The 144,179-nt window shown below is 38.7% G+C and overlaps 4 protein-coding genes across 7 annotated transcripts; all 4 read right to left on the bottom strand.

Annotated features, from left to right (window-relative positions):
- Window positions 1-8,702: 8,702 nt before the first annotated feature.
- GRK7 (G protein-coupled receptor kinase 7) lies at window positions 8,703-28,867 on the bottom strand. Its single transcript, XM_062499080.1, has 4 exons — window positions 28,250-28,867; window positions 27,071-27,508; window positions 13,154-13,425; window positions 8,703-9,045 (listed from the first exon to the last, which is right to left on the bottom strand). The coding sequence occupies exons 1-4, from the start codon at window positions 28,850-28,852 to the stop codon at window positions 8,703-8,705; spliced, it is 1,656 nt and encodes a 551-aa protein (XP_062355064.1). The 5' UTR covers window positions 28,853-28,867.
- Window positions 28,868-33,296: 4,429 nt separating this feature from the next.
- Window positions 33,297-38,000, bottom strand: RNF7 (ring finger protein 7). Of its 3 annotated transcripts, none has more exons than XM_062499051.1 (3): window positions 37,823-38,000; window positions 34,903-34,950; window positions 33,297-33,442 (listed from the first exon to the last, which is right to left on the bottom strand). In XM_062499051.1, exons 1-3 carry the CDS (start codon window positions 37,991-37,993, stop codon window positions 33,386-33,388), a joined length of 276 nt encoding a protein of 91 aa, XP_062355035.1. In that variant the 5' UTR covers window positions 37,994-38,000; the 3' UTR covers window positions 33,297-33,385. The 3 variants fall into 3 exon arrangements, with proteins under 3 accessions (XP_062355035.1, XP_062355033.1, XP_062355034.1); XM_062499049.1 differs by having other exon boundaries at window positions 37,816-38,000; XM_062499050.1 differs by lacking the exon at window positions 34,903-34,950 and having other exon boundaries at window positions 37,816-38,000.
- A 5,142-nt stretch (window positions 38,001-43,142) lies between these two features.
- Window positions 43,143-89,430, bottom strand: RASA2 (RAS p21 protein activator 2). Of its 2 annotated transcripts, XM_062499173.1 has the most exons (24): window positions 89,370-89,430; window positions 83,099-83,204; window positions 77,772-77,875; window positions 76,657-76,751; window positions 72,120-72,196; window positions 65,490-65,573; window positions 63,650-63,722; window positions 62,337-62,413; window positions 60,864-60,962; window positions 58,676-58,832; window positions 57,324-57,472; window positions 55,919-56,033; window positions 55,401-55,475; window positions 54,621-54,744; window positions 53,150-53,256; window positions 51,864-51,950; window positions 51,693-51,770; window positions 51,146-51,219; window positions 49,843-49,949; window positions 49,495-49,577; window positions 48,414-48,622; window positions 47,580-47,683; window positions 46,827-47,016; window positions 43,143-45,994 (listed from the first exon to the last, which is right to left on the bottom strand). In XM_062499173.1, exons 1-24 carry the CDS (start codon window positions 89,428-89,430, stop codon window positions 45,964-45,966), a joined length of 2,466 nt encoding a protein of 821 aa, XP_062355157.1. In that variant the 3' UTR covers window positions 43,143-45,963. The 2 variants fall into 2 exon arrangements, with proteins under 2 accessions (XP_062355157.1, XP_062355158.1); XM_062499174.1 differs by lacking the exon at window positions 89,370-89,430 and having other exon boundaries at window positions 49,495-49,571; window positions 49,837-49,949; window positions 83,099-83,190.
- Window positions 89,431-94,288: 4,858 nt separating this feature from the next.
- On the bottom strand, window positions 94,289-98,230 carry ZBTB38 (zinc finger and BTB domain containing 38). Its single transcript, XM_062499283.1, has one exon. It carries the CDS (start codon window positions 98,228-98,230, stop codon window positions 94,667-94,669), a length of 3,564 nt encoding a protein of 1,187 aa, XP_062355267.1. The 3' UTR covers window positions 94,289-94,666.
- Window positions 98,231-144,179: the final 45,949 nt, after the last annotated feature.

Consider the following 144,179-nt stretch of genomic DNA (forward strand, 5'->3'; position numbering starts at 1 on the left):
CATGTAGATTTTTAAGTCCTCAGTTAAACAGCCCTGCATAAATATGATTGGGACAGCATGCTGAAGGGGTATGCAAGATTTATACTGTATTACTACACAGAAGATAATTTCATCATACGTATTTGGTCTTGGTCTGGTCTTAGCATAATAAAACTAAAAACCTTGTCATATGGTACCCATGACCAGCCTTTGACTTCAGATTTACCAAACATCTTCATAATCTTGTTCTTCTCACTGAAAAAAAAAGAACAGTGAAATATCTAAGAAGTTGTGCTGCATATCTGCTTAGAGAGTGCACTGAAATAATGAGTATGATCACTGAGGATATGGTGTAACTTCAATAACTAACTCACCAGTTTTAAAGGAGACCGAGTTTCAGAACTGATGCATTCACTTCAAAGCAGTTCAGTTTCTTAAAGTCAGTAAATCTCAACATTTTTTTAAAAGACCAAAGATAGGGAATCCTGAAAATCAGGGTCATATTTTATTCAACAGCAAAAGCAGCTAAGTAATTCCTGTGCAACAAGAGATAAACATTCACAAAGCCAATAACTTTGATTCACGTAGAGAAAAAAGTAAAATTTGGTTAGGAATCACCTGAGGTGACTTTCTGCTTAGAATTTTAGTACATATTTCAGGTGCTAAAAGGTATTGCAGGTAATTTCAGGTACATATCAAAATTTGAAAGTGAACTGGTCCCTACATAAACTAGGGCAGATTCTTGCCATTCTTCAGAGCCTATTTCCTTCACTGCCGTTAGCTTTACAGATGGAAAGGAGCTGTTTAAGGTGAAGAGACTGTTGGCAGCAAAATAAACTAGCTTGGCAAAAGATCAGGAGGTTTCAATGTCTCGGCAAGAAATCAAAGTTTCCTTCCTTTCTTTGTTTAAAACACTTGATCTGCCATTCTCTGAACAAAGCATATGGAAAATTCTGAAATGATTGTCCATTTCTTTATTCCTCCCCATCCCCGGAACTGAAGAGCCTTTAGAAAGACCAGATATAAGAGTACATACTCAGTTTTGGTTCTCGTGGGTAGCAGATCCTGGATTAGGGTTATGAATTCATGAATTACAGGACTTTTCATCCAGGATCTGTCACCACATTTTCATTCACATCAAAAAGACTATAACATCTTGATTTAGCATTGACACAGAAAGATGGGGAGAGAAGCAAAAATGTGAACTGCAGAAATGAGAAAAATCACCTGGGGGGTGGAATTTAGGAAAACCAGCATTCGAACCTTTATCCATTTCTTGATTTAAAGTGTAGAACTCTCATTATGGGATGTCTTATACTGAAATGAAAGCATGAAAATTCTTAGGTCATATCAGACAATGTATCATTATCAGATTATTTCAAGCAGCGTAAGAAGTATCCTTACAATTTAGTAAGAGCACGTTTTCTGATTTCTTCCTCTGTACTTGATAAAAAGATGCCGTTGATACAAGTACAGAACGCAGCTTCCCACATTTCTTCTAAAAGTACTGAGAATGTTGCTGCTTTTACTATTTATTCAATAAAACCAGATCTGAGTATGAATAGATGCATAACTGCAGAATCATTACACCTTTTCACAGCCTCTCAGGGAGTCCATCCTTTTTAATGCAATACCTTAAACTTGAAATTTTTTATGCAAGTCTGCTCTGGCAGCTCATTAGTTTGATGGTAGGTTCCAGATTTTGGCACTACAATTTCCCACTTTGACTAAATTAGCGTGGGAAACCAGCAGTTTACATACTTGTATGTACTAATGGCAGCACTGCTTAGCTGTCTTAATCAAACACCCAGAATTAAGTCTTTGCCTTCACTCTATGCAGCAAGATATTTAAATTGCTCTCTTTAAACCAACTTTGTCAGAGCTGTGGGGTCAAAAATAGCCTCTCATAGATTTGCAAAATTGCACTAATGCATCACGTCCTACTAAGGAATAGGATAGAAGTTAGCCTGGAGGAAGGGATGAAAACTTGTAAAGAACAGAAAGGAAAAATTCATCTATTTTTCAGAAAAAAACTGCCTAATGATTGTTGTCAAATCAGATTCACAGTTCTTGTATAATTAGGATAGAATAAAACAGATTTGCAAGCCAGATGCCATATTTGAGATTACTATTCTGTCAACTTGTCCTGTACAAGTTCACCAGAGAGTTTCCTCCTCTTGTTCATGACATCCTGTTGTCATGGTATTCATTGTTTAAGGTAGTATGTTTTGGAGACAGAAGCAGAATCCTTTTGCCTTGTTTGTAAACCAGGCCTCTTTCAAGTAGCTGCAGAGTAACAGACTAAACTGGTAATTGGTGCCAGCAGTTCTTCTTTATGATTCTGGTGTTATTATTACTGATAATGATAATAATTATCCATCCTTCTTACTATGAATTTAATTCCTTCCTACAAGGAAATGCACAAACAGGAATACTTTATAGCCTTCCTGTTTGGTCCTGTTGCAGACATTTTCTCATTGGTTCCCCTCCAATCATCCACTTCTATCAAGAAATAGCTCTACTGTCACTCAATCTAGAGAAGCCATTCCCAAGAGCGGGACTGAAATGACTCCATGCATAAACCTGATTTCCTTCTGCCCACTTTCATACTTCCAAAGCCACTTCTGCCTTCCATGCTGGTGATGCCAGCAGCAGGCTCAAACCTTCATATCACTGCAGTGCTGCACTCTGCTCTATGGCCTCTGAGAAGTCCAAGAGATGGGAACCATTTCCCTCTTTGTAGTTCCACTGATGTATTCGCACAGACTGCGCACTAAGCACTGCAGAGCAGCAGTGGAGTTAAAAGAAAGATTCCACTGCTGTCCAAAAGGTGTGCAGTGGGAACAGAATGTATTGCTGTAGGAATGTTTGCAGAGAGGAGTGATTAACAAATCTGCTCTTACTTGCAGCAGCCCTTTTACCCCAGCAATTCAAAAGTCACGAGACATGTCTAGCACATCTCATGTCATGCTTACTTGAAGTCTTGCAAAGCAAACATAACTGAACATTCCTGTACAATAGCTGGTTTTTTTTAACAGTAACTTCACTATTGTTAACTGAACTACACGTTATGACAAGTGATATATCCATAGTCATCCCTTTGGCATTCTTTATAAAAACATGAATCACGGAAACATTCATCATGAGGAACTCCCATCATAAGGACATGTACACAGTGTGTCGTTCAGCCTGGCTGTATCTTTCCACTCTGTAAAATGTAACTGTCAGAACAAGTTCGATGAATTGTACAGGCCAACATGTAAGTTTGGTAAAGTACAACTGATAAAACACATGTCAGAATTAATTAGCTATGTTTAACTTCAAGTAATGCTTATGTACAGAAGAAAAATGAAAGCTTTCTTTCTTTGTAAGTTATTCTACCAAACACTGTAATAGCACCATATCGGTGTACATTAACCAGAAAAAAAAATACTTGGAAGAACTGGCCAGCTAACAAAGCTCAGACATTGAAAAGCATGGATAAAGAGCATAAACAGAATAAAAGAACTACTAAACCAGATTGTGCTTGAGCTTAGTCGACAGGAAAGGGAGGAATTAACCACTGTAGCTGCTCCAAAATTGTCAAAAGGAAAGGAATAGACCTAACATATCCAGAAGCCCTTTCAAAGAGACTCACGGGGGTTTTATCCCATGTTTTCCCCCGCAAAAGCCTTTTACCACTTAGGGTCAATGCTAAATGGTGTTGACAGCTATTGTTTATGGCACCTTTAGCCTGTCCAAGATACAGAAGTAACAGTAAGTTTCCCTGAAAATTGAAATGGCTTCTTTCAGAACTGTGCCAGTTTTCTGGAGGTGACAGGAGAGGGTACACAATGGGGTAAATGTAAGGACCATCTGCTATGCCATATAAAAGGAAAGGAAGGGTGAGAAGGAGGTTACCTACAGACATCACCAGGCATGTTTTCCCATGGATAAAGGTACCTGCATTCCAAGAGACACAGTGACACCCTCCATGTTCTTACTCTTCTGGTTTTCCAGGCAAGAGATGCAAAGAAGATTTCCACTCCCTAAGGAAGAGTGCTAGCTGGTAAGAATTTTATTTTACCTCTGCTCAGGTTCAGACAATTTTATAAATGAAACTCAAGAGAGATACCAAGCAATGATTTCCTAAAAATCATTAATGCTTTGGTCTATTTTTTTTTAAATTAAATTCTAGATTGAGTATTACTGGCTGTAATGAGGCAGTGCCAAATCATAAAATGTCATGTGCTGGCTTGAGCTGGTTTTCAGTTTCTGCCCATGCTCTCCTCACTGTGCTCGTGCAGCTCCCTGAGGCTGTTGTGACACAAAATTCCAAACACACTCCCTGAGCTGCACTGATCACAGGGGACCTTTACCCAAACATTGCACATGGCAGGTCTCATACTGGAAAGCACCAGTAACTTCTTCCATCTGTAGATTTCAAAATGGATGTTTGTCACTCGGGAAAAATGTATGTTTTTCTTTTAGTAAAAGTCCCAGAACTGGTAGGATTTTTAGTGCTTCAATGGTGCTATGAGCCATAGTTGCTAAGATCTTAATTAAAATCCTATTATGGCAAAAAACCACTGTATATAATAAAAGTACTTATTTTACAATTCATTACAGCATAAAGAGATTAAATGTTTTGGTATTAAAAACTAATGATAAAAAGATAAAAACTATTGTCATAACATAAAATAAGCAATTTATACTTCTTAAGGTAAATAGCATGAGCATACTTACTTATTCTCATCATAGATTTGGATATTCAGATCAGAAAAATGTTACAGATATATCATCAAAATCTGTAAAAGTGACAATATTTTAAATACAGTATTATAAGCATTTTGTTTCTAAAAAAATGCTGATAACTAAAAATTGCTTTATAACTTTTCTAACAACAATTTTTTTAACTAACAACAATTTCGGGCATCTACTCTAAGTACAGACCTTATCTTCTGTATTACTTCTGTAAACTTCTGTTTATGGTTGGAGAAATAACTAGCTCAAGTATTATATTTGTTATGATGCTTTTAGCTTAATGTAAAGTTGCCTTCCCTAAAAAAGATGCCACTTTGAAGATGTGCCAGCAATTTGCACACAGGTTCCTATTACTAAATCTATTTTATATTGGAATATAGAAGTGGACTACTTGCTGCAACAAAAGGTATTTACTGACTAAATGAGCCTTTTCCATGAAACAACTGAAGGTGCTCAGTACCACTGGGAAATAATCTCTGTGAACAATTATTTTGTTAGGTTATTATCAATACCAAGCATCATTTTGTCTCTGTGCTCAGTGAAATGAGGAGACAAATGGTAAGGGGAACAGAGGTAGTATCAAAGAAAATCTGGACTTGAGATACAAGGGAAAGGTCTTTCTCTTATAGGTTCTCAGAGCCAGCAGGAATGTTGTTGAACTTTAAATGATGTTCTTGTAAGAACACATCAAGCCACTACGAATCTCACATTTTAGCATGCTACAGTTAGAATTACCAAACAGTTCCAACAGCTGGACTGAGTAAAACAAGGCAGGAAAGACAGCACTGTTAGTACAGTGCCTGCAGAGTGGCCAGGGCACCCTGTAACCTGTCACAGATGGCATTTAATGCAATAGAGTTCACAATTCAGTTTTTTAGATTATATTAGCACTCAAATGCTTCTTATATGCTGGAAAACGAGGCAGCCAAGTGAGACACCACAACATTGGCAAAGCAGGAAAAAGAGAGACAGCAAGAAGAAAAAAAATTACAGTTTCAAATTACATAATTTCTTTTTGCCACAACAACTCAAGAAATCCACAACCACATGGTTATTTTCCTCCCCCAAAGTCATCCCTCATTTTCTATCATAAATATTCAGTGACCTGGTCAATACTTTGGACTTGGGCCCTGCTCTTGCAACACTTGCATATACATTTAAGTTTACTCACATGAGTAGCATCTTTGGTGGCAGTAAGACAATTCACTGAATGTGAAAATCTTTTGGGGTTGCTGGCTTTTTGTTAGGGTGAAGCAGGTTGTTAAAATAACTTTGCTCCTGAAAGTTTAACAAGGAACTTTACAGTGGCAGGAAGAAGAAAAGAACCAAGTATTTCACAGATTCCTTAAAGAAATTGAAAATAATTTTTAAAAGAGCCACTGAAAGTGCTAACAGGAATACAGAAATAATCTTTGTCCTGCTGCATCTCCATGGTGCAAATAGAAGTTGTCCGTGTTGTGAAAAGAGAGTTTTAGAAAATTAAAATGAATATTTCAAATCAACACATTCTTCTCTGACATACACTGTGCCAAACTGTGCATTATCAGACTTCTGATGTGTTACTCTGAATGATTCATGAAACACTTAACATTATGGATCTCACTGATGCACATCCTGCTGGGATTAGTGACACCACAACATTTCTAAAACTAAATAATCCAGTGTTACGCACACATGGTGTCCTGAATTCAGAGATCTCAGTATTGCAAGACATTTTGAAAAATGCAGCCTTGCAGCACCCTGTATCACAGGGAATATGTGACTCTAAAAAGACATTACATTCTGTTTCTGTCTACATATAACCTCTTTCCAAATGGCAACTTAAAACTCAGTTATGCACTGGAAAACCTATGGCCATTTCAGAGTACTGCTTTATGGTTCTGCAGGATTTTTGAAACAGCATTTCTATGGATTTGAGGTATATCAGTTCAGGACAAAAGTTTGATGCCATCAGGACTAACAGGCCTCTCCTACCTGTAATCAGGTAGTGGTTGTGGGTTTTGTGTCGCTTTGTGTTTTGTGGGTTTTTTTTAAATGCATGGAATAATAAAGTTTTCTTTCTTGGTTTCTTAAGTATGCTAGCCTAGTATATTTACTACCACTGTGAGACCTTTCTGCAGGTGGGAGCAATGAGAAATAAGATCAATGAATGTCAATAGTGGAAGCACTCTTGTAAATGCATGCCAGGACATCACTTTTCTCTCAACTTCCTCTGCTCTTCACCATTTTTCAGGACCATCCTTCTCAACTAAAAGACCAAGTCAGAATTCAGGTTATATTGTTTTAAATTATTTGACAGAAAGTCTCTATTCAAAAGGCAGACAATTTTATGCTCATAATTCATGAACAGAATTACCCACTAATCCTAAGTAACACTGTTCTTGATTTTTCACTTGGATATTAAGTATATAAAGCACCGGAAAAGCAAATTTAAAACAAAAAAAGACCAATTCTTTTTCTACTCAAAACAACACAAAGTATTACTAATGTATTGTTTAGCTGTGACTAAAACACTTACAGTATTTAAAACTTAAAGAGTTTGGGATATCCTATTAGGTTATAAATAATGCTCTGTGGTTATACACAATGCTCTGTTCTGCTCATGACAGAGCAGAGTACAGAAGACATTTTATCTACAGGTTTCCTCCTCTAAACCAGATGTGTGAGTTCATGCCAGTGTCTAGTTAAAAGAAGTCCTTGAGTTCAGTAGGAGGTTTCCTGTATGAAAAACAGAAAATTGGTTATTTGCAGTCTCCAGGACTCCAAGGAAAGAAGTAGCTTCCATTTGCACTTTAGTCAATAGAAATTATGGCTGGAGAGATGACAGTGACCAGCATGTGGAGGATCAGTTTTAAAAGTTGTGCAAAGAACAGCTGCCTATTTTCTTATCACAGAAAATCAGCAGGAGGCATCTCATGAGTAATACACTTCACCACTAGCAAGTATTCATAGCAATATTCCCAAGTAGTACAATTAGGTTGTCATAAAATTGAAAAATAAAAATACTTCAAAAATCGCATGAGAATCAATAAACATTTGAAGATATTTTCCACTTGCACACATAGCCTTTTGCACCATTACAGCACTTAATAGTACAATGCATTTTGCAACCAGAATTAAAATCTATATTACACTGAAATAAATGTCTTGTAAAAAGTCAATTAAAAATTGCTTTGGTCTATCTGTAGCTTAATTTATCAGCAAAACACAGAAAAAATTTCAGGAAAGCTGATATAAGTTTAAAATTGCCCAAAAAAATGTGTATTTACTTATAAATACATCTCATTTGTATATAGTATTATCACTTCTAAGAATACACTTTATAAAAATAAATAAATGCTTTATTCCATTAAATTGGTGCAATCTTATCTTCACTCTATTAAAATCACTTTTGCAAAGAGTTTGATCCTGTTGTTATTTCCAAGTGATATGTAAAGCTTTATATCATATGACAATTTGAACATATTACAATAAAGCACCCAAAAACTAACAGAATTTAACAGACAGACTGGCAAACCAGTAAGATTCCAAGTTTGACCAGGTATATGAGCTCCAGTTTCTGAGATTACTTGAAAATTTAAAAATCTTTCCTGAAAACTGTAGAACAAAGAGGAAATGTTAGTGGAAATAACAAGGAAAAAGAAAGAAAAATCAACAAATCATATTCAAAAGAGTAATCAGTCATTTTCAAAAGCTGTTGCCTCCTCACTCTATCATTGATTTTCGTATTTCATATTTGTATTCTAAGCTTCTTGGAGAAATATGGTTCTTCATTTGATACATCTCCAATAACACAAAAATATCTCCTTTCTTAGAGCAAAGGAAAATAACACAGTCTATTCAGCTGGTGACTCTACATAGCCTGTCAATGTCACATTACACTGGCTGGCTCTTCTCAAACACATGTACTGAGTTTCTGAAACAGAGTCAGAATATGGAAAGTTCTGAGGTGGTTTCTACTCTATTTTGTAATGAAATAATTACAACAATAAACAAACTCCTGACTTAGCTTCACCTCCGTTTGCGTAACCTCCAGAAACTACTCTGTTGGGATCATTCAGTTCATCAAACAGTCCCGTTTCAATGACTTCTTCCTGCCAGGGTATGGGGACAGCACCTGTCGCAAACTTCTTGAAGAACTTCTTGTCTTTGTCATCAAACTCAATTCCTCGTATTTCAGAGAAGTCAGCAATGTCTGCAATATCTTTGGCATAGACAACTGATGGATCTGGCACAAATGGAGGGTCAATAAGGTTTGCCTCTAACCTGTGGAAATTTATTGTTTTGAAGAAGCTGTGTTTTCTTGGGTCATCATCTTCAGTCCTGCAATAAAGCAAATGTGTGTTCATCAGTGTGTTTTGCTCTCAGAGAGACATAGGGGTGTCTGTGTTCTGTACATGACAGTACTTGCTATACTTATATATACACACATATCTATATATCTATATACCTATATATCTATATATGTATATATATGTATAGATATGTATGTGTATGTATATCATGCAACACAGTTCCTTTTTTCCTAACCAAGGAATGCTGCATTGCACAATATAAGCTGAGAAGCTGAAAACATTCTGATCCATCACTTGTTACTGCACCTCTCGGGGTACATCAGCCCAGGCAAGGTGCCCCACAGGAGCTGCAGTGCTGCATTTGGGACACCCCCTCCAAAGCTGCACTTCCACCAGAACTGAACCTGCAGCACAGGGTGGAGGAGGAGTATTGGATTTACTGTCCCACAGGGCAAGTTCAGTGATTGGCTCTGTATCTGCAGGATAAGAGTATCTATCTATCTATCTGTACTATAGGGTAAGAATATGTATTAAAAACTCTAGAATGGAGTATACCGGGTTCATACATCTATAGACTGACTGAGCAGCAATAGTCTGAATAGGAAGCTGGTGACAAATGGCAATTCTTGTTTTATCTTAATTCAAAGCATCTACACATTTACATCCTAAAACTCAGTTATTTCACTCAAATAAACAGTCTGACTTATAGTGACTGTTTTAACAAAGATTTTTTAGTCAAGAGATTCACAGATTATGACATTAACAAAAGTATGTGTGCCACTGTCACAAACATGATCCTTTATTAATATAGTTAAAACCCAGTAATAAAACCCAGAAAGGACTAAATCACTGCAAATGCTTAAGTTAAATAAATCTTACGAATAAAAGCTTCAGACCTCAGGGAGACCTTCAACTGTAAAACAATTAGTGAATTGTTTCACTGTAGACCTAGAGAGAGACTTGTAGAATATTTTCTGGTGATAAAAATCATCTGGGCCTCAAATATGTGCTTGTTGAAGCATGACCAAAGACCACAGCTTTTGAACTGTGCCTCTAGTGTCAAGGCATGCAAAGTCTGAATTTGGAATTCTGGAGAAAGGAGGAGTAGAGAGGAGCACTGTCTTTTCCACACCTATGCATTCTTTGTTCACTTGTAGTTTCCAACACATTGTTTTCTTTTCCAACCTCTTTACAAAATCAAACTTTGCAAAGTGTAAGCCCTCATGTATTTCTAGACAATATTCTATTAATAAAATGCAATGCAAATGTGCAGAAGAACCATATAGAAGCAGTAGATTTGTGTGATTATGGAAAAATCTTTATTTTTTTAAATCTTAATTTCCATGCATGCAGAACAGCTTGTCCAGCTTGGCACTACTGCCTGTTCTTTGTGCTGTCCTGCCTGCTTCTGGCCTGCCTTTGGTGCTCCCTGGGCACAGCAGAGATGAAACCACCAGCTTGTCTTTTCAGCCCCTTGCTAGAAAATGGTCACTCTGCACCTCTGCCCAGTTCTGAGCAAGCCACCACCAGCCACTACCCACTGTACATCACCAGGAATGAGCAGGATGCCACAACACAAAGAATGATGGATGCTGCCATCCAGGCATGCTGGGCAATGGAAAATATTATGTTTTTAACCCCAAAACACCATATGAACAAAATTATGAACGTACAGATTAAGGATCCTGACTTCTGCATATCCATAGGCTTGCAAAATCGTCTCCTACCTTTCCTAGCCAGTGATAACCAAGAACTTGAGCAGCCTGACATGATTTATATACATTCACTGTTAGCCTGAATTGCATTTCAGCTGCTGTTCAAATTAACTGGTGTCCTGGGACCCTGGTGAGCCACTAGTGCTGACTGGGCAGATGCACTTGCAAAAATCTCCCTTTACTTTGCTTTTCCTTTCTGTAACATAAACCAAAAAAGCACTAGAAGCTCCACAATGGATTGCTGTAGTGTTCCTCGTCCTGAAACCATAAAAAGTTTAAAAATGTAAAGCTACATGAATGCCATCTACTGGAACTGAGACATCTTCCAACTAGCTGGAGATGAACTTGAGCTCATCCTCTGTGAACTGCATTTTTATGTAACTTAAACAGGAAGAGCAAATGAACTCACATGAAGTTGGTCAATTCTGTGTTCTTCCATTAAAAAAAAAATACAAATCACTTTACAGGTTCAGTATTTGAGATATCAATCTCAAAAAAGCTGAGTAGAGAAAAGGGGTTACATCTTTCTTGAGTTAGCTAGTGAAATCACATCTTCAGTAGAAGAGTGGAGTATTTTAGAAGGTCAGGTGTACAAAATAAAGCTGTCTTTGAGCAGCTTTAACTTATGCAACAGGCACTGCTGTGGATAACCCAAGCTCTTGTTGTCCTTAGGAGAATTACTGTGCTAATCTTTACGTAACACACAGCTGTCCTGAATAGTATCACCCTGTTTAAGAGGTATGGGCAGGCATTTATTCTGTATCCTGCTCAGGGTACACATACTATTGTTTGTCTTCTTCAGGTATGGCACTTAAGAGGAAGGATATCTTAAACAGCAGAAAATTAAAAATACTATGTGCAGTAACCTTTCTGTGTACATTTTTCATTTTGCTGAGATGTTATGGAACAAAAAGCAGACAGAAAAATTGTAAATTATTCCCCTGGAAAAGGTGATGTGTTTACAGTAAGTGAATCATCTGTTGCTGGTTTTGTTTCAGACTTGCTGAATGAACTAAACCGAGTCACTTACAATTTCTAAATTTCATTTTCCCCTACTCTTAATTTTGTTTACTTCACAAAGTGCTCTAAGTCCAAATGCCTGCAAAATATGCTGAATTATTGTTAGAGTGCTCTGTTTTTTTGTTAAATTTACTTTTGAAGTAAGCTTTTAAAACATAGTAAAATAATACAGATTTTGTATTAAATATACTCCATGTGCTTCTGAAAATAACTTTTTTCTGCTGCCTTGCGCAGTTGCTGAGAAAATTCATCAGGTACAAGAGTAGTTGTCTTCATTTAGCAACAGATTATTAAGAATATGTGTATTAATGATCTATTATCTTTCATCAAAGTCAATTCTTTCAGACAAATGTTTGCCTAACATTTTGAAAAACTGTTCCACATTGTCATGAAATATAAATTTAGGAGACTGCACATGCATTTGCAATTAGATCTTTGTCCACTGCACCTTTAGACTGGAAAAGCACCTGATACATGTATTTGTATTCACAGATGATTCAAATCACGGTGTATTCTAAAGATAGTTATAACTGGTTTCCTATTTCTTTTTTACATTTTTATTATATTTCTTTAATATGTCTATATTGCAAACGTAGATCTGCAATCTGTCTAATTAGAAATATACTAAATTATTTATACACACACACATGTATCAGAGGGATCAGAGCTATTACAAGTTAAATATTACAAGGTTTAGCTCTGCAATTCTCTTCTTATTGAAAAGTTCTTGAAACTGCTAAGTCACAGACAGATCTACCAGTCTTCATCAACCAGCTACCTCTGAAGTGCCCAGAAATGTTTTGCTTTATAGGAATTTGTGCCAAATATTCTTTCTCTCCCTGGGATGAGTCAGGATGACCAGAACTTCTATGGCATTTTTCTAAAGCACTTGAGCAAAGCAGAGGGGTTAAGGTCTCTTCAGTAAGAAGCCAAAGACGCAGCCTTGCAAATTAGATATCTGCAGGGAAGAGAATCCACATTGCAGATTTGGATTTCTGCCCACATCATTCCAGTAAGTGATACAGCCTAATATTCTGCATTGTCTGCACTAGCAGGGATATAGGTATCCACTTGAATATCCTTTATCTTAAGGAAAGAATGTGTAAGAAAAACCCTTTTTGACCCTTTCTCCCAAAACTATATGGTCTAACAAAGAAAATAACAAGAAGGCAACTCCTATGAGTCATCTGGAGTGAGGACAGATGATAACACTATTGCAACAACATTCCTTATTTCCACATTATCTTCAAAACTTTCCACCTCTTTCTTCCTGGAAGTAAAAGGGAAAATTAATTGCTCTGTAGAAAGTGAAGATCTAGCCCATTTTTTGCACTAAGTAAGATAACTATATTGTTTGCAGCTTTCATTTCTATTGTACTGAGACTGAGAAGGCATGCATACCTGCTTCCTAAACGGTCCTCTTTTTTCTTAGCCAAAAACAGCCTGCAAATATCTTTTGCTTCCTCTGTAAAGCCGGCATGTTCAAATTTCACCTCATCTTCCAGAGTTCTTCTTTTAACCTCATCCTTATCGACCTTCTCTTTGAAATCCTTGAATGGTGTTCGCCCAGCAACCATCTCATAAATAGAACACCCCATAGCAAACCAGTCCACAGGATAGCTGTAGTCCTCTTCCTTCAGGATTTCTGGAGCCATGTAACCATTTGTCCCAGCCTATTGCAAACACACAATGTCAGTAGTGAAATGCATACAATTAAACACAAGAGTCTGTAATTCTTCCAAAATATTAGTAATTCTACTGATATATTCTGTATCTAGAAACTCTGACCTTTTTTTCAATCAAGAAACGGTAAGGTATAACTTTTTAACACATGGACCACATCTGTCTTTAAACATCTTGGCACATAGGAAAACTGTTATGTTTACTGAAAACTGAAATATGCTTATGTTATGCTTATTCTTAAAAATGTCAGTGCAATTTCTACCTAAAAGTGGTTTATTTTAAAATTCATGGCTAGCTTGCCTTCTTCCTCCATTATATTCTTGTTTTTTGCTTGAAGATATTCTTAGTTTTGTTGTGTAAACACAAGTAGCAATCAATTTGAAAAGATTTTTAAAAATACAAAAATCAGGCAAAACAATCACTGATTGCCCTGTTCAATGGTTATAATCATTCCAACACAGGGCTCTACTGCCAGGGAGAAAATTCTCATCAGGCCAGTAGCTGAGCTGCAATGAGGAAGTTCTCAGCCACCTCCGTCTTGGTTTCTGGATAAATATTCTACCACCAAGGGCCAAGAAAAACTCTTAAAAACCACTGCAAGAAAGTAAACCTATGAAAAGTATAATTCATAAACTACACATATTTGGGGGAAGGAATAAATCCAAACTTTCTGATTGTAACAAATGCCTGAATAAAGACTATTTACAGCACTAATAACCCTTTCTCTGAGAGAAGAAATGGCCACTCTGAGGGGCATCTGCCTGCTTTCATCCCAGCCCAGCCCAGCCCAGGCCTTCCACCTTCACCTTGGGGACAGGCTGCAGTGTTTGAAATAGCTCCTGCTGCCTCTGTCCCCAGGGAGCTGATTCACCTGGGAGGGAAGTGAAGAGATCAGCTCTCTCTATGCTGTCTGCTGCACTGTTACATGACTGAGGATGTGGGATTTCAATCACAACAGCATTTCCTCAGCTGAACCCATGTTTCCTGCTGTGTCTCAAGCTCTATATTATGTATTTACCAGATGCAGCTAACAGCGAAAAGCATGTCAGAAGTTGCTTGAATCTCTCACCTATTTTTTAAATACTGGGTCTGATGTACTACCAGTATAACAATTTAAGATAAAAAACTGTGTCTGTGCAGAATCCCACTAAAACTTACTCAAGACAGTCATTACTACTGCTGTCAGAATACAATCGGGGACAGAGAATCACTCCAAAGCAAAACAGTTAGAAAAAGGTAATGCTAAGCTCATTTGGACAAATTGTATCTATAAAAAGCAAAGCTCAACAGATGCATTTTATTTTATGAGGTTAGATAACCCCTCTGATTTTTGAAAATTTAGGCATAGTACTTCCAGGTCAGGTCTCCCCATAAACTTAATCTTGTGTTACTACATATTATGACATACAATGTCTCTGCTGTAAACACTGTGTGCAAGAGGGAACATTTTATCATCAATTAAAACATAAGCCTAACAGACAGAACATTAATTTTTTTTCTCTCTTTGTAATTTTATTTTTTTACTTTTAAGGATATAGAGAAAAATCCTCCATATGGTTGAAAACCAGAAATGAGAAGAACAAAAATACCAATTAGGTTGAAAGCAAAGGGAAAGGTTAAAAGTGAACACTTGCCTCCCTCACTAAAGCCACAGAAGTACAGAGGAGCAGCACAGGCACTGCAGTTGCTGACATCATCTCACAGGCAATTTGTACTGCTTACACTGGGTTTCTCTAACTAAAAATATTGAGAGATACCCAGCATTACATTTTTAGGTATTATTACTGCTCTGTTCAGGGAAGGGGACAAATGCTCAAACACAGACCACAGACCCCAGATCCATATGGCCTCAGAAAAACCTGGAAGGGATAGGAGTGGTTAAATTAGTAGAGAAATTTTGATACAAAAGCTTGCGCACAGAGCTCATTGTAGATTAGTAAACACAGCTCTAAATAGGTTTCTGGATTTTTTTTTCTTTTCTTTTTTTTTCTCCTTCTGGGAAGCAATAAACATTTTTACTGAGATGAAGCTGGGGCACTAATGCCTTGAAGAACTATTGAGTCACATTATCATCAAAATGTGCCCTGACAGCACAATATGGTCTTCTGATAAGAGATTACTTTGCTGCTACTTGGCATCATCATACATAACCTGGATACATCTGACATGGAGAAGTCAGAAATCCACTGTCACAGATGTGTCTCAAGGCAGCTCCTTTCAGACTGCTTCTCTGCTTGTGTTTTGCCTTCCACAGTCGTTTTTTCAAAAGAAGTAGTTGCCAAGTAACTTCAGTCCCTTCCATGGGCATTTTCAACATACCTTCAGCAGGACACACCATCTGGAAGGACACCATGCTTTGACATGGTGCTTGTGTTTCTCAAGAACAGAGAAAGCAAGGCCATCACCACAGACCAAAAAGACAGCATGACCACAACTTAAGAGAAAACAGAATGGACCAACAGTCTCCCTTCAGACTAAAGTGACAGGCTGTGGATGAGCTTAAATGTAAACAAGAGCTAAACTTCATGGTTCTAAATCAGTAGCACTGAAATCTTGAGTTGTTACTGAGTTGATCCAACTCCATCTGAGGAAGTCGAGAAACATATCATTCCTCTGATATGCTAAACCATTTCAATTTAGAATTTAATGAGAGCTGGTTTTCTCATACAATTTAATCCAAACTTGAATCTAAAAACAAATCTCTCCCAACCCTGAAGCTTTCCTTCTATTCACAATGAAGGAACAGGCTAAGAAGCAGGAATCTAAACCTAATCTCATAAGGTTTGAGACTTGTAACACTAAAACATGATGAATTTTATAGCAGAAGCAAACACATTTCCCAAGTAGGGAACAGGGATTTTTAAGGGGGAAGAAAAACAATAAGGGGGAGAAATACATAAAATCTCTTTTTATCAAAACAGGAATTTAAAGATAGGAAGAAAAGAGCTTAAATTTTAGTGCTTTCCACCTATTTCTCTCTATGTGTAGTTATGGCAAAATCATTTGGGAAGAAAGACACTAAAGCCTTTAGCATTTGCTGTATTAGAGAACACAAAAAATTAATTATTCAGCACCTGAAAGAACACAGAACCTTCAAATGAAGATTTAATTCTACCTTTGGGGAGTAGGCAGCATTAGAGAGAGGGTAATACCTAGCATCCCTACACTAATCATTATGGAGGACAAGATGTAAAAATCAGATCATCTTTCCAGGAAAAGAGATCTACAGCAACAGGAAAGGCAGCCTCAATAACCTCAGGAGAGGTTGATCTAAGGAGGTAAAACAGAAGTTTTGTGAAGGGAGTTTTTAAACTGTACAACTCCCACTAGCAGTGAAATCTGAGCAGCAAAAAAATGTATTAGGTGGAAAACTTATCCACTGATTCCCAAAGCAAAAGTGAATTAAAGTAAATTGCTCTTGGCAGGCTGTGAAGTAAGTAAGTATACTGTAAACTACATTCTAGTGCAAAAATGAAAAAAAAAAAAAACCAAAACAGAAAGCAAAGAAATTAAAAGCTACCACAAAAGATAAATGCATTATTTTTTGAAGGGTTCTATTTCCCACAAGCTGGTCTTGAATATTTAAGTCAGTTAGAATTATCTGACCATGCTTCAGAATGGGTATCTCCAAGTATGGGATACTAACTGATATGTCTATCATACAAAAAAATCACTAGGTTTGTATGATTTTGCAGATGTTTTAATTTAATACAACTTATAAGTAAATTTAGTAGCTGTATATTAACTGAAACCCACTTTTTCTTACTAGATCTTACTTTACATGGATAAATTTCGCTCTTTGAATGGAAACAGAGAAAATAAACAACCCATACTCAAACTTAATTCCTCTGTTGCCAACTCTACCCTTCGAGGATATTCACTGGGTTTTGACTGAGACCAAGTACATTATTCTCTTCTTTCCTGTATAATTTGTAACACAAGGAACACAAGGTAACACAAGGAACCATTTTAATATATGTATTAACTAATGAAGTGATCTTACAAACACTGACATTACACCATCACTAACCTGGAAACATCTAACACGACACAACAAATAAAAATACCACAGAAGAAGACAAAGAATGTTATATTATCCCAACTTTTTACTAGAACCAGAAATTTTACACCATTGTAGAGGCACAGAACTTTTTGAAGCATAGCCAGTATAACACTAGCTATTTTTTGCTTGGTCTCCATCTAATATTGTCTTTTGTGACAAGCAGGATGCCTTACTTGCATATGCTGCTTGAATTATAAAAATATTCATTACATTTCAGTCATTAAATTTTAATTGACCTGCTTTTGAAAAGTGTTCACAGATCTACTTTCCCTTTATTCCCCTATCTTGAGAACAACCCAAAAGACAATTTTTCAGTAAACCTCTAAAACTCCATGACCAAATGCTGCCCTTGGCTACATTAGCGAAGAAGTTCTGTTGAGTGGAATTATTGCTTTGAGTGTGATTTGACAGGGCATAGTAGAAACGACTCATCTGAAAGTATACAAATGTTTCTTTTGAGAAATGCGATCCCGAATAAATTTTTCACAGGTGACATAAGGACAGTCTTGTAGCAGTTGTGGAGGCGATGTGAGAAGCACGAAGCGCGCTGCGATGCCGGTGCAGCCGAGGGGCGCTGGGCACAGCAGAGCCCGGAGCAGACCCGGCCCGCAGTGCAGCAGCTCCCACATCCCGGGACTGCTGTCCCGACCGGGGACAGCCCTGCGGCCCTGCCCCTGTGCCAGCTTCCAGCAGGTGCACGCAGGGAACACGGACACCTTCGGAGCTTTCAGCAGCACAGAAACAGGCAAAAGGGAAGAAACAGGATTTAGATCTTGCTACCTTTTCCCACAGATCTCTGCAAAACAAACTCCATTGATATAATAAACCAAAGAGTAAAGCAAATCAGAATGTCTATCTTTTGTTTGCCATGGCACAAGAACTGTTGAACAGAGGAAACAAAACAAGCTGAGTTTAGCTCTATCAGCTGTTTCCTGGGGCTCAGTCCTTCCTTCCTCCAAGGGGTGCCACTGCCTGCTTTGTTCTCTTGTCCAGCTGTTCCTCCGCTCCTTCAGCAATGGCCTTAATAGACCCTGCAGGAATGCAGGAACAGACCACAGAAATCTATTCCCTGCACACAAGCTAACAGGCCCTAGATGTGGAGAACAACACTGATCTGCCTCTGTCACTCACTTCACCATCTTAATTCTTCTTCCAAGAGCTGCTGCGAGGAGGAACAGAATGCAATTTAAAGAGTTACACAGAATTGCAGTTCCTCCGCAGTTTCTCACCACACATTCATACAGTAAGAAACCAGCTGACCCAATTAATAGGCAACTATTTTTTTTTTTTTTTGAGAAGATAAATCTAAATAGGGCAAAAGGCAGCTGGAAAGTCACACAGAATAAAGATTCGGGCATATTGTTAATGCTTAGCAGAGGGAGGGGCCTTCTGATGGGATGGCCTATCATGAATTGTTGGGCTACTGATTCAGAAGAACGCAAGGAGGATTCTTTAGAGTAGTGGGGGAAGATAATGAGAAAGACAATACTGGAACTTAGGAGCTACTGAATCCCACATGTTTATGTAAGATTCAAGACCAAACTTTTTTTTTATTTTCACATAAGAAGCTAATTTTCATAGGGAAAGTTGTGTGCTTTAAAAAAAGCCTACACAGGCAAAAGCACAAAAGGGACAAAACAGATTTTTGCTGTATTAGAAAAAAAGAAAAAATGGCCCCGGGTTCAAAGTCATTAACTGGAATAGCAAAAAAAAAAAAAAAATCCAGCATTGGTTTTTAATCTTTTAAGCTTGTCCATCACTAATCACAGAAATGAAGGCAATTGTACCACAAAAGAGAAAGCCACTCTGTGCAGTAGGGACTGCTGCCTGTGAGCTCTTCCTTGGGAAGAGAAGTAGACACAGTCACAACATGGTTTCAGTTTAGATCCACGCTGTATGGAAGCCAAAGGGATAAAGGGCTCGAGAATGGACAATCCAGTAACTGGGCACCAATTTTAACTGGATTCTAGAGCAGCTCCCTGCTTTCTTCCTGCATGAGCACACGTAAACCTTTGCCTCAGATTCCGACTGGAGAGAGACCAGTCCACCACTCCCACCTGAGTGAAGTGTCATCAGAAGGCATCAGAAGGCCTTCACAGTCAGGGAAGCAATAAGACATTATAGGATGGAGCATTTAGGACAAACAGAACACTTGGTAGAGTCGTAAGCACACAATTAGAACTCAAGAATTACAAGGGTTCTCTAGCCTTCCTGTAACACGATTTTCTCTTTAATTTCCTTTTACATTTCTCCTGATAATTTCCCATCTATAATGTAGAAATAATAATACTTCAGAGATATTTGTGGTTTCATTTATTTAATGACCAGACTATTCCATAAACAGTGTTAATAAGAGAGAAAGAAAACTCTCCATCTACTTAGCTCTCTCTGTATTTTATGAAGCTCTTCATATCAAATGCAGGTACTGTCTCACAGCACCATGCATAGACTGCTTCCTCAGAAAGGAGGTGTCAGAGAGAAATCTGTGTTCTGTGCCATTGTGACTCAGGGGACAGGACAGCAGGCTGCCCTGGGAAGGGCAGGGGCCCTCCATTGTAAGTACAGCCACTGTAGGTTAAGCAGTGCAAACGTCAGTGAGGCCTGGAGAGTTACTGCTGGTCACTGAAATCCACAGGACTTCATCCACCTTATCTTTCAGGATTATGACTAATGTTGGAGGTACCATTCTTTAAAATGTGAATCCAGGGAGATGGGTACTGGCTGCATCAGACCAATGGCCCATACAGCCAGTTCACTGTCCGTGAATTGCATCCAAACAAATTAATGTACAGGGAGGTCTGTAAGAGCCTGGTGTGTACATTGAGACTTCTCTATACTTTCCTGGACTCCAACTATTTGCAGTCCAAGGGCTTCCAGAGACAGAAATGGTTTCTCTCAATGAAACCTTTTTCCAGTCGTCAACTCTCCCACTGAACCTAGCTAAATTTGTAGAATCTACAAGACCTTTTTCAAGAGTGTCCTGCAGCTTAACTACTCTTTGGTTTACCATCTTTTTTAAGAACCATGCACCTGCTACCTTTCACTAGCACATTTTAAATAATGTGCAAAACCAAGCCCCCAGTGTTCACTTGCATGTGTCTGCAATCCCAGGATTTTACTTTGTCTTCCTAAAAAAACTAATTGCAAGTCTGATAACTGAAACTACTCATGGCAGCAAGTGGAATGGCACATGTGGTCCCCAAAGAACAGAAGTACTACGTTGCTCACCACCTCACAGCTTACTATTTCTGCAATACTGCTTCTGGTCAAAGCTGTCAAATCAAAAGTCCAAAGAATTTCAGTGTAAGCAAAATGCATTTCTTATCCAATGAAATAAAAACATCTTTGACTACGATGAGTCAATGTGTGGCCCCCTAGATGATTTACCCAAGGGATCATTTCAGCACGTACACTTTTTACAGAAAACACTCCAGCATTTATTAACTGTCAGATTAAGCTGAATGAGGAACAATGATAAAAGTCATGCCGAGACTTTGTGCTACATCGTAAAGGGCTCCAATGTAATTCCCTGACAGAAAAAATGGATGGCACACTGCATGTAGGAGTATTTCATGGGATATATTGCACTCTCTTAATCTGAGATGACCACAGTATCCTTTCTGCCATATCCAAAATTGCAGGAGGCAGAATGGTCCCACAAAATCATTTTTGTTCCTTCACTCTCACTATCATGGCATTCATATAATTAGATTGGAAAAGATTCTAAGATCATTGAGCCCAACCATTAACCCAGCACTGCCAAGCCCACCACTAAACCATGTCCTTAAGCCCCACATCTACAAGGCTTTTCAATACCTCCAGGGATGGTGACTCCACCACTTCCCTAGGCAGCCTCTTCCAAGGCTTGACGAGCCTTCTGGGGAAGAAACTTTCCCTAATATCCAATCTAAACATTCCCTGGCACAGCCTGAGGCCATTTCCATTTGTGCTATCACTTGTTACCTGGGAGGAGAGTCCAATCCCCACTTGTTACCAACTCCTGTCAGGGAGTTGTAGAAAACAGTGAGGTCCCCCTGAGCCTCCTTTCTCCAGTTCCCTCAGCTGCTCCTCACCAGCTGGACTTGTGCTCCAGACCCTTCCCAGCTCCACTGGCTTTCTCTGGACACACTTCAGCACCTCAGTGTCTTTCTGGGAGTGGGAAGCCCAAAAATCCTGTGAGTTGAGAAGCCCAAGGTGCAATCTCACCATGCTGAGCACAGGGGAACGGTCACTGCCCTGGTCTTGCTGGCCACAGGCTAGGATGCCATTGACTTCTTGCCCACCTGGGCACACACTGGTTCATGTTCAGCCAGCTGTTGACCAAAAATCCCCTTTTCCCACTGGACAGCTTTCCAGCCACTCTTCCCCAAGCCTGTACTCTGCAGAGGGCTGCTGTGACCCAGCTGCAGGACCTGCTGTTTGCCTTACTGAACCTTGCAGAACTGCCATCAGCCCATCAATCCAGCCTGTCCAGATCCCTCTGCAGAGCCTTCCTGCCCTCCAGCAGATCCACATTCCCACCCAACTTGGTGCTGTCTGTGAACTCGCTGAGAGCGCACCTGACCCCCCTGTCCAGATCATCAGTGAAGACATAAAACAGGGCTGGCCCCAGGACTGAGCTCTGGGACCCCCACCAGTGACCAGGGGCCAGCTGGCTGGAATTCCATTCCCCACTCTCTGGGCCCAGCCATCCAGCCTCTTTTCACCCAGCAAAGAGAGCACCTGTGCAGGCCATGAGCAACTGGGCTCTCCAGGAGATGCTGTGACACAGGCTTTACTGCAGTCCAGACAGACACATCCACAGCCATCTCCTCATCCACAAAGCAGGTCACCCTGTCATGGAAAGAGATGAGGCTGGTCAAGCAGGACCTGCCTTTCCTGAACCCACGCTAGCTGGCCCTGATGCCCTGGTTGTCCTGTATGTGCTGAATGACCCCACCCAGGACGATCTACTCCATGACCTTCCCTGGTACCAAGGTCAGGCTGACAGGCTGGTAGTTTCCTGGATCCTCCTTCCAGCCTTTCTTGTGGATGGCTATCACATTTGCTAACATCCAGCCAGCTAGGACCTCCTTGGTTTTCCTGGACTGCTGGGAAAGTCATGATGGGAAGTCACTCAGTGAGCACTTCTGCTGCTCCCTCAGTACCCTTTCATGGATCCCAACTGGCCCCATAGATTTTGTGGTTAAGGCTGCATTCTGTAAAGTACGTTTCAGAGACTAAAAAAAAAAAATCTGAAACACCTGGCATGACGACGCACCTCATGACTGCGATTATCAAAATTTTTAAGAACAAATTCTGCTAGTAAAAACATAATCAATTTTGCATGTCATACTTCAAAATGTATAAGCAAAACAGCAGTTCCTCTAATTCTGAGCAAATGAAAAGCCATCATTTTTAAGTGCAAAGGAAGAAGAAATTTTTACAGAATCTTATCCAATAAGAATGCCATGTGATAATGAAAAAGGTCAACTGTAGAACAGCTTGCTGAATTATTTTTTATTTCACAAGTCTAAACCCTCCTCCTGCTTTTCAGCCGCCTTGAAATTAAACTGCAAGTTTCAGGAACATCTAAATAGATTTCCTTGTGTTTTCCTAAGAAATAGAATTGTATAATAAACAAACATACAGGAGGGCAAAAGGACATTTTGAGTAAGATTTTAACCAAAACATGTTTTTCCTATAAAAATATTATGATGTCCTTCAAATATATAAAACATAGCACAGGAAAACTGTGAAGAAGCCTGAAACTTCTGAAGATATGAATGCACTTTTATAAATACTACAAAATATGTTTATGTTATTTTTCACAGTTATTATGTCAATATTTAAGCTCTCTGGCTCACATGCATCTGCACAAAAATTCTTCTTCACAATTTACATGCAAAAGTTGCTTTTCACAAAAGCCATACCCAGTAAGGGCAGAAAATTTCTCCCTAAATAAACAGCAAATACACACTAACTTCTGGAAAAATTGAATTAACTTGGGATGGAAGCTCCACATTTCTGTCATATGCAAAAAACCCCTGGTGCTAGAATCAATCTGGCATGTACATAACAAGACAAAACACTCTGTCTGTGTAAAAGCCATCTTTGCAGGTTTTCAGTTTCTCCTTGTTGTCTATTTCAATTATGTAAGACAGAGAAAATAACATTTAAAAAGCCGTAATTTTAAGATACAAACTAGTTCCTGCAGGGTCTGATTAACACATCAGATCAGATGTAACAGGCACATTTATATGAAGTCATAATGACATTTAAAGTACTGAACAGTTTTATTACCACTAGGCAAGAGTTTGTTTCTGTTTCCAGCGATGTCAGTGAAAGTTCTGACTGAGTAAATGTGCACAGACATTTCCTGGTAGATTGCACAGGTGCATGTAGCTATCACGAGAAGATCCCATATAATCCATGTATGTTTAATGAAAATTACACTGTAAGTAGCTTTCAACTGTTTTCTACTTTTATTTTCAAGACTTAGTATTCAAACTTGTGTATTTAATTTTTTTTGGTGGTTTCTCCATTCTAGGGCCAGCTGGCACTTTACAAAGGCAAATCAGCGCACTTAGTGAAATTAAAGTTTTCTAAATTTTGTAATTATTACTGTATCAATGGCTCACAACTAAAGTATAAGCTTAAAGTACATTCACACAGAAAGCTGGACATTTCTCCTTGCTGCTTTAGCAATCGAAAAGAGAGGGAGAGAACTAAGGCTGGGTATCCAACTCTTTCAAGATTTTTGTAAGGAGTACTGTTTCTGAAAGCAAGGTATTTTTATTTTCAGTAGTTATGAACCATTTGTATGGAGCACACAAGTGCTTTCAAAAGGAGTGTATGGCAGTACTTAAAGGATACCAAGGCTACTTCTTCAATTACGTAAGTATGGAATCATCAATTGCACAATGCTTTTTCTGAAGCATGAACGCACTTTTTTTTTACTAAGACCACATTGAAGTCACCCATCTTAAATTCAAAAAACTTTTCTATCCACAAAGAACATTTCTTTAGCTGATGAGCAGTACATAAACATTACAATTTTGTAGAAACCCTCAAAGAAAATGTGGAAAATGTCTAAAACAGGAACTCATTAATAAGCTTATTACTTGTGCCATGTGATAACTTAATCACCTAATAAGATTTACAGAAGGGATTAATGGATCCTCTAACTGATGTATGGGTGATATGCATTTATGAGGATACGTAAGAGGACAGTTCTGCTTTGAAAGCAGAACAAATTTAATCTTTAATGGCTTGTACAGCTATGAGAGTGCACAAAACTTTCAGAATTAATCAAAATTGTGTATTTTTTGCTATCTTTAATGAAATGAATATACAGATAAATCCATATATTATATACTGTAGATCAGCAGCAATATTCCTTAATTAGTGACTGAAAATTGTAAGCCTTAATTTGTCAGTTCAAACCATCATCCAAAATCTAGAAACAGCTTTATGATATTAGACACTTAGATATCAGCACAATACAGATTTGGCCTGGAAAGACTATATATTCTGCTTTAGCTTATAAAAATACCCTTAAAAAACTGAGTCTGCAAAATGGTGCAACTAATTAAATTTCATTTGATGAACCTGTCTTGGATTACATTCCTTTGGGTGAAAAATTAAAAAGTGCTATGTATAGGTTTGGTTAAGTAGTAACAATTTGGCAGTCATACTCAAAAAGCATGTTATGATGTAAATTTTCAGACAATTTTAAGTCAGAATGCAACTGTGATTAGTAGACAAAAATAAGTTTCACAGCACCATTTTTCTTTTAATACAGGAGTATATGGTGAAGCTCAATGTAAGTTTTGTGTTCTTTGGTCTTCCTGTGTACAACATGAGTATAAATAATAATAATATCCAGCTCCCATATAACATTTTTTAGAAGTTTTCAAATATGACTATTTTTCAGAAATGCAAAAAAATGGGAAATATTAATTTAACTCATTTATAGTTATGATACACAAAAAAAGAAAAAAAAAACCCAAACACTTTTTCCCCCATCTTGTATTTCAATGTAATGTATGAATAAAACTGCCTTTAACTGAAATTCCTTACATTAGAATCATTATTCATTGCTGTTTTTGCTCTAATAAAAGCACCCATATAATGGTGACTAGAGCTTCTAAAAACAACAAAAGAAAAGGCACTAACAATTTGATGGCTGTCATAGAAGATGAGGAGGAACAATCACCTTGTGCAATACTGCTTTGAGATTCTACCCTAATACCAACAGAAGTGGTTACATATTGCTAAATACACTCTTTAATTTTGAGGGTTTTTTCCTTCTGCTAAACCTCACGTATTTACAAGTAAGAAAAACTGCCCTTTGACTGAACTATTTGTTCTCATCATAGTAACTGCATGGCTCTCTAATTTGCAAAGCACAGTAAGGTTTATACCTTTGGGTTCACTGATGAAAATGCCTTGTTTACAAACAAAACATTCTCATTTCACATAAGCTCTACTGAAAAATCTGCCTTAGCATCCACAGAAGCTGTATTTTTGTATCTAAAACACTATGCGGTTTAATTTTAAAATTATTTACTATATATACATACAGGAATTCCCACATTTTCTTTCAGTGAGAACTAAAACCACTCACAGTACAAACTTCTTCAATTGCCAGGAAAGGAAAAGATCCTTCAAAATTACTGAATTTAACATCAAAAGATGTGCACTCAAATATATAACGTAGAAGGCCATTAGCGGATCCTGTCTTCTACTGAATTTCTGATGTGAACTTGGGGAGTTTAATACAGACCAATTTATAATTCTGCTTCCATTTCTTCATATTCTCAGTGTATTTCAGACACGTTCTCTCATTATACACATCTTTAAGCTCAAGATACCTTGAGAGAAATACGTCTTTTTCACAGTTAAGCTACCTGAATACATCTTTCTTGTGCAAATCTCTGGACATTATTACAAATCCAGGTTAGTTTGGGATGACCCCAGGAACAGCTGAAGTGCTGCACAATCCAATTCACACAAAATTCAGTTGATCATCCATCTTTTTCTTCCTACACGTGTAGACAGGTATGGACATTTACAAACCATGAAGTCAGCTAACTTTTTCAGGAATTAATTTGTGAGGGGAAGGAAGGTTGGAAATCATTTATTATGCAGCACCACACACACCTGCAATACAACCAGCAGCGTCACTTAAAGAGTAATGTGCAAGAAATTGTATTCTCCTAGGAGCAAATGTGGAATACAGAGTAGTCATATCTTTGACTGTTGCTCATTAAACGATTGCTTAAATCCCTGACTATGCAGTATTCCATAAGGCACAAAGCATCTGCCTCTCAAAAGTCATTGGTTCAAGAGCTTATCGTAAGAGAAAAAAGTTGATTCTACTATTTCTGGGCAAAATAAGTTATTTTACCACATGCAGCAGCTAAGGAGTTAATAAGCCAAATCTTATGACCTGTCTCTCATAAGAAAATTACTACATTAGGTCTTTAGCAAAGAATCAATTCCAGGGAATTAAGTCTTGGACTCATAAGGCATTTAGAAATAGAATGGCTTCGCTTCCCACTGCCCAGGTTCAAAGAATTTGTACTCACCCTCTGGGTGATGCTTTTTCCCTCTTTGACTTTAACTGCCAATCCAAGATCAGACAGTCTGCAATTCCCATTATCATCCAGGAGGACATTCTCTGGTTTCATATCCCGGTACAAAATTTTGATGGAATGGAGATGCAGAATCCCACAGGTGATCTGAGCCGAGTAAAAGATGATCCTTTTCATTTCCAAACCCCTTTCTCCCACATTGTAGATGTGATACTTCAGATCCCCTCCATTCATGAGGCTCATAACAAGACACAGATGGGTTTTGGTCTCATAGGCATAAGCTAGTGTGACTATGAAAGGGCTGTTGACCTTCTCCAGGATCTCTTTCTCCAGCAGTGCCATCTTCTCTCCACTTTTCTTTTTCAACCTTTTCTTATCCAGTTTCTTGCAGGCATACATCTTACCAGTATTTTTGACCTGGATGGCACAAACCTAGAGAAGATGCACATGGAAAGGTAACAAAGGAATTTTACAGAGACTGGAATATCAAGGGTAGTAACAGGCAGGAACTAGAGAATCAATGATGCCTGTTAGTAGCTGCTGATGCTGACTTCTATGATGAGTATATTAGCACAGAAAACAAGGAAAAAACAAGCACACAGTCAGTTCTGTTCTGAACCAGTGGGTCTGAGGCAAAGTTATTCAGGATGCCACTAGCAGACATGCATTAGCAAGTAAAAGAAATGAGGACAAGAACAAAAATCTGTAACCATGAGAATAAGCAGCATATGCAGATTGCATCTGTACAATTGAACCCTCTTACTCTCAAAAAAATTTCCATACTGTAGTTTGGGAACAGATCCTGATGTGCAGTTTAGATTTGTAAACTGCAGCTAGGAATTATTTGGGCATGTGTCAGGTAACACAGGCTAAGATGATGTCAAGGAGCACACTAATAGTTAACTACATGAACATAAATGCAAGTTTTCATAAAGAAGACTGCTTTTTTACTAGCATAGATAAGGAATGTGTAAACCTTAAAGTAGCTTTTTACTAACAAGAGCCTTTATCACAATATAAATAACCCAGCCTGATTTCTGGAAAATGGGCAATCTGAAGGGGCACATTTTACAAATCTTCATGCAATGGCTTAATCCACTGCTCTTTGCAAACCCACCTGCTAGTCTTGAAAGGGGAGAGATGACTCACATCCTTAAAAGTACAAGCTCTTACCTCTCCAAAGCCACCTTTGCCCAGCACTCGGAACTCAGAGAAGTATTTATCAGTTACTGGTTGCTTCTCAAACACTTTCCATTGGATGAATTTGTCATAAAAGGGGCTGTTCTGAAAGTCCTGGAAGGGCTTGTCTTTAAAGAAGACTTTGGTTTCCTCCTTGGCCAGCTGCGTGATGTTCTCGTAGTCTTTTGCAGTAGCTGCTTTGCATTTGCTGACCAAGTCAGAGCTCATGAAAGACAGATAGTTTTTGGCGCCTTCCTTAAGAAAATTGGTGACAATATTTTCCATGGTACTGTTCTTGAGATTGTCATCTGCCAACTCCCAGTTTGACACCTCATCCAGAAAGTCCCTAGCCACCAAATATTCTGGCACTGTCTCCAAGAAGTCTCTGAAGAATCTCTTGCCAATGGGCTGCTGTTCACAGATGTTATCATAATCACCAACAACGGACTCTCTATGCTCTTTGCACTCCTCAATCTTGGGCAGTGAGAGGCTCTTACGCCTCTTTTGCATTTCCTTGGTGTCTCCATCTCCACTCTTCCTTGCCTGGAGGTAGGCAGTGTTGGCAATCAGGTTGTCGAGCCCCCCCAGGTCACACATCTTGGCAAGCCCTTGGGGTGGCAGAGCCTGGTTCAGACAAAATGAGTAACTGGCCCAGGAGCTGTGCTGTAACTGCACTGCACTTCTCCCAGAAGTGGTGTGTGGTGTGTGAGGGCTTCTGAAAAACACCAGAGAGACTAACTGCTTTTGCATTAAATACCTCTCAAGGATTTTCACTAAGTACCTTTAGGTATAGGCACCATTTGTGGAAAGTGACTGGTAAGAGGTTTCTCTGTAAGAAGCTTTGAGTTTACTATCTATAGCTGAGGGATGACATCCTAGGCAAACCTTCCCACTGGCAGTACCAAATGCACGTGGTTCAGCTGGTGTTTTTCAGAATGGGCCCTGATAACCTTTAAATGTACCAAGATTCCCTCCACATGCACTGTCCCTGGCTGCTGGGAACATGCCAAGATTCCTGGCTGCAATACATGCACTCTCCAACTTGGGCATTTCAGCCACAGTCAGCAGGACAGGCCTGGATCTCCCCCAGTTGACATCAAACACCAGCAGAACAACAACTGGTTTTATGAAAAGCTTTTATCACAAACCTGCCATGCCTAAAAGATGTCAACACAGATGAACATGAGATGTTGATCTTGAAATTACCACACAATCAGTGTGTTTGAGCACTCACACATCCAAAACTCAAGTTATACTCAACATCAGTGACTGAGCCCCACAGACAGTTCATGCAAACCCTGCCGCCTCGCGTGGCTCTGTCTGAGCAGATTATATGCAGAGGCTAAGAACTGTCGCCGGTCTAAAAATAATGATCCCTATCTACGAAACAACACAGCTCTGACTTCATCTCCTACCCACAGAAAAAAGAGAAACACTTCAAATGAACAGCCAAATCTTGCCAAGACACTACCATATGTTGTTTTGGTCTCAGTTTATTTTCCCTGCTGAGCTTTATGACAGAAAGTGGTCGGATGAGAAGGTGGCAACAGCATATAGCTGAGGTGACATCAACAAAGGGACAAAGCTGATTATAAGTGAAGGCAAATTCCACCTGACTTCACTTGCTGGCTGCCTACCAGAAGGTTTTTTTCCCCTTCAAAAGAGTAAAAATTATGTGTGGCGCTCACTAGGCTAAGCCCCCTTCTTCTGAGGGGTCAGGTGATTGGGTTGTTAAAATTTTACTTAAATACAGGGAAGGTACTATGAGAACAAGATAAGAAGTAACACTGGGGTCAAGTTGTGCCCTTGAGGTCAAGGTCAAGTTTCTTTTTCCTTATTTCACAATTTTAGGGCAAGCTGAAGAGCTGAATCACAAAAACTAAACATCAAGAGTAACAACAGGCACCTTTCAGACTCCTTATAGTAAGTGTTAAGCCCTTCTTGGCTGCTTTTTGCCACTCTACAACCATGCAGCATTTTGTTTTTACATGCTTAATTCTGTCCACATTGAATCCATTTGACATAAAACTCAGCCTTACACTCTACAAAATTCCCTCGGAGGTGTGTTTATCAGGAGTGATGGAGAAGGCCATACACTGCAAACTGCTGTGTGTGCATGAGAACAGGGGGAGTTGTAAGGCAGACACCTGAAAGGCAGCAAGTTCTGCCAGGTGAGAGCAGGAACAGGGCAGGAGAAGGTTACATAAAGGGCTCAGCAGAGCAGCCAGCAGTGTGGACAACACTGCAAAAAGCAAAAGGGAGAAATGGGGAATTCTGCTGGTGGCTGTCCTGGAAATGGGGCCTACAGCAACACATTCCTATAATACAATGGGCAGAGAAAAGCATGAAAGGAGGTAATAAAGCTTTGCTTTCAGCTTTTTTTTTCTAATGAAACTTTTAATTTCCTAAAATTCAGTAGGGTCTTTTTTGTGTTTGGCCAGAATATCCACCACAGCTCAAAGAGCAGCAGGACAAATGGCTGGTAGCTGGGGCCCCAAGGCTGAACTCAAGCTTACACCACAGCTATTGGTATATTCATGCTTAAACAAATCAAGAAAATACCTAATGTTTATGGCACCCGCATAAGATAGACACATTTACAGCTCTAGAGACCATTCAACTCAATTAATTAGAATCTTTCTGTTTCTATGGAACCTAAATTTTCTCTAAAATAACATAATTCCATGAAAAACAAAATCAAACAATATGATCATTCGACATACACTCATTACTCCAGTCACTTTTGAGATCTGCTTGCTGACTTACCCAGATCTGCTCAGTGTTTATTAAACACTGGAGTAAAGTACATCAGCATTAATCTATTAGGTGATAATGGCTATTAAAGGTAGTGTTACCTGCTCATAAAACAGTACATTTTTTGAGAAGCAAAAATTATTTATTTTGCATGTACAAGAGGTGAACAATTACAGAACTGAACACAGGGATGTACTAACAAACATGCTAATCAAGCATATCAGGGTATGATTTGGAGAAGTTCTCCGGTGTATACTCATGGAACTTAGGGACTTAGGCTAATATCTAAATCACAGAGAAAATATGCAGGACTTAAAATTCATTGCCTTATCTTCTAGATGCACCTCAATTACTGCTCAACAAGACACTTATAATATGCAAACAGACAAAAGTATCAGCTGCTTTGATTTCAACACTAAATTTTCCTAATACCTCATTTGTGTCAACACCCCTTTGAGCTGACACTTTGGAAAAACTCTCCCACAACTGTAATTCTTAGCTACTCTTGCCATGCACATGACATGAGCTAAAAGCAGGTTTTGGTACTTTCCATATTCACCTATAAACCAAAGAAAAATTAAGAAAGTCCTCTGATGGGACTAGATGGTGTTACCAAAGGTCACAAGATGGAGCCTGGGACCAAATGTGGACAGAGAAAACAGGTGGTACGTAAGATACAGTTTGACTGTGACAGCTAAAATTTATTTTCACATCTATTCACATTTCTTTTTTTTGCAAAAATTCTGGGAATACTTTTACACAAACAGAAATACTCCACAACAATGTAAATGCTATAGGCACTTCATTACTACTGTTAACATATTTTACATTTGTTTTCAGTTTTAAGACAGCATCTTTTCAGACATCATCTGGTATAGTAACAACTGATGTGATACAGTGTAACAGTGACTCAGGATTTTTTTAATCTCAGTGTGTAATTAAACAAAAGCTACATTTAAAAACCAAAACATCTTAAAATAAAGATTACAATATTAAACAAAACAACAGAAACTCTGCAATATGCTTGATGACACAAAGATTGGAACTATTTTATACAGTGAAGACACACCTCTTTAAATGTACTTAGATTGAAATACATCTACTGAGAAACACATTAAAAATAAAAGATGATAATTTTGAAGTAAACAATGCATATTATATTACTTCAATTTCATCAATGTTGATGACCCATTTACTTAAGCCTGAATTTGTTACAGATTTAAAGCAATAATTCTACCTCTCCATTACATACATTTTTAAAATCCCACATCCTATGTTCAGATTCATAGTAATTTGGATATTTAGAGAAAAGACATAGTTAGAGGCAAGCACTTAAACAGCTGTCAGGAAAAAAAATCAAAGATTACCTACTCAGGATTTCCACAAAAATGAAAAAAATGCTTCCAAAACACTAGGACCAATAAAAAGAAAGAAATTTATATTGACTGAATTTTTGTGAAATCACAGTTTACCATTTTCCCTAGATTTGATTAGTGCCTCCTTTCCTTGGGTTATTTAAATTATCACTTTTGTTTGCTTCCTATATTAATCAGCTAACCAACAAGATTGTCTACACCTCTAGTTAACTGATACCAAATACATGTCTTTGTAGCAAAAATTTTTGGAATAAAAATACATGTCTCCATGATCACCAACAGAAATAGAATAAAAAAATATTAATGTGGTTAAATTTTAATGTTATGGTTGTAGGAATCATATATAGAACATGACAGAGCAACAGACTTAGATATACAACAAAATGGAAGTCATAAAGAATACCTAATTTAGAAATGTTTAATACAGTGTGATGGAAAAAGCACCCAGCAAATGTTTTACACACTGTTCATTTTAGATTAAAACCCAGAATAGTTTCTTTAAAAACATACTGACTGTGTTTTTGCATACAATAGTACTTAGGAAATATTTTCTCCATCCTGACAGTAAACTATGCAGTGTATCAAACCAGGTAAGGTGACCCTTGCAATTTAATTCATTTATCAATGGTAAAAGATTAAATGCTCTGTGTTTAGGGTATAATCTGCACCACTAGATTTCTGTGCTCTGACACAGACAACACTTTAATCATAGCAGATACATTTATTGATGTAGTGTCTCCTGTTTCAATTGTGGAACCCTTGCAGTGAGCCTCACCAGGACTGCACCTTGCGCAGCCGGGGCACCAAACCCACTCTGGTCCTGGAGCAGATAAACCAAGAAAGTCATGTCCTGATGGACACGTTCTGTTCTGCACGAGCATAGGGCATAACACACACACCATTCCAACAAGTGCAACAGAAAGAAACACTTCCAGTTTTTATTTGCCTATTCTCTGGACTACCCAGTCCTGCTGGCAGAGGGGACAGCGATTATTCTGTTTCACCCACAAGGACATGCAGCAATTGTGGAAGGAATGATTGCATTCTCCCCAAACCACTGAAAGAGAAGAAAGAACATGTTCCAGTCACACTCAGCTGTTCAATCAACACCTACAGCAACGTTCAAACTATCACTCTCAAGTATTTATAACCACTGGGAACTTTTAGAGACGAAACAGGTCATCACTGATTTATCCACTGAGAACAGAATATTATGATCATTCTGATGATAGTCAGTTCCATCATCAAGCTTTTTACTTACTTCCAAATATTAAAAAAAGAAATGCATATATTCTCACCTTCTTGTGTAAAGTGACAGGGTTTTGTGACTGTATAAACACATTTAGCAGTTCTGCCCAGGAAATAAGTGCAACTATTAAAGTTTTTCCATTTATCATCCCCAGTACCAAAATGAAGCCAATACACTACTTACTCACTATCACAGTGGAGCATATCACCACATTCTCATATGAAATGCAGTTTGAACTGAAATGTATGACAGCAAGGAGGCACACATGACACAGCACAGAGTCTTAAAATGGGACTTTACACCAGGAGTTCGTTATTCACAGGCTACAGTTGTTCCAACACTACAAAAATTGTTACCTGTTATGCATTTACTCCTAAATGATATTTTAAAATGTAGTTACTTTTCTCCTTATTAGCTCACATTTTCCTCACAGGAACACAAGGGTACCAATCAAAGGAGTGCTGTAAATTACACTTTTTCCTCTCTATCTTAAATAGGATACTTAGCAAGCCTATTAAGATATCTAGAACAGGAAACCCTATTCCCATTAAAACAATAATCAAAAACCCCCAGTGGGTTTTTTTGAGACAATACATTCCAAAATACAAAGCTCAACAGCACGGAAAAGTTTATCACTGTTTCAAAATATGTCATAAAGGTTTAAAACTCTTTGAGATAGTTTTCACTATTTCCAATTTAAACAGTCACAATTAAGACTTTCTTTTGCATATATTGGCACTGAAAACATGATTATGTTAAAACTTAAGTGATTCCACTTTTGAAAATGAAAAGTGAACAACCAAGACATTGCCTCCATTATCTCTGAATTACAAGTGGGAAAAATATCCCTTTCTAACTCAGACACACATTTATTTCAGAATAGAGGATTTTTTATTTGTACTACTATTGTGTTTTCTGGCATGTACCTCTGAAGAAAAAAGTAGTTTTTTCCTACCCACTTCAACAATGTACATTATGATCTCAAATATGCTCACGACAAAAGAAACCTACACCTCTTAGCTGTGTATGTGTTGAGAGGAAATTGGAAACTGTTTTGTTTTACAGCACAGCTGACATGAAAACTGATTTTTTTTAGTGCTCAAAAATAAAGCATGAAGTATTACTAGTGTAAAAAGGCGATACAATGTAGAACAGAACACCGGTTTACTTTTGAGCATTAATAAAATCAGTATTCCCTTCAAACTTTAAAATGCACCATACTGAGAGAAGCTTCAATTGAAAAACAAGCGAATGAAGTCACTACATACCAACACAATCTTCTTGTTTGTTTTCAGCTTGACATCTAAGACAGGCATCTGAAAGTAAACAAGAACAAACTCAATCTGATTCTCAGGATTCCATCTTAAGAATAGGTTTGTAAGAGGAAAATATAAACTTTAATACAAATTTACAGAGGTAAAAATCTCAGGTTTTGATGTCTAGCTCAGCCTTCTAACATTAAATAGCCCCCTTAAATTCTAAAACTATGCAAATGACAATTAAATATATATCTGAAAGAGATCAGATGGACTCTGAACCCTCCAGCATGTTTTGTTTATTTTCCATTGCTTTGGTATTTTCATAACTTTTGCTGAAAAAAGCCTTCTCCATTTTGTAGATATAAAAGCCCACAGATTTGTGCCAAGGCACTCAGGCATATTAAGACCAAAGCAAGCACAAAGCCAAACCCTAATTACAGGACTTTGTTTTTCAGATGTCAGCATTTCCTTTTAAGGAAGTCATTCACAATTTTGATTTTTTTTAGGCTGCACATCTCTCACAACTCCCACCACCTATTACTTTTTATAGTAGCTTCCCTTAACAAGTACCTGCATCTAATTTTCACAGGAGTCACGTGCACACAAATATAGTGGTACATTTGATAATACATGTTAATAAATACAGAACAATATCTAATAAAAAATATTGATCATCCATATGCACTCCAGTCTGTGGCTTTAGGATTGGATGGCAGGTCCAAGACTCGGTAAGATACAAGAGTGACAGCTTCCAGGCTTCCCACTGTGCCACACAACATAGGGAAAAAACACCTTTGCTGCTCCTTTGCCCCAGCATGGGCTGCCACAGACACGTGCACAAATCATGCAGGAAGTGTTCAACCACTGTGGGAGCAAATACATCTTCATCTCCTCCAAAGAAAAGGAACTAGTTTAAATAAGTGTCCTGCAGGTTGGATCTGGTTTACATGTCACTTGTTGGACCATATTCTCCCAGAAAACAAAACCATAATGTGCTACAGGAATTCAGATTTGAGTGTTTTTGCTGTCTCTGGCTAGGGCCAGTACTTCTATTTTAAGACTGATCTGCCCAGACATTCCTCCTTTTCCCAGGTAATAGAGAACAAAGAGGAGAGAACTCTAAAACAGCTGCCCTTTCCTCACTGAGACAAAAGCAAAACTTTCCAGTTGTTTGTTCCTATAATTCATATTTCAACAGCAGTTAAGAGCCAAGGTGCTGGGAAGATTCGGCTTCAATTTGTATTGTGATGTGTGGGAGCCCACTGATCTGGGGTCACAGCAGAAAGTCACAACAAGTCAGCTGTCCTATGGAGCCCCAGAGCTGCAGTTTCAGACAGAAGCAGCACCAAGAGCCAAGGACAGAAATCACTGAAGTACCCTGTCCCCATTCCTACATCACAACCCCAAGGGGGTCAGTCTGAAAGACTAAGGACAACAAAGCCAGTCCAGCTGCGATTCTGGGCTCCCCAGCTAACACCTGCATTTTTGCCTCTTTCCCTTGGTGCATCTAAGACCACGTTGGTTCAAGGAGTTAAACCAGTAGAAAATGAAGCCAGCAAACACCTCCTTCCCTGCAAAAGACAAACAAGCTAACTTTCAACAAGTGCCAGTCTCACTCTGGCACCGCCTCCCACCTAAGGTTACCGCAGTGGCTCTACAGGAGCCGGACCCCTCTGGCAGGGTCAACGCGAAATTGCTAAACCCAAGTCAGTAATGATCAAGTTTCGCATTCTAACAATGTGGTTTGTTCCCAAAAAACGGTTACTAGATTTATATATTTTTTTTCTGATTAAAAATACTCCCTTGGTCTAGGTATGAAAAAATAAGACTTTTTTTAACTTTTGTAACAGCTCTGGGTAAGATTTTTGTTAAGACGTTTTTATAGTGTCCTGTAACAGGCCAGCTACAATGGGGACAAATACATTTTTAAAATTATAGTTTACACGGCAAATGAAGCCAATTTCATATTTCCAGAGTGGTCTCTGTTTACCATAAAAAAAGCAAATCATCTTCAAAACACGCTTATGTAAAAGATTGATCTCCCACCATTCCAGTCTGCGATGCATTTTTTTCCTCTAGTACGCCCTTTTGCCTCCTCTGTTTCACAGAAGGTTCCCAGCAAAAACATTTATGAGAAATGACAGAATTACATATTTTGTCTCATTTCTGTCTGAGAGGACAGTTCTATCTAGGACGAATCAGCCCAGTACTAAAAACTGGATATGCACAAACAGTAAAGGAGGAACTTAAACCATTTTTGAAGAACCAAGATAAATATCCTATTTAACAAAGGTGTCAAACAGTAATATGCGTCAACAATGACGGTGCTTTCAAAGGGTCTCTAGATTTCAAAACCAAGTAAATTAACCCCTTACTCAACAGAATTCTCAGTATATTAATGTGTGTAAAATTAATCACGCTCGTGAAGCAGTGTCAGACACCCTGGTTTAACAGATGTGAAAAATGAATTTACATGTACATCCGTAACTGCTTCGTAAAAAAAATCCCGAACAAAAACCCTTAACAAAACCCACCCCAAAAAGGCAGCCCCCGCACGCAGCACTCGGTTCAGCTCGGCTGTAAGTCAGTGCTTGGGGATTTGCCCGCAGACGAGCACCAGCCCTCAGGACGAAGGCGGCACCGCACGGGACGGGGCCGGTGACCGAGCAGCCCGGAGGGGCGCGGCCCGGCCGGGCGGGGGGCACTCGCCGTCCGCCGGGGCCGCGCGTGGGCCCAGCCCCCACGGGGCCCTCCTCGTCTCCTCCTCCTCCGGGAAGGCGCGGAGGAGGAAGCGGAGGCGGGAGGGATCAGCCCCCCCCTTCTCCCGGAAACCGCGTCTCTGCCCTGCGCCCGCCGTGCCCAGGGCGGCGGGCACGGCCCCGGGCCCGGCTCCGCGGCCGCGGCGGCCCGGCCGGCGCTTACCCATGACCTGCACGCGGCAAATGGCGCAGGTGTCGCACTCCACGTCCCAGCTCCACATGGCCACCGCATTCCACTTCTTCAGCGAGAACATCTTGTCGGGTGCGCCCGCCTTGGAGCCCGCGGAGCCCGGCAGCGAGTGGGGGGCTCCGGGCTCGTCCCCGTCCTCCACATCGGCCATGGCGGAGGGGCGGGGACGCGGCGGCCGCGCGGGCGGCAGCGCCACCCTCCGGCGGCGGCAGCAGCAGCGCAGCTCCGCCCGCGGCGCGGGGAGCGCCGGGCCCGGCGGCGGCTGCAGGGCCCCGCGGGGGGAGCGGGCCTTCCTGCCGCAGGGAAGGCGGGTACAGAGCTTTAAGGCACTTGCTACCCTTCGGCGGGACACCGAGCGCCTGCCGAGGTGGCAGTGCTTGTGAAGGACGTTTTCCTTGTCCGCAGAGTCCATGTGAACCCATCACAACTTCACCGGGGGCCTGGGCTGCCGTGGGTATGGGGAGACCGCCCAATCTAACCCTCATCGCATTTCCTAAAACTGCTAACGGAATAAGCGGAACGCTTGAGCAGTGGTGTGCACCTTGGCGATAAAGTAAAAAACCAGCCGGTATTAAAGAGTTTTGTATATTACTCAACCATCGATTCGGAAGCACAGTAAACACTATTAACATGTGATTAAGGTCTTTTAGCTTGGCCGATTCACACTTCTCTCAATCCACACTGTTCGATTTCCTTTGCCAGCTCCACTCTTTCATCATTCTTTTCTGTCCATTTTAAAAACCATCGTTTCAGTACTGAATTTGAATTACTGGGACTACATGTAACCCAGAAAGTTTTAAATAAAAATTGCTTTTTGTAAAAGCTCAAAAAGAAAATTTATGTATACTCTTCCTTTGATAATATATTGCATTTTATGTCCTTTACATGCATTTTTAAAATTTGAATGCATCTGTTCCTAAAGTTAAAAAAAAAATAAATCTGACCTTTAAGTACATTTAATTTCTGCTATGTAAAATGTCAACTACCTCTAAATAGAAATTTTTAAAAACCCCCAACAAATCCTGTTTGAGTTTCGGGGTTTTTAAATGTATACAATTTGCCTTGTATCCCTCACAGATGCAAGTCTTCTTCAGTGCGAAGAGCAAACCATGACAGAGATGATAATTGTGGTTGAGTGCTGTCAAACCATCACATATGATGCCAAGTCAAATATAAACCCCACTTAGATTAGCAGTGAGAGTAGAGCAAATATGATACACCTTTGACTCTGTCTTGAAGGTCTCTTCCAACCTAGTGATCCTGCGAATACTATTTTTATTAAAAACAAATCTTTTACAAAAATGCCAGGTTTATGATAATGCAAAGAACAGTTATGTAAGTATGTGTTTATCTTGGCCAACTGATCCACGTGCTGGACTGTATTATCCCACTTACTGTTTGTTCTGTCAATAAATTAACATATATCAAAACACTTAAGGACTGTGACAATTTATGTGCCAAAGAAAACCACTTAAGCATACTTCTCTTCCAAAACTATTTCTTAAACTCTGGTTATCTGTGTCTCTCTGTGCCAGTTTCCCAACAGGAATATGCTGCACGGGTCTATTTATGGCCAGTAGGGCTGGGACTTGGCTACAGTGGGGCTGCAAGGAAGACAGCACAGGGAACAGCGCTGTATGAGCTCACCACCTCCTGTGACAAACCCACCTGCAGCAGCTCCTAAGGGTTTACTGAAGCTGCCAGATGCAGTTGCCAACATGGAAAACAGATTCCAGTGCTGATAGGAAGAGTTTCTGTGAAACAGAAGCATGTAGCAGACATCCAGAAATATAAAATCACAACAGGAATTAGGGAAACAATGTATTTGTGGAATAAACTGCATGTTTTTGCACTGGGAGGATCTTGCTGGATGGGAAGAAATCACAAATATACTGCTGCACAGCATAGCAAAGGGATCCTGATACTCCTATAAATGTATGTGACTGGGCATGAACTGCATAAAAGTCCAGGAATGAGCTCAAAGAGAAGCAGCAGTAACTTCAATTCTTAAATGCATCGTGCTTTATTCTTCAAGTGAAATGAATGAACTTTCATGTAATGCACAGAAGGGAAATCCTTACAGAAATTATTAAAAAAAAACCCAACAAAACAAACCCTTAATGACTTCTGCATACATAGGAACCTCTTCACTTTAATGGAAAACCTGGTGTCATAAAGAGACTAAAGAGATCCTGATTTTGCTGAGCTGCTTTAATCAAGTCTAAACCCTTGGAACTTCTCCATTCTTCACACAACACGCTGGCTCATCCATGTCTCCTTCTGCATCAGAGACTAAAAAGCCAAAGACACAAAGACCCCTGACTGCTTTATGAAATTCTGTACTGTATTTTTGTTTGCTAATTGTTTCACTGTGGAGTAAAACTCAGTTATTACTACTACCCCTGAACAGTGCTGATTTTCAGGTTAGATGTCTATCTCATATCCATTTTTTAATTTAGAAAACCTGTGAAGATAAAATTTTGCCTATTTTAATTGTAGTTAGCTGTTTGAGAATGGAACTGCATTCTGAGTTGAAAACTGGAAACCAAATTATATTGTTCTGTTGTTGTGTGGGGGCACAGGCCCCACCCATTTTGAAACATGGACACTTCCTATAAATTCGAGGGGTAGCACAGTCTGTCATTAATTTCAACATCTCTAGTATCAACATCTGCCTAGTATCAGGCTAGACCCCAAAAGCCACTCTTAGCAAATCCAGCCCTCCAATCCACACCAGACCTCTCCTCCTCAAAAAAAAAAAAAAACCAAAACCCTAAAAACCCTCCAAAAAATAAAAACACTAGGAAAAAAAGCTATATAACTTGGCTATAGAAACTTCCTTACTCACATATTTAAATAACTAGAAGGTGTTGGCACAGGTAAACTTCATCTTCTCATTATTCACACTCGCAGATGTTATATCCTCTGTACCATGTTACAACACTTGTTTTTTTTTTACCTTGACTTACTTTTCTATTTTTAATTTTTGGCCAAGGCAGTGACAAAAAGATGCATTTAGAATTCAAGTATATATAAAAATGATAATAAAATAACAAACCCATGTAAACGTCACACCATGACAGAATGGAAGAATTCAGCTAGAATATAAATGAACTACTCAGGAGGGAGCTAGATGAATTATTTTGTTTCTCACAGAAATCATTGTTTGTTTTGTGTTTCAAAAAGTTCTATCTTCCCTCTTGGACTTTGCAAATTTGCATTGCTACACAAAGCAGAGTGCCTTATGCTACCCAGTGTGGAAAGAAGAGACCGAATTGTAGGGACTCCCCCTTGTTTCATTAAGTACTTTAAAGGTCCGTGCACTTGATTCTCAAAGGGGAGTTTCCTTCTTCCTAGTTCTGTCTCTGTTCCCTGCTTTTTCCAGGTTTGTTCCAGTATCCTGCAGCAGGGACCCTCTGGAGCGCTGCCTGTGCTGCTCCGGGAGGGAAGGGCTGCTGCCTGCCTCGGGAGCCTTCTGCTGCTCACGTACACACAGCAGCCTCTCTCCCTGCTGCTGGACACGCTGGAGTTTGCCACCATAAAGAACAGGGTATCTGGGATCTTTTGAGAAATCAGAGAGACCAGGTAAGAGACTTTGAAGTCTCCTTCAGGCAAGTCTTGCGTTCAAGTTACACAGTAGGTTTACTTTGGCTGTTCTGTGATCCTGTCAGCTTTTCTCCCCTGTGTGTGTGAGGAATGACCAAATATAAAAGATGAAAGTGGGGGAACAAAATCACAACCCCTTAAAGCAAACTAAACTGTTTGGATCCATAAAGTTTCTAAAATCAGTATAATTATTTACATCCTCTTTTTGGTGAAACTGTTAACTAGACTTCATGGCATTTTCAATAGTAATTATGCTAAAATATTGATGGACTCAAACATTAAAAATCTTGATCATACAAGATTTTCTATGGAAAAATGTATTAAACAAGAATTTTGTTATTTCCCATAAACATTTATTAACATAAAGAATATCTTAAAAGCATTTCAGCAAGGTCGTATATTTGCTTTTTTTAAAAAAAAAATACTCAAAATATTCTTACCAAGAATACCCCATTCTTAATTTCTGTACCTAATTAAATGCTTACAAAGCACATGCCTTTCCTGAACACTGTAGCCACTGGATCTTTTAAAATCTTAATTCTGATTGTAAGGCAACCAATTATCGACATTTTTGTCCCTGATTTAGGTACACAAAATGCCTTGTGAAGTAATTTAGCTGAATTACAAGCTATATTCCCAATTCTTACAGCTCTACTCTTCAACTCTGAAATCAGAGTATTTTTTAAAACATTGTTTATTATGATGAGTCCCAGGAATACACAAAGTATTTAAGCAGCAGTCTCATCACAGCTGGACACAGTAACACTGATATACTCTCTTTACTGCTATTAAAGAATTTCTGGTTTATTTAATGTGCATAAATCACATAAACTTTAGCTAAATATGCCTCTGTAAGTATTTGTAAGAACTTCAAGTAAATTGCATGCAATTGTCCACTCTAAGTTGATTGTTACTGGGATCTTATTGGCCTGATTTGGATTTCATGTGCATGCTCTTTTCAACACAATATGGGATCTGTCCTTATCACATGTGAGTAAATGCTGCAATCTTTGTCATACAGATGACCAGGAATTAAAGATAGTATCTTTTAAGGAATTTATCATACATTTATTTATAGAATCATTTAGATTAGAAAAGACCTTTAAGATCATCAAGCTCAACTGTTAACCCAACACTGCCACGTCTACTGCTAAACTATGTCCTTGAGTGGCACATCTACAGATCTGAAATGGGAATGCCCTTTTGGTGTCATGGGTTAGAGAAAACTCAGGGTACTGGAATGATTAGAGAAGGCAGCATATTAGCCAAGGGAAAAAAAGGATCACTCTGCTATAATCATTACAGAATATGTACAATTCTTTTTTCTCATGTTCACAAAAAAATTTCCTCCTGTACTTCCAACTTCATATTTATATTCTTTTGCTTTCTAATCTCTGCAAATGAATGTAGTGACCACTCATACTGGGCCTTAATACATCTTACCTTAGATTAATCAAAATTAATTCCAAAATGGTTGGAAGGTTTGCACTGTAACTCCTGACAGAAGCTTCCATGCCAGAAACAAAGGACAACATGTCAGTTCTCTGCAGAAGGAAACAAAACACCTCAGGGCATTAAAAAGTGCTTGTACAAAACTTCCTTATAAAAAATGCTCATAAACACAAGAGGGGAGAGTGGGTGGCAGAAAAGTGCACAGATTACATAAAAAACAGAAAAGAAAGCAGACTGAGAAAAGGAAACATTTTTCCATATGCAATATATTTTGAATAGTTCTGACAAATTCTACAGCCTGTACTTATACACAGTAACAGAACACAAAACAGAAACAAGAAAAAATGAATCACCTAACCCTAACAACATAGTTCCAGCTATCTTTAAACTCAGACTAATTATTAGAAACTTTTTAAACACTGTCGAATTCCTAAGGCTTCTCTGCATGCTCTTACACTAAATGATGAAGCAGCACTTCTCTCCCCACCCACCAATTTAGAATGCAACAATGCTGCAGATGTCACATCCCCCAGGTTCATTTTGGTGGGTTCTGCCCCTGCCATCAGTTAGGTTTCTCTCTTTATACCCAGGTCCTGTATGTAATCCCCATTCATTCAGGTAAATGCTAACATTTTAAACAGCCAGGCCTCACAGTAAACACACAGCTTATCTCAGGTTTGTTGTAATTTATTTCTGAGTTATTCTCAAACAATGTTACAAAACATTTTAATGTCTTGATAAGAAAATAAAATTTAAATAAAAATACATTCAACAATACATCATAACATTAAAATTTTTACAATCCTAACAGAACTAATTACTGAATAACATCACTTTCCTAGACTAATCAAAATGAAGGCAACTTTTATTATTAATCATCCTACTTGTACCTAATTAAATTCTAGAACATCTACTGCACTTTAAAACATTATAAAATGAGAAATCAAATCTTAATGGTCACAAATATTCATGGCCTTCTGGGTTTTTTTCTCAATATTCCAGTACCAAAGCAAAAAAAAAAAAAAAAAAAAAAGAAAAAAAAAAGAAAAAAGTGCACATTATAAAACCCCAACATTGCAAGAGTGTACTACTCAATTTTTTCATAAACTTGACTTTGAAAACAACAGAAAATGGCTGTTTGGAAGAGGGTTTGCCACATTGTTAACTCATATACAACCGAACCTAATTCTGACACTCAACCACATTCCACTTTGTTTAATGGCAGCTTTTGATTAATGGCAATTAATCTTTGCCCATACCTTGGCAAAACATATTCATAGGCATTGCTGTATTCTCCCTCAGTTTTAAACGCTGGCAAATAAAAGTCCTGTTGAACACATCAAATGTGTAAAAAAGGAAAAGGCAAAACCAGCTGAGGTGATTAAATGATTGTGATATTGCAGATCCTAAGACCGAATCCCAGATATTCTAAAATATCTTGGTATCAAAACAAACTCATTTTAACATGTTACCTTCCTTCCAAAGAGATTTCAATCCTGTCTTGCCACCTTGCTTCCATCATAGAAAGCCTTCTTAGAAGAGTATAATAAACGTGTGGTAATTTCAACAGCTTACTCCTTCAAGCATTGTGGATTTCTATTCTAAGTTACATTCCTAATTAATTTGGCCAAATTGTGATTGGAAAATCCCCCCTAAAAAAAAAGAAAAAGCAAAACCAGAACTAAAAAAACACCCAGCAAAACAACAAAAGACCCCACAGAAAAGGCTTTAAAAATAAAAGTACCACATACAACTTTTATTAAAAATAATATTCCAAGGAGTACCACTGTATTTAATACTGATGAAGCAAAGTTGCCACAGTAATACCTTTGCTTCTTCCTGGTTATATACATATACTTTTTCTCAGCAGAAAACTAACATCTCAGATGAAGTGAGCATCAATTAATCTTACTGAAGTCAGGAATGCCAGTTTAAAATTGTGTTAAGTGGCAAATACGAATCCACATAACTAAAGATACAAAAATATTCACTGAAGCATTGCTTAAAGACAAAACAATGTTGATCATTCAACTGATCATAACAAGCAGATACTACAAAGTATCTAAAAATAATCTGGGATAGTCCAGATATCTAAAGTGCTTTGAGTGATTATAATAGAGATTATTTATTAGATTTGTAGTCAAAAGTTGAGCTGGACGTAGTTATTACTTTTTATAAAAACAAAAAAATTAAATCATACATGGGATGATGTTAATTGACCAGTACTTAACCACAGTCTGTTCACACTTAAATTTTTCTATCTGTAGGCAAACCTATTTAACAAGAATGTTACTACCCTGCATTTCTTTTTAGATTAATAAAAAACATGTACCTTAAAAAATGCTAAAGAAAATAGATAGTGGTCTAATGTCACTCCATATATTACTCCAAATGTAAACAAGAGGTACAACGTAAGTTCCCTGATTTCTTCTTTAGTACTTAATAACACAACTAACACTGGTGTCTGCTGTCCAGATTATTTGCAGCATACTACATGGTTCTATAGAACTTCAACTGTAGATAAATCAAGTCTTGACAACACCTAATACAAGGAAAAAAAATAAGTAAAATGTATTGAATGTGAAGCTTCAGATCTTTTCCACATTGTAAGATCTTGGGATTTCTATTTTGAGATCTGTATCAGCAGGGCAGGCACTCATGGTAAACTCATGCAAGTTTGCAGTGTATGTACTGAGATTTAATCCAACCAACAAATGCAGTGTGGATTTTCTTCCATGAAAAAGCTTATTTGTCTAGAAAGTTCTTTCCAATAAGACAACAATGGCAAAACAACATTTAGATTTATTCACATCTGTTACTTCAAGAACCTGGAACGTCAAGTTCTTCAGCAGAATGAGAATAAACCTTAAAGACCAGATTTCTAAGAAGGTATTTTTCTATTAAATATTAAATAGATTGTCAACACAACTAGCATTTATGTTCATTCTTAAATACTTTGCAAAAATGCATATAATGAATTAAAAAAAGAAAACAAACAAAAACCAAAACACTCTAGAACATTTCCAGTTTCTTTTTTCATCCAAGTGGGACAGTTTGGTTTGGTTAGGAAACTTTTCCAACAATTGGGTTTTCTCTGCAAAAAACCAAAATATTATGTGTAAATACTTTTAAGATAACATGTGCTTTTTAGTTCTCATCGTACAATTTTAATTTATCAAGCAAAAAAACCCCAGTTTTTACCATTAATTGTGAATCTTAGTAATTTGCAAAAACCTCATTTACTTTCACCTCTAAATCACAGTAAAGTTTTCTAAACAACTCGGGTCAAAAACTAACCTATGCAAACCAAATCAGGGTTTGAGCTTTTCTTTGTTTCCTGATGAATCAATCCTTATTGATGCCAAGAAGAAATCTAAAAACTTGCTAGTGGTGTGTCAGAGGCATGAGCCAGGACTGAGGAGAATTAAAGAATGTTCTCTGGAACAACAATGTACTCCAAAGAACAGAGGACTTTACCTTCACAAGAAATAGTATTTATCATCAAGTATGGCAAGCGAAATACAGACAGTAATTATACTACCTGAAAGATATGTTTCTCCAGTAAAATTCTGACAGTTTCACATAATTCTATACTTCAATTATTACCAAAATTTTGAAAGAGAATATATTAGAAGCTAGGCATACTGTTACAGATAAATTTTGTGTGCAATTCAAATGTAAAGTTGAAAGGAAACAGAAGAGTCACTGCACCCACTTACAGAAATCTCAACAGGAACAGATGAATCTGCACCAGACTGGTAAAAAGCTGCACTACTACAAATGATGTACCTTATTTTCTCCATGTCTGTGTTGTCTAACTCTACCTTTACCTTCATTATCTCCACCCCAACAAGTCTGGCTCGTCCCATGATTTATTTTTTTCAAAATACACATTTATCAATGTCCAAGTTACATAAGCTACTTACTCACTACCATATTTGGCACTAGAGGATCTCTTCTTCTGGTATTTTTCATGTGATTCATTCAGCTTTTCCACTATATCTATTATCTGTTGGAGTGTATGAAAAGTGGCTACAGAATCTTCAATGGTGAAGTTTGAATAATCATCTGGTTCTTTCCGAGGACCTTGATAGACTGCTATACTTCCACAAGCCTCTACAAAAACAACCACAACCATCCCATTTAGAATTCCAACAACTAAAAACGAATCTATGCAAATGGTAACTCCAAAATTCTGAAATGTAAAGTTACTCTGGCTTATACATAAAATGGATTAATATAAAAGCAGGAGGCAGTATCAACTAAATGTATTTACAATTCTGTATCTTTTTCTGTTAGCTGTGTTCAGCATCTTGAGTATCCAGCTCTCTGCACATTAAGAGAAGTTCAGTGGTTTCCTGCAGCAAAACCATGCCTAACATAGTCAGGAAAGGGACAGCAAAGGCAGAAAAGCCATCACCTACAGTTGCAGTCTCTGTTTAAACTATTAAAAATATTACATATATGGAAATTCAATTAGAACAATGCCTGATACCTATTGGAAAGAAATGCCTGAAGAACATCAGACACCAGGGCACTGAAGATAAAAATTCAATCGCTTTCTCTACTTTCTGTTATTTTCAGGTGAATTGTTAAATTCAGTTTTCAAAATTATGTTCTTAACCTAGAGAATTAGAACTGAATATCAGTGTAATTAATCTTAATTATCATTTAAGTACCTTCCAACTTCTGTAGTTTAGACCTGTTGATAGTGAAAAGTGAGTAAATTCTTTCTGTCTCTCTGTCTCCATCAATCTCAATTTGAGTATCAGCAGGAACATCTCTAAAAGGTGAACAGAGATACAGGTAATCAATACCAGTAATTCTTGAAAGCAAGTAAAAACTGATTCTTTTTCAATATACATAGCCTTTTAATATGTTTAGCACTCATAGACAGCTTCACAAAACTTAGTATGTAGTTTATATAACCTACCCAGTTAAATTTTTTTTAAATAAATCACAGCATTTGTTTTCAGAAATCAACAGCTTCTAAAAAGACACTAAAACATTTTGAGATGTTATTAATTTTTCTGACATACCTACAAAACCCAAATGATTTGTCAGAATCTACATCCAAGATTATTTAGCTGACTTTCTTAGGGCACTCCTTTAAAATATGTGAAGTTCAAATAAAATAGCGATTGTATAAAACAAGAAAAAGTCATTAAGGAGGGTAGGTTTCCAGGCTGAACCTTCTGCAGCAATTGTTTCATACAGATGATCTTGGCGTGTCATATTTCTGCATTCAACCTAGCATCTGAATTAAATCTATTAGTCTGCATGAAGAAATCTGAGCCATTGGGTATTTGTGATTCCCGTGCTGAGCTGGCACACAAAGTAATAGAGAAATCCAGCACTTGGTGCCTTAGCACTGTGGCCGTTTTTGTGGCATCACTTGCTGAACTGGACAGGGAAGGCCTCGCTTCCTTGTTGCCAAGCCGCAGCGACTCCCGCGCTCCCTGGCACCCTGGCCCTGGCCCTGGCCACGTTCGCTCCCCGGGGCAGGGACTCACGCCGTGCAGCGAGCGCAGCCCTCGGTGCTCTCTATGGTGGCCTTGCAGCAGAGCCAGTTCCCGTTCAGGAAAGCAGAGGGGTGGTAAAAGCTCAGCCTCTTCTGGTTGCACCTCGTTACCCGGCAAAGAGCCTCTATCCACTCACTGGCTTCTACACAGTTATTTGCTTGGATATACAGTGGCTTTTCCCCATGAAGTACTTGAAACATCTGTAGAAGATACACATCATTCTGCTAAGTAAAAAATTCCTGTTACTGAGCAACTTCAAATATGTCAAAACATATTTCAGTACTCGGGCAATTCCACAAACTCAAATCAAGTCAGAAAGTGAGACAAGGGAGAACAGCAGACTTTTCACCTCTTTCAATTACACAGAGGAAAAAAGCCCCACCAGATCAGCTCCCTGTGTTCTGTCCACACTACTTCCTCATCTAAGAAGAAGCCCTTATAAATTACAACAGGATACATCTTCTGTCCTCTTGATCCCCATATCTTTAGGTGTAACCCCAGATTTCACAAAGCATGACCTTCATGCTTCATATCCTGACAGGAACAGAAGATTCACAGAAGTCTCTCCTTTAGCCATCACTGGCCTTAGTGACAGCAGTTCTTTTATCAGTGCCTCAGATGTTTGGATTGACGTAAGAACAGAAATAACCAATGTGTTCAGGGCCAGAATAAGGCTGTGAGCACAGACAACTGTCTCAGCTGATGAAGGGCTTGCAAGAAGTTCTCACCAAAAGGAATAAGTACAAGTTTGGCAATAATACATTTCCAGTAATACATAATATAATTTCAAGTGCTTTGCAGTAAGGTAGCGTAGTTTTAACCTTCATTCCAGAAATTTGGAAAGGGGGGCAAAGTTAAAATCAGTCAGAAAACAGTGCAGATAGCCAAATTTCCAGGTTAATTTCCATGTTCAGAGTACTTGGAGATACTGCATACAGCTTGTTATCCTGATCCATAAAAGACTTTTTGCTGAAGTATTTAGCAATGGGGTTTCATTAACTCTGTTAGCTAATTACAATCTTTTATTTAAAGAACATATCAAGAATTACATATAAACTATCTTTTGACCCACATTTTTCTTGTTGAAGGAGCTCTCATCAAGTTTCTCCACTGCAAGGATGTTTTTGATTGGAATAGTGAAAATTGGTTCTTTATCTGTAAAAAAGCAGTAAACAGAGAAGTGAAGCAATCTTTAAGAACAGTTTTATCATCTCAGGACACTGACACTGCAGTTCATGCTCTAAAAATATGCATTTTTATTACTGAAAAAAAAAGGCTTGAATCAGACAGAAGGCAAAAGTAACTAAAATCATAGGTATTTTAGGAAAAGAAAAAAATTACACACTTTTAAAAGCAGAAAAAAGCTACAAACAATTAAACAATGCTGAAAAATAAAAATAATTGTAAAATAAACCTTTACCTTGCTGTTTGTGGTATGTGAATTCTCTGCTTGTTAGACAGAACCATCGCTTCTTGAAATTCTTTTTACCAATCCGAGTCCTTCCCTGAGCTCTTTTGTACATTTCTCTGTAAAGACAGAATCAAATTAAATGCAACCATTAGTCTTCAAAACCATTTACTGAGATAAGAAATTATTGTTCATCATGCAGCCATATAAAAATCCACTTCACTGTACATTGAAAAAAACCTACTACTTGTTCACAACAGATGCCCAAGATTACTTCCCAATATGGTGCTTGTGTACAGGGTTCCAAAAACAGGAAAGGAGCTTGAAAAGCACACAGTCTAGACTGGTGCTTGAAGCAGTAAATCTGGAGGGGATACATAATTTATTCAGATCAAGAACTGCAAACTTTCACAAAAGGGAATAAGGTGTGTCTACAAGATCCTCTTTCCTGACACTTTCTCCATGTGATTGCACTTGGCCTTACCTGGATCAGAAACTGAATTATCAATGAAATGACACTGGACATGGCTCAATAGCAAGGGCAGACAAACTTCATTTAGAACACTTTAAGTGTACTCACTGCTAACTCTTTTGTTTTGAACAACACCCATCAATTTATAACTATAACCAAGTGCTATCTACTATGATTTCCTCCTTCATTTCTAGTCAGTATCCTAGTAAGAGATGCCTCTTCCTTGTTTGAAATTCGGATGCCTGTTTCACAGAAATACCTTTACTTCTTATAAAACTGCTTCTCAAATAAATTACAGTATTTTTTCCCCATGAACGTTGTTTAAATCAACCTCAAGCAAAAAAAGAAAAAAAGAAAAAGCTCATTTCTTAGGAAGAGTGACTTTCACTTCAATCTACATAACAGCATTCTATCACTAAATATTAAATACTTTAATTACAGGGTGGTTTTCTATCTAACTTTAACAGCAGAACATTTAGCTGGCTAGGCTTATAAAGGAGGTAGAATAATTTTAGGTTAATAATGTTCTTTTAAAATACACTTTCACAGTCCTCAAAAACCATCACAGAGCACACACACTGAACTGTGACAGTAAAGCAGACAGTCTTCAATAGGTTTTCAGCTGCTTTTAATTACTTTTTAAAGTATTTAAAAGATGAGTTATGGAAGTTTGCAGCTGTTCTTTTAAACTAATTCTACACTCTAAGAAGTGTCTAAATTACAAATACAGTAATTTCTACAGTATATCAGACATTTTAATAAGCATCAATCTGAATCTGGCATTAATGGAAGAAGACTGAAGTCAATTCTGTTATGGACAATATAAATTCAAAATGTATTTACCCTTCTTTTAGATGTACTGGTTCGCTCACACCACTGGGCTCTTTACTCTCAGTAGAGGAAACATCATCCAGGAACTTCAGGAAAAAAAACACAGGGAATATAAACATACAATATTCAGAAACACAAAAACCCCAAAAACTATTCTGAAAATAAAAATGTACATTTTCTCCTTGAACAGAACAATTATTTTATGCAACAAATGATAACATATGGTAGGGCCTTGGAATAATATAACAAGGGATGTGCAGAAGTCACACAAGCTTTCTCTAAAGAGTTCCTAAACAGCAGAGCCAATAAAATCTCTTTCAAAAGCTGTACACTTTACTTCTTAAACTAAATTAGGTTAATTCACTATGTGTAACTCTTGTGCATTTGACTGCATTGGTTTTGCTATGTTGTTTTTTGATTTGGGGGTTTTATTATGTCTGAAACAGACCACAACTTTTCTTTCTCTCTAGTAGAAAACCAAACACCAACACAACCTTTTAATAATGAAGACTGATCAGATATACACCAACAATAAAAAAAGAATACAGTTGAAAGGTACCTTTTTAACAGATTCAGTAAATTTTTCTTCTTGAAATGTTTTGAAAAACTCACACATAAATGTCTCCTTGAAACTTGACTGAAAGTAAAAGTATATTGACATAAATAAACTTTCATATGAACTTTCAATAAACACAATATTTTAAATGAGAAGGAATTTTAATAGCCTTACAAGTTTGGTTTTGGTCAAACTTCCCCAGCTCCCCAAAGTCTGGATGGCTTTTGATATAAGAGTTAATGTTCTAGAAGTCTGTGTATCCTAAAACAACGAAACAAAATTTAGAAGTCATATTTTTTTCACAGTTCCAGGTAAAACTGCTTTAAAAATTAAAATGTTAAAAAAGTTACTATATTACACAATATAGTACATTTGGTATATCAACATTCCTTATATTTGCCCCAAAAGAAAAAAATGCATATGAAATATTATATAGTTTATTAGCTACTGCATAATGTTTCATGTTTTAGTCACTACCACTAGAATTTAATATTAGTGCTAGGGAAATATTTTACCTATAAAACATCTGAAACCCTCGAATCCTGTAATCCTTATTACACATCTAACAAACTTCTTTAACAATAAACATAATGAACTACTGCTGGACAAATACACGAGTTTTCATAATAAAATGAAATTTAAAACTTTGTCTTTAATACTTTTACTTTATTTTTTTGCTACCTCACTGATGGCATTCTAATACAGAATTATAAACACAAAGGTTGCCTTGCTGTTCCCTTTTAGATGTTTAACTCTCAAGTGGTAAAATTCTGTAGTTTTTTTACTTGAAAAACTGGATAATGTCAAAGAAATGAATTTGAGTACGTTTATCTTTTTCTTTTGAAGACACAACACACCTAAGCAGATAAAATAAGGTAATAATGATAACCTCTGGAACAGCAGACTTCATATATTTTCTGTATTTAATGTGAAAAATAATACAGGTTTTTTAATCTTGATGTTCCTGCCTTTGACTTTTTTTTGTAATGTGTATCTACTTGACAAATGAAAAAAATGGAAAATTTGTCAACCCAAATTGCAATTAGTGGAGTCCAGGATAAATACACCAACCAATTACTGGATAATGCTACAACCTTTGCCAAAGACCCAAATGGCTATAAATGTCTGGATGTTTAACTTCCTTAGTGGAAAGAACCAAGGCAGTTTAGGGTTATACCTGAAAGGACTCTCAGTCATGTTGCTATTTGACACAAGAAGCACAATGTCAAAAAAAGCACAGCATAGTTAATACTGAAAGCTCTTCTACATCATTTGAGAACACCCCATAAGGACTGAAGTATCTGATGCTTAAAGAATTGCAAATATCTTATTTCCTTTGGAAACTGAACCTAGAGACATTTAGCCATCTGATTTCCCAGTGACTGAAAGTAACTTATGCCTTCCCACACCAACAGATCTGACAGTATGAATAAAACAGAACAAAGCTTCACATGACTTACTGGATGATGAGGTCGTAAATGAAAAGTATGAGGTGAGACTACGGCTACAGCAAAGAAACGAAGAAACACAAAGCTGCTCACTGCAGAATACTGTACATGAGGGTCATCTGCAGAGAAAAACCATGAAATGTAACATGCACTGAGCTTAACAGGAAATCATGAAGACAGTTAACATAAAAATCCTTAAGAAGATAACATCAGAGGAGACATTTGTATTTTAAAATAGAATAGAAAAATCAATGAAGTGCATGAAATGAGAAAGGTGGTCATGGTAAGAAATATCCTCCTTGTAGTGGAGTGTTTATTGCTTATTTATCTGAAAAGAAGTTCTATTCCCATACAGCTGGCTCATCAGTCTCCACTGGGAGGAAGGATGAGATGATTGCAAGCCTTTACATACACAGTTGACTAGGTCTGGCTGGATGCTGCACCCAGAGATAAAATGCTGCACCAGCTGCCTCTAAACTCTGGATTTATTCACCTGGAAAGCTACTCACTGACAACTCAAATACATTAATGCTGCATGACAAACACAGTCAACATATAGGAACAAATAAAATTGCAATTCTGAGTTGCATCATAAACCCATGCTGTTATATAATTTTGATGCTGTAAATGAGAGTTTTCTCCTTAAATATTTTGGGTACATTTACTTTTATACTGGGAAATACATGCTTGCTATAGTGACCACTTCAATCTGATCTAGTAAGTCAGCCTTTCTGAAAGGACTGTCTAAACTAGAGCAATTTATGGCTCAGTTTCAGTGATAGACATGAATCAGAGAAATGTTCCACATTATGAGGTGCATATACTTCACCTGTAGCTTACTACAGGATTTTTCAGATTTTATTTGACTAAACTATGAGTATTTCAGACTCACTACATAACTCCTATATTAAAACCATTCTGAAAGAATAAAGCTATTCTAATACTGGTCATATTTACAAACCCATTAAATAATTTCTATTATCCAACCTCCTCAAAACTACCCATAACCCATTTAGCTATAGTAGTACTAAAGCTAACTTCACAGAAGTTATGAATAAGCTGGTCATTGTTAACAGAGTGACAGTTCATGGAAAGATGCAAATGCCAAACTGATTTTCAAGTTCACATCTTGGTTCTTTAGAAGCAATGAACAGAACAGCTCTTACAAATTTTAAGTATCTTTCAAATAAATCACTTTGTTTTATGATTTGTATTGCTTGTGCTTTTCTTCCATTCTCTTGTACTTTTTTTGATGACTTCTCATTTGCTGCTGTCTTGCAATTTGACTTTCTATACTTTTGTATCAGAAAACAAAAAAAGCCTCTTGACTGACCATGAAGTTTCACTATAACTTACAAATGCCCGACTGTCAAAGTTCAGGGCACAGCTTTGGACAAGACAAGAATTTTAACAATCCCCATAAGGTAACCACAGAAGTTTTCAGTCCAAACACTACTTTCAGAAGTTTTTAGAGAACACTTACTTGGGAATCTTTTGGCAGCCAGATGCCTCAAAGAATAGAAAACATCACACATTAGGGTAGGACAACTTATACTCGACCGCACTATTTCACGGAACACTTTGTCCACGTAATAGCGGAGATTTTCCTGCAATTATGAAAAAAGGTGGGGTTTTTTTTCAGACCATGAACATCTACATTTCTCCCTTTTTCTCCCCCTCAGCACAAACATAACACTGACTATTCAATACTGAACTTCAGTACAGTGCATAATTTAAAAGCCTCAAAATGTTTATATGGCATTACTACTAGTAAAAGGTAGTTTAATGATATTTACTTGAAGTATATAAGCACTGTTTAGCAACAAAAGCTACCTATAAATACTGGGTTTTGTAATTTGACAACATGAAAGGAGCATTTCCCATGTATACAAAGTGAACATTAACTTTTGCTGGCTGCTGATGTTTAAGGCTATAGTTGCTGCAATAAAACTTCAATGAAAAATGCTAGAGCAGGTCTAATTAGGTACAGCATAATCTAGATGCTGAGTACAGGACATCAGAAATCAAAATACCAAAAAAACTAGTAAGAATGACTGTCATCTTTAGCTTCTCCTCTGTCCTGTTTTCCACTGGACTTTTTCATTGCCGTGTTCATAAAGAGGGATAAGAAAATACAGCTTTCTCTTTGTTTACTCTGAAAACAGAGTTATATTTGCCACTATGAGTTGTTAATTTTCCATTACAAAGAGCTGCTTTCAAAAATGCTTTTCTTTCAGATTTTGAGACCAGTTGGGAAACTCACCATATTAATTTCCACGTTATCCCCTTCTCTTAATTTGATGGGATCTATTTCACAGGGTTTAGGAGACTCACATATCTGAAACAAACAAATAAAACTATAGGACTTCAATTTTTCAGACAAAGTGTGGACATGCACCCATTTAAAACCAGATTCTTAGATTTAGGAATAAAATTGTAAATAGGTTCTAACCATCCCTAACAACGTGCAATGATCATCCTCTTTTGTTTGTGGCTTTTCAAATGGATTGATTGCCTAAAGCATCACATGGGCAAATTCTGCAATGTGTCAGAGGCTGGAATGACTTTCAGGGACTGTTTATTTAGAAATATCTGGAATGTAAATACCAAACCACAGCTCCTCCCACTAAACTTAACCAATTAATTATTGCTCAGTTAATTCTAGGATTTCCCTACCTGAGTGATTCCTACCACAGAGCTGAAAAAAGAATGCCTATGCAACAGATAAGGATACCACAGGGGGCTGAGCATCCCCAAAGAAGTTTCAGTAGGACAACCTACCTCATCAATAACAGGTTTCAAAGTGACCTTTAGGTAGTGCTTCCCCACTATTTTCATCATTTCATCTACACACCGAGTTGCTAATGAGTTGCCTCTGAAGATTGTGTTTGCTTCTCTGTAAGAAAAGAAATTATTTCATTTGAACAGGGAAAAAGCATGTTCTGTTACAAAATTCAATTTATACTCTCTCTTGCTATTAAATAATTATTTTAAACAGTATTTTTCATATATTTCAATCAGGAATTCCAGAATGTATACACCAAGTTCGCAATGGCACTCAGTAACAAAGAGTATAAACAAGAATATTATTACAACAATTACCAAACACAGGAACATAAATAAAACTATTAGAAAAAGCCTAAGAAATTATAACAACTAAAGTTATACTACAGTACAGAACATGAGAAAGAACAACTGAAGATAATACCAAAATAATGAAAAATTGCACCTCAGCAATATACAATTCCTCCTCCAGTAGTTGTGATAAAAAAAAAATCTGGAGCTGCAGCACACTGCTGCACTACACCAATAAACCCAGACACTTAAGCCAAAACACATTTAATCCAAGGTTACTTTTTTATTCATTACAGCAGTTGAAGAAAACTGACAGCCAGCTGTGCAAAGTGTATCTTTCTAATCTGAGAGATTTACTTTAAGATCCCTTTGTTACAGTTCAATTACAATGGAATGTGTGTACTAAAATGCAGTTTAGAAAATTATTTTCTATGAGTCACCTCTTTCCACACAGTTAAGCTGTCTCGCACTATTTAAATCAAGATGAAGTGCTTTGAAATGAACTGTCCTGTGGTGACAAAATCCCTCCCACACCTCCACTGAACATGACCCGGCACCGCAGTGGTTGCTACTCACATCTGCTTTATTTCTCTCCTAACCACAGAACTGCAAATTCACAGACCATATGCTGCTACTTGGAAAAGCTCCCATGTTTCCTACTTGCAAGGCATGCAGACCACATTCTTAATTACATGGCATCTTTGCAGAAAAAGAGTAGCCCTCATTTAAGCCACGTGTTAAAGGACACAGCATAAGATTTGCAGCAATTTAAAGATGTTCCATCTATTAAGTTCCATATAAGTTTATAAATTCCAATCCAACGTACAGTAAAATTTGAAGAGTGGCCAAATAAAGACATTTAAAATAAAAACTATCTACTCTAAGACAAAGTTTTACTCAACTGCCCAGCACCCTTAACTCTGAAACCCAGCTTCAAAGTGATTTAAAGAATGTTTTTAAAAACTAGCATTAAAAGATTAATACATTTAGTCAGTTTTATGTGAGAGAAACAAAACCAAAGGGCTTACTTGTCAGTGTTGTATCATGAAGCCCTGTGAAACTCTGAGATTAATTTTAGAAAGCATGACATCAGTAAACATGAAATACGTACTGGGTGTCCTTCAGATCTAGTTCTGCCACTGCTGCAACAAAGGGAACCAGCTTATGGTGGTGCAGCAACAGCCGTACCAGGGGCAGCACAGCATCGTACTTGTCTCGACACACTTCACTCAGAATGTAGGCAGCAGATGCAGAAATAGGCTGTGAGAAAGCAGAGTATGAAATCTGAGTAAAGTAGTTAAATGTTCTTCATTTATTTGAAAAAGTACAGATTAAATCTAATGAGACTATAGACACAGTTCGTTAACAGAAACTTTCAATATTTGCTGTGTAACATGGCAATTAAAAGCTTCAATTCCAGAGATACTTAATTGCATATTAATTTTATCTACTCTATAAATACATTTATGAATGGAATTCGGTAGCTACTCATCCTACTCATTCTCCCTAAAGGGTTAAACTATGGCTTTGTCACAAATCCAAGTTAGAGGCAGAAAAACAACTGTTTTACTAAAATGTCATGTATCTTTATAGAATTTTTAAAACTATAATCAAGGGACAAAGTGTTTGTTGCCACTGTACAGTTGGAAATTTCAATACAAAAACTATATTATTTCAGTCGAAAAGACAGCTACTGACTGCTGCTACCTATAAACTCAGCCATTACTGAATTCCAGTGAACCAGTATTTGAATATGGGCCAGCAAAAATTTTAGTCACATCTGCTTCTTCTATCTTTCTTCTCCTTTGTTAGTACTTCATTAACACTGAATTGATAAAAAGCTGTTAAAGACCTAAGACTACAAAGTCCTACAATTTCATTCCTGTCCCAATGTTAAGCAAACCGTCTACCACACTTCCCTCTTTGTCACCATGTCCTGGTGAGAAATTCAGTCATGCTGATCAACATCCTAGGGAAGGCAGAAGCAATTCAGAAATAGAATTTGAAATAAATTCTGAAGTAGATCAGAATTATTAATTGTTAATTATCTTTTGTTAATTTTCTTTTTTTTTTTTTTTTTTTTTTACCTTTTGTTAATTATCTGCCCTTCAGTGCCAATAATGAATCATTGTCCCTGGAAAACCTCTAAATCCAAGAGGCTAATAGAGGCCAATGGAAAAATACAATGTTGAAAAGAGCAACCCATGATAAGAAAGTATTTTATCTCCTCCAGGCACATAGCACAGGTTATTTCCCCGTCTCCATCAGTTCTTCTATAATAAGAAGAAAATCCTGGTACTTTGGAGCAGAAGTAAAAGCTCTAAAAGCTGTTCATCTGGGTGTAACAGACTAATTACCACAAAGAAACAAAAACAATTATCTAGACACGAGTAATTCATATTGTCTCACAACAGCATAATCCATTTTCAGTTTTCACTTAAATTAAATTTTCAACAGAAGTACCTGAACATCTGAAGATTTTAGCAGCAAGTTCCTTAGAGAAGTGTAGTACTCAGATGGAAGTACACAGTCTTCAGTGTAACAGATATTTAACCTAAGTGATCCCAAATCATCAGTTTTAGAAGACTTGTTTCCATTTTCTCTTGGCTGAAGTAAGTACCTGTAAGCAATAGGACGATTATAAAATATTAGATACCTATTTCATTCATTTGACTAATTCTATAATAAAGCAAAGTATCACATTTAACTATTTCAGTACACATATAGTATATCTGAAAAACTGCAAAAAATTCACAACCCCCCTTGTTGAGACACAAAAGTAAAAAACTGAGCAGCTTTTAATTCATCTTTAACACATAACGGAATTTAATTTCTCACATCTATGCAAACAGTAAAATATCATATACATTTTGTAGGTTAGCAGGAATAGTTTGAGATTACACTGGGCCATCTCATTTTACATCTAGGTTATATTTAGGGTGTTGGACACTGCAGGTGAAAGAGGTAGTGTGAAGAATTTAAATGATTTTGTCTGAGATCAGAAAAACATCACATAACATTAACAGGCTCCACTCAAAAAAGATATGGGGAAAAAGCAGATTTTTTTCCTACTTTCAATACAAAATATATCAAACCATTAATTGACTGCAGTTTCACTGTATTCCAATAGGAGGTGCAGCCCTACAAAAATGCTAACAGCTTTTAAGTGGTGTGTCAGTAGTTTCAACACTCACCCCAACAAATTGAAACCCCATCTCCAAATATTCTTTTGCAACCACGTATATTTGGACTTCTACAACCAGGCGATCAGACTTCTTTTTTTCATAATCAGATGCAGTGGCCATGAAGGCATGCTAACATAAAATAAAACTGATTTACCAGGAGAACCTCTCCTTAACAGCGTTGATTCTTAGGCTTATTTTCCAAGTATTTAGTAAAAAAGATAATTTCTCTGCTGTACTTCAGCTGCATTCAAAATCATATTATGCAAATTAGTAATAGTATAAAAGATTTATTATTTTTAATCACAGAACTGTTTTGATGAGCAGATCATACTTGGATATGAGGATGTGCAATGCAAGGTGTGCCTACACAGCATATTAGCAGGCACACTCAAGAGAACCACACTTGAGTTAGGCCAATTCAAAAAATCTCCACAAAAACTGGCACTGAGCCCATGCTGATACAATCTTTCTCTCAGCAGGTTGTTAACAGAGGCCTGGTTTTATGATATGGTCATACAGCTGTTGATGAGACACTGCCTGCAATACACCACTGTGTAAAAAACAGAAACTCCAACAGGCTCACATTCAAACACCAAGAGTCTCAGCTCACCATCCAAGACACTTGGAGCCTGAGGTGGGTACATGGAGCAGAGCCATAATGGTTCCTGGCCAAGACCTGTTACATTTAGTTCCTATTAGCACACTTCCTTCCCATGTGTTTTCTGTGTGGATATGAAAGTGCTTCCTCCATGCTTTCTCTATACTGAAAGGCTCACTAAAAGCAGAGTATTTTACACACTTGAAGTCGCTCAAATCCCTTCCACTCATCCCTTCCTGCTGTTTAAGCATTTGGGACAGTATAGGAGCTAGAGATGGGCTCCTGCTCCCAAAAACATCAGAAGGGAGGGTGCTGAGATGCCCCATGCATTAGTGTTTCTTTCCTGAACTCCCTTCATACATCACCCTTCCAGCCCATGTGCCTGTTCCCCTGACGTGAAGTGGGGTTGGTTCTAGAAGATACTTCTGGAACCCCCCCCAAAGAAGAAAAAAATAAGCTGCACTTAATGATCAAGTAAACTCTTCATCAATCATTCTGGAAGTCTGACTTAGGAATTTAATTACAAGTGATGCAATTCTTAAAAGCTCCAGGTTTGCTGGGCAGGCTGAAGAGCACACACAGATCACTGAAATTCAACAACCTGACCAAAAGACAGTCACAATTCATCTTCCCTTCACCCTCCACACTTCCCCCTCAAACATACCAACTATGTGCAGGCAGGGAAGAGCGGAGCTAAATATACCTGCTGACAAGGTTAATGTACTGAGCAGGGAAACTCTAGAAACATGTTTTACCTAGATTAGAACAGGAAGACATGGTTTAATAAATAGGTAGAATAAAATATATCCTTTGCAAGGGAAAACATGCAAGACAGAAGCAAATTCACTTCTAAACCACCATTTCTCACCATGCTTGAAAGGAATCATTTCTTAACACCTTCACAGGAACTTTAATTTCTCCTAGAAAGATGTCTTGTACCAGATTCCCATTATTCCATAGGTCGACCCTGAAAACAAGAACATAGCTTACATTTTCTTTTCCCCCAGAGAGAAATAAGCAAGTTTACAATAACTGCCTTACAGCACTAATCCACATGCATGCAGGCAGCAAATGTTAGAAATCTCACTCCATTCTAAATAAATCAAGAAGACTCAAACAACTGGCTTATTAGCCCATAAAGAACAGATAAGGAAACAAACAGTGAAAGTTAAGTCTTGCAGACCTTGCATCAGTAAATAAAAGTGATACTGGCACAATGTACGGGTTCTGCGCTGTCTCCACCCCCAAAACTGTGCACATTTCTCCTCAGGAAATTCAAGTGAGCTTTTCTACCAATATATTTAAATATTTACCTAACTGCTAGAATCTGGCACACTGCAATACCACACCAACACATGCGCTTGTTTTTCCAAGCAGCAGCTCGTACGCTTACAACCTCAAACGGAATCAGGTTCCAGACATGCACCCTGGGTTTGTTCTCTTACTTCTTACCTCTCTGACATTTCTGACAGACAGCAGTTGTTAAGAACAAAAAAAAAAAAAAAAAAACAGAAACAAAAGACAACTAGATTTGTTGGGGCATGACTATTTTTCTAAATATATTTGCATCTACAATGAAATATACATTTCTAATTAATGAAGCTAATAATTAGAAACGCACATACCAAGTTAATGGCTATTTGGATTAAGTGCTAAATTTTTCTTCTGATGCCTGCTAGGAAACACATGCTGGCCTTTAAGACTTTCTGTCATTCAGCAGATTTGGTACATGTATGTGCAGGAGCACGATAAAGAAAAGAAACTCAGTACAGGGCTCTCTGCAGCTCTAACTACATTGCATAAATACAGACAGACCTGCTCTGAGGGTAAAACAGAAAAGGGGAACATACTTTGAGTATTTGCATTTCCAAGGAAAAGATGAAACACAAATGTTCCTCTAAAAAACAAAGTGAAATTTTAAGAATCTCATAAAAGAGGCTTTTCCCTCTTTTTTTATTAAACCAGCCAACTATATTTGAAACTATAGGCTAGGATCAGGTATGCTGGTATCTTTCAGTACAAGTTCTATTACCAATATTCTGCCCAAATTAATATAATTTGATAGAAGGTATTCATATCTCTTTATTCACAGGCACATGAAGTAAGTTTAGGCTGCTAGATACACTCAACCACTATTTACTTCAAAACAAAAAAACTCATCTTCAGTAAGAAATACAAGTAAAAAAAAAAAAAAAAGAGAATTTTTCTACATCATCTTTTCTACAAGTCTGATCAGTAATTCTCTGGAGCTACACTAAGACAAAACAGGTATTTATTCTCTTGATAATAAAATATTATGATTCATTAATAATTCTATGATATCACTTTCTAATCCACATACCTTACTTCTAGTTTCTCAATATCTTCTTCTTCCACCTGAAACTGGGACTTTTTGGTGTAACTGCTGGACCTGGTTACCTGCAAGTAAATTCCTCCTATTAACACACTTTTTGTATTTATGGATAGCAAAAATCAAAGAAAACCCTCCCTTCCTCTACCACAGGTAAATAGTTACTATTCCTTATACAAAGAAAAAAGGCCAGTTGACCAAAGCAGCTGCCTTTTGCCAAAAAGCAGAAGAAAAATAGGTCAAGAAGGGTTCATTGTAGAAGCTACTGAAGGCTAACTGATATATGAGGGAATTACAGTATAGATATATTAGAAAAAACAACTAGTATGACATGAAACTGGCAACAATTTCTTTTGCTTTAGCATGAGCCCCATGAAAAAACTGAAGTCAATTCTGAAATGTTTAAAGAAACAACAAATAAGAAGCCCACTCTTCTTGTCCTTGTCACAACACAGTTGTAACCTCTCATCTACACTTCCCTCATTTCTTGACTGACTGCAGTCTCAATTTAACTCCAATAAATCTTAAGTCAAAAAGTCACCAGGGTGGTTTAGATCACGTTTTTATGCTGATATCTGACTTCCTAAGAAATCACACTCAGTATTCTTGAGCAGGTCAAGTGAAACACAAACATGCATTGAAACTGTGCAGAGGTATGAAACTATTTCTCACTCAAGTCCCACAGCAGGAGCAGGATTCATAAAAACACACTAAATTATAATACATTTGAGGTACATGCAAGAGTTGTACTCCTTCCAGCTCTCAGTACAGCATGTTTTAAATGCAAATCTTTATTACTGACACAAATCAGATGAAAATTTAAACTCATGTTTATTGTCAGATAACTCATGTAGAATTGAAATTGACTCCTAAATAACAACAAAGTTAACTTTTTTAAAATTAAAATAAACTTTTTTGGGTATAATCACTAAATTACTTTAATAAATAAATATGTTGCTTGGGTTTTTTAGGTCAAGCTTGAAAATATTTAAATAGAAGTCCTTGGGATAGGTTCAAGTTATCTCAGGACTCTGGATGGCAACAGATATATAAAGTGATTCAAGATAGGGAATTACCTTCACACATGTGCTTGTGAGAAAGCAATTTTTCACCCAGCAATTGGAGGGGAATGCTATTGTCTGGCAGGCAGAAATTTAAATATGTCATTCACTTACATTTGAGAGGCCAGTTAAAGCTCTTCAATTTGCTTGAAGAGAGCTTTGTACTGCTATGCAGCTTGCTAAAAAATATCTGAAGGGTTGCATAAAATAGATAAACAGGAAGAACAGCACACAAAAAGTTACCTCAAAATAAAATGTTTCATTAAACTGCGGATTGCTTGTTTTCTTCTTAACTTTGGTCTTCTTTTGGTCATTCCTGTTCCAATGTGGCAAAATTTTTACCATAGACAACTTAAACACACAATTATAAAAACATTCTATTGTCAAGAAGGACCCATGCATTTAAGTTAAAACATTTCTTTGTTGTTCTAGAATTCACTTTGATCAATGAGGAAAATCTTAAAATAAAATTAATTCATCTTCACAATACAGTTTAAAGAGTTACAATTTTAAATGCTGTATCTAGCTAACTGTGCATCTATCCAACTCAAAAGGTTGTATTTCATTTTACAAATGGATAAAACTTACATATATTAATTCAAATACATCAACATTTTCTAATGCATTTAAAATTTACATTTCTTTACTACTGCCTAAAGGTAATGAGCACACTTTTCCTTGTCTTGTTCAACTGCAGTTTTTGTTTTTCTCACCCTCTTTTGTTGGTGAAATACCCACTACTTCTTTACAGACAGAGGCTTACACCCAAGACACTGAAGGTTTTCTCTGAAAGCAACTGCTGCTTATGTTAGGTATGAAGCAGCCCAGGGTCAAACAAAACAACTGTCCCCCACTTCCTTGTGGATTGGTTTTGATAATTTTTTTTAATTTTACAAGTTTTATAAAGGAATACAGTTTTATTTATTTATTTAGCAAAGGGTTGTGCTAGTATAAAATGGCTTTTCAAAAGAAAGAAATATAAAATATGTGAGAAAAAACAGACAAGGGAGAAGAAAAATTGCCCTAAGTATCAACTACCTATTTTCAGGAACTGGACATATAAATATTCCAGTCGTGGTACACGAGTCACACATGAATAAGGTTGGAAAATCTTAACCAGGAATTCCTGTCGGATTTGCACATATATTCCCATACTAGCAGGGTAAATATTTTGTGGGACCAACATTCTCCCACTTACATTCATATCACAGGACTCCAACAGAAAATGTATGTCACTTTACCTCTTTTGCCATTCAGCCCCATGATTCCTAAGTGTAACTGGTGAGCCTCCCTAGTCCTCTTAGGAAAATCCCAAACAAACAAAACAAAAAGCCCCCCATGCCAAACTTGAAAATTGAATCATTTACTACCAAGGAGAAAAAAAATGCTCCATGCAAAGCAATGGTAAAACACATCCTGGCACTATGCTCACAAAGGCAATTCCTCAGCACTGGAGAAAGGAAAGGGTCTGATGTGGCAAAAAAGAAGCAAATGAAACTCATTCTCCTTGTTGGGCAGGGACTTGCACATGGTGAATGTGAGGGATGGGGGACTTCTCTTAAGTGAAAAAACCCAGCAGTTATTGAGGAGTACTGATCCCAAACAAGGAGACATTTGAACTGTGGGGAATTGGAGTGCAGCATCCTGAAGGTGTTCCAGAAACTCTCCTCTCTCATCTCCTCCCAGTTACTACACATTTGCTGCAAAGAAACTCACACGTTAAGAAAAACAGAGAAGAGAGGAAGGTGAGTGAGCAACTGACTGTATCATGACATACAGGAATTTCAACAGATTACAGGAAGTACAGTGCAGAAATCAAGAGTCCAGTACAAAACATAAGAAAGAACTGAGTCAGGAGTGGCTCCTGACTAGTGCAGCCAATTCAGAGAGACCAAACACCATCCCAGCCTCGAGCATATGGCAGGGAAGGGGAGAGAACAGTATCCATGGAGATGTGACGCACACATGAGAGCACTGCAACATTTTCCTGCATTTTAAAGATTTTGTTTAAAACCTATGACTTGCTTTTCCAATTCAACATCACAGCATTTTTAGATTTATTCATTTAATACTAAAATGTTACCTGGAAGGCCCCACAAGAGAGACTGTTGCATAAGGATCACAATTCTGTCCATTTATAAGTGGCAACCCATGGCACTCCTTTATGCTACAAGGAAAAGGCAAACAACAGATCAATGAAGCAATTACTTGCCTTAAAAAATAAAACCCACACAATGCTTTCTTTTTGAAAACTTTTTATGTCCTGCTCTATTACACACAGATATAGCTATACACTGACCCAACATACTGCATGTACTTGAAGTAGCTCTCTAGATGGTAACACAAAATGATACTCAAGTATACAGTCAGACTTGGGGGTCTCTGTGAGAACAAAACTCTTGGAATTGCTTTGATACAGACATTCCAGTATCACACATGAACAACAAAACCCCCTGTAAAATGAACTGCTACACGTTAGGAGAACTTGCAGATTTCATTAACTTTTAAATTTGATTTCTCAAGAACCACAAAAAACTATCTGACCCCATCCAGTGGCAGCAACTACATCTGGAAGGCACTGAAATGAATTGAAAGATTTAATTTTGGATAAATACATTCTGAGTTATGCTAAGAAATGCAAAGCTGAATCCTCAAATGATATTTAAAATTAAGTATCCAAACCTATCACAGTATATCGTTCTAGCTCTACCTTTGAAATAGTGCTTAAGGTTTATTTTCAAACCTTTTTCATAACAGTCCATGTTCAGGGTTAAATGACCATCAGGGTTAAATGGCTCTTTTAAAAATAAATATTTTCTTCTGTAATTCATACAGTAAACTGGTGTTTAACAGGCACAGGCACACTGTTCACCAGTCCTGATGCAAAAGGGACAGAAGGGTTGGCAATTAATGCTCATGGAGACTGAGAAACCTCTTCCAGACTTTTCCTAAAGTCTCACAATTTTTGAATCACCACAGCAGCAACACGGAGTGGGGTGAGCAAGCTGCCTAACATTCAGATGCTGCCCACATATGAGCATTAACTAAAAACAGCTGAACAACAAAAGTAAAGCAGATTACAAAATTTCATAAACAAAACACGAATGAGATCTGAATGCTGTATTCCTGTTCTCTTTAAAATCATGTATTTTTAGCTATACTGGAGGAATTTAACTAAATTAATGCAAGAAAGTTTCAGTTGTCATCATTTCTTAGTCTGAATAAATACCAAAACCCAGGCAACTTAAGGAGAAAATAGGCTTCTCTAAATTCATATAAACAATTAAACAAATGTTCTAATATCATAATGTGGAATAGGTTGTGCAGATCAAGTTAAAGTCAAGAAGATGCACACATTTTTAAATAAACGTTTTATGTAGTGTATAAAAATGGTGTTAAAAGAATAACAGGAGCTGCAAATTCAAATAAAAGCATGGAAACAACAGACACTACCACTCCTGTGCTGCCTCAAAACTCCACCCTCTTTGGAGTATGCACAATTAAAAACCAGATGGTATTTCCCCCCAAAAAAGTCCCTTTGTCTTACCCAGTTCAGGGAACATTTAGTGCTGAACCACTGCACAATCATTTGTTATTTTTCTTCCAGTTATCAAGCACGTGGCCTTCAGCATTTCAATAATTTCTGAATCACAATGAACACTACAGTGATTTCAAACCCACCACTTAAATGGGTTCTTGAAACATCCAGTTGTTTCATAAGCATTAATTGATTCCTCCTCCAACACACAAGTGGCACAGAAGAGTGGCAACAGAATTAAACTATCTAGACTTTTCAGTCATTTGGGGTATCTGATGTGAGGCAGGACTCAGTTCTTTCAGGCTGATGGGCATCCTGGAGCGTAAAACACTCTGCAGCTCCTCAGGCTTTGCAGTTTCAGCTGTGAGTGCTGAGTGCACCTATAAATCAGCCATGATTTGAACCTCAAAGGAAATTCAGCAGCAGATGGATCAGTCAACCTTATCTGAAGAAAATTCAGCTGTTTTAACAAGAACATCATAATTTCTCTTCTTACAGTCTTTGACATGTTCACCATGCTCCTGGATTTCTCTAGCAAACAGATACAAGTCTGGGGGACTTTCGGTTACACAAACAGCTTGTTCTGTTCACTTGACCACAATACACACAAACTAAAGAAAGGCTTGTTTGTGATTTCCTGCGAGTTGAAAAACATTTTATTGACAACTTCAGTCTTGCAGCAGAACTAGAATCTCTGGATTTGTCATAAGGATCTGTCACTTCAAGTTGATTTCATGCACCAGCTGGTCTCCCTGTGGAGGCAGCTCTAGCATTTGCTTTACACCTCCTGCCCAAGTCCCAGTTCTGTTGCCAGCAAGTGAGGTTTGCCTTGTTTAATAGACAGCCTGCCCTGGTCCAACACCTCCCCTGACCAATCAGATCCTAATCCCCGAATCTCTCTCTTCCACATTATCAGGCACAAAAATCTCTTCCAAATTTACCTTACCTCCTCCCCTTCCATCTTTCACTCCAAGGTAGCCAGTCAGATCCATCCCTTCAGTCTGCAGGTACTGCCTGGAGTCTGCTTTAGACACATATGTGACAGCACAGCCAAGTCAGCTGAACTGCTGCTTCTGTTTACCACCCTCACAGGAAGCTTTTAGGTTGCAAGCCAGTTGTCAGTTTGGCAAACTGAATTACCCTGGTCATGCAGAGGCCCTCCCAAGCTCCAAAGGCAAGCAGCCATTAGGGATAGGAAGCCATTAAATCAACTCAGCACTACCAAGCTGGATTATTCCTCCCCAGGGACTGAGCACACTGCATTGAATCATTACTGATACTTTTAAACTACTAAGCAAACAGCTTCCTCCTCCTTTTAAACAGTGAACATGTTTAAAAATTCTGAAGATGCTTGAAGTGGCTGAACTAGAGCAGACTTAAAAGAAATTGAAAAGTTGGAATGGAAATGAATGGAACAAAAAAATCTCACTCAATTTGCCACTCAGCAAATTTCACAGGAATACTGCCTTTCCTCGAAGAATCCGGCAAAGTGCTGCAACTGCAGCCTCCTTTAACAGGAAAACAGCAAACGAGAAATCTAAGCAAAACCACCACCATCAAAATGCCAGACATCTTGACCATCAAAAAAACAAAATTAACACTAAATATATACTCCTGTTCTTACAACCATAATTAATACATTTCCAACATACAGTAAAAATATTTCAGCTTTGACAAATCACTTCATCTACCTAGCTAGGCAGTTGTCATCCAAAAGGCATAAATGCATAGAACTGGAAGAAGTAGACAGGATCTTAGAAGCCATTCATTTTATATTTTAGACTACTATATCCTTATGTACTATCTAAGCAACAGGTAACAGAACTTTGGTTCTTTTCTCCAACTACTGTCCTGTTCCAGTACAGTGTAAGATATGTTTCAGTTTACATTAATTCTCATCTCAGTAGTTTGCTGTGCAAGAGGCATTTCATACAGGAAATGAGAGCCTTTCAGATATAACCACCATATATTCATCTTAGAGGATGAGAATAAGTCCTTAAAAAGACCCAGCCCACAATAAACCCCCTCAATGACTGACTCTACCTCCATCATTCAAATCAGCTGCAGTTCTCCAAGGATAGACACTCCTTAACTGCAGCCATTAAGATCTGTATGTACACTTAATAAAAATTTTTGTGTTCACTAAAACAACTCCATGCGAGCAGACAAAGTATAAACAGGACAGCCACAAGCTGACAAGTCAAGTTAAGAGAGCACGGTGTGCAATTCATTTAGGAAAGTATGTAATAATTCGTAATAAACCATTTCTGGGCTTTGAAGAATTCACACTGTAAATACAGAAAACCTTTCAGAGCTGAAGGGCTGTTAATCCCAGAACAGGCAGGTCCCACCACCCGACTGCCTAATTTGCCAAGAAACTGTTTTAAGTATCAAGTATATATTTCAGCAGCAGCAAATATGCAAACAATGGCCATACAAACTTGTTCCTAGGGACTCCCAGCAAGAGCTGCAAGCATGTATTTGTGAAATGTGCTACTATACACACCATTGTGGTTTCAAAAGAAACGACCCACACTGAGTCAGCAGGTAATCTCTTGCACTTCTTCCCCTCCTCATTCACACATTAGAAAAGGAAACAATTAGTATCAGAGACAAAACAGTTTTAATTCACAGTCTGTGAGCATATCTGCATGAAACTTAACAGCAAGTTTGCAATTAATACAGAAATTATGTGTAAAATCAGGGCTTAGCTTGCTCTACACCAGCTCTAAGACAGTTCTTCTTCACCAAAATAAGATTAACTATGCTTTATGCCAAAAAAGCAACTGGGATTGAGTTTTTAAATCAATCCTCATCATAAAACTCATCTAGAAGACCAGCAGAAAAAGCTTCTACAGCCATGTTTACAGACCAAAACAGCAGGAATCCACTGCCTAGCCAGTCATCATTTTGGTTCAGCCACAAGGTGACAGGGGACTCCAGGTAATGCTCAGAATCACAGCATTTGAATTACTTGCTATTGTGTGTGCACTTAACACCACGTTTAATCTTGTGTAATGAAAGTTGGAGCTACTATTTTTCATCTTCATAGAATTTCTGGACTCTGAGGGAATACACAGTGGAAATCCATAAGCAACTTAACTAGCCAGCACAATCTAGAATTCTCCTATCCTAGAAAAAAAGTAACTGGTGAAGGTTTAAAAGCACATAATTCTCATTGCAGTGAGACACCATTAATTTGATCAGGAAGCAAAACACTGCTCCTGAAAGGCAAGTATCATAGCCTGTATATCAAGAATTATTTTCTCAGTGATTTTTTTTTTCCTTTGGCCATTATTTTCCAGTTTGGAACAGATAAAGAAGAGTCAGGAATAGACAGGTAAATGCATTTATGCCCACTCCTTGTCTCTCTTTTACTCTACCATGGTTCTGTTCCTTTCTATCTTTCAACTTTGTTAAAGGAGTTACTAATTCAATGTTCTCTCAGAATCTGGTGACTAGTGAAACATGGCAGGAAGTACATCACTTACTAATTATCATGGGAAATTTACAAAACAAGCAGGGTTTTAAAGAGTTTAATTTTCTCTTTAATGATCTCAAGTATTTTCTCTAACTGACTCACACTTTAAGGTCAAATACATCTCAAAAATGCCCTTATGTCCATTTCTATAATACCACATTCAGTAAGAGATGTCTTATTTCTCATACTCTCATGTACATACAAAATATATTTATGCACAACGTATTATCAATGCAGTAAATTATTTCAAGGGCAGCAGCATGTGTGGTAAAACCCTGCTACACATTTTTAGTTTAAGGAACTGTAGTAGTGCATTTCATAACCTCAGACAACAGCACTGATGTAATACTGCAGAGTTTAACGCACAATCCTCTCCCACATGGCAGTGAGTGGGTGAGTGCAGCAACCAAAAGAGAACCCTGGCTTCCTTTTGATCAATTATCTCCGCCATAAAGAGATCCTAAAAGAGGGCACAGTGAGTAAACCACTTCCTACTCAAAACTGCAATTTGCAACAGCAACTTTCTAATGCAACTTTTCTTCAACACAGAAAAAAATCCAGGCAAGTTTTTAAAATCAAAAACCCAAAACACTAACTTGAAGTGCATGAACATACAAAAATACAAAATTTTCTGAAAATTAAGAAAGTTGGGAATAAAACACAAAGTCATAAAACTCCAGCCAGCTTTTGGAGGTGAATAGTCCATGAGGAAAAAGCTGCTCTGATTCTGCTTTGTGCTGCAAGTGGGATACAAAAATAAGGGCAGCAGGACTCCCAACAATGTTGCTACCCCACTATAAAAGCAGACAAATTCCAAATTATCTTTAAGTAATAAAGATACTTTGATGTTCAGCAAGTTCCATCTTACCTGAATTATCAGCCTATGGCATTAAACCATCACAGTTTCACTAGCTTAGTTCTATCACAGAATAATTTCCCCCTTCATACCAAGTTAGAGAACAGCAAACAGACCACTTTGCTAGGTCCTGCTCCAACTCAGCTACTCGTCTGGATTTAGAGAGTTGACTAAGACAAGAACATAATCTTAGCTCCATAATGAAAATTACATTACCAAATATACTGAAAATGTACTGTTTCTATGATGCTCTTTGACATGCTGTAGCATTTTTACACTTCAGAGCCAAAATTAAGTTTAGTAGTGAAAGCTCTAAGTCGTTGCTAAGAAGTTTTACTGAAATGTGGCAAACATGCTGCTCCAGAACCACAACTCCTGTACTTCATTTTTTAGTAAGAATTCCTTATCATGGCTAACCAGAAGAAAATAGTTCTGAAGCAAAAGTAGCAATAAATTTTACCATACCAACCCCCAAAAAATACCACCAGCAGCAGTAATTTAGTCACTAACAGCAGTACTGCCAGTTCTGGCTGACAGCTGCACTGCACATTCCCAGCTTTCTCACCAGACTAAATACAACTGGAATTACAAGACACTAATCCTAGCAGTCCCAATAAAAGTGAGGGCTCTGGCAGCAGAGATGAACAGCTGGGACAAACTTCTGCTGGAGTTCCCTAGACACACACTCATCTCCTCATACAGCAGATTCCAAGGAAAGTCACATAAAAAGAAAAATGCTTTTGGTACCAAGACATGCAGACATCCAGTATCAGGAAAGACAAATCCCATAACGTTCTAACAACTAACCAAATATTAAAGGATTAATGTATTTCCTTACTGTACTACTAGTTGCTGGCACACAGATCCATTGTCTGTTATCAGTTCATTCAGTTTTAATTCAAGGTGAACTTTTCCCTGAAAAAAACAGGAGACAAACACAAACAGTTTTAAAAGCATTTCTTTTAAAAGTAGGAATTAGAACAATAATAGGATTTACAGTTAGAAGTTACTTAAGGTAATTCCAATATAACCACTTGAAGAAAATACCTCATCTAAACCACAAATCCTACAAGTAGAGCATGATGGATGCACTTGAACTTTGAGACAATGCTATAGAGAAGCACTATCTCATCTGCAGACAGCACAAGAATCAGTGAAGCCTCCACAGATTTAACACACACAAGTATTTCTTCCAGCATGAGCAACTACCAAGAGCAAGTCTCAGCTATTTTGTCCCAAGCATGGGATGAACCCTTGCACAGACATGAATTTCTGAACACTTCAAGAGAAAGTTCTAAAATTACCTTGGACTCCGAAGGCAGGTAGGTATACCTAGAAAAGTAGAATAGCATGCAATAGCCATAACCAGCAGCATTTAATATCCACTGTGAAATCCTGTCCATCACATCAGACTGAATGCAACTTAGAAATGTACTGTGCATCCCAGGGCAATTTGCAATTATTTCGTGAAGACTGCAGAGGTACTCAAGGAACAGTAAACACAACCAAAATAGAAGAAAAGGTGACAATAATTGCTAAACCCAGTTTCCTCTTTCTTCTTCTGATAAGACAGGATGTATTTAAGACAATCTATAAATGATGGCACAGCATGGATTAACTTCATAAATTAGCAAGGGCCAATCTACTGAGCCCTCTCAATAAAAGGCTCCATAACTTTAAACCATGATATGCAACTTTCTTGGGATGACCAAAATTTAGTATTTGAATCTTGCCCCAAACAAGTAAGATTCCACCTGAACAATACTCCTTTCAGTGCCTGGCTGTTTGTGCTGGCTTTTACATCTAAGATAAACACACACTGACAGAGTCTTACCTCTAACAATGTTCTTGGTATTCTCAGACTTTGTCTATTTACTAGGTGGAACTGGTCTGATCACAATCAAAATTCTCAGGGAAAGGTTCTGGAAGGTGGTTTGCAAGAGTGGCAAAACAAGCAAGTTGTAATCTGAACTACAGCTTTGCCTTTCTGCTAAAATGGAAGTAAAACCCTTAGCTGACCTTGCACACATTTCTATAGCAGTTATGTTTTGACATAAAACTGCAGTGTTGTTATTGTAAATCCCCTGGGGCAAAGGCTGCATTTCCCTCTTTGCTCGTCACATGGGAGGAGAAATGAAGCTTCTTTTACAAGGCAGTTTCAAACGTAACAGCTTTGGGATGCCTGCCAAGTGTTTTGCAAACTGCTACTATAGGGACAGGAACACAGGTACATTAAGAAAGTATTTGTCAAGCCGAGAAACTCCATTACAAAAACAGATTTACAGGATAAAAACAGGACACCAAGAAGCATGTTGACAACCTTACAAGGCAAAGTCTTTGAATTACAAATGAAAAGACAAATATTTTCAGTATTTGTTAAAATAGCTGACTTCACTTGTTTTAGAAAACAGATGCTGCGAATGGCCTAAACATCTTCCTTTTACTTTTTAAAACCGAACACATAAATTGTGCTGTACACCAAACAGTAGGAGTAAAACAGCATATTGCTGCTCCTGAGAACTACCTCTGGATGTAGTTTGCTCCCAGCTCAGTACCATGATGACTACAATAACATGGTATAAAATAAATATTTCACCAACATCCATGGAGAGTTTTAGAACATTCTTGTAATTTTGTTTGTCGAGAGCAATGTGATGGTTTCCAAAAGTTGCTGATCTTCAGATCTATATCAGAATTTCTGACACAATATGCAACTGGTTTTAAATGTGGCTGCACAGAAGGCTTTTACTTCAAAATAGAGAAATCAGCCATTCTTATACAATAAATAATAAACAAACTGACTTTGTGTGAATGCACTTTGCATTTGTAGATCTCAGGGTTGTTCAAAGGCAGGTAGGTACCATTTTAACTTTACAAATGGATTAACAATCAATTTTCAGGTACTTACTATTGACACAGATCCCATAAATTTTAAGAAAAAGGACAGTGAATGTTCAAAATCTTAAGTGTGTGAAAGATTTTGATCTTATCAATGTGCTTTTCAAGTAAAGATCTCTATAAAAACTCGATCCATGTATGAATACAGGTATAAAGTATATATATATATAAAAATCTCTTGCTATGAATAATACAGATCAAGGGCGTGTTTAATCAAATGAGCTAATTTCCAACTAGATTAATGAAGATTTTATAAATAAAAAAAGGAGTCAAGTAAACCTAACAATTTTACTATCATGCTGACACCATCTGCATTGTAGAAAATGAGAAAATTTTTTAAAAGCTAATATATGTAAACAAGTTTGTGCCAGCTGCAGTTAGATGTGGACTGTTTCACCCAACTCCTCAAATTCTAGTTTATTTACTTAGTATTCCTATATTTGTATTTATTTTTCAAGAACTAGTGGAAAAAGGAAAAAGTTTCAAGAAAACAAGATTAATATGAAGTCATAACACTGTGAACTGTAGCAAAACAAAAACCACCTAATATCAAAACAAAGAGCAGAGCAGCTGCTTTCTAAAAATCTCCACCACTAGCATTCCTGGTACACAGGCTGCTAATCATACCAAAGTTCACCTGTAAAGAATAGATGACTGGTACATAAAAGTACACTTTTCTTTAAATAAATGCAGATTTACAGAATACCCCAAAAATAATCTCAACCAAGAAACTGCAAAGTGTCCTGTGCATATTCATGGAATGCAAAATACTTCGCTGCTATCCTATTGCCTTGCACACACAGTAAATTCTGGAAAATACTCAAATGGAAGGAACCAGTGGAACAAAAAGTCAACTACATGCATGGTGCCAGGAGGAGAAGGAAACAACTTATTTTCTCCAAACTGATTAAACTTTATAAATATTTCATGCACTTTTTCTGCACATGTACAAGATAAAAGTCTGCTACTTTCAGTCATGTCCAGCCAACAGTCTTGGACATCTCAGCATATATTTCAGTACTGTATAGCACATCCAAACCAACAAGATTTCAGCCAAATGTGGCAGATGGGAACAGCTCTCAGCCATGCTCTAAAGACTTTTGTGGAAAAATAAAGCAGGATGGGAGAAACCTACCCAAATGCCCTGACTCAAGAAAAGATTAATATGAGGAGCATACACCCGAGCAGAAAAGGTCATCCCTTAATGGAAGTGTCATGCAGGACAGTGCTTTGCATGGCACAGACACAGGAAAGAAAGAGCTTACATTCTGCTGAGAGTCACAAAGCCATGGAACACTGGAGATTTTTTATTTCCAATATGTAAGGAATCACTAAATTCTATTAATGGAATATTCGAAGTGAATTTTCACATGCTCATATAGTATTATGACAAAAAGTAAGACCTTTCTCAATGCATTTTTATGACAGAGAAAACATAGCAAGCATGACAATGTTTAAGTCAAAGTGGAAACTGCCTTTCAGTTTATACCTGCAAAGTGCTTTCTAGAATTTTCAGTAACTACATGAAAGAATTCAAAGGAGTAGCTGGACTAGACGTTCTCGAGGCCCCTTCTAAATGAACCATTCTATTCCATTCTATTGTAACTGAAAGAGGACTGGTTTTCAACAGAGAAGAGGAAGTGGTATTCAAACATTCTGAAAATCTGTCTTAATGTAAAGCAACCACATGCCCTCCTATACCCAAGTGCTGCAGGCTAAACTTATGGCTCATAAATGAATCATCTGTGGAAATAACAGGAGAATTCTGTGCACATTCAGATCTTGTAAAAGTAGCCAGGATTCTCCCTCCCCAAAGGGACTTTCAGGTTACTAAAAAATACAAACACTGTCAAGTCTAAGACTTTTGCCCTCAGGCAAATCTGGAAAAAACCCTATTAAAATCAAATAGTTTATCACAGCAAGAAGGCTAAGAGATTCTCAAGAATTCTGCTTTGTTCTTGAAACCAAAAAGAGAATCGCTACAACTTATAGAGCCACCTCACTTTTACCTATTCCTAGAACAATCCTGTTTGAAGAACTGGAACCATAGGCTGAAATAAAACTGAAGTACAAATTGTTGATACCGAACGCAGAAAGTGTTTCAAGGTAAGATGTATGAACACAGCACAAGTACCTTCAAATTTTGGAGACTAACCATTTCAATGTCACAGAATCAGCCATTATTACAGTTAACACCAAAAATTACTAAAAAAAAAATTACTCAGGAGTTTTAGGATAGATTCATGTGCCTCAAGTACTCAAGACTCCTCTTAGAAGCATTTCAGACATCAAAATACTGTTAAGACATTTCCCAAACAGTTGCTTCATGTCTTCTGCCAGTTTTAAATACCATGAGGAATAATACCAGCTTAGATGCTAAGCTCTGTATCCTACAGCTCAATGTAATCTTCCACCACCACATACCCTAATCTGTACTTTTTTACTTTGAAAATGTAAATGTGCAATTTAATAGTTACCTGAACCTCTGAATTAGAATCAACAGGTTGAAGCATAAACCAGTTCTCTTTTCCTGTGTAGTTGCATAAGTCTTCTTTTTTGATTGACACCTTTCCTGAGGGAGGGTGGCAGGGGGAGAGAAGCATAAATATTATCTTCATCTGAATAGAACAAATATTTAATTATGTTTTAAATTTGGTTCTTTCTAAACTCTCTTTTAAGTTTTTCTTTAAGTTTGTGATGCTATATGAAGAACATAAAACAAGGAATGTTATGGGTAAGTAAAGCAGAAAATAGTTTATATAAAGCCAGATGGCATTAATTTTTATTTGCTATCCTGGATATCACCAATAAGAAGGCAAAATAAAGAACACACTTGAGGCTGGAAATAACATAATAGATTTACGAGAACAAAATCAGTGTTCAAGAATGTTTGAGCAGGAAACTGAAGTAGATGCCTTTTACTCTTCTGATTGCTATTTGGAAAGCTGTTATTATATCAAATTATCTGACATCCTGGTGCAAATTATTTCCTTCCTCAATTCAAGTAAAGCAAAGGCTTCTTCCACAGCAGACTATTAGAGCTTTGTATCCAAAAAAGCAGCTGCAATAAAATAATTATGCAGTGGAGGGAGAAATAGAAATCCACCTCCTGTGATTTTTCACTTAAAACTACACAAGTCACTGCCAAATGCTTTGCAAGTCACTAAGTTACAGGTTGTACTGACAGGGAAAAAAATTAGCAATAAATGGTTTTAAGAATTATTCCACAGTTGTAATTATTGTGGAATTATTCCACAATTTATTCTTTAAAGATCTATAAGTAGTGACAATTATTCAAATATTCCAATGAAACAAAAGTGGAAAAGAAACAAAGATAATTTTAAAAAGGTATTCAGACCATAATAAGACTATAAAACGTCCTATGAGCCTAAAGAACAAACATATTTTAGTGTAATAGAATGAAGCAAGGAAACAAAATCTTTCTTTTCAAACTTTAAAGGAGCATTTAAGTGCACTATACACAGTTTTGAAAGATGCTTCACCAATAATTGTATCCTTAATCCTATAAATAATGCTACTGAAAACAACCAAGTGTTTTGCAAGATGCAGACAGCACCTCATAGACACTTACCTATACGCAGGTCCTTTTGTAAAACACTTTTATCATAAATGTAGAAGGACAACCACTGGAAAGTTCTCGGAATCTCAAAGTAAAACTCCTCTCCAAAATAAGGACTGAAAAGAAAGATCTGAAGTTAAAACAGAGAAACACTTTAGGCAATTTATATAGAAGATAAACATTAAAAAGCTGCATTTTACTGCTGTCCCAGCCCGTGGCCCTCAGCACTACACTGAGCTGTCAAAGGTGCCCAAAACCATTCCAAGATAAAAACACACAATAACATGGCAATGCCTTCTGTTTGTTTAAATCAAAGGTAAGAACCAGAGAACACAGAGAGCGGTGTCTCCTCTGCAATTTCAAGTCTATTCTTTGGTCTTGAAATGATTCTAGCTGGTTCTCTAGACTTCCTGAGACATGCAAAAGTTTTATTTCATGTTCTTATTCAGTACATGATTAAACTACATTTAAACACAATGTACTGATTACTTAACTAACTGGCATTTGTTTAGCTCTAACTGCCATGTCAAAATTGTTGCTCTAAGATTCAGACCTGTAAGAAGTCATTATGACTAGAAACTATAAGATAGAACAGTGAAAAAGAGAAATGTTAATCTCGAATACACATGATCTCCCTCACACCAAAATGGACCATCAAAAGAAGTCCAATATCATATTTACAGCTAACCCTATTTAACTGCCACTTGCACAGCCCTCTAGAGAAAAAGACTCCGGGTTCCTCTATGTCACACATTTTTCATACACTGTGTTGGTATCTTCACTCCCAGAACTGATACTCTCATTAAACTTAAGGAGTACTTATTGATGTCATCAGCCAGCAGTCAGAGAAGTGTTTTTCAAAACTGAATAAAACCACAATGTTGTTTGTGTTCATGCAAGTGATGAATTCTGAAAGTCAAGCAGATCCACAGAAAAACCCTGCTAGAACTGGAACTGGGTTCTTAAAATAGTTTCAGTTACAAGGTATTAGTATCAGTGGGGAAAGATGTTCATGAAAATAATTTTCTGCAGAATAGCAGTGGGATAAGAGTTATACCAAACCTTGAAACAAGTGTTGGGGTTTTTTTTGTTTCCCAGCAAAGTATCATTCTAACATTATTGCTACAATACTTTCTTGAACTAATACAAATATGACAAATATGCTTATGTTTGGGACAAACGGTTCATGTTATTACCTACCCAGAGGATACCAAGAAGAACAGGTCACCATCCCTACTCTTTTCCCTCCAAAATAATCACAGAATAGAAAATACCACCCCATGCTTAAGGACAATGGCTCATTAAATAAATTAAACAGAATAACTGATAACTAACTTAAAAAGTGGCAAAGTACAGTACACATCTTAAAAATCTAGTATTTCAAATGCCTAGAATAGATTTTTAGAAACAAGAACTTTAAGGGCAGAAATTCATTATAAGGAATTCCAGAAGTGAAAATGTTCTTTTTGTTAAAACATGGACCTTTTACCACAGGCTTCAAAACAGACAAATCAGTGCCTTTGCACTACGCTGAGAAATAATTGAAGAATTCTTAGTTGAAAAATTCAGCTGTGGTTTTTCAGCTCCTCTCTTTTTTTATAATTTCAAAGCCAACAAATGCTGCTTTGATTACAAGGGTTGGGTTCTTCTTGACAGCACCATGACTGAAGGTTCATGAGCATTACCTCCAGCAGCAGCGGAGCTCTAAACAGCCTCAACTTCCTTATTACCATCACTGCTCATTTTAATTGTATTGACACAATAACTCAGACCAAAACCGAGGATGAAACAAAGGCTTTTTTTAAACTTAGATCAAGTCCATGATCTGCTTCCCCTCACAGCTATACAAATAAAGTTGCACCGGTTCAAACAAAGAGATACTAAAGCAGAAGGAGTGAACAGTGTGAGAATGAGCTGGCACTGGTGTCAGGGGAAACTCTGCTCTAGTTCAGCTTCAGACAGACGTCCTAAGGGAACAGCAGTGCACACTGACAAGTGCCAAGAGCTTTAGTCCCTATTCTGGATGGACCTATGGGACTCTATGCATCCAATTGTAATTAGGCTGGGATGGAGACTATAAGCAGAGACTTCCAAAAATCTGTTTAGCATCCTTATCTGGCACCTAAGACAGCAAGCTTTGCAGCTACACATATCCCCCAGCCCCCAAAGGATCAACAGCCATTAACATTCTTTATTATTATTTTTTACTTCAACACTACATTAATTCCCAGATTAGGCAAGAAAAAACAGTCAATAATATGAGCACAAATAGAAGGTAATACATTGTTTTACTCATGTTGCTACATTTTTATTTACCTAAATTAACAGCAGTTATCAGTTGCTGATTCTTCAGCAAAGTATGAGGCAGAGAGAGAAAATTTAAGGTAAAGAATACAATGTATTAGTAAAGAAATTCTTAGGTAGATACAGAATAGGCTGACTGGGCACAACACCTTACACCAACAAAGAATAATTAAAACAGGGAACTCACTCATCCTGTTTCTCAGGGATTCAGTCAATTTAGTACTTTCATTTGTGACTTTGATGCAAGAACTTTAAAGACTGTGACGGATACAAAATTAGAAGATAGCATTAATTCAAAGGACAGCCAGACTGCCATACAGGAAGAACTGGATCACAGTAGTACAGAAGATTAAACTTCACTGTGTAACACTCCTCTGCTCTTCCCTTCCCTGGTACAGTAACCTGGCAGTTCTGTGAGGACACGGACCAATGCCCCAGCCTGTCACTTTACACAAGCAATGGTTACATCAACAAGGGAATTCATTTCTGCTATAGCCTTGCACTACCACAAAGTTCAGTTGGGGAAAAAAGAAACTGAATTTAGTTGAAATCTCAAAAAAAGAGGACACACATACACCACAATCCCCCTTCCACTCCTCCGCCCGTTTCTCACATTTGACCACAGGCATTTGAGGAGGCTCACAGATATTCTCTCAACTTTCCAAGGGAAAAAATAATTCTTTCTTCAGAACCCACAGAAATCCCACACCATGTCAGGAAATATTTCTTGAGTCATTAGTCAAAATATCCCTCTTTCACTTCAGTATTAATTTATGTTTTTTTTAACTTTGGAAAGTCATTTGCTTTACATCTGCACTCCAACAACTCTCCCAGTGCTGGTGGAAGGCCAAAACTATTTGCACATTTAAAAAAATACACTTCTTAATTGCTTCAATCACTGCAGTCAAAACTAATTTCAATTATAGTGATAATTACTTCCACAGACAATTAATTAGTTGATATTCACAAGACTAAAATTTAGATTACAACTTGTATAAATTTGCAACTCATAATACAGTGACAAAAACAGACTGTGAATTGTGTGTAAGAAAAAGCAAGCAAATAATATGAAGCAAAATAATGAAATTCAAAGTTGCATCTATGGCTAAAATTATACTGTACTACACCTTACTGAAAAGCAATTTATAAAGTTTTCAGGTTAATAAGAGATTGGATCTTTCATCTCCTGTCCAGTACCTCTAGGTTAGTATGGTTTCTAGTTTAACAAGCAATAAGAAACAGGATGTTGTAATTAAGTCTCTGGAATGAGAGTCAACCTTCCTAACTGCATACACAGTAGCAATCAAGTGTAAGCACCCAATTCTGGCTGCTGCCAATAGAGGATGAGTTATTTTATTCCATTTCACTGGTTTGTATGGAACCCTTCCCTAACTCAGAGGATGAAGGAGGCATCTATGAAGTCAGTGGAGACAGAAAGGTAAAGAGCAATTCCAAACACAAGGTTCTGACTTCTAATACAATGTTGTCACCTTACAAATATTAATTTCATATCACCTGAAATGTTCTCTATTTGAGAACTTTTTCTCTCCTTATTTGAGACTCCTCTCTCCTCAACTATTTTGTTATAATGAGAGTTTTTACTTCACTTCCTCTGTAAAGTACTAATGACATTGCAATTAAATTTCAGTTAAAACTTCAACACTATTAAAATGTTTTTGATGGCTCTAAGGTGTTTATCAAGTATTTTATTATGCAACTAATACTTCTTTTATCAGGTGATGAAAGCACATCAATTTAGTAATTTTTAAATAGAACATAATAAAAATGTCTGTGTGTACATCATATGGAACAGGTCTTGTTTCTAAGCACAGTAGTAACTTTTAGGGTTTCCCCTAAAAAAATCAGAGAGCAAAGTCTAAGAGAGATGTTGGGTTGGGGATTTTTTTGCTCATCAAACTATTGTCTATTTGAAGGGAAAAAGTTAAGTTTCTGTTTTAGCAAAAATGTTTTAGTCTCTTTAACTTTTTTTCTCAGAAGGATTACTCAATTGATTTTGTTTTGGTAATCAATCTCAACTGCAACCTGTTAAATTCTGAAAATTTTATGAATCTGACTACAGCAGTTACAGATTAGGAATATAAACAAAATATTTGTTCCTGATTGTACATATGTGGCATTTGCTTTCCATGCAGTAGCATAAGAGGCTCTGAAATGATGTTCTGGGAAAAAAAATTAAATTCCTGTAAACGTTGGGAGAGAGCGCTCAAAGAATGAATGCTAACAAGAAAAGCACTGGAAAAAGAATTAGGAAAACTTTCAGGAGTTTGAACAAACTGTCTGGGTTTTGAAAGGAAGGTTTAATGTCACCTCCACATACCTGAAACTGTCACTAAGATAATCTGAACAATGAAGCTGCAGTGAGGCTTTTTGGGGTCCTCTGTGAACTTCAGAAATTTGAGACATGAAAGCACCTACACTACTGCAGTTGTGTCATCCTGACTTTCTGTTTGATTCTTTTTAAGGCTCTAAAACAGTAGCAGAATCTACAGCAAATAGTGCCCAGGGAAGCAAAGCAAGGCATTCTGAATGGATCCTGTTACAGTTCCCAGAAAAAAAGAATTACAGGAGAAAACAAGGCCTGTTTAGGGGACAACCCACTGCACAGAAAACTCTCATACATGGCAAAGTTCTGCTTCCTTCATTCTAGAAACAGGTTTTACCAGATACACAGTAAGAGTAGAATTCCACCAACACAGTTCAACTGCTTGTCAGAAGTAGGAAATGACACTGGGAGTATCAAGTAGATTTCTTTCCCTAGAAAACAACCTAGCAAGAATGTTACACTGCCCACTGGAATAGAAGAGTAATAGTGAAATATATTCTAGCATACTTCATTTAAAAGCTCACAAGACTCAATTTTAATTTTTTGCAACACTCTCATGATTACATTTTGCTGTAACATCTCAGAGTAGCTGCCACAAGTCAGTTCTCATTTTAAAGTAGTACAAGCAAAAGCCATACACACTAGCATTGGACAGTCTTGCTCATCATATCCATCTAAAAACTGAGCTTACCTTAAAGATTTTTCAACTACCTGTGTACGAAAAACTTCTTCTTGGTCCAAGTTTATGGTACAGAAAAAGTCTCTCATTTTGTTGGGTACTAAGTGTTTGGCATCATCTGTAAATAAAAAAATACTGTAAATATTGGAGGGGGGAAACTTACAAAATAATAGGTACAAGAATTTTATTGTTTTTGTGCGTTCAAAAAAAGTGCTTTTCCATTCAGCATGCATTTTAATATGAATTTTCAATTTGTAAGCTTCAAGAGGGCAGAGAAGTTGCTACATCCAGCTTCACATGGAATGAGAGTCGACGGGAAGAGACATGCTCTGACTCATGGACACCACTTCCTGCAGCACCTGCACTTTCCCTTGAAAGGTCTCATCTCTGGCTTGACCCTGCACAACTTGCTAAATCTAAGACACTCACAGCCTGAGGTCATATGGCATTAGGTCATAACACCAAGACATGATCTGCCTGAGCTGTTGTTCTCTTGGTATTTTCTCTGCACATACTTTGGCTAAAGGAAGCTGATTAATAAGAACTTGCCCGTCAAATCTTCATTTCATTTTCCACAATGAACGGCAGATTTTGAGTTGGCTGAGCCTTTGAAAATACATCCCTCATGAGTACTGTTCATTTTTTCCTAACTAGTAGAAGGGGGAAATAATCACCTCCTAATTCAATGCAACATGGAAAAGAAGAAAAGGAAGTTTCTAATAAGAAAAGAAAGATTGGCAGCACAATAACACAAAGACTTGCTGGGTATTGAATCGAGGCCATTGTAATTACATGCTGGACATATGGCAGATCTCTTAGGAAATTGTTCTCTCTAAGCAATCACAGCTAAAACCAGTTGAAGTCGGAAAGCTCTTCCAAAACCCAAATGCTACAGACATCTACATTGATTTATAGCAACACTGTTCTCTAGATTAAACAGTGACTTTCTGCCCAGATGTCCCCTCCCCCTCTGAACATCTGAAGACAGCAAACAGACCCTTTCCACCTTTTATTTTGCTAAAAGGAATCACAAGCTTTTCTGATACTCTCTCCCATGAGAGGTTCCTAAACAGAGCAGGTGATGTGTCCCTGTTCCACTTGGCTGTACAAACCACGGGCAACCAGAATTGCATTAGGTCTTGGCCAGGACCTCTCACAATAGTGTCCATCCTTGCCTGCTGCTGGGAATACCTCTCCTGATGACATGTAGAATCAACTTTATCTAAACATTATCTATTTTTATAAGATATTAAAAATAGGATGAAAAATGCATCAAAGTATTGAGTTTTAATTATTTTTTATGTCTGAATAGCAAAAGACCTTTTAGAAAGCACAATGTGAAACTAGATTTGAAATGTCATACGTGTTTATTTTTAAAAAATGCAGATATGAAGCACAGTGAGTAAGATTTATTCTCTGTGCTAGTAAGATGTAGAATCAAAGCTCTATTTTCTCTCTCCTCCACACTCTTTGTGTGTTAGATGGTTAATTTAGGTTAACCTATTACAGTCTTGGAAGCTAAGTGAGTAATGCCCAGCACTAGCAAGGCTGCCCCGACTGTCTCTGAGCAGAGAATGGGACAGTTTAACAGGAACACAAACTGAACTTCAATCATGACATTTTCCAGGTCAGGGATATATACACTGATGGAAAGCATGAACAGACACTTAAGGAACTTCCACAGTTAAAACCTGTGCTCTCAGAAGCATCAACAAGCTTTTCATCAACTTGGGTGCAGGACAGGAGGAAGTATACACATTATTTTTAAACACCACACTTCATGTTGATAGATTGAGAGACATTAACAGAATCTAGTTATAAGGGCTTTAGACTCTAAAAAGGGACTAAACTCCAAGTTACCCTTAAGTGAGATATTGCAGGAGAACCAAGAAAAGCATCAGATTACCACTGCCTTAATTTTTTTAAGGAAGAGCTAATTTAATAAAACATACAACATATAAAAAGTAATTCATCAACCTGGACATAATCCCCACAGAGCTCCTGATTCCAAAAGTCTGTGATTTATAAACATGAACTGGATGTGTCAGCTGTTCCTGAGAAGAATCTTTATTTTTTTAGTTAATACTTGGCATGGTCCTATTTTCCCATAAAATATTTAAAACATAACATTATTTAATCACCAGTGCAAAGGCACAGTACAGTGGACTTTTAAAGGAAATTACAGTTATTTTATTTTCATATTTTCTTAAAAACGAGTAAAAATTAAATATTTCTGAATAATTCACTGTCTGTATGTATACTATAGTGAAGTTTTTCAGTTTTAAAAGGAACTTTACACCCAGAGGAATACACAAAATACAAGTTTTGATTACAGTTGGTTAGAGCATGGTGCTAGGAACACCAAGGCTGTGGGTTCAATCCCCATATGAGCCATTCACTTAAGAACTGAAATTAATGATCCTTGTGGGTACCTTTCAACTCAAAATATTCTGCGATCTGATTTTCTAATGGGTTAAAAACCTTTATGTTGCAGCCCAAGTGTCTGGCTTTAAAGCACAGACAAAGTTTTGGTAGGAAGAGGATTCTCAATCCTGAGCTAAAAATAACCTCAGTGCACTTGTCAGGTGAAATACAGAGCATGAGATTTCACATCCTTTCTAACACCTCTTAGTATCTGTGACTGTGGGACACTTTTCACCCATACAGTGATCCAACTTTTCCAAGAAGCTTATTTCCTTAAAAAAAAAAAAAAAAAAAAAAAAAGGCTCAAGTCTTCGATTACACTACATCTTCCTTCTTCTGAGAAACCTAAGGCTATAATGGTTGCATGAAAATCAAGTATTAGCAACATCAGATATCTGCTTGAATGTTTACATTTTTAGTACATATATGTAATATCCTCCATCGAGTAAAAGTGCAATTAGTGTCCACCTTCTAAATTCCCATTTTCTGGGTCCCTGCAAGAAGACATTTATGCACACAAACTCTGAAGTATTTGCTCCAGAGCAGGACTAAACACATTATATGGCAACAATAAATTCCACTCCAGGAGTGCAGCATAATCCAAGATAACCATGCACTGTTAAAAACACAGTGCAAGTCTGAAAAACAATGCATCCTGAATTTTGTCAAATGAGCTCTAGAAGACAACAGGGACATTTTTCCAAGTGCTTCACTAAGGCAGGTTTCATTAAATACTCCAAAAATCAAGGCAACTAAAATCACTTACTGTACTTCTGCATGGCATAAAATGAAAACAGAAGCCACAGCCTGAAACACCACACTACAAGATATGCCTAAAGCTACCTGATACCACATACCTTTGTAAAGCATTTTTAATCACTGGTATGGGACACAAAATAGAGTCATCAATACAAAAGCATCTTCAAAAAGGAAATACAGTCTTTTACTAGATTTTTGGTGAAAACCTGTTTAAGAGTAATACAAAATTTTCCAAAAATACTACAGGGTCTTAAACAGGCAAGATCAGTTCATCTCACCTCACTTGAAAACTGGTGGCAGAAGACTGGTTGCAAACACTGACATCCCACAAAAACAGGGTACCAGGGACTGCAAACGTGTCCTTACTCAGGTTCTTCACTGCTAGCTATGCAATGGCTGCTTAAGACACTTTTAAGAACATGTCTCAATTCTAAATCTGGGGTGACAATTTGTATAACATCACTAAATTTAGATTTTGCCACTAATTTGTGCATTGCTAAACACAGTATAAATAACTTTCTGCAGATGGTGTTTTCTATACATGCAGAATTACACAGAACTGACATTGCCTCATTAAAACTACCATGCTCTCTCATGCAACACACATAAAATGAGTCAGTGTCAAGTTTTAATTGCAGTAAAGCTTGGGCACCAAAATGTATTCTCCTTTTAAGAAACATGCTGTAAGGAATTCTTTCAGACTATGAACTTCAGCTTTCCAAAGTGAGGTCTGCTATTGCTAATACCTTCAGATCAAGGATTACATTACTGCACTTGTTTATTATTGTTCATTCAGAAGGTTTTCCCCTACAAAACACACTATTAAAATACTAGCAAGCAGCGAAAATAACACAGTATTTGTTGTGCAAAGAAGCCAAAAGAGCATCTAGGCATCAGAGAGTTCCCAAGCTTCTACAGCATATTTAACTCAATGAGTTTTCAAACAGTTTTTGTTTTCTTAGAACAAATAAGTAGGTTTACAAAGGATTTTCACACTGTTTCAAGACATGTCTTTTATTGCAACTGTTACTTCCACTCATTTTACAGATAGGCTCTTACGGATCCATCTTTATGATTGGATTAATCTTGCAATGAACTCTTCATATAGTCCCCAGGAAGAAGGTCATAATCCTCTGTTTACTGACACTTTTGCCAGTTAAATGAACATTCAAAATTACCATACCATCACAGGCTCAATCCATAATGCATAAATGGGACAATAAAACTGCTTTCAACATAAGTCTCAAAACATTTTGTTTTTTAAGTGGAAAACTTTCATCAAGTTCAAGCACTGAACTCACTGAATGTTGCATAGTTAGTCCAGTGTTGACAAAACCTTACAACAAAAGACAAGAAGCAGAATAGTATCAAAAAATAAGCCAGCTTCAATAATATTTAGCAATCAAATTCTCATGTACTCCTAGGAAGCAGGTCATAGTCCTTCTTCCTAGGGAGTACTATGACCTGCTTCCTAGGGAATACTTAAAGTGTTGGTTGCTAGAGATTACCAAAGAAAGATTAAGAAAGGTGGGGCTGCTCAGCCACCAGAAGGTTGTGTGAAGACAGAAGCCTTGCAGTATCTCATGGGGGAAGCCAGAGAGAGACTCTTCATCAGGAACTACAGAGACAGGATGAGGAGTAATAGAACAAACTGAAAGAGTGGAAATTTAGTTAAAATATATGGAAGAAATTCTTTACTCTGAGGGTGGTGAGGCGCTGCCACAGGTTGCCCAGACAAGCTGTGGAAGCCCCATCCGCAGAAGTGTTCAAGACCAGGCTGGATGAGCTCTGAGAGGGTCTAGCAGGCAGCAGCATTGGAATGAGATGATACTTAGGGTCTTTTCCAAAACAAACCGTTTCATAACCCTTTGATTCTATGAATTCATGTTTTAACCCCAAACGTGACAGTATGCCTTTTAAAAGGCTAGCTGGTCTGTATTGTTTGCTAATTGCTAACAGCAGCAGACCTCAGTGTGTGCTCAGCCTTACCTACCCAAGCACATCCTATGGCTCACACCTCGGAGTGAGAGCACCTCCAGCTCCACTCCAGGCCATCTCCTATTTTCATGACCCAGTCTTCTATTTACTGAAGACACAGTAAATACATCTAGGCTGCATGACGATATTTAAGTAAACACGACTCCACTCCTCCACCAAACCTAATCCTTCAACATGTTTTCACAACCGGTTCTCAACCCCAGCGCCATGCCCGATTCAACTCGTTTCGCTTCATTCTCAAAAAAAGTCGATCGGCAGCGTGAGAAAGGAAACAACCGGGCCGCGTCCGAGCGCTATGAATGTACTCCGATACCCCTCAGGAAGCCGCCGCACATCCTGTTTCTCCCATTCGCTTTGAAGTGCTCCCCAGCAGCACCGCACTATCTGTGCGCTCCCCGAGCCCTCCTCCCAGCCCATCCGCCGGCTCCCCGCGTTACCGAGGCTATCCGTACTGCCAGTCAGCACTTCCCAATCACCAAAATAAGGCCACCGGCCTCCCCCTCCGCCTCCGCCCGCTCGCACACACGCTGCACAGAGGCACGGGAGTACTGGTGACCGCTTCCAGAACAGCCCTTCACCACCAACTTCCTGCACATCGCCAATTTCGCAATTTCAGCCTGACAAACAGATTCTGATGCCCGAGGTCCGGGCGGGAGGGGGCATTTCTGTTCGCCCGCTGACTCCAGGGATCCCTCGGAGCCACGGATGCTCCCCCGGCACTCCGGGCCTCCCGCGGCCCCGCCGCGTCCATGCCATCCATCCATTCACCCGCTCCACTCACCCACCCATCCGGCCCCACTCCCGCCCGGGGCGCGCAGACCCCGGCCCAGCCCCGCACGTGTCGCCGCTGCCGCCACAAAGCCCCTCCGGGGGGGCCGGCGCGGCGCGGCCCGGTCCGACCCGCACCCAGCCCGCCGCGGCCGTGGCCCCTCCGCGCCCTCCCGCCCCCGCCCCGCCGCCTCCAGGGCCGCCGCGCCAGCGCCCGCCCGTCTCGCCGGGGGGAGGGAGCGGCAGCAGCGGGGCCGGGCCGGGAACCGGGGCAGGAGCGACACCTGAGCGCGGCGGCCCCGAGCGCTCGGCCCCACCGCAGCGCCGCACTTACAGATCTTCCCCCGCAGGTTCTGCAGCACCCGCACCTCGTCGCCGCCGTCTCCCGCCGCCATCGCGCCAACACCGCCACCGCCTGCGCAGTGCAGCGCCGCGGAGGCAGGGAGGGAAAGAGGGAGGGAAGGAGCGGCCCGGCCCCGCCGCCCGCCCCGCCCCCGCCGCCCGCGGGCACCGCCGGCCGGGCCGGGCGGGGGGCGCGGCCCCTGCGCTGGGGCGGCCTCGCTGCGCTGCGAGGCGGCTCCGCCCGCGGCCCGCCGGTCTCGGGCTCCGCTGCGCCGGGGGAGCTCGGCCGGTCCCGGAGCTTGCCCTGACCGCCCCTTCCCCTGCTCTGTAGTGAGGAAGACAGGACATAGCCTTAAGCTGCACCAGGAGAGGTTTAGGTTAGACATTAGGATGAAATTCTTCACAGAAGGGGTGATTAAACAGTGGAATGGGCTGCTCAGGGAGGTGGTGGAGTCACCGTCCCTGGGGGTGTTTAAAGAAAGACTGGACGTGGCACTCACGGCCAAGGTCTGGTTGACGAGGTGGTGGTAGGTCTCACAGGTCTTTTCCAACCTACCTGGTTATGTGGATCTGTGCCCCCCCCGGTGGGGCAGAGGGCTCGGCAGAACACAGAACGCTGTGTTCTTGATGCTGAGGTTGGTCACATTTAATGGCAGGCGGGCACATTAAATGGAACGATGGCAGGTCCGGCCAATTTGGTCTGTGGTGTGCCAAGCGCCTCTCCCTGTGCGAAGCACGGCACTGGCTCCCTTGGATCTCCTCCGCTGTCACTAGTTCAGTTTCAGCTGCTCGGCCGTGTGAGAAGTGCCATGAAACAAGTAGGAAACGGCTCGGGCCCAGCCCTGCCCCAGGAGCGGGGGTCGCGCTGCCTGCGGAACGCCACAGGCAATGCTTCCCTCGGTAGCCACAGGGCACCCAGAGGTGTTTGCAGGCTGCAGTGGCTCGCCTTCACCAAGAAATGAAGGGCCTTTGCATCACGTATTCTACCATGGATTCTTGAAGACACTGATACTAATGTGAAACTCTGGAATCTGGCTTACGCCCGGACTTCACCCCGGTCCTGCATTGGTGGTGGGGCCCTGTCTTGGGCCTGCACAATCCACCCAGCCACTGGCTGCAGGTGACACATCTGCATCTGTGTCACTGCAACTCAAACTGAGGGTACATCTGTTCCCAGACCCTGTGGGCACAGAGTCTGGTGCAAGCCTTGGGTGACTGACCTATCCTAAAACACAGCTAGTTCGGCTGGCTAAAGCCTTTTCAGGAAGCAGTGTAGGACTAGGGTTCTTCACTCTACACACAAAGGCCCTCTTCAGTCTGTCCTGCTGTTAAATGGAAGTTTGGAAAGTTGAAGGCCAGCACATTATTTTCTCTACCTTTAGTCCCTGGTGTGGTGCTCTGGCCATTTTTTATTTCTCCTGCATAAATCTTGTCATCACTATGATGTGATACGGAGCCATACAAGCTGTTACCATTTCTTGATGGCTTTGCCAGCATCCAACTTCTCCCCCACTGCTTGTTCAGCAGTGGTGACATTCCTTCCTCCTCTTGCACTCTTAAGTTCTGGCTGGGGAAGGACAGATGTGTGTTTCAAAGCAAGCAGAGTACTGGTGGGGTATAAACTACTTCCTCACACCAGTAACAGGTGGATTTGTGTGAATACAAAACTAAACCTGATGAAGACATGAGTCTGCATAAGCTGAATTTTAACCTGTTGGAAATGAGAGGTTCCTCTACAGCACAAATTGAGGATTTCATTATCTACAGCTGGCTGTCTAGGCTGGCTGCCCTGTCTGGCTGGTGAACTGAGGTTCACCTGGGCAGAGTCAGAGCTTTGATCTGGGAAAGCAGCAGGGCAGCACCCTGAGAACTGAGATGTGTGCTTCAACTGTGCATTGCCACACTTTGGAAGGTGGAGTGACTCTACTGCCTCCATATTCTCTCAAACGTTATGACTACAGCTGGGGTTTACTGTTTTAACTTAGCATCAGCTTTCTTTAAAGCATTGACCTGCATTATCAATTCAAGTTTTGCCACTGTCTGATTCCTGACACAATTTTATTTTAAAAGAAGTTATACTTTAGTCTAACATTCAATATTCAGAATATTGTTTCAATTATGTAACATTCATTTTTGGCCTCTTAAAGTTACATTTTAGGAGTGTCTGTATGAGAGGTAGGTCTGCACAGCTAAGGACATGGTTAAAACAAATACTGGTGTGTCGAGTTGCAAACTTACAGGAAAGATTTCTTCATTTAACAATGGGGATGGTACCATGGGGAATCTTTGCTTCTTGTGAGAGAACCTCACAGCCAAGGTGCTGAACTGTCAGTGACAGCTGCAGTGTTAAGGAAGTTTAGAACAAATAATAGTAATGATAGCACATAGGGGCTTACTTCAAATGCTTCTGCCTGTTGTTCATCTGCCATACAGTCTCATTCCACAGAAGACAGAAATATCATTTACTACATTTGTTCTAACTTTGGGAGTATCATAAATGAGGACTAACATTATGTTTAGATGTACAAACTTCATGACAATCTACTTGTCTTTCAATTAGCATTTCAAATAGAGAAAAAAATATTACAATTATCAGACTTCTTTTTTTTAGTTATATATGTCTCCTGACAACCATCCCAAAATGATGTGCATAATTTAGCTTAAGTTTGTGTTTTAATGCAGGTTACAGACGAGTGACACCTAGCTGAAGGGGGAAGTACTTTGAATATGCGTGGTCTTCTATTTTGTATGTATCTCCATATTTTCATATGTAATTAAATATTTGCATTATGATTCTGTTCTGTGTTGCATTCACCCTGTATGATGCCAGGAGATAACATTACTTCCTTTGAGCTCTGGCATGTTGTCCATTCATTCTTCTCACCTTAATGAAGGAACTACTCGGTAACTGTGTTGCTTAATCTTCCACTGAAACAACTATTTTATCTGTGGATCATATAGATTATATAAGTTATTAAAACAATTTAAAAAACTGAGAGACTTAGAGAAAAATAGGAACATGTTATTTTAATTAAGCAAAAAAGAGAGTTATAATCACTCTTTCTAAAAATAAAATTAGACTCTTTATCAATCCTTAACATCTGCATTTAATATTTTCTTCTAAACAAAAATACAGATGCAATTATGTAGCAAGTTACAGTCTTTGACAACGTATTTACCTTCTCTTACACTTACTTTAATTCTAATTTGGTCATTAATATTTGATTCATTACTGCAACATGTTACTTGTAGTAAAAGTGCCACAATTGAACTATAAACATGACATTGCCATCTTAAAACTGCTTTGCTATAAACTGTAGAGAATATACAGAGTCGTCGTGTTACAAAGTCGTTGTGTTATCAAAATATACAAACCCCCCCCAAACCTAACACAAGCTAACAATATTCTTCTTATGAACTATACAGTTATATAAAATATTTGTAAAATTATCTTTGTATTTATAAATATTCTACCTTATTTGCTTTGGTCTATATTTATCACCATACAAGTCCACTTAGAAGATACCTTTGTGTACTTTCTTTGAAACATCATTACACTTTCCTGTGTTTATTACTCTATTATCCTTATTTAAATGGAACCAAAGCTGCCATGAAACCAGAATTTCTCAAAGGGTTCATGACATTCACCAGTGATAGAATAAGTAAGTGGACTGTATTATTACTTCAATCAATACTGTATTATAATTTCAACTGCAGTTTTATTGTACCCAAGCTATAGTTTCTTTGAAAATATTCAAGAAGACAAAGTTAAGTAACAAACTGTGAACCATCATGGAGAATGAAGTCGAGAATCACTAACCATTGTCATGAGTTAATTTTGTATCACTTCACAGGGATGAAAATACATGACTATTGGGAATGCAGATATGGTACAACAGAACCCTATCCTATAAAATGCAACTTGCAGACATATGCCCGCTTGAACTTTTTAAAGCATCTCAGTTAAAATGAATCACACTTCCACAAAATGGTATTAACTGGGATATTTTGGTGCTGTCTTTCAGAAGCCTGTTCTCCCAGTTCATAGTGAACTGTGCAGCTGCAAGGCTCACCATAACAGTTTGGTGTGGCAGGATGAGGGAGGCAGGAAGGCTGACGCTCCTTCCTCCAGCAGCCTGCTCCCAGCCTGTCTCTGCTGTGGCCACAGAACACTGCTGGAATGGTTGGTGGGATCACTGAGCAGGGACACCTGAAGATTAAATGTTGCATTTAAGGGCACAGAGATGACAGGGAATCCCACAAACTGGCCCTGTACCTGTTTATGGACAGGGACAGCCTCAGGGATATATATGGAAGCAAGAATTTTATTTACCTACTCCTCTCAAAATCAAAATATCTATAGGGCCTTGCTCTATTGTTTGAGTCCAGGCATTATTCCAGGATGAGGAGAAAAACCCTGTCTACATGTTCTCCTATTGAGAAGAACTGTATTTCTAAAAGACAAGAGCTGCAGACCCACCAGGAGGTGGACATTTCTATACAGGATTTCTGTTTCATGACAACAATTTTATTTAGACTAATGCACCTGAAGAGGTCACTAGGCCACTGACATGGGGATTTATGCAGTTTGGAAGACTGGCTCTAGCAAGTCCCACTGAACCTTTATTAAATGTCTGAGAAATATATAAATCTGGAATACTTTTTACACAAGCACTCCAACTTACAGTTATTATGGTAACTATGAAACTGAATATGGAAAGGAAAAGAGTAGTTTAAACTCCTGAATATGTATTGTAAAGGCTGAGTTACAGAAAAGCGTGGCGGAAGTCAAATGTACTTCAGCACACCCAAGCACATGAAACAATTCCCACCTTCACTTAGGAATACACAAGATTACAATTATTTCCTTTATAAACGCATTACTTTTGTTAAAAAAATGCAGTATGTGGTTTCTGCAGCAAAAATTCCTTCTACAGAATACACCATGAACCTACTTACTTCTTTTGCTTAGAACAATTCTGACTCAAAACCAGAACTGCAAAACAGTTCAGTGCCTAGTTTCTTGTGATGTTAAGTAGAAGGGTTTGGGTTGGTCATTTTTCTTTCTCTCTATGCTAGATTTTTTTGTGGCAAAAGTATTTTGGGTGTTCCAAATTTGTATTATTGCAAATACTAGTTTTTTTGTGATTTTTTTTTTTCCTTTTGCATATATTGACACACACTTAGATGAAGAAATTTGACCTTACTGATACATTTCCCCATTCAATACATCTTTATCTTCTCCAATATATAGTTTTGGCTTTTTCTTCTCTTTTGCACAATTCTCACTCAGAGTATAACCTCTGGACTTGTATTTTGTGTATTTTTCACTTCGCTTCCTTCTGAGCCAAGGAAATGTGGGTTTTCCAAAAGTTTAGTGCTTTCATTAGACAACTGTTCTTTTCTATCTTGTGCACCTGGACTTTTGAATAGATGTTTCTTCTGGTGCATTCCCAGAGCAGCTGCAGTCTTGCAAATTTTGGGGCACTGAAAGCAAGCATATCCTTTTCCATTATGTTCATGTACGTGTCTTTGCTCATGGTTCCTTTTGGTAGAAAGATACAAGAAGCTCTGAAAGCAAAACTGACAGTGGTAGCGTTTTTCTCCAGTATGAATTCTTTCATGTATTTTGAGTGTTTCATTCAAAGTGAATGCCTTATTACAGTATTGGCAGACAAAATCTTTGACACCCAGGTGAATACGTTCGTGCTTCTGTAGATTTCCGGGAAGTGAGAAACATTTACCACAGGTTTTGCAAGTGTAGGGCTTTTCCCCAGTGTGACACCTCATATGCATTTTTAGAGTGGATGGACTTTGAAATTGTTTTTGGCATAACTCACAAATGTAAGGCTTTGAAGCAGCTACATGCCAGTGTACGTGTTCTTGAGCTTCTGCTGTGGAAGACTGGTCTCTTACACAGAGCTCACAACGAAGATTAGGCATTTCTGTGCTCTCCTCCTGGCTGACCACCTTTTCCTCAGGAGTGTTCCTGAGTGCATACTCTCGACTGCATGTGTTGTGGCTTTCCATACCAGTGTTCTTGCTTCCGTGCTTTTTCCTCCACTTGGTCTTTTTCATTTTTCTTAGCTGTTTGGATTTCTTTTTTGGTTTGTAATTATAGTAAGGTCTCCAGGGTTTATCACTGGAGTCCTGGTCACTAACATCATCACACATTTCCGTCATCTCCAGGCATTCTGAGCTGTGGAGTCTAGATGGGCTTTTATCTTTCACCTCCATTTCTGGTTCTTCAGTGAGATTGTCCTGTTTGGACTCGTGTTTGGATTTTCGTCCCCTTTTACAAAACAATTTGGATCCTAATATATGTCTTTTTACAATAGCTTCATTACCGATTTTTACTGTTATCTGACAAAGAGGCGCAACGTTGCTGTCAGCAGATGTTCCAGGTAAGGCAGGCTTTGCAATGTATGTTTCAGTTTTACTGGACTCTTGGACAGTATTTGTAGTTTTGCTACATGAACCTGCAGATCCTGTCACATGCTGCATATCCTCAGTTGCTTCTGCTCTGTTGTACAACAGTGTTTTCTTTTTCTCCTTAATAGTTTTGGATTTTGTAATGCTCTTCCCATAATTATCCGACCCATACTTACAGTCACCACTTACTGACTGACTGGGTAGGTTATTTGAAGATCCTGTCTTACTGTTTTCTATGGAAGTGACTGTTTTACTGTGCATTATTACTGATGAAACTCTGCTACTGTGCATTATAACAGAGGGTGCAGAACTGCTGTAACTGATGACAGAGGTTGAATTTTCATTCACATTAGCTGAAGACACAACTGAGGAATCACCTGAGTCATTTGTAGCAGTGGAAACTCTTTTTTCAGCTGGGAGAAAGTCCTTCTGCAGTCCAGAATTTAAGATACCTACTCCCCAAGAAGAAGAATTCTGAGTATTTGTGGAAGATGCTGTATCATTACATGAAGATGTATCCAAGGCCAGAGGTCTGTTGTTTGACATTATACCATGTTGAAAATTCAGCGGTGGTAGCTCAGAACTAAGAGAACTCGGAATGAAACAGTTAGTAGAAGCAGTTTCATTCGCCTGGGTACTTGTTGGAACATTTTCATAGGAAGAATTTTGATAGGATTTGTAAGGTGGTCGCCTGCATTTCATAGGTAAGAGTCGATACAGTTTGTATGGGTACATACTTGGTTTTAAACCCCCATTGGCTGTCTTTTTATTTACTGACAGGCGATGGTCAATTGCATGGAAAGACTTCTGGTGATTTTTCAGTATGTAGTAAGTCATGAAGGTTTCCAGACAGAAAATGCACTGGTAGCGCCTCTCTCCAGTGTGCCAGATCTCATGTCTGGTGCGATACTCAGCCAAGGCAAAGACTTTATTGCAGTAGTGACAAGGGTATGTTCTTCTCCAGGAATGCACATTTGCATGTCTTCGAAGACTGGACAATGTGACATAACTACGCTTGCAAACAACACAAGTGTATAATACCTGCCCATCAACAACTTTAACCAAATGATCCGTTTCTTGTAAAGTGCAGTTTGCATTAGAACAATCAGTGATGCTGTTTTCAGACAACACAGGCTCTGTGTTTGCACAGGAACTTCCGTTCTGTCCCTCTGGAGCAGTATTATCAGCAAAATTTTGTTCATTTCCATTGTGAGCTGGTAAGTTACTTGATCTCATGCAGACTTGTTCATGACTTTCCAGTACATTTATATTTGCAAACTGTTTGCTGCAGTATTTGCATATGAAAGTTTCCTGATGCTCTGAATGGAGCTGAAGGTGAGCAGTGAGTAACACACGGTCATTGAATGATTTTGCACAATAGTTACAACTGTAAACAGGTGGAGTGACAGTCGCCCTAGATGCAGAGACCTTAGCAGAAGTGTTTTCCTCTTCTCTGGATACATGCAAATCTCCTGCTTTATTTTGAGATTTTGGAAAGGAAGTAGTTGTCTGATCAGTAACTGCTTCGTGCTGGGCTTCTGCAGTGGTTACAGTAGAGGCTGGTACTTTTGCTACAGCCAAACCAGTACCCTGGGGCTTAAAGGCTGACGTAGGAGTACTACCTGCCTGTTTTCCCTGCTGAATGACTGGAGTGGCTTGGTGACTTTCACAGCGGTCCTCACCCACCTGGTATGAAGGGCTGCTCTCCTGGTCAACAAAAGGTGCTCCTTGTGAAGTATCTCCCCCAGAAGAAACTGCATAGGAGTGTTCAGCCAAGGTACTGGCTGGCTCAGCATCTTTGCACACATCGCTTCTGTCAAGGCCGATGTTGGGTGCTTGTATTGTCTCAGATACCTTTTTAAAGCTGGCCCTCAAATCAAGGGGAGAAAACAAATTGTTTTCTGTTTCAAAAATTGAGAATGCATTTGTAATTCGTGGTCCATTTGTCACAGCAGAATCTTCATGTCGCTTTTCATGTTTTTCCTCTTTGACAGTCCCTTTTTCATTAACACAGTATGAATAGGGACAGGGGGAACTTGAAAAATTCACATCTGTGAGATCTTCTAGAAATGATATTCCCAGTTTTTTTCCTGCAGCTGCAAGGTCCGTTACAGTTTCCTGCCTCTTAACAACTACTGTGGAACTGTAGATGTAATTCAGTATCTCTGTAAACACTTCAGCTTTGAGATCATCTAACTCCAGTACATGACCTGAAATACAGATAGTACGACTCCAAAAAATGTTTTTAAAGTAAAGGCTTGAAGCTGCCAGCACATTACTATGGGCTTTAAATTTGGTGTCTTCCACAATTATGGTGACGTCACATAAAATACCCCGAATGCGCTGTTCATTTAAAATGGAAAGTACAGTGTCACTGTGGAAGTCATCCTTGAGATCCTTTGAATGGGACATGACTGTCATCTGCAAGAGAAAAAAAGTAAATTAGAAGGCATTTTTCATCCATTTCAGTTACAGATTAAGTTTATACTTCTATATTACATATATATTTTTAGATTGTTAGCTTTTGAAGTTTAAAAATGAATAAAATTTTGTCATAATATTTCAGGTTTAAATCATCTTATATTCTCTGGTGCCAACACTACTGGAGGAAATGTCTCTTCAGCTCAAGGAGGCAGGAGCACCAGTAGCTCCTCAGCAGGAGACAGAGGATCCCTCCCACTCCCTCCGGGCTCGAATGTGCTGTCCATCCTGTGCCTTTCAATGGGAATGCAGCCGACGTTTTTCACTATGCCAGCGGGTGCAGCTGCTCAGGGTCACCCTGAAGGACTTCTTGAAGCCTGGATGGAATTCCCCAGCATGCCAGGGAGGGACCTGGCACAACCTGTGTAGCCTAAGTTCTGTGCAGAGTAAGGACTTTGCTTTCTGGTTGTTTCTGGTTGTTTTCTTTTCTGGTTTGCTTTGCTGGGTTGTTTGTCAGACACCGACTTCACAACACAGCTGCACCTGACCTCCTTACTAAGCTCACATTTAAATCACAGCAAGAGTCTCAGTTTCAGGATAAGGCTTTATATAAGCAAATAAATGCACAAGAAACACAATCTGGTAGACAACAGTGAAGTACCTATTACACTGTTTATGTGAATAGAATTTTTTTTTAAGAGTGATTAAATTCACTCAATAATTTACACTACTTTAAAATTACTGAAAAATTCTGCGTAAAACAAGTAGAAAATAATGGAATAACAAGTAGAAAGTAAGAGAGTTCTTTCCTTCAGTTATAGTCTAGATTTAGTGATCAAACTTTATAATTAGTATGTTCTTAATTTCCTTCAAATAGTAAAATATAATTGCAATAATAAGCACAAGTAATTAAATAACTGCTAATATATAATAATGAGGTTCAATGCTGATAAAAACTATTTTGATTAGCCAGGCTGTCACAGTATGAATATACTGTTTCACTCCAGAAAAAAATATGCAAAATATGAATGAAAAATATTCTGGAAAAAATGGATTAATTTGCAGTTGAATTTGAATTTTCACAACTTTTGCCAACTGAATTTTGTACTTGGTGAAAATCTGTCTTCACCAGACTATTTTTCTCAAATTCAAATCTGTACCACATAATGAGAATGAGGTTTGTTCCTTTTTTCCCCATGTCTGGAGTAGTGTTTTGAACTACTACTGTCCATTTCTGACTTCAAGTCATGAAGAAATAGTTTACCAATTAAGCACTTACCAATCACTACAGTAAAACAATCACACCTATTAAAGACCCTTTTCTTTAAACTCGTGGAAGCAAAATGCACCTTAAAGAATATTACTGACAGAAATTTTGTAAGACAGGCTAAAATATTGTAACACTCTAAGTTAGGATTTACCTTCTAAACACTCCTGCTGCTCCAAATTTTAGTTTTCAACTTTAAAAATTTTATCATGACCTTTACCCTCAAATACTTTATGTTAATAATGCCAATATATAAGATGGGTTTGATCCAAATGGCAAAATAAAGGTTTGACCCATATTCACTAGGCAAACAGCAGTGGCAATTTAGAACACATTGGCTCATTGACCCAAAATATTGGGAAGTAATCCATTCTGGAAAATAGCATCTTTATCACAAAGTAAAGCAATAAAAGTCATGCACCCCTGCTCTAACTCATCTAATTACACGTAGGACACTTTTATCACAGATCCACAAACTACTTCCCTGCAAATCAAATTACACAAAAAGTAGCAACAACCTTACTGTGAAGACAAACCCAACATACTATTGAACAAGACTGCAATTTGGTACATTAGAGATGAAGCTTGGAAGTAAAATTTTTACCTTGGAGCATGACCACTGCTTCTATCAGGAAAGGTGTTGTCTGTGCAAATAGTCAAAATTTCTAATAGAATTTGATGGCTGAGAATTTTCAATGCACAGAATTCAGAACAAACTGTGATTCACAAAAAATACCTCTGATGCTTCCCATGATACGCCATGGATGTCAAGAAATTAATTCATCAGTGTAACGGTGAAAGAAACATAAATGAATATTATTTTGATCATTTGATCACTCTCAGCAGCTGTAAATCTAGATGTGATGTTTCGTGCCTTGAAATCTTAAAAACATAGTTTACGGTGGTTTTCTTTATGGCACTAATTTGGCTTAAAATAAGGGATATTTCCTCATCTGGAATGGCAACCTGAAATTCACGGTGGTTAGATACAGTTATCTGCTTTGGTGGGATATCTGAAAACACACATGTAACTCAAGATAGTTTCCGGCATCTGGAGTCTACAGAAAGCATACTGACAATTCTTTCCTTCCAGCAAGCAGCCACTATTCCATAATTGATTCCTTTTTCTCATTGACAATGTCTGATATTACATCTGACTTGCTCATGTGATGTGGTATTAGAAACCAACTGTCAGACATCAAAAACTTTTCACAACAGGAGCTATTGATAGAGTTATTTCCTCACTATAGGAAATAAATGATGTCAACTCTACCTCCCAATGAACTGCCCCACAGGAACTTGCCTGTGTTTTTTCTGTTTCTTTATTGGAGACAGCTGGTTTTAGTTCAAAGACACATCATCTGACAGACTGTTTTCTAAGTGTATCAGACTGCTACTGCCATGCTGAGAGGTCTACAAACCCACATGAGTTTTGTACAAGTGTTATTATTCAACTAATTGTTTCAAAATTTATCTTCCTAAGGACAAAAGTGAGTATTTTAAATTTCTACTTGCCATGTCCATAGATTGACATCTTTTGCAGTCCTGGATAATTTGGTATGCTCAGTAAAATACTAAACTACATTCCTTGTGTCAACACTGTAGAAATGATAATTTGCTGTTTGGTCATTTAATTTTCTGTGTGCTAAACCATAAGCTAGGTATCTCATTGGAAAGTTAAATAGAAAAATTCCAGAACAGATCAGTTTCCAGAGCCAACACTTTTTCTTTCTTTATCTAAACCTACACATACCTCAAATAGTCCATTTATTCATGTCTGTAATGATTCTCTACTGCTTTCTATTTCACCTGTCTTGCTTCTTGCATTTGTAAAAACCTGTCTGAAATGCTATAAAATTAAAATGCCCTACCTAGCACACACATATAAATTGAGTATTTTAGGAATATTTTACATTCCATTTGCAGTTCATACTGTAAAATGAAAACCTGCTCTTCACTTTCCAAGGGAGCACTACCAAGAATTAAGATACACAGAGATCAAAGTTTTCAGATGTGTTAGTATTAAATATTTGTCATTAAAACACTGGAAAGTACATTCAGAATGTAACTATTCTTCTGTAGGATTTCTATTAGTGTTATGGAAGAAATTTTAATTTGTAAATTTTTTTTCCAAAACATATATAAATACCATTTGACCTATTAAAGGGCAACAAAACTCCTCAGCCAACTAATTCCTCTTTTCTTTTTTTGCACAAATCTGTCAGTTAATTTCATACTTTTTACTCTCAATCCAAACACAAATAATTTACTAGGAATCTGAACAGTACCTTTGTAGCACTACCTAATAGCCTTTGATACACCTATGAATAACTTCAGTTTCAGAACAGCAGAATTTTTGATTGAGATTTTCAGTACAATTTGCACATTTTCTGCAAAAACAGTAGCAAACTTAACCTGTCCTTAAAAGTTGTTGAATCACTTGGAAAAAAAAGATTTGAATATTCATCTGAAATATAAGTGTAATGGTCAGTAGGTTTATTAAATTATAACAGTACCTTTTCTGACATCAATAGAACACCACTCCAGGACAACACTCACAAATGAAAATAAGCAATATTGAAAGTTAATGTCAAAATCAGAGGTTGATGCACCCAAATACAAATTTGACTACTTATGCCTCACAGATGACATTGCTTATTACAAATAGAGAAGCCAGCTCTATGTGGACACATCTGAGAGTAGAAGCTACTGTTAATTTTTATATCAACATTACTCTGAAGTCAACAAAGAGTACACAAGAAGTTTTACTGGCCCATGAATACAAAATACAAAATTTTTACTACCAAAGAGAACTATTACAATCTAGGAATATTCTTTTTAACTTCTGCTAATTTTTTGAAATCCACTGTTAGGCAAGTGTACCCCATTACATATGACATTACTCTATTCCACTACAGTCAGCTAAATCTGAAAGACAAGCTAGTGGAGTAACAAGAAAACTCCAAAGTATTAGTGGAAGTTGCTAGTACCCAGGAAACTCAAAACCTGCAAGAAAAATTATGAACTGTAGTAAGAATTCTCCCTGTTTTCCTACTCCAGAGATTTCTATTAGGATTTTAAAGTGCTAATATATTCTGGTACTAACCAACAGGACACTACAAAAATACGTTCATTCCGTATCTTCCTTATGTTGAGTTTCACCCCACTCTGTCAAGGTACTCTGAAGTCTGTGTTTTGTTTCCAGCTAGCTTCCTCAGTTGAGGAGGAACATTCACCTGTATCCAGGACTCCTAAAGGATGCTGGTTTTGTTCTAGAGATGGAGTCAGGCATCACCAACAAACAGAAACCCCTGAACAAGTACACCCCCACACACATCCCCCCAGCTCTGATCCTTGCTTACCTGGAAACCTACTGTCCAACCATCACTGCTATGGTGACTGCCCAGCTTTCTATGGAATCATGTCACCAGTCCAATGTCGGCAGCAGGGCTGCCTGGATCAGGGTGCTGCAGCCTCCCTGCAACCTCGGGCATGCAGGGCCGTGTTCATGGTGCCTAATGATGTTAATGATGTCTAATGACTTTCAATAGCTCGCAGGAGCGTGTAGCGTTTAGTGCTCACTCTACAGAGCTACACATTACTTCTTCAACTGCATTGAGAAATTTTCTCTTTGGACGCTTGCTACTCATATCCTTCTTTTCTTCTCTCTTGCTATAGACCAGCATTACTTTAAATGGTTGTTTGGGTTTTTTTCAGCCTCGAGTTTTCCTCTTTTAATTCAGACAGCTGGGGGGGCTGGGGTGGGGTGATGGAATTTAGCCTAAGAGTACGTCAGTGTTAAAGAGACTTCTGATGCCCCGCGACGCACCATTCTTTGAAAGCTGCGACTCCTTCCCACTATTAGCATCCCGACCTCAATTCTCTCGCTCCCCGCTTTACGCTTCCCACGACCTCTCCCACGGCACGGAACAGCCCGTGCGGCCTCGGCAGCGCCTCGCTCGGGCACGTAGGACGAGCCCGTGCCCGGGCGCTCCGTGGCAGCTCCGCTCCCACCGCCACAGCCGTTCCCGCCGCGGGTGGGCTCCCCCTGGCTCCGAGGCTTCCCCTCCCGCCCCCGGCCCGGCGGCCGCCGCCGCCCGCGGGGGGGCGCTGCCCCCGCGCTGTGCCGTGCCGTGCCGTGCCGTCCGCGCAGCGCGGTGCGGGATTCGCCCTTGGCGGCCGCGGGAGCGCGGGGCCCGCCTGCCCGTCCCGCAGCAGCTGCGCGCACGCGGGCCCTGCTGCGGCGCGGCGGCCTCGCGCGGTTCGTGCGTCTGCGAGCGGCCCTCCCCGCGCGGGCGCCGCATCGCGCCCCGCTCATGGCGGTGCCCGCGCGGCCCCTCCCGCGGGAGCCGCCACTGACCTGCCGCCGCTTCGTCCCCGCCGGCGCAGCCTCGGCCCGCGCGGAGCAGCGCCCCGTCCCCGCGCCATTAACACCGGGCCCGCGGGCTCTCCGCGGGCGGCAGGCGGGCGGTGGCTGCGGCCGGGACCGCGATCCCGCCCCGGCGGCGGCCGGACGGCGCGGCCGCCATTTTGCTGTGCCGATCCCGGCAATGGGATTGCCCGAGGTCTGCCGGGCAGGGCCGGGCCCGCGCCTTCCGCCGCCGCCGCGCGCGTTCCCTGGCCTCGCTCCGCAGCGAACGCCCCGTGCTCAGCTAGCGCGGCCGGCGGGAGCCTGGGCCCCTCCGCCAAGCTGTTCGCGGGCAGCCACTGTAAATTCAGACCGATGAGGAAACGCGGCGCTGCCAGCGCCCGGCGCCTGCTCCACGGCCATCGGTGCAGTGCACGTCCCTGAGAATTGCTCTTGGACCTAACACAGGACTTCAATGCCAGGACTTTCTGCCAGGAAGAAAGTGTTTCTGAGCATAGATAGCTCTGTGCTACCTTCTGCCACTTCCCTCCAGAAAGCAGAGATGAAACACATCCCTGAAAAAAAATACCCGCAATGCATTTCACGTAGTTACTGAATTACAGTAACATTTACCCTTTCCCTTATCCGATTATACTATTTTTAAAAGCATATGTAGAAACTAAAACAGTATGAGGGAATTTGTTTTAAGCAGTATTCTTACTCATAATTTAGGTTTCCCAGTGTTTTTTACTGCCCCAAGAAACACCACTACCATTAGTGCTTCATAAGCAGTAACAATCACTCCCTCCCTTTCATAAAGAAAGGCAGATCTTGATTTCCCAGGGGCTCCAACACATTTGGTACAGTCTTCCCAGATACTGTCTCTCTCAGCCTCTCACTGCAAATAGTCAACAAAGTCTGCTTTCTCAGAACTCCAAATCATGAAGCTTAGATAAAAACTGGGCTTTGAGACAGGTGAAAACCATTGTTAGATAAATGAAGAGCTTGTTTTTTGTCTTACAGCCTGCTTTTGTCCAAGGCTAACCTGAAGAGCTCCGGCCCACCCAGACATGGGGATGGTGTTAGCAAAGTGGCTAAATAAGTAATAAACGGATGGGAAAACTAAAGGGCTAGAAACTGAAAGCTTTAATATAAGGAGAAATAAAAATGCGAACGCAAGGGCCCAAAATAAAACATAAACCAAAACACCTGCTCACAGCTACCTCTAAGAAATAAACTCCTTGCTCCCTAGAAGTCCAAAGCTCACAGATCTACATAGCTCTTCCAGAAGACCCCTGAAATTGGATTGAGCACACACTTACATAGAATAGGATGGAATGTTCTAGAAAGCTTCCAGCCAATCACAGACTGTTGTGTAGTCTCTATTTGCATGGTCCCTCCCAGTAATTCCCATACTCCTTTTCTTCCCCTTTACTTCTTGCCATAGGTGGCTGGATGTTATCTATGTAGGCTCCTCTGTGTCTAGGATGCAGTTATGTAATGTGCTATGTGCCTGGTTCACAGCTGGCTCCTTCTAGGATGGACTCTAGACTAAGCTGTGTATATTTTCACAAGGTATTGTCTGTTAGGTTTAGTAGGGCAGAAACTTTGTTTTCAAATCTTAAACCTATCCACTAAAAGTACTGAATAATAGGAACTGATTAATTTTAAACAAAAAAATAAATCCAGGAGCATGAGGTATTTCACCATTATCGCACTTGATGGGTCTGGAAGTTAGAATTTTGGTAGAGCCTCTTCATGATAAATGCTGCTTATCATTGCTGGAAACTGCTTAATATCAACATAATGTACAAAATCTATTATAAAGAGGGCAGGTCTTTTTTCCCCTAGCATTCTGTCTTGGAGCTGTCAGTGCTTTCTTGGTTGGTTAAAAGCTATGGGAAGAAATTTTTTCCTTTCAGGAAATTACATCAATTTCAGCAACTTACCTATACACACATCTTTCACTAACTTATACAGTCCACATTAAAAGTTCATCTTAGAAACACTTAACATTTCTGTGCAGAGTTTAATTCCTTCTGTAATTCTGGTTCACTGGAATTCTTACCTATAAGTTCACTGACTGAAGCAATGAATGTGTTTTTAGCTTAGGGCTCTCTGCCACCAAAAACTATTTCTTTAATCTCATGGCAAATCGAGTCATGAGATGACCAGTATCTGATCACCAAAAGCTGTCGGAGAGGGAACAAATAATTGAAGAAGGAACACAGTGGTTATAATTGCAAAGGCAGTGTCCCAACATTCATTTTTATTTCAACCTACATAATGGATAAGCAAACTTGCATACTTACATGTAGGTTACTTTTAATCCTGCCTATTGCTTATTTGCTGGTTTTGCTTTATTACTGTTTTAGATATGTATATACATAATCATATGTGTTAATGAAGATTTTTTAACGCAAGTGCCATAAAAAGTATTTGTGATAAATGTGTTGTCAGTAATACAATAAAATGGATTAAATTAAACTTGTTGTAATCCCTTAAAGGAAATAAATGCCTTACTGAATGAGCATCTTGAAACAAATTTAAGGAAGATTAGGTTATTAATTGCCCCTAAATCTTAATTAAAATTGATTATTTTAAATTGCTTTGAAAATCAGATGCATAACCACCATTTGTATAGCTGATACGTCCAACTTAGAGACACTAATTTATTTGTACTTAAACAATGGATTCTCTGGCAGTCTTAATATCTATAGACAATATAACAGATATGGAGAACAAAAAAAAGTCAAGTTTATGCTCTTCTTTTTAACAGGGTGTTTTCTTAAGGCAACTTTAGCTCATCCACTAAAAAAAGAATCACCTTTTCTGTGACTACTAGTGTAATTGAAGGTACTAATTTAGATATATATATATATATATAATTTGAGCTATTGAGAATTCACAGTCTCATCAGCTCCTTGTGTGTTAAAAATATTCTTCAGAAAAATAAATTCTTAGGCTGTCTTGGCCTCATCCAGGATTTTACACAATTATTCTAATGTTTCATGTAAAACCAACTGCATGCAAAGAAAGTGGAAGCATTGGTGCTGCAGTCAGACCTACAGTGATATCTGGGAGAAGTCAGAGAAGATCCCTTTGCTCTTCAGGCCTGATTCCAGGGTGTAAGCCCCAACACTAATGATGTGCTTTAGAAATAGTGAGCTTGCTAGAGTATATGTACCAATTCCTATTAAATGTATAAAACAGTTCCAAGGTTATTGAAATGATGGTGTTGGGATGCTTTGCTGAAGTCTGATAATCTCCTGCAACTTGTGGCATATGGTATTCTTTCTGTAAGAGTATTTAATGAAAAAAATGTGCCAATATTCTTCTCCAGTCAAGCAGCTGCGGTTCTTAAGCAACAGCAGAAAACAACATATAGAGCATTACTCAGTCTTGCAAATTCCTCATGAGCCTTCTTGAAATTTAGGCATGGCCTAATCAGAGTCTCATTAACACTAAACAGGATGCATGCTGGTAATTTTTAAAGGTGTAACTACATCTTTTTTGTCAGTCTTAAAAATAAAATGAAGCAACAACAATAATATAAATCCAAATTCTTCTCTTGCACAAAATACAAAAGCTTATGTTGTACTGCTACTAAGAATCAGCTGACTTTACATCTTGCTATCTCTGAACAATCTTAGTATTATTTTCCATTTAAGTCTTTCTTTTTTTGTGTGTGCTGCTGACAAGCCGTTTTCTAGCTGCCTACATTTGTAGGACATATCAGCCCTTAGCTAAGAGATCAGTTGCAAACACGAAGCTATGTTTGCAAACAGAATGACAACAGACAATCTTCTGTTTATGACTGTTGTCAAATGTAGTGATTAATATATTTTAATAGCTTTAAACTGAAGAAGCAAACAAAACATTTAGGTTTTGTTCATTAAAACAATTACTATGGGGTATTCTGTTACCTGTTCTGTTATCAGAAAGGTAAAATAAAAGTAGTTGAGTTCAGCTTCCATTTTCCAATTTTCAGAGGAAGCATCATCTGAATATGGGAGCCAGCACCCACAATGCAGGCTCATGGCTGCTGTTCTTCTGGATTAGGTATGTGGGGGACCAGGCCAATGCAGCTGTTCTTGCCCTTTACTACAGATGATGTAGCAAATCACGATGGACTGGAAATAGTTCAATCCCTGGCCCTGCAAACACCTCATTCAGTTGGTCTGCCAGATGACTGGACACAGCCATTTTGGAAACCAGAACTGGTCTTCAAGCTGTTAATTGGCTACCAATAGCCTCCAGTATTCCTTAAAATTTTGCAAAATATTTTGGTATTGAGGTAAACCAAAACCGACATACAGGTGACAGCTATTGCTCTGAGTTATCACTTCAGTGTGGCCACTATTATGACAACTTAGCAGACACACAAGGACTTCATGTGCTCTTAAATATTCTTATGCTCCTTTCTGTTCTGACCAAAGGGGCTCAGCCCGAGTCCTACTCCTCCTTTTCCATCCCACTGCACATTTCCAAACTAAAGGCTGAAGCAGGGCCTCTGCTGCTGCAGTGGAGAGGGCCTGTAGCAAAAGCAGATAGTGCTGGCAGCACAAAGAAAACTGTGATGGCTCTAGCTCTGGTTTGTGCTGCTTGTTCTGCCACCAGTGTGAACTGCTCAGATCTGAGCTCATCTCAGGTGGGGGACAATAACAACAACAACTACTACTACTACTACTACTACTACTACTACTACTACTAAACCCCCAACAGTTATTAGGGTTGCCTCTCCCCAGCAATTTCCCAAACTCTTATTCACTCAAAAACCTTAATAGTAGCATGTGATCGAACATAACCACATTGTTTATGGTTCAGGATAATGAAAAAATTCATATGGCAGTGTTTAAACTACCTGAAATTAATACTAGATTCTGGTATTGAAATTCTCAACTTGGCTGTTGAGAGTTATGGAAATATATCAGGATAATCTTCATTTCCTAATTCTGATTGTTATGTATGGAGTCTACTGTCTTACTAAGCACTTCAAAAAAGTAAATGGAAATATATTCATTGATTTAAAGGCAAATTTAATTAGGTTACTTGTCATCTAAGCAACTTCTCAGATTACACCCACTGATTTTAAACCCAAGATTTGCAGATTCCCATTTTCCTTATCTTTTTAATTAATAGGATTTTAGACTTATTTCTTAAAAATATATAATATGGGGATAACCCAAAGGGTTGGATACACTTCTCATTTTATATGTAAATTAATACTTTAAGAAGAAAGGCCAAAAATGACCTGTACATAAACTACACAAATTTCTCAGAACTGATCTTATTTATCTAAGCTTCTTTTTAATCTGGGACTGAAGTCTTGCACAGAAAGTGTAAGTGCTGCCTAAATGCTACATCCAGATATTATTCCAAAAGTCCATGATCAGCTGTCATTTTGACTTCCACAGCTGTTTCTCAACCCCTGCCTTCTCCTGTTGTTGTCTGGCAAAAGACAACAGCTGGGTCATATCTCTGCCTGGATACATTAGATAGAACTAGAGTGCTACAAGCAACACCAGCTTCACTCTTATTTAGTGGCTTTAGTTTGTCATTCTGTAAAGCAATATGATCATGCTTGCTTCTGAATGCTGGTGCAAGATTCAAACTGAGAATGCCTGAGCATTTCTGGAAGACACCATTACCCATCATTTCCATCTGTACTTATAGCAGTGCCCTAAGTATTCAGAATCTTACAGGAAGGTTTCCATTTGCAGACCGAGCCTACCATGCCAATTTTAACCAGCTACTGCAAGTCCGATTGAAAGCGAAATAATAAAAAGTCACAAGAGATATTCCCATTGAAAACATGAGGGGTGTTGGTTAAAATCTTTGAGTATTAGGAATCCACATTGGGCTATGCCCAGAAATCTTTTTATATGGTGATTTTCAAGATGCATGCATTATTGTGAGCACATGGTATGTAAATGCATTGGGCTGCTTAATAAGCATTCACTGACACACATCTGCAGCTTTGCTAATGTACCTTTTATTCCTATGTGGTTGTCAAGGAAACAGGTTATGGCCCAGTATTCTGTCTAAAATGTACTGAGCAAGTGTTCTATGATAATTTACTTAAAATAGGTACAACTTAGATTTCATAGCTCATTGCTTCTATTAATGCAGGTAACCTGGATTTATCTAATTGTAATGTTTCACTGATTAGTTTAAACCACCAATGCAATTTTATTGTCTTTGAAAATCCATTACATTTTCTATGCCACACAACATTGCTAATTAAAAGTAAGTTTAATTACAGAAAACATTTTGAGATATTCTAGGAATTGAAGAGGGCTTTTTGGCTTGTGGGGTTGTGGTTTCTAAAAAAAATGGATTCCTTACCATACATTCTGCCTGGTGACCTTACTTATTTCAGTTTAGAGATACCACAGCGAGAATGACTCCGATGCCACAAAGCATTTCCTACCAAAATTTGTACAAACAGTGCTACTGAAATCAGTGGGATTTCTCCCTTTCTTACACTCTTTGGCACTGAGGACCACATTAAAAATTAATGAATTAATCAGAATTTCACTGATTCATTCAATACAAGTATGTCAAATCTAAAGCAAGATACCCGGTATACTTATACTAACCAAGATTATTATTGGATGTTCACAATAAGAAAAAAGGAAATTGCCAATATTTGAAAAAGCCGTGCAAAATGCAAACTGTTATTTTGAAATATCCTTTGTGATTATTTATCACAATAGTATACTTCAATCTACAAACTGCTCTTTCCAGCTCATGAATCAAGAGGCTTTTTACTGTCCTTGATTAAAGTCATGTATAAAGGTAAAGATTCTATGAAGTATACCCAGCTTAACCAACACAACAGTGTCAGAAACAGGCACTGGCACTGAGAGTTCCTCTGCCTTTCCTGTGTGGCACAGGTTTGCAATGAACACTCATGACTGGGATCCCAAGCTAACATTCTGGCATGCTCAGGAGGTCTGTGTGCCTACCAATATGTTTGGTTTGTACAGATCACTGGAGGCTGTAACGACCTGTTTAAAAAACTACTCTGTCTGATTTTTTTTTGTCCAACCATTATGGCAATAGAAATCCAGTAGGAACTGGAAAAATCCAACAGTATTGACATGAGAATAGAGCAATGTGGTACCATAGTGAGAAAAAATCTTAAATTATTGTAATAAATTAGAAATTAAAAGAAAATATACCCAGGTAATGCAGTGGCTCTATTTCTATGTGAGATTACCCCATAAACTTACCCACCTAAAATCTGTTCTTCTGTTGTTCTTTTGTTAGAGTCTTTTAAGAGTGGTATTGACAGGTATTTTCAGCAAAACCATCTCAGTAATTTTGTGAACTGTGTGGCTACAGTGTATCAGCCTGCAAAGGGAAAAATCCAGATTTAATGACTGAATTATTAGATGAGTACTAATTTCCACATACATTGCGTAATTCATCAGAATTTTCCCTGGGGTGCTGTAGAGCTCCAAATCTACATCTGGGAATTTTAGAACACACCAGCAATAAACCAGTAGAATTAACCAAACTTCTGCTGCATTGTTTTATTATGGTTTAACCTGTGTAGTGCACACTGGACATAATGTTCTAGACAGAATTGTAAGGATGTTTCCAAGTTTCAAGTAATTATTTTGAAAGACATTTTCTTTCCCCTCTTTCTCTTCCACTACTTTTCTTTTGATCTCTCTTGTCACAGATATCACCACAGTATCTGTGGTAATGACATTTCTAGGCAGCTCTTGTTCTCTGGAATACACTTCCTGTATTTCTCTGTTTAAATGATTATTCATCACTGTCAAACATCCTGATTTTATTATTATGTATCAAACATCCAAAAAAGGTTTTCCTGTAACAGTATAAAAATTATGTGGAGCCAGGTTTTGTTTCAAAGATACTGAAAAAAAAAAAAGAAATTGTTCCATAGGGAAATTGCAAAATCATGCAGATAAGGCCTTATGACTCAGCTGATAGGCATTCATACAGCAGCAAGTATGGAGCAGCAATTAAGAATACATAGCTCCATCCTCCATTTGCAAATACACTGTGTGCTCTTTGCAATTACATTGTACAGGAAATACAAGATCTGTTACTTTGGCTTGAAAAGGTAAAAAGGTGAACTTTTTTTTTTTGGTTGGTTTAGCCTTGTACATTTTTAGGTTATGTTAATTTGAATAAGAAATCTGTAGCTAACTTCTACCCTTAACAAAGGTTAGAATGAAAGAAAATTGCAATAAATTAAATTCCATTAAAGGCGTATTCATAAATGACCAAAATACAATAAATGGGAAGCTTAAACATCATGTTTGGAGGAATCCAACAGTTGAAAAATCTTACCAAAGTGAAAGATTTCCCAACTTTGATGATACTGAAATTCAAATACAGCATTAGCCATAATAAACCCCTTTTAGTACTTAGTAAAACAATTTATGTGATAAAGCACAACAGACTCTAGATACCTCAAATGGGTTAATTAGTACCTATTCATTACTACCAGAATCTGATAATAGTCTGATAAATATTATCTGAACATAGCTAGTTTCCCACTGAGAGACCTGCAGTTTCAAATCAAAATGAAGTTTAGAGGCAGTAATAACCTTCATTATAAAGCCCATTGAAAAGCAAGTAGGACAGTGTCCAAGTGAATTATTTTTTTTTTATTTCATTTTTACTCATGCTTTGTTTAGATTTTCTGTTAGGCAGAAATGGAATTTGCATGGAGAAAAGAACAAATTCCAATTATAAAAAGGGTGGTTCAGTACCAACAATTAGACTTCTATGATAAAATTGAACCCTCCCAGCCCACAAGAAAATAAACCCAAAAACCCTAGCAGGCCCCCCTGTCAATAACATTTGTAGGCTGTGCTGGAGGTGGGGAAAACTGCACCTGCTCCTCCATGCCCTGGTTAGCCCCCTCAGCAAAAGAATAAAATGGATGAAGTTTACAGAATATTTTTTATGGCACCTCTGGCTACAACATTGTGACACTCTGCATTAGCTGGATGTAAGTGCCACTGAAATACATACAGCAACCCATGTCTAACAGTCAAACTGGAAACAGCTTGCTAAATACTGGACTCCTCCTAAATAAAGAAGTCAGTTTCTTCTGCTAGAAGAAATTACCATTCGCAGGTTGCAAGTGAGTTTTTCTAGACTCACAAAAGCACTAAAGTTCAGTCATACTCATTACAAGAGGACTTGCACCTCTTAACAAAGAGCAAATCTGCAAATGGGTCAAAAACAACGATCGGGAAATGTGCTCATGTAATGGAGCTACTTTTTAAAAATGCCTTGCGTGGGTATGTTTAAACAAAAAGATATAATAAAAACAGTTTATTGCTAAGTGCCCCATCTTTTCTTAAGATAAGTATCAGAGGCAATAAATAGATTCAACATAGCATTTGCTCACCATTTCCTTTAAAAATTTCCACACAAGAAATAAAAAAAGGAATTTAATTTCTTACTACATTTAATGGTGCCATCCATATGAACATTTAGTCAGGAAAATAATCAGCAGAAGCAAGCTACTGGAGATAAATCAAATTACAAAAAATGCAGGCTTTAATATGTCACTTGAGAGATGCTGTCTGTTATGTTTTCAGGTCTGCTTCTTTAGGTGGAACAGAGGAATACTGGAATGCATTAAATTCTTATAATTATGAATCAAATGGTTTTATTGCCGTCATTAAGTATTTGCCTATCACAACACATGACCAGTCATATTCCCGAACAGTTACACTCTGCTCATTTGCAATGCACTGAACTGGTATATTTAGAAAAAAAAAGAGAATCAGTTTAACATTACTCATACTGTCACGGCTATTATTAATAATCGGCTGTGTTTCTAAATACCTCCTCTGCATTCAATTTCAGAGCTGAGTCTTTTTCCACACAAAATATACTCAGTCATTTTAAAGTCAAGGACATGAAAGGAAAATGGCTTCCCTGCTGCAAAATTCTCATTGCAGTAGTGAGAATTTCTCAAGTCACGTACAAAGGGCATCGACGAGAAGATACACTATGTTATAAGCTCAGTGGAGATTTTCAGTAACATCTGATCTCTATAGGCAGTTACCTGTGACATACATAATATTTAACTTTACTGGCACTGTAAAAAATATTAGCTAAAAATAGAAATAAAGAATTACAATATTTAAATTTTGTAAAATCTGTAAGGTCTGCAAATTACTGCAGACCACAAGTGCGCTTATTCTCTAAAGGCTTGTTTAAGGTATGACAGGAGTCCTTTTTCAGTATGCTTAAACACAGTTCTTTACCTTAACTTCAGAATGGGTCCACTATTTAGAGAAAGGTTTATTAGCATTACTGTGGATGAATTCAGCAGAGTTAAAAAAGATTTAAAACCTCTGATTCTCTACATTTGTCAGCTGCTAAATGTTTTAGTGGTGATACTAAAATTATTACTTTATATACACACAGTAAAAACCTTGACCTATATGCAAGACTGGGCTAAATTAAAAAAGAAACCAGGATACGTTTCTGGGAACAACCAATGCAAACCAGAAATAAAACAGGTTTTTGTGTGTACAGCTTTATAAACATGGCATCATTTAAGAACTGATAGCCGCATGGAAACATGAAGTGAGATCACATTCTCAGTTAGAAGTAAGAGGAAACAACTGCGACATTTCCATTTGCATTGTGATACTGCTATTAAAGAGAATAACATCTTTCTACATCTCTACCATTGAACCTTTTTAAAGGATTTGGTTGCCAAGGAAACTGGTTCTGGCCCAGTATTAATCTGAAAGAAATATATTATAAAAGTTGGTGGAAGTAATACAGTACTCATAATTATTGTTATTCTTTATGCTCAAATTCAGGTTTTTGTACTTAAGGCTGTTAAGTTTTTATTTCATAATATTTTTTTTGTGTGAAGTAAAACACGTTTCAGTGAACTGATACTCAATTTAAGCTGACAGGGCCATCTATATCAATCTCACTCTTTAAAGTTCTCCTACCTTTAAATAACAAGAAATACTGCAGTTTTATGTTTGTAGCCAATACTGAAAATATAAGCATTAAAGCATATAATTCTTTATTTAATATTTCGCACAAAACACAAAACCGCTTACGACAGAATTTAAATATTTTTCTTTTTTCTAATCTTCCTCAATTTTTATTTCTGCCTTTTAGCTGCAAGTTTAGTAATGCTTATAGTCAGCTTTAAAATGTAATGGAATCAATAGGGTTTTCAAAAATTCTTTTGTTGCATAAGCGTTGCCACGCCCTTAGTACATATGATTATTTAAACAGACATGATTGCTCCACTTTCACAACAGATTTTTAAAAACAGATAAGAGTAATTGTCATGCCAATATGGGAAGCCAACAATTTAATATAGGTTGTTTTCATTAACAGTTTAGTACATTTTAAAACTGAAAGCTATATTCCAAAGCCCATTTCATGTTCTTGCAACACTGACCAAGAAAACAGTAAAACATGCAAATCTCAACCTACCTGCATGTACCACTTAGAGCAGTGTTAACTTGGCAATGCACCCAGCCATTTTTATGTAAAGTGATGGAGATAAGTTCTGCTCTTGGTCTTCTTGATAATTTTTTAGAAGCAGTTGACAAAATTCAGATGGGAAGCAGCTTGAATAGACCGTGAGCAGGAGAACTGAGTTTATCAACAGGGAAAGCAGGAGTGGAAAAAAAAAGTCCTCATCCAAGGTTTTCCGAAATTGCAAAACAAGGTTGGCTTTTTTTTTTTTTCTCCTCCTCAGAGGGTTCAAAGCTTGAAGCTGACCACTGCAAAGGCCACTTGTCACATTTACTGAAAATCAACCTATTGATATCACAGCTGAAAATATAAACTCGACAACCAAAGCCCATTGCACAACGTGGACTGCGTAAGAGTTAAAAATAGATTTGACGTGCCTCCTACCTGCATAATAAATATGTAAGTTTCAAGTGCTTTAATTCGATATTCACATTAATTAACAATACAATATACATTATTTAAACTACAGTAAATGCAAGAAGAAAAAGGGTGACACCATCTGGAAGCACAGTTTGCTTTTTTCTCCTTTCCAAGGGCTAATAATGTAGTTTGAATGTGATGACAAGCTAACAGCTCACCACATCGCAAATAAAAAAAGAATTCTTAAGGTGATGCTCAAATATCTAAGCCTGTAATGAAGCACAAACCAGTCTTCACTACTGCATGACATGGCACACAGACCATTTACATAGTCACATTTGAGATACTAGGCACAGTATAATGAATTCAATACACAGCATGCACACAGCACAAGCAACGTTAATCCTGCCTGCCATTTTAGGCTTGCAGGAGTAAGATACATACTGCAGCACAGCTCTGGTAAGGGAGGAGGCAGGGGACAGCTCACCTTAAATGCAGTATCTGATTAATGTTGTAAGTGACATTGCGTATCAGCTACAGAGTCTTGGTTCAACTGGGTGGGAGGGAACAAAGAAAATTGTCATCAACTGGTGATGCAAGATGATCTCCAGTCACTAACACTGTTAGCAAACTCCGAATTCTACGATACAGTAGTAGGCATTTCAAACTCTTATCAAAATCTCCTTGTGCAATGGCTGAGTCGCCTGCCGAGGAAAACAAAACAGTCTTCTTGCTTATTGGAGAAACGCTGCATCCACTACAGCAACATCCTCTCGATGCAGAAAGATTTCACGTCGCACATATTAGATCCTGGATGCATTTGCTGTGCTTTCTTAATTTTTAGGTTTCAGTATTAAAAAATAAAATTAAAAGCCAGTGATAGTAAAAATAATACAGCTAAAGGTCTAATGTTCAAACAAATAAAACATTTCTTTTTCTCTCCTTTCTGTTTTCTCTCTTTTACAGTCCATCAAAATCCTGAGCAGTATTGACAAACCACACGAGCACCGGGTCTGACTGCATGATCAGCTGTCTGTGTCTACGCTACACCCTGTTAACCACAAGCAGTGTTAGAGCTAAATATATCTGCAATGCAGAAACAGTAGGTGCTATGTGGTATACAATTCTGATTAGTTTTAAGATATTTTCTATCCCAGATATAACAAATAAAACAAAATTTGCTGCTGATCTCTGTCAAGCATGGTATCTGTCAGACTTACAGAACATAAAAGCTATCCTAAGTACACTGACCTAGATAACACTAAGAAGACTTAAGCAGCGTGCAAGCATACTCACTGTCAAAGCAAGGAAAACGAAACAATGATTGTCTAATCAAACTGAAAGCAACAACTCACTACCACAGTATAAATTCCAAAAGGCTACGTACTGTATATGCACATCTCATGTTATTGGAAGACGCAAAGCTCCTTTGTTTTTTTTTTTTTCTCGACGGCTTTTCTTAGCTACGGTTGCACAATGACATTCTGACATCATGGAGGTCAATGCAGATACTAAAGTGCTGTCGTCTTTAAGGAAGAAAAAACATCAAAATATAAAACCATAGCTGTAATAATAGTAATAATAATAATAATAATAAAATTCACATCACCTACTTAATGTTGTCCTATTACCTTCTGAGATTAATAGCATGCACGTTGTTCAGCCGCATACGTTAAATTGGTATCACCCTCTGCAGAGACTGCAAGAGTAATTGTGGGAATTAGATTTTTGTAAATGTCACAACAGTTATCATCTGGAAAACTTAAAAATACAATAAAATATTTTGCATGTATAATGAAAAATATGCAAAGAGAAAAGCATCAAAAACTGCCAATCTAATTCCAAAAAAAAAAAGCCTAATAAGCAAAACTGGTGCTATTTTCATTGTCACTCTGTCTTCAAAGGGAGAATGAGAGAACCGTGCTGCAGTTTACTGTAACCTGAGTTACCTTCCCAGAAGGCTAAAGCATCAGGTAAGGTAAAACAAACCATAAGATATACCTAATTAGAGAGCAAAATCTCCCCCCACTATGTCGGTGACTTCTCTCAGCTCTTTATCTCTACCTGCAAATACCGCAAGAGGATATCTAGCACAAGAGCAGAACTGTGAAGATAAACACGTTAGCTCTAAAAATATTCCATGGAAAGATTTCTTTAGGTAACCATTGTTACCATATGTATAAGTAAATCTAGATGGTTTCTGACCAGCTGCAGAAATAAGCAGCTCTTTGTGAGGCCAGATTTGTCTAGAGAAGCGCTAGCTTTCATTTGACCTGCCAATATGGCTGAGGAAGAAAGCAGCCAAATTTTCAATGCATATTCTTTCCCTAGGAACCTGTGTACCTGACGATTTTTTTTCCTCCAAAAAGCACCTCATTTTAAAAGTGAAGACTAATACCAAGTATTGGATTAAATCAGAAAATGTTGCACAGCAAAAAGTAGACTGCTGTACGTATGTATTCACTTATTTTCAAAAAATAGACAATTTGATTTTGCTTTTTTCCCCCTTCTTTCTTTTTTAATTATTAAATAGATATCTGTTTAATTTGGAGGTTTTCTTTGGGAAGTTATTTGGCATTTTGTTGTGTTTCATTTTAAAGGCTGGGAATGAGATGTTCCTAACAGTCAGTGCTTTAAAATATTCAGAATCCCCTTCCATAAATAGCACATCTGTCACAGGAAGGGAATCCAGCCAACAGAAAGGCAGATCAGACCAGCAAAAACAACTGCTATTCCAATGCATGATTACGAAATAAGTTTGGATTTTAGCAAGCCTTTATTTAGATTTTTTTGTTTGTTTTGAGCTTTTTAAAGTATGAGCTATTTGATTATATGGAAGCCACCATATATCAAATTTAAGAATGTTAAATATGGATTAATTTTGAGGGTTTTTTAATGTTTATCTCTTAATCAAGTGTGTATTATCATGCTAGTTTGAAACCACAGCCAAGTTCCTATAGATTTTGAGAACAGAAGATTTGGGCTATATGGAGCAGTTTTTTAAAGTATGATGTTATTAGTTCAGAAGCAAGTGGTATTTTTGTTTAAAGACAATGATTTCCAGCAAAAGACCAATATTAGTGGAGTCTCACAATAAATATACCTGTTCCTGCATTCTTGAAGTCAACATTCTCATTCACCCAGAGGAGTAGTGCTCTGGGACAGGCACAAGGTGATTTGGGTTGTGTGGTTTCAGAAACATTAAAAACCTGCTGGAAGCGAACTCAGCAGAGGAATAAACATCTCACAGTGAACAGCGAAGTGAGCTTGTCCAAACCTTTATACATACCTCTTGCTTAATGGGCCATTTTCAGTGCTTAGTTTTGCAGGCTTACATTTGCAATGATTTTGCTTCAAACTCAATATCATTTCAGCTCAGAGATCAGTTTCTAAGTCCTTCTACAGTTGCACAATACATGCCACAGTAAATAAATAAATAAATTTTTAAAATTGCACTTGTATGTTGCACAAAGTTTTGCTCTCTAAAGACAAATTTTTCAAGGCTGACATATATTAATACTGTATATTACTACTCAGTGAGCAACTTGTATTTAAGTCTAATGTGATTTGTGCCAAAACTCTTACAATTCCAAGGCACTGTCTCACTTGGATCCTTACTTCAAAATTCCCTGCCTCTGCTGGGTCAGGACTATCTCTATCCACGCTATAAGCTTGTGTTGGTTCTGTATTCAATCAGCTTAAAGTGAGCCTATTTCAAGTATCCACACTGGATCTCACAGGCTATTTGTGTTGCAGCCTTTCCCACTTTCAAGCATCCTACTTGTAAACACGCTTCCTCTTCCTTTATTTATCACCACTCGAGTGCAACATCTTATCTCTCCTCACATACTATAGCTTATCAAAACTAGTGAGGAATGAGGAGTTCCAACATCACTTTATATTGAGCATCCTCCTTGTGGTATATGTTTTTTAGAGGAAACATCCTAGTCCTCCACATTGATCATTTGGCAAAAGGCGGTAGAGTGTGGAAAGACTCACCTGAAGTCCATGAAACTGTACTGATTTTTGTCTCAAAGTATTGCCACACCTTGTCTTCCTAAGAAGGAAATTCGGAGGGCAGTCTGATAGTCTGGGAACTCTGCCAAGCACCAACCTTGTAGTAGTAAATATCTGGAGGAACACTAGGAGACTTTGACAAAAAATTGGCAAATACTTTTAATTTCATATGGATCAGCTCATTTCTGTCAGCTTGACACAGGCCCAAGCTGGACCAAGAGACTAAACTGTGCCTCCAGCTATGTAGAAGACATGCTGTATGTGGGATTTCTGCTTAATAATAGTGAACATGCTTAATAAATGAATGAACCCAAGTGTATGAATGTTCGTTCATACACAGTATGAAGTACAACTCTTAAGTATTAGTACTTAAAAGTTTTGTATCTTTTGTTTTTAAAATTGTTTGTCAAATAAACGAGCAGCACATAGCAGTCAAGGGACAGAATCAGCCCCAGCCCTCAAGAAACTGTAGTCAACTGTTTGGTGATACCATCCCTGCAAAGCAATGACAAAGGAACACAAAGCACAGCTGGGAATCCAGAGTGGGTGTTTCTGAAAGGGCATTCCTGAACTGGCTTTCAGCAAACCTGCTCTTGAAATGACTCCTTCAACCTTTGAATTTAGCTGCATTCATTTATCTCTTCATTCCAGTAGTGCCATTGCATAAAACACATTATTGACAAGCACACAGTTTGAAATTAAGAGTTGTTTTGGAAAACAAAAAACCCAGACGCTTCATCATGACCTAAAATCCTCTGACCTAACACACTCAGGAAAACATCCATATACCCAGACAATGGGCCTAGTAATTAACCTGCTGCTCAAATGCCTTCCATCCAAATTCTTACTGCTACATCCTACATGAAGAAGTTGCCTTCTTCAGTACTGAAATCTCCACTGCTTGTTGTTGGGATGGAGAAAACAAGGTGAGGGGAGGAAAAAAAAGATCTGTTGGTAGAACCTCCAGAGTCTGCTTTGTCAGAGCCAAAATAAAGCACTGATCTGGCCAACATGCCCTGGACTTCCTTTTGTGTACATACCTAGCTTAAATTGCCCCAAGGATACAGACTAATTTAGTTGAGTGCTGACTTTTCCCAGACTTTCCCACAATTCCTTCTGTGTCTCTGTATGACTACAAAGTCTTCCATTATTTGCTGGGACAGAAATCAGTTGTTCTTTGTTGTTCCTATGAATGATTTACACACCTTCATTTTTAATTGTCACACTCATGTAAACAGGCCATCAAAAATAGTATCTAAGTGATTTAAGATACAAGTTTAGACTCTTGTTGTTCCTGTTAGATGGGGTTTTTTTCCAGCTGAATTAAAAGAACAGCATTTAAAGGCAATTCCTTTTATAAAAGGCAAGTACTGAGAATCTAGAAAAATAGCAAGTATCTGAATATTATGAAATTTATTCAGATACTCCATTGTATCAATGTGTTATGAATATGCATTGTTGAAAAGCATAGGCTTTCCTACACTGTGAAGAATCACAGACAAGTCATGTATTAAGATACACTGAGGTGCTGGATATTTTTTTGTTAAATGCTTCTAACAGCCACTTATAGTCTAGTACTCTATAATCTTTAAGGATAGAACGCCTGATATTCACTGTAAACAAATGGCAAAGAGAATGTCTTTAAAAACTATAGAACCATCCATGGAATCTCAAGAAAATGACAGTTTTACAGATAGTTGCATTCACCTTTACTGGTTGTATTTCTATATAACATGACACTCATGTAATTAGTAATTAGCAATAACAAGTGATTTTGTCTTGGTTTTTCTCTGAATAGAGCTTTAATTACTGATGAGCATGGTCTCTCCATCTAATTCTACCTATTAAGGCCCTACTTGCTTTCCAAACTGCTGCCGGATGCTATAATAAAGGTTTCAAATTTCTGTCTCTTATCACTCTTGGCTAATTCACATGATTAGTGAATGTAGGTATTGTATTTTTATCAAATTTACTATGTCCTTACCAATTTAATTTTTCTCTGTACAAAACAGAACAGCTTGCTTGTGTTGATCAGCTCATCCATGTTCACATCACCTATTTCTTCCAGTTTCAAGGGGCAAACATTTTTTTTAGAAAGCAACAGACAACGATTTGATATGGAAAGAGGCTTCACTGAGTCACATAAAATCCTGCAGTGAGATTACAGTCATTTTATGTGAATCATCCTTGGTAATACTAGACAGTAGACAAGAAGGGCAATAAAAATTATGTTGGAAAAAAAGGAAGTTTCTCAAAGTAGTCAACATAAAATTTATTCAGCCATTTTACATTTTTAAATAATCAAAAAAAATCTTTTAAAAACACATGATTAAAGATACTTCTGGAACATAAGACTTTTGGAAAAAACAGTCTGTGAATATGATCTCAATTATTGTTTTGGGGTATTTTTCATAAAGCTTTAATAGGGAGTGTCCAACTGTTTTGAAGAACAAACAAGATGAGAATAACACATATTTCTCATTATTAAAAATAGTAAGAAATCACTTGTGAATAATGCAAGTACTGGAAAAAGCCGGGGTAGGAAGCTGACGTAAGTCAGCAGAAGAGAAAATACTTGAAGTCCCACAAAAGCTGTTCAGCATTTGATAAAATAAAATGCCACGTAACAGGACAGAAGTAATCACACTGCACACTGCTTAAAACCCAGGTGTAGAGATGACTGCCTCACAGCTCCAAATAATCTTACAAGTGTAGAACTAATGTAACCAACAAATCCATTTCAGGCTCACATGCTCAAGCCTAGCTGTCCAATATGCTGCTAAATGTGGGCTGCTCTTTGAGGCCAGCAATCTCAAAACATTTCTCCCAATTAGTTCAGTTGTGAAACTTGTTCCTTCATTTCTTCTGCTCCTGACAAATGGGAGGGGAGTTCTAAGGCATTGTCTTCCAACTCTTAACCTGGTATGTGTCACCAAGACCCAGGAGCATTAAGAAAAGTTGTTCTGCAAATCACAGCTCTCTGCAGTCTGAACTAGTTCAGCCAGAACTGAGGTCAGTGTAAATGAGGGCCTGTTTAAAAAGCTTTCAGTCCTAGATCACTTACAAAATCACATAATTTCTCTTTGCACAAACTCCACAGCTCTTCCATTTGCAGAACTGAAACTGTTCTGATGGTTTGAATGAGTCAGGAAGATAAGTGGACACACTAACAGAAAGCTGTACCCCATTAAGTCCTTAGGAGTTTAACTGAAATTTTAGGAGCTGGTGAGCAATGGTAGTGCTTTGTTAGAGTGCTGAAGTACAAAAGACTCTATTAACAATAATAATACACTTCTACAGCATGTTTTGTCCAACAATCTCAGAGGTCATTACAAACACTAATTGAGCCTAACTATAGCCTGTGATGAATTAACATTATTATGCTAATTTTATGGATGGAAAAAGACAGAGAAGTTAAGTGATTCACTCAGGAATAGAACCCAGCACCATGTGCACAAGGGGGTTATCCCGACCAAGAATTGTTGATAGACTAATCCAAATGAGATGTCAGATACAAACGTTACAAAGCACTCCCAAAACCATGACTTAATGGCTCTGAGGAAGTACTCACCAGCAAGGAAGTAGTGTTGCTGTGGATGTACAGAAGGTAAATTTCTTTCATTTCTTGGTTTACTTTGAAACTCTCACTGGACCTTTGCAAGATCATTCATAAGCACAAAGAATTTCTTACTGGTTATGTTGGTTTTCTCAGGTACATATCTAAAAGTAGGAGAATATTTTAAATAATGGCCATGAGGCATGAAGCAGTCATCTGTGTTATTCACATCAATTATGACTTCAAAGAAGAGGGCAGCATGACTGTATCCAGTTTCTTTAAAACATCAGGCTGGATATAGAAAGGAAGACAAAACAGTTAAAATAATAAATTGTGTCTCCAAGTACCAGTTTCCTTCAATATTTTCAGCTCTTAGATAAAAAAAACAACAAAACAACAACAACAACCAAATGTTTAAAAGCTGTTTTGGCTTACTTTTCTTATTGAATGTCCTAGAAAACATTTAATCTAGCACTCATTAATCTTAGTCTGTTTTAATGCAGCTCACAATGTGATGTCCAAGGAAGTTGCATCTTTGCCAAGCATCAGAGACTCTATTTCAGACAAAAATAATCCTTAGCCTTTCTTCCACCCTTTGTACCATTCACCATTTGCTACTTACATAACACTGATAGTTTGTTTCATGTACCTGCTTGGTTTACTACTCTTTAGACTGCCCTTTCAATAATTCCGCATGTCCATTATATTTGATACATTTTGAAACATTATCAGTTTCTAGAATATCACAATCTTTATGCAAATGTGTCTTGTTAATCCCCCAAAAATATTTTAATTAAGTCCTTAACCGACTTGTCGTTGCTAATAGCAGCAGAAAGCAAATATTCTCTTATGAATGTCCAACAGGGAATAACTAGTAATTAATGAAAGGTATTTTCCTCTACAATATACTGCAGAAATTATTGGTGATTACCATTTTCTCTTTTCATTAATCTTCAAGGTTTCTTACTTGCTTATGTTGAAAATACCTTATATCTGCTGGGCAGTTCTGGCTCTATCAGTTTATATGAAAACTTTCCCTTCTTCCTCATTTCATAAAAATCAAATTAGTGTAAAATGGGAGCTGAACACTACAGACATGACCAAATCAACTGCAGCACAAGCTTAGTCTCCATTTCCAGCTAACCACAATCTTCCCTGCCAGCAGTATGATCAGTGGTGGGAGCTTTATCTTGGAGATTTCACACAGTGCCTTGAGAATTCAATAAATTAAGATCTTCTGAACGCTGCTGGTTCAAATATACCAGTCATGACATTACTTCCATGCTGATTCTGGCAGAAGATGATGTTTGGAAAGAATAATTAAAATGTTGAGCAGTAGAAGAGCCCAAAACAGCCAGGCAGGACTAAAGGGGCTCAATATCACACAACTGAAAAGGAAGAGTCAGGCACAGAACACTTCTGTTTTGGCCCTCTCCTTGTTCAGTATGAACTGAAAGTAAACCCTGAGCCCAGGACCTTTAGGTCTAGACGAATATTTTTGTTGCTTTTTTTACTTACGTAAGAAAGGTCTAAACAACCACAGATATAGCTTGCAGGTATTGCCACTTGCAGGATGTAATTGCAGCAGCACCTTAATACCTGAGCTGGTTTGGGTAGTGACAGAAAGGAAGATAAACAATTGCTCACTTCAGCCTAAGCCAATCACGCAAATTCCTGGGATCCCAGACCAGGTGAAATCACAGTAAAATCCCTAATCTTGGTGATCTTCCAGGTTTCCACAAACACTTGACGCTGAAGCTGTGTCAGCCACTCTTCTCAACATGAGGTGTTTGTTCTTGATACAGGTAAAGGGTTAAATCCATTCCTTCAAGAACCAGCTGCATCACTTTTGTTTGTCCTGGTTCACTGCCTTGCTGTGCAAACACTTGTGATGGCACAAGGAAAAGGGGTGGGAACAAATACCTGTGCCTGGGGAAGTGGCATGACTGCCTCTTTTGGGAAGCAACTCCTGGAAGAACTGACACCACTTTCGTTGTGCCTGCCACCCCTTAACACAGCTTTGTCATTCGTTTGAACTGGTGGGAGCCAGGCAGAGACCACACTGCTCCCAGTGCCAGGGCTGGCTGCTCCCTAGGGACAGGGAGATAGATGGCAGCAAGTAGAGCAGGTGGCTCACCAGACACCCTCCTCCTGGCCTGAAGTAAGGGAGCAGGGCAGGCTAGGGGTGGTAGCCAGGGTCAAAACAGGTCATCAAGCAAGTTCATGAGTGTGAGGCAGGTCCAAGGTCGGGCTGAGAAGTCAGTCTGCAGGGGAGGGTCAGTCACAGCCCTGTGACTGACAGGCAGGTCTGTGATGCCAGAGCAGAGCTGAGGTCAAGCCAGGAAATGGTCCAGCCTTGTGATCCCCAGTCAGGACAACAATGACAGCAGAGAGCCAAGGTCTGGCTGGGAAGTCAGTCCATAGGTCTGAGGCCAGAACAGTTCACAATGCCCAGATCAACAGGACCTACATATATAGGCACAGGTATGGCTGTGGTAGAAATAGGTATTGAATGTAAACAGAGCCTCTGGGCCCATGGGTAGGGCTGTGGGGGAGGTTTATTAGGCTTATTAGTGTCATCAGGGTCCTGACAGTTCTACTTGTTCCTCTTCCTTGTGTCCTGTTCCTCCCACCTTCCTCATTCTAGCTCAGTGCTTGTGAGGCTGCATGTAAAGTAAGACCAGCTCAGGAGGAAACCAATCCTCTTTTGGTAAGGTTATTTCCCATGCTGCTGTGTGAACACAAGAACTGGTGATGTGGAGGTGGCTGGAACATGTGGCTCAGGGCTGAGAATCAATAGACAGTGGTAGATGTGGCAGTGTGGTCTCTGCCACTTGTGAAACTACATTCAGAGTCTGCTGGAATAGTACAGATATGAATTTTCAGATTGCAATTATCTCCTAATATAAGACCAAGTGTATTGCAAGTGTCACTGCTCAAAAACATCATTACAAAATTATTTTTTAAATTTATATAGCTCTACTAGGTGATCTATATGCAGCTGGACTAGATGGTCCCAGCTGAAATGTTCTATTCTATAGACACAGCTGTGATATATTTGCCTACAAGTACTAAAAGACAGTCACTGTCTCTAAGAGCATAGTTTCTAGCATAGCTAGAAACATTAAAATAAAGGAGAACCAGTCACAAGGAAGAAGAAAGGGAAAATGAAACAATGTCCTTTTTTTTTTTTAATCAGAGCTTGTTTTTTCTTTCCACACTCTGTGTAATAACTCAGCAATGGAATGCAAATTAACATTCATGGTTTTTTTTAACAATAGCCTTTGTGTTCTGAACCACACTGACAAAATACAGTACAAAAAAAACATGATCACAAAATCTTTTTCCAGCAATATGCAAACCAGTTTTGTTGGAAACATCTAACTGTGATGGAATCTGTTTCGGAAAGTAATAGTGTAAGTCAAACTTCTCTTTACTCAGTGGAGAATGTATTTAATCGTTTTCTCAAGCTGAATTTCAAATTGTTACATCACTGCAAATTCCATTAAATCAGTATGGTCCTGGGCTCTAGGTCTAGGCAGCCAGGCTGAGCAGATATAAGCAAGGGCATAACTTGATTTCCAGGATTTTTGTTATCAATGAAAAATGCACTGAAAAGCACAGTGTTTCACTGCTAGAGACCTGACCACTCACTGTGCTTGCAAATACAGAAAACAGAATGTATCACCTAAACCTATTGCCTTTTGAGTTGAAGACACTGAGAAAGAATATTAATGATACTTGATGCCAGCTTTTAGAGTAGGAACTCTAAAAGGTAAAAATACATGCAAAAGCATGCTTCCACCTGAAAAAACCTAAATTTTGAAAAACTTATCACATTACTGCAGTTACTGCTGGCAGATATCAGCTCCTGTGGAAAATAATTTATCTGTTCTGCTATTAAACTGCTGTGTAATCTCTGTTTAGGCCAAATCACTGTTTTCAACCCACATGTGTAAAATATTCCAACCTATCTTTATAAGTGGGCAGAACCACATTGTCTGAGAGACCTTCCTGGGAAATGTTGAAAAGCTTTGGCAGGACTACAGAGCATCTGTCATGAAGGTGTCACAAATGAATGGTCCATTGGTATGTTGGCTGCGTTTGGCAGAGGTTCTGCAAGTATAGCAAACTTGAGAGTTTACCTGCTCCAACAGTGTCCCCCTCCAGGGGAGAGGCTGGGCACAGCCTGCTGTGGTCCAGGACGGCTCAAGGGGTCTCACTTAGGACCACTGCTTATAGGATTGCAGAAGAGTTGGCTTTAGTCATAGTAATTTTCCATCCTGTCCACAGTTAGGGTCAGTGACTTTCTTTGAAAGTTTGATAGTAAAAATGTTGTTCCACTCAAGTTGTTATTCAGGCATGCAAAGTAATTTTCCAAGGCTATTCTTTGAAAAACAGGAGCTGACAGAGTTTCTGATAAGCTCAAGAGGAGCTTAGTCCAGGTGCTGCTCATCAAGGCTGAGTCTTAACGGGTGTTTTCTGAGATGATAGTGCAGCCTGAGGAGTGGGGGAGGATGCACTACCACAGAAGGCAACCTTGAAGATAGACTCCAAGGTGTTTCTGTCTACATTTTCTGAAATTATAATCACCAACAGCTGTCATCACTCTGAAATCTTCTGTATAAATTATCAGAAGATATCCTCTCCATAAACAGTGGTGAATATACAAATTAACAAGCAATACCAATCATAATCCACTGAAGGGAGAAGGATCAGCACAAGGACAATTGGTTTCTATGTCTTTTCTACAGAGCATGCCGTTCTCAGCCGTTTTTAGCCTGTGGTTACTCACAGTGGGTGAGCAGGTTGGCTGCTGCTGCTCTTTGAGGTTCTCTGCCACCATAAAATGGACCAGTGTCCATTTTACAAATGCAGAGGAAGAGCAGGAACAAAATAGTGTGTTTTGCATTATGCATTAAAACATAAAAACACAACAAAGCAAAAGTAGCTTAAGAGAGCTTTTTAGAGCTCTCATAAGGGATAAGGAGAAAGTCAGAAATTAGCTACATCCCTCATTAACTTTTGCCTACTTGACAAAGATTCTACTGGCATTACCTCTTACTTTTATGAGAAGGAGCTCTATTGGAGAAAAGGATTTGATGATTCTGGAATGTTTAGTATCTTGTTAAATACAACATGCTGAGCATATTTGTTTGAGAAGGTCTGTGGTTGCCTTAGCTTGTGATCTACAGTCATCTTACTATGATTAAACTGCATAAAATCTGGTATTATCTAAAGGTTTATCAACTGGGATTTAATTTAACTGCAAACTCTGCCTTTAAAAGATACCGAAATCACTATTGTCATAACAGACACCATAAATTTGCATTAGTGATTGAACTTAAGACCATCTGCTCCTGGGGCTGTAACCCCAAAGAAGCTATAGAAAGGAAAAACTGTGAACTGCTTGCTGATATCCAGGAACCTAGAACTTTTTGCCAGGACAACAAGTGCTTGTAAACAAGACACTCAGAAGAGAGACCCCATCGATCACTCAACTTGTGTTACCAAAATTCCGTAGAGATGACTGTTTCCACCACTATTCAGGTTTCAGTTTGTGGTTACTCTAAATCTGGTCCTGTATTTGCAATGCACTTTAAGTGATACTCAGAACAGGCCATGTTACTCCAGTCTTCACACAGCACGTTTTTCCTCCTGTCAGCTTGGACTTCCCCCACCTCCTTGTAGCAGGGCTCTTCTAGTCTCTCCTCCTCTGATCCAACACTGGGAGTAACAGCATAAAATAAGAAAAGCAGCAAGATTTCAAATTGCTCGTAGTGAAAAAAAAATTATAATTAAAAGTTGTTTTATTTTCCAGTATATGTCTGGAATTTTTTTTAGGTTTATGTAGCTATGATATTATATAGCTTGTTTTCATATTTTTACACGGCAATTCAGTGATGTTGAAATGTGTGCATTTCTAGAAGACCTGTTCAGGAGTTGTGAACGTACAGATCAGACATCCTGTGTTTCTGACATCCTGTGACGTGTTCTTCACTGAGCTCCTGGTTTACACGAGCGCTTGAGCGAGGCGGCCCCGGGGCGGGCGGAAAGACCCGACCGATCAGCCCAGCCCAGCCCAGCCCAGCCCAGCCCGGCCCGGCCCGGCCCGGCCCGGCCCCGCGGTGCCTGCGCGGGGCGGCAGACTCCGGGCAGCTGCAGCGTCCGCGAAGGGCTCAGCTCTCACACAAGCCTCAGGCTGGTTCTGTTCGCCGGGTCATCACCTGCATATCATTCTCTCTGATGTACTGCGACGCAGGAAACTTTTTCCCCCATCACACCGAAAATTCAGGGCTCATTCCTCATTATCAGCTGCCTTTAGTTAATAAGCTAAAACAAAGGCCAGGCTGGAAACAGCTTATCTGCTGCCTGACCACGGAAGAAATTGGCAAGTGGCTGGGCTCATACTTCCTCTTTTTTTTTTTTTGTACTTCAGTTACAAAGAGGGATCTCATTGGCTCAAACTCACTGCTAAATAAGCAGGCTTTTACTCCTTTTTCATCTGCTTGTTATATCTGCAAAAGTAAGACCATGTACACAAGGCCATCGCTTTTAAATTTAAATGTGTAATGAAATGTGTAATAGTACAGTAACGTAACAGGTACTGAAATTTTACCCTGAAGTACAATGTAACCTTTTTCCTCATCACGGCGCTATGGGGTAGGATTTGGGGATCCTATTAGTAGGAAGTGTATTAGCATTTATTTAAAAATAATGTTTTACTTCACATATCTATATCAAAGCTAAAAGCAAACATTCCCTGTAAAGTTAAACATTAACAGGCAAGATTTGGGGGTTGTTTTTTTTCCCCCTCTTCTCTCTGTCTGGAATTTTTTCCCATTGACATGCTAAGATGGCTAGTGATAGGGGGAGGCTGCTGGTCCCCTTTTGGAGTTTCGCAGGGCAGGGGGGGAAGAGGGGGAGCACCTGGAGATCAGGGGCAGGTAGAGGAGAGCTTCGGGGCAGTTGCTCGCTCTCGCTCGTTTTGGCTCTCGGGGGAGGACGGCCGCTGGAAAACCTCTCCCTGCCATCCCAGCACCGGGAGCTGCCTTTGCTCGGCTGCGGGACCCCGCACCCCTGCTCGGACACTCTCCTGCCTCAGCCTGCCACCTCCGAGCATCCTGTTGGACCAGCGGGGCAGCCAGTGCCCCGAGGATCCGTGAGCAGAGCCTCTCCTCCACCCTTGCCATCCGGACACAGCCTCCAGCACCCCCGGGCCCCTCCAGCCCCGCGGGATCACCGCAATTCCCCCTGCCCACCGGGAGCTGCTGGCACTGCCTGCCAGCTGGGACGGGAACTGCACCGCGGGGGAAAGTGTCCACAGCCCAAGAGCTGCTACTGGGCTCCTGTTCTGTTTGTTGCTAATTCCATAGCTGTTGTGTCGTTTGCCTTGTTATAGATACATACATACATACATATGTATTAGTAAAGGACCGTTATTCCTATCCCCGTATCTTTGCCTAAAAGTCCCCTTAATTCCAAAACTATACTAATTCAGGGGAGGGATTTGCTCCATTTCAAGGGGAGGCCTGCTCTTCCCTAGCACACACCTGTCTTTTCAAACCAGGACAGAAGCAAATACCAGATTTGTTTTCCTTTAGTTTTACGATCATTTAAAAGCTGACAATTCATTTTCTGGTGTATGTACTTAAGAATGACCTCTTGGAGTTGACAATGCTGGAAAAAATTTCAATTAAAAATTACCCTAGTTTCTCAGATTTCTATGTCTAGGTAGCCTCTCTCAAAATAAATCCCTAAGGATTTAATTAGCTTTACCTTACTTCAAAAGGCAGCCTCTAGACTTTCCAGAGCATACAGTGAATGTAAGGAAGCAAGAAGAAAAAATATGTATGTCCTTTCCTCAAGTACAGCAATTTTAGTGGCACTACAGAACAATGTATCAGAATTTTTAGATCACGAACTCATTGTTTTAAATACATAAACAAAAAGAATTTGTGTTCCTATTTTTTGACATATTTCAGAATTCAACAGTAAAAGGGACAGATTAACCAAAAAAGGGTAGTTCAGTAAAATCGTAATAAAATTTCATTGTTATGAATGTAATGAGTAAAGAAAAAATAGTGTATATATTTTCAGATATTAAAAACTATTCTGAAACTTGATTCTGCAAGTTGATTTTGCATTTGGAAAGACAGTTAAGTGGAACTTACTTTACTGCTCTTACTTCCCTATCTAACAATAGTTACCTTCAGATAGACTCCATCGTATTCTTTATAATCATAATTTTACTGCCAGTGAAAGTAGGTTTTCATTTATCTTAAAATAAATCCTGTTTTAGATTTCATTTGGCAAACCTGCAGAATTCTCACATGCCAAGTTGTACTATGTCTTCTGCTTGATCTTGTTTCATAGTCAGCTTCATAGTAGCAGGGTCATAATAACAATGATATGAAAATTGTTAAAGGAGTGAAGCAGTTCAACTTCCCTTAACTTCCATTCAGTGTCATAAAAACATTTTGTGCAGGAGTATCCAAGACTATCTATTTTACTTTTTTCTTTGTTTGCTGATGATCATAATTTCTTAGAAGGTAGAAAGTTAGTATTTTACATGTAAGATCACTCACCTAACTCAGCAAACTAAATAGCTGCTGTGTCATTAATGTTTGCCATGTGGTGAGTACTTGCACCAAGTCTTTGCCTCTTGAATAGCTTGGTTTGCACCTCTTTGTTTCACCGACCATAAACCACAGGGTTAAAACATAGTGCAAATAACAAAGTAAGAAGGGCTGTAAAATTGTGTTTCCATGGTGTCTTCCAACAGCTGTTATCAGAAGTAGCAGAAGGTGCAAACTCAGTTTCAGTCTACGAATAAAGACAGTTTTTCTGGGGTTTTGTATTTCAGATATTTGAATGGCCATCATGTTTTTCTTCTCTGCAGAAGAGGCAGTAGTCAATTACAATGACAATTGTATAAACTACAATTAAAACAATTCCAGCTGCTCTGACAAGTAGCTCCAGGCAGTGTTGGCCCCAAGGTTCTGTTTTGAGTATATCTTGAGGTATTTCTTTTCTGCCTTCTGTAAGTAATAGGCAAATAGCTTTAAGCTTTGTTATAATCCAAGCACAAATGATGACTTGGTGTTTCACTGAGCATGCAGGTGGTAAATACTGCAGAGATCAGCAGATGCAGCAAGATACCAGTGAAGTGCCATCAAAGTAAGAGGTCTTCTGCCACTTGCTCCTTGTACTCCAAACATTGTCCATATTACAAATTGTGGAGTTCTCACATTAAGTACTTGTACTGTTTAAGAGATTGCACCAAGGACACAGAGGAGGGAACAACAGAGCAGATGATGGCACAGGAGAAAGTACTGCACTTTTTTCTTCATTTAAAAGCATTCTCAAACTATCTCTGGTATTAGCAACCTAAGTGAAATTTCCCTCAGATGAATTACTAAACATGCTCATGATCTTTAAAGGCAGTTCCCAGGTCCTGTTAAAAAAAAACAAAAAACAAACAAACCCCAAAGGTATCATAATTTGTACATTAGCTTGATGCTATTTCTTCCCACAACCATAAGCACGATTAGCAGATATTCACAGTAAGACATGCTTGCCTGCACACAAGTAGCTGATTTTACTGTAACTGTTCCATGTAATATATTGGTTTTCATGGCTGACACAATATCATACTAGAACCTCTAAAGCATGTCCTTAACTTTCTTCTTTTGATGGCCATTTAGTGGACAGGTAGAGAGTAGAAGGAAATTAAGAGAGTACTCTCTTACATATAGAGAGTAAGGAAATTAAAAGTATGCTTATAATAAGGATTTTTTGCAAAGCATTTTTGATAGGTAAATTGATTCACAGAGTCTCAGAATGAATATGGGTGGGGGGCACCACAGCAGGTCATCTGGCCCCACCTCCCTGCTCTAGCAGGCTCATCCCGGAGTGGCACAGAATTGCATCTGGATGGTTCTGGAATATCTCCAGTGAGGGAGACTCCACATCCTTTCTGGGCAATCTATTCCAGTGCATGGTCTCCTGCACAGTAAAGTTCTTCCTCATGTTCATGTGGAACTTCCTGGGTATCAGTTTCTGCCCATTGCCTCTTGTGCTATTGCTCAGTACCACTGAGCAGAGCCTGGTCCTTCCTCTGGCCCTCCCTGCAGAGACTCGTGTGCATTGGTGAGGTCCCCTCTGAGCATCTCTTCTTGAGGCTGAGCAGGCCCAGCTCCCTCAGCCTTGCTTGGAAGAGAGATGCTCCAGTCCCTTCATCAACTTTGCAGCCTCTGCCAGACCTGCTCCAGGAGCTCCATATATCTCTTGTGCTGAGGAGCCCAGAACTGGACACAGCACTCCCAATGTGCCTCACCAGGGCAGGATCACTTCCCTTGACTTGCTAGCAATGCTCTTCCTTGCTAGCAATGCTCTTCCTAGTGCACCCCAGAATCTCGTTGTCATCTTGGCCACAAGGACTCACTGCTGGCTCATGGACAGTTTGTTGTGCACCAGGACCCACCCCCAAGACTTTCTATGCAGAGCCACTTTCCAGCAAATTGGCCCCCAGCTGTCTTAGTGCCTGGGGTTATTCTTTTCCAGGTGTAGGATCCTGCATTTGCCCTTGCTGAACATCAGATGGTCCTTCTCTGCCTACCTCTTCATCTCCAACCTGTCAAGGCTTTTCTGAATGGCTGCACACCACTCTGGAGTATTGGTAATTCCTCTCAGCTTTGTGTCATCAGTAAACTTGCTGAGGAGGCATCTATCCAAGTCATTGATGAATAAGTCAACCATCCTGTCAATAAGTTAAACAATACTGGACCTTGTACTGAACCCTGGGGGACACCACTAGTGCCAGACCTCCAACTAGACCCCATGTCACTGATTACAACCATCTGAGATCTGCCATTTAACCAGTTCTCAATTCATTTGATACTATTCCATGGGGCAAAACAAGAACAATCAAATAAAGAAATTAAGCTGCTTGCTGAGCCCTCCTGATGGTCCCTCAACTGGCAAGACAGGTAGTGCAGAGAAATAAACTTGCAATACAATAACCCTAATGTCTAAAATATATCAGCCTACAAAACAACTCTAAAATATTTCACAAGTATTGCATTTACTAGAAAAACACAGTGCATTCCTGATTGTATATATCTGGCACTTAGCATGACATAATCTGTGCTGTTTGTTTTCAAATATCCAAACAGATGTCAATTCTGAACAGTATTTTAAGTAAAATTTTAGTCAGCAGGATATGATTTTTCATTTAAAGACAAATTGACTTTTGCCAGCTGTCACTAGCAACTTAAAAAGCCCTAACATATAAAAAAAATCTAAGTATAAATATTATGTACACAAAATCTTTGGAACTATTTTGAGTATCAGTTCTCTACTGAAGTTTAGCTGTCTCAGAACGTTGTATTTCTGATATTTCAATGCCTCCTCAGCATCTAACATTTTCTTATTTTTATATGAATGCAGAATCTTTTAAATTAAATGCAATCCTAAATGTTAGATTTACTTGGGGTAACTTTTAATTTATTTTTAATGTGATTTTAGGCATCTTTAAATGAATCTTGCATTTAACTAAAGTACACATTACTGAGAAGACTGAATTTAATACTTGAGAACAGAGACAAGCACCCAAAAAACCCCCCAAAACCAAAGAAGATATTTCATTGGCCAGGAGGGTGCTTCATATGATCTATAGAATCTCAGATTTGTATGTCTGACCATCAATTAAGAAAGTACCTATGTACGTAAATACTACAGTTTAAGCACTTCCAAAGCAGTTGGGTCATTTCAGTGCATAAGTCCTTTTTTTCAAAAGTCATATAAGAGCCTTGGTGGAAGCTTTCACTTTGCTCATGGCCAGCTGTCACTCAGCTGTTAGCCATAGGCTTCCTCCTGACGAAGTTTCCAGGTTGCTTTGAAAAGCCCAGTGACTTCAATTTTATTATAACAAAGACCAGCCTGTGCTTGGCTGTTGGGTAACAGCAAGCCATAACACAGGTACTACACATAGTTTCGCTCTTAACAAAACCCTACAGTAGATTTCCCATAGTTCACCTGCAGTTACCTTCTTCCAGAAGACTTCTGAATGCAAACAGCATATGGATGGGGGGGGGAGTCAGTATCTCTGACAGACTCTGCATGGTTCAAGAAGGTGACATAGAGTCTCCATATATATGTGTGACCTTTGGGCACATGAAGAAGAGATAAGCATTTAAAATGATTACATGGGCTGCAAAAAGTCTGTAGAAAAATACAGAGTATATGAAATTTATTTTGATGAAAGTGTCGGGGACAGAAATTGCATGTGTACAAGCTTTACATAAAAAGAGAAATATTAATATTTTTCTTTTGTTTAAGTAAAAGTGGCCAGTGACTGCAGCTTCCCTCCAAGGGGCTGAATCACCACTTCCTGTCAACTTCTTAGCACTAACACATCACTTCAGAGTTACAGCTCCAAATCTTCAAACTGCTCCACACAGGCCAGCTTCTGTTTGTACAGTGCAGTCACTGAGCTGCAGTTCAGCAGTGTCAATACTGGTGTCTGGAGCTATTTTTAACGTGCTCTGCATAGTCACGAATCAGCCTTCTGGTCTGCTACTGTAATCTGTTTAGCAAATGGTGCATTTAGCTACTTTATATATATATATATATATATGATGCATGGTAGGCACTCAGTCTTCCATTTATTGTGCAGAGTGATTAACTCATTGAAAGGATACATTAAATAAGCAGAAAACTGCTATTATTTTTGTTAGAAACCTCAGAATAGACATTGTAGAATTAAACCACTGAGTCCTGTGGTTGTCAGGGGCCTTAGAAAGTCAATTTTATATGTGCATAAATAAGGAAAGTTTTGCTTAGTCATTCATCTGTCAGTTGGTTGTTTCCTATATATGGGCAGAAGAAGACAGTGGTTAAAGGGTCTTCTCTGCAGTTTAGATCTGTATGCTGATTTAGATTAGTCTGCAAGGCATGTGGTAAAACTTCAATTTATGAATTTTTACACTTCTGTGACAGAGTCATGGGGCCTGTTCACACAAGTCTTTACCCACAACACATGGAAGTCTTCATCTTGCAGATTTTCCAATATTACAAAAGCTTAAAGAATGTTAACACTGAGTTTGATAGGAAGTGAAGCCTGTTTGTACATCAGCAATGTTTCTACATGGAGCTAAAGCTTCATTTTAAAAGCATCACTGACTTCATTTGGACTTTTTAATTAGACTACATAGAAGTAAAATTCTTTCATTTTATCATTTACACAAAATAATAAACCCACTATATATTGTATTATTTCAGGCACCACCTATGGACATTACAATGATAATATATTGATAAATCAGGAAAGGTTTACAGGAAATCAAAATCAGATTAGCACTCTAACATGTCTTATACTATTTTCTATCATAGCTACATTAATTGACTTTCAAAACTCCAAACTAATTTTGACTAAATATATTTGGAAATAGTTAATAATCTGAAATCAATACTTAGTCACTGTGGAAATAGAAGGATTTTTAATACTGAAATATTTAGTGGCTGAAGTGGTCTGGGAATGCAAATCAAAAAGAACACACAGCCAGCAGATGCAAACTCCCCCCGCTCAAGAGGGGCAGTCTGATCTGGCATCCAGGACCTCGTGTTCACCAGCTGCTTAGGCTGTGTCCTGAAGTGTCCCTGTCTCAGGAGCCTGGGTGGCTCTTCCTGCAGCCAGGGCTGCTGCTGCATGGCACAAGGAGCTCCCCCTTCAGCAGTGGTGGCAGCTGTGATAGTACTGACTCTACACGGTGTGCTGACAGTGCCAAAAACATGGCAGCTCAAAGGGTCACAGGCTTCAACCCATTTGTGTTCTAGAATGAGGGTCTCCTTATTCTGACATCCCCAACACATCCAACAGCCCCATATGGATGTCTTAGGTAACTCAGAGCATTTTAAAAGGCACTGGAAGCCTCCACTCAGGAAACTGAATTACATCCCAAATAACACTGCATGAGCAGCCTGCTGCTCTGATTCTGGCCTGCTTCTAACTTTAATCCTGATATGAGAGGGACTCCAAACAAGGAGAGATGTGGATTGCAATGTGAGATGCTAGGAAGGCATCACTTGCTAACAGGTCAGACTGATGTTCAGATAAGGTATTTCTAAACTGTCTGTAATACCACAAAGCTGACTGAATCTATTCTGAAAAAACCATCCACATGATGACAGAAAACTATGTGCAATTCTAGCTAAAATAATAAACTCTCTTCCACTGAAGACAAAGGGTACTGCTGGTTTCAATTGGACAGGACTGGTTTAAGATGGAAGTGTGGGATTTGATGCTGAATGCCTTCTAGTCTGTTGCAGTTTTATTCAGACTCATGAGAAACAATGTTGTTAGCTATAGGTAAAATGTTAAGAAGATGGGACATATGCAAAAGTATTTTGATTTTGTACCAACAATGTATTCCCAAATTTAAGAAATACAATTTGGAGAAGTTTTGTAACACAAAAAAGAGTATAGGAATATGGTGAATTTAAAGGATGATAATGGTGAACGAAAAATAATTCAGAAGTAGGAAAATTTTATAGGTTTGAACCTACTGAGGCAATATTTAAAGATATATATGACTCAAATATTAGGGTGCAGACTCACTGAAGAATATAAAGAATAAGTTCAAATATATAATGCAGAGTTTAAATATAAAAGTATATTTCCCAGAAATAGTTTTTCTTACTACTAAGAAGAATAATGTTGTGTATCCCCACTCTTTTGATGTTTAGCTACTGGGTATAGTTTTATGCTTTGAGTGCAACACAAACTGTAGTTTTAAATTCATCCCTTTACTGATAAAAGTTTCATGTTGGGAATACCCAGACTTCTATTTGAAAAAGACAAATTTTAAAAACAGATAAAACATCAAATTCAGCATTACACTCATTCCTACCAAACCCTGATAATTAGAGGAATATGATGTAAATTGACTGTATATTCAGAGAAAGTTAACTTACCTTGTATTTTGTCTCTGTTCAGATTGGAGTACTTTTTATGTTTCGTTCTCTGTGTTGCTAAAATATTGCTCACTGTAAAAGAAGAAGCAAGAGAAATTAAAGAGAAGCAAAAATAGAGTTACTTGGATACCAAAATGTCTAGAATGTCATTACATATTTAGAATGTGAGTCCTTCTAGAGGCATTTACAGTATTTTATGCCATCATAGACTCAAAAAGTAATAGCAAGAGATATATATTGTAATCAATACAATAGCCTCACAGCTATCATAGATTTACTGTGGCCTAAAATTTTACAGAAACAGAAAAAGTAACAAATCTCAGCTCCCCATACTTAAAATGTAATTCTCCTAATTAATTAGTTATGGTAAAGAGAATACCTGTTAATAGCCTAAGACATATTGTGCACAATTGAGCTGCTCTGATTCATGGAAAAGGGAATATACAGTCATTGTCTTGTTGTTCTTGTTGCTGTTGGGGATGATATTTTATCACTGTCAATATTATTTGGGTTTTCAACATGTTTTCTAGCATTCCTCTCTGAAAGCATTACAAAAATCCTTCTTCCACCCAGGTAGGATAGGAAAAAAAGCAAGATCTTTTGATATTTTTCTTATGGCATGAACTGTATAAACTATTTAATTGTATGTAGGTCACTTCAGCTATCCCTTCAACCAACTTAAACAGCTCAAAGACAAGACTTCAAAGTTGTTTCAATTTTTTTTAAAGAAATACCTAAAATATTTCAAAAATAAAGTATTTTTAAGTGTTTCAATATAGAAATATTAGAAGCAATATGAGAAATAGGGACTACAATAGCCCATGGAAATAGATTGATTCTTACAAGGTCAATACTCAGCCAGGTAAGTATAGACAGGCATGATGGTGTGATTGAGAGAACATCCCTCCATTTACCTCAGCACTACCCATTCTCACTGCTTATTATTCAGTTCTGCGTGTGAGATTGAATCACTGATGTTTCTAAGGAGTGTTATGGTCTTCCAGGCCAGGAAGAGAGCATTTTCTAAGTGCTGTAGAAATAAATATATATAAATAACTATGTAACTAAAAAACTAACTCATCTTTAATGAAAAATCATTCCTGGTACCCTCTTCATCACTTTTGAGAATCTGTAATGTATATACTTAAATATACTTATGTAATACTTAAATAGTGAATTTTAACTGTGGAAACAAAACATAAGTGGCTTGGAAAACAAGGATGAAAAAATAAAAAAACCTACATATTTTTCATGCAAATTTTGGTTCCAAGCCTTAGAATGGCAACAGCCCTTCCCCCAAACTAGCTGTCAATAACAGTCCTACATAGGTAGCTGCAAGATGGGATCCTGGGTAGAAAACAGCAGCAACCAGGGCTATCTGCAGCAATACATTTGTATAATGATACAGGCACTGGGACAAATACGTCTTCCATCTTCTCTGAGTTGCTCTTGAAAGCTCCTCCTTTGCTCCAACCACCAGAGATCAGCAGGCAGAATTTCCTCTGGCTGGTCCTTGATGCTGAGTGTACCTTGTGGCTGTCTCCATGCACAAGTACCTGCTGAATCAGACTGACATTGCCAGAACCCACTGCATTTTGCTGATACTTCTCAGACAGGGCTCATGACTTAAAAGGGGCTGCAACGTGCTTTCAGCAAGACCACAGTGGGCTTACTGGCTTTGGGCTTTTTTGGGGGGATATAATTTTATGGAATTGGAGGAATAAAAGTATTCTAGTTGATGGAACAGTTAGAACACATCTGAAAAGCTGTATTATTGCTAGTTCTGAGGGAAAAAACAAGCAGACAATATGTTGCTTATGACCAGGAAAGAGGATGGGGACCTCACTCTGTCACGTTGTTGTCCAACTGAGGATTCTCAAGATACCATTACAACAAGCCAGGCTCTCTGAGTGACAGTGAGCTAAGACTGCAGAACTGGTAAGGAGAGTTGCAGCAACACACATCCATCTTTCAGCTAACATCCTACAAACAGCAGCTGCCGACAGCAAATCAGCTGACGGCTCTGTGCTGAGGCAGTGAGCAGGGCTCCTCACAGCACAGCCCCTTTGAGGTGTGCTGTAGTTGGGGTTTGGTAGGAAGAGCAATCTGCACCTCCTTGTGCCAGAAACAGAATGAGTCAGATCCTTGAAGCTTCAATTTTGGCTTTGCTGCTGCCTCCTCATTGTTCTGACTAATACAATGATTTCATACCCAGCTAAGTATGGTAAAAGCCAGCTGCACGGCCTCTAGGTTGGAGCCAGCTCATGCTGGCCTCAAAGCTAAAAGACTCCCACAGATTTCAGGGGAGCAGCTGCAGGCCACTCCAGCTACCTGTAGGCAAAATTATTAACGGCACTAAGAAACACACAAATCAAGATACATTTAACAACACAGCACACTGCAGCAGAAGTCATTAGCATCTCAGTCAAATTTGAAACATCTGAAAGAGGCTGGAAGTTCAGAAAGAACAAAGCAGATGGACGTAAGACTTCTAATATATTAAAAAACAAGAAACTTAAAATAGGCAACAACTTTAAATGAAAATCTAGCTCTCTAAACATATGGAAAAAATCCCCAGAAAAATGCCCTGAATGGTTTTGGCCCCAGATGTCCCCAGTTACAGCACGTCCCAAATGCACTATGCTGTGAAACGTCCTGTTCACTGCCTCAGCACATACTCATCTAACACCACAGGATCAGTGTCCTGTGTTGACTTGGTATGACCTTGGTCCTGGGCAATGGGCAATACTGAAACCTCTGTCTTTCATGAGACTTTACATACACACAGTGGCACTTTTCATGGTGAATGTACACATTTACAGAATACAGGCTTCCTTCCAATTTATTTAATTACTTGCTACAATTAAAGTATTTCAAAAGCCATTTTTTACTAATGGCTAAGATGTGTTTTTCTTTCTGTTTATAAATTAACTTCAGTAAATTTGTGAACACTGAGGGTGAAACGACTTAAAATAATGTAACATTTGAAAGTAGTAACAGTTTTATTTCCCTGTGTTCTCCCACAGGAACCACACTTGGCAATGCATTTGATAACTGTTTTTCCTTCTGATCTTGTGTAAGCCAAAACCTTGGTCTGACAAATGATATTGTGAGAGCAGTTATCTAAAACTGCCTGGAGCTCTGGCAGAATCAGGCCAAGGGCCTTGATGCTAACCCTGCAAAAGGTAATGAGGGTTTGCAGTTGGCTATTGGCAGAGTAAGATTAGATTTAGTTCTGTAAGGCTGTTGTAACTCCAGAAAATGAAGACCTCATCATTTAGTAGTGTTCCTAGTTAGTTCACAAGATTTTTTTCTCAAAAGGTGAGGATAAGGTCAGCAGTGAGACCCAAAATCTTCTCCAGAACTGCAGGGAGAAAGAGCAGGGTAATTTGACACAGAGGTCAGATTTTATATGTACTTGCTGTACAGTATTCTCTAGTCTCAGAATAGTGCAGCTGACATCTAGAATCCCTCCTTTCTAACAGATGTCAGGTGTATTTCAGTAAATATCGAAACCATGGATAGCTTTCTGAGCCTCGTGTGAAAACCAGAGATTCTAAGGTTTCCTGCACGCAATTTGTGACCTCCTTAGAGGCTCTCATTGTCAGCCTTGTCTGCCTATCGAGCACTACTCGCTTTTTTGGGTCAAAGAGGCATCAAAATGGGGTCAGAGGACGAGCTCATTATTTCCTGTCTTCTCAGCAGTCTGCTCCCAGTGCGTTTCTCGGCTCCTCTGTGACGAACATGGCATTGTTTGTGAAACAATGTCATGTTTTAATGATTTGCAAAGTACTTTGAATCGTGCATATTAAAGATACTCAGCAAGCATTAACAGCTGCTATTTAGTGCAGCAAAGTTTTATAGAATTTCAAGGTTATAGACTAATAATATATTGAACAATAAGCCCCCATTATAGTGGGCTTACTTAAATAGCCCATCAAGACTTCAATAAATTGGCAATAGCATGAGAGAAATTAATGTAGGATTTAAAAAACATTTTAAATCTAATTTGCTACATCTGAAGTAGCAATATTTTCAGATGGATCATAGTTAAAGTACATAAAATAAGTATTAAAAAAACCCAATGTATCCTTGCCAAATACTTAAACTTTCAGAACCCGTAAGATGCCTGACCCCAGTGGGACCCGCCGCCGCTGCGTTGGTGTCACCGGCGTCGTTCCCGCCCCCCCCCCCCCCCCGGAGCGCCTGCCCGGTGTGCCACGTCTCATCAGCACCTGGCGTACCCCGCGGAGCTGCTGCTCCCGGCCGGCACGACCGGCGGCCGAAGCTGCTCCCGCTTCCAGCTCCCGCTGGGCCCGGCCCCGGCCGGGACGCGGCGCCTCCCGGGGCAGCCCCGCCTGAGGCGGCCGGGCCGCTGCCCCACGGCGCCCCCTGGCGGGGCGGCTCCGCCATGGCGCCCCCGCTGGCCCCGCGCCCGGAGAGAGCGCCGGCCCCAGGGCGGGATGGCGGAAAGCGCCGGCCCCACAGCGGCCCCACAGCGGCTCCACAGCGGCTCCACAGCGGCCCCATAGCGGCCCCATAGCGGCTCCACACCGGCCCCATAGCTGCCCCACAGCTGGCCTGCAAGGAGCACCGTCCCCACACCAGAATGGCGGGGAAGGGGCTGCCGGAGGCGCTGGAACATTATTGTTTTAGGGACAGTAAAAGGTTGTGGTCACTGCCCCTTGCAGGAAGCCTCATTAAAGCTAATTATAGCTCCTCATTAGAGCCGCATTACAATTCTGTTAAGAAATACATTATGAAGATACAAAGTGGAACGAATGCCAGGCCAGGAATAGTATAAGCTGAATAAAACTTCCCTTTTTGAAAAAAACCTTGAGAAGATGGTCTGCAATATTCAACCTAAAAGACGGTGCACCTGGTCAGAAGAAATCATCATCATCATCATCATCCCAGTGTCAGGAGCATGTTAACATTTCAGATCACAAACAAAAAGTGCTTCTAAAACTATGCTTGTAGAGGTTAACAATCATTTCCTTCCTTAACATATCAATGAAGTTGTATTAAAATAATATTTGCATTCCCTATTAAAGCAACTCCGCAGATGACCAGTAGATTTAGATTAGAGAACATTTACTAGTTTGTTTTTTTCATTGCAGCCCCCACAACAGGAGGACCAGCACCTCCAAGATCTGCCTGGGCCCACAGCTGCACCACCACTGGAGCTCGAGCCCATTTTGAGACCAGGGTGAACAGCTGGCTCCAATGAACGCCTGGGAGCCCACACCCTCGCTCTCCCTCAAATAACAATCTTTATTGCATTCTTATTACACTGAAAGGAAAGCAATAAACATTTGGGAAAACAACATCTACAGGCTGGTATGTGGGAGGACATTACAATGTTATCCTGTCCAGCAATTGTTTACTTCTCTCTCACCATTTGATAATAAAAACAGTGACTGAACAAATGTCCCTTTCACACTTTGCTCCTCTGCTTTTTGTTCTCTGCCACTCTCCCTACAATAACACAAACTAACCCAGCCGGTAATAGTTTGTCAGATTCCAGAGTCTGGGATGCATTTTTGCCAGCCTATCTCTATCTGGACAGAAGTGCAGAGCTGCTGCAGCAGCCCCAAAAGCACAAAAGAGGTCCCGCACATCCCTCTGGCTCCTCTCATGCTGGAGGAGCATCATGGCTATGGGTAAAGAGTCCATACTGACATCTCTGCCATCTCTCCTGTGTCATCTCTCTGCACACTGCTCCATCCCCCTCTCTAAGTTTCTGCACTACTTAAAGCAATTACAACTCAAGTGACTCATTACACCACAAGTCTTGGAGTCACTCCAAGAAAATAAAAGCTCTCCCTCTTTTCTATGATATCCACTTTCTGCTGGTATTTGAGTGGCATGGTGGCAACCCAGACAAAACTGTCATCCAACACTT

The sequence above is a fragment of the Cinclus cinclus genome, chromosome 10 (genome assembly GCF_963662255.1).
Source record: "Cinclus cinclus chromosome 10, bCinCin1.1, whole genome shotgun sequence".
NCBI classification, from domain to species: domain Eukaryota; kingdom Metazoa; phylum Chordata; class Aves; order Passeriformes; family Cinclidae; genus Cinclus; species Cinclus cinclus.

What these genes read in the sequence shown, in the direction of transcription:
- GRK7 (XM_062499080.1), bottom strand. Translation starts at nt 28,852, where the DNA reads ATGTGTGACCTGGGGGGGCTCGACAACCTGATTGCCAACACTGCCTAC. An exon ending in GCAAAGGTGGCTTTGGAGAG is followed by an intron (nt 27,509 to 28,249) that starts GTAAGAGCTTGT and finishes CATCTTCTCTAG; the next exon opens with GTTTGTGCCATCCAGGTCAA. An exon ending in GAAAAAGCATCACCCAGAGG is followed by an intron (nt 13,426 to 27,070) that starts GTGAGTACAAAT and finishes TGTTTGCAATAG; the next exon opens with GCTGGGACAAATGGTTACAT.
- RNF7 (XM_062499049.1), bottom strand. Translation starts at nt 37,993, where the DNA reads ATGGCCGATGTGGAGGACGGGGACGAGCCCGGAGCCCCCCACTCGCTG. An exon ending in TTGCCGCGTGCAGGTCATGG is followed by an intron (nt 34,951 to 37,815) that starts GTAAGCGCCGGC and finishes GTTTACTTTCAG; the next exon opens with ATGCCTGTCTTAGATGTCAA. An exon ending in CAAACAAGAAGATTGTGTTG is followed by an intron (nt 33,443 to 34,902) that starts GTATGTAGTGAC and finishes CTTCTCTTTCAG; the next exon opens with TGGTTTGGGGAGAATGCAAT.
- RASA2 (XM_062499173.1), bottom strand. Translation starts at nt 89,430, where the DNA reads ATGGCGGCGGGAGACGGCGGCGACGAGGTGCGGGTGCTGCAGAACCTG. An exon ending in CACATACCACAAACAGCAAG is followed by an intron (nt 49,578 to 49,842) that starts GTAAAGGTTTAT and finishes GCTTTTTTACAG; the next exon opens with ATAAAGAACCAATTTTCACT. An exon ending in GCTCCTTCAACAAGAAAAAT is followed by an intron (nt 48,623 to 49,494) that starts GTGGGTCAAAAG and finishes TATCTTCTACAG; the next exon opens with ATGTTTCAAGTACTTCATGG.
- ZBTB38 (XM_062499283.1), bottom strand. Translation starts at nt 98,230, where the DNA reads ATGACAGTCATGTCCCATTCAAAGGATCTCAAGGATGACTTCCACAGT.